Here is a 144179-nt window from a genome sequence, read left to right on the forward strand (position 1 = left end):
AAACATATAATCGAAATTTTGTGCTAAAAGTTTTTGAAGTATTGTTATTATTTATTGATTTTATTCATTTACTTTATTAGAATTACTTTATTGATTTGATTTATTTGCTTTATTAGAATTACTATTAAGAATGAAAAAAATCATTATCCTTGCACGCATGCAAGGCCATTTATTCAAGAGCTTCAATCAAAGCCTAGAAATGACAGATTTTAGAGACACAGTCCTTCAAACATAGGGCCGTATGGCTTCTTCATCAAAAGAGCCCAAGGCTAATATCACATTCACCAAAGAACGAATGTCAAAAAACATGTAATCGAAATTTTGTGCTAAAAGTTTTTGAAGTATTGTTATTATTTATTGATTTTATTTATTTCTTTTATTAGAACTACTTTATTGATTTCATTTATTTACTTTATTAGAATTACTATTAAAAACGAAAAAAATCATTAGGCAAGGCCATTTATTCAAGAGCTTCAATCAAAGCCTAGAAATGACAGATTTTAGAGACACAGTTCTCCAAATATAGGGCCGTGTGGCTTCTTCATCAAAAGAGCCCAAGTCTAATACCACACTAACCAAAGAACGAATGTCAAAAAACATATAATCGAATTTTTGTGCAAATAAATAGCAAGAACTGCACATGGAACTTCATACTCCTTTATTAAGTTGCATGTGTCAACCTAGTTGCTTTAAATAAAAACTAGTGTTCCATGCGCGCTTCGCACGCGAAATAGTACACTACAAGATATAGGCCTTATACCGACATTAAAAGTGATGAAAATGTAAATAAATAAATTTACCCCATCGTCGCAAAAAGCGTCAATATTGGCGACGCCATAGAACTGTCGATATTACCGTCGTTGTTAACGTCGGTATTAGCGTCGCGAATGCGATATTGATACCGATGCAAATAACAATGCTAATAATGACACTTTGCGATGCTAATAACGACGCTAATAACGATGCGTAAAGGTAAATTTGCGATGCTAATAGCGGCAGTAAGATGGAAAAAAAATTTGTGGCATGTGTACTTTATTTGGGCCATACAAAATAGTTTCTGCACTGTGTACAATGCTCGTGTAAATAAAGAAAAAGTGTACCTAAATCATAACACTGATACATTAAATAAATACATGATCGCATAATGAAAACGACTCGTACAATCATGGTAAGATATCACTACTATATAGAAAATGTGTACACAAATCAGGCGACCAAAAAAGAAGGGTGTGTGAGCTCCAAGGATCCAAGGGCGAGCTATACATCCTCGGCATTTGAAAGCTCGTCCTGTTGCAAAGGAGCATCGAATGGACTCTGCAAAAAAAGAAACAACTACACATCAGTCTACCATACAATAATGCATTCGAATTAAATATGGTAACTACGGACAAGAAAGATGAGTGACTTACATGGCCGTCACATCTATACAATCGGTCCATCAATGCAGTGAGACCGTGTCTCTCTGCATATCGAGTCTCAAGGCTGGTCGGATTGCGATTTGTAATGGAGTGCTGCAAAGGAAACAAAACACTAGCTGTTAGAAACATGATTATCAGTATAAAGGATATTGCAAAAAAATATGTAAGCAAATGTAGTTCTTGCTCCCCTCCCGTATGTTTTTCCAATTATCTAAGACCTTGTGTCGAAAACCTTGTTGGCACAACTCTCTCATGCGAGCCAGCACCCTCCTACCCTCATCATTCATGATGATGGCTCTTGACCTATCATCGACAAGATAGGTATACCCCTCTGGGGTATGCCTAAGATGGGTCCTCTCCCACCTGCAACCACTCTCCTGGGCATATCTAGGACACCCCTGTACATCTGGTGTACCGACCGGGGCAGTATCTATCGGTGTAGCACCCATAGGGGTGCCACCTTGCGGACGGTTGAGCAAAAGCCTGAGTAACTAGAGTAGATGTCTCCACAGGTGTAACAAATCCTGGAGGTGACACAACTCCAGTAGAACGACGAGACGGAGACACCGCGTCCATGCCTCCATAGCAACCACCTCAGCCACGCTCTCTAGAACCGCCATGAGAGAGAGGAGTAGTACCTGTATTCTGAGCCGACCGCGGGCTCACTGCCTCCGTATCTCTGCAGCATCCTCCTGACCCCAAAGCACTCCATCCCTTTGGTCCAAGTCTGGATCGTCGACCTCATCTGCTCAAAGCTGAAGCATCTGATCGCGCCGAAGTAGATCTAATAGAGCGGCCTGATGATATCCGAGACAGATCCTGGTCCACCATGTCTCTGAACCTTGCCATCTGATCTAGAGGTATGCGTGTGAAGATATCTCGTAACTCCTCATCGCTCATCCCTCGACTCATCCTAATGATCTAAATATCCACAAATGTCACTTACATAGATAAAAAATGATGTTAGTATAATTAATTTAAATCATACAAAGCACGGTAATATAAATCTTTAAAAAATGATCTCACTTAAAATGCATATCTTATGTACCCTTATAAGCTATTAGTCAACGAATTGAGTAAGTGGATGCTCCAAGTATGAAGTATCCTATGGTCCCATGTCAATCTCCTAACACAACTTGGCATAAACTGGAAGGTCGATAGACATGTCATGACAAAAGAATGAGTTCACCTCGTTCTCAAATAATTCTTGGACTCCTGTATTTCCATCATTGTTACTCGATGATGGCTCCTTTACATGCTCCAAGCTTTCGGTGGCCTCCATCCCTTGCAATATCGATCCCTCTATTTGCATATTGTCCTCATCTATACTCGGAACATCGTTTTGATGATATACTCTCGCACTTCGGGGAGCTGAATGTATAACATACCACCATCAAGGTTGTCGCGGGTTTGAATAGAATATTACCTCTTCACAAACACGTACAAGAGAGATTAAACTATTGTGACATGTACCATGTCGTAATATAATTAACAAATAAATGAGTTTATGCACATGTTCACAATGGGCCGGCAACACAAAGGTGTCGCGCAAATCCGCCCAAATTTTTTCGCAATCTATTTCGAGAAATCCAAATGGACCTCGTCGAACTCTTGCTCCAGCTCCTTCAAGCACCACTTTGAACCACTGCACATCGAATAGTATTATAGAGAAGCTACAATAATTCACTGTAACAATACTTTGCAAGTTTCCAAAATACTCCATCTTATCTATAACCGTGTTTGGATTCGTTGCTCGTCATCGGCTCTCTTGCTCGAACCTTGCCATGATACCACAATCTATTGTGGAGCGCATTTTGTCAATACGCTCCACGCGAAAATGCTGCTCGTGTGACCACGCTGCACTATATATTTTGTAATGTACATTGAAACAGTCAAATTAGTTGTCGCATATAAAATATAGATACGACAAATCCTAAATACGTCATCACCTTTGGACTACATCCCCTCAAGAATTCCCACTCCTCGGTTGAGACCTCCGCTCCTTCGCGAGATGTTGCAGTCAAAGCTCCATGCAACCATCGCGTTGACATGAACCGCAGCATCTCCTCCATGCCCTCGGGACATCGAATCGGTCGATGGCACATACTACGTCGAAATTCAAATCGCGCTTCCTCTTGATCTCGCCTAGCTTGCTGATACTTGGTGAGCCATGTCTCCATAGAGGCATGGTGCAACATACAAAAGCGATTCACATTCTCCTCCATTGCAGCATCCATTATTTTTTCTACCCCATTTTCAACCACAACATCTCTGGTCAGTCTATTATCGTCCTTCAACAACCATAGCATATTGTTGTCTGGATTCACCGTTGGTAGCCATTGTGAAATATGCACTAGCGCCTCAAACACCAACCAACCTTCAGCCATGCTACCTTCTCGCCGAGCTCATTGTCGCACAAAGCCTTTCAGGGTTTTCATGAAGCGCTCCAAGAAGAACATCCATCGCGTATGGACAGGTTTAGCAATCTCCACTTCATCTACAAGATGCACAAGAAGGTGGATTTGTATCGTGAGCATGCTAGTAGGCATGTATTTCTCAAAGAGACAGACCATCTCCACTGCTCCCCGCCTCGCGGATTCAACAAAGGACGTCTTAATCTCCTTCTGTGAGATTCATTGCACTAAAGCCAACAACCTGTAAATGGCCCCGTGTATTTCTGGAGTAAGGCATCCTGCGATCGTGATCGGTAGTACAAACTGCCACAAATAAGAAAGCATTATGAACAATGACTACGACCAAAGCACCTCCATCTTGCCTACCTCCTTCAAATCCATTAATGCCCCTATAGTGTCTCTCTTTCTTGTGATGTGGTCCCATAGCAAGCTGCTCACGTAATTGAAAATATGCATGGGATCCAACAAGTGGTTGATCTGTAAGTGGGTCCAATATGGTAACTCGTAGAAAACTGAGAACGGTCGCATTCTGTTTGGACGTGACTTCGCGTGGACCATTTTTAGCTCATACCAGCTTGCGGCATTCATACGTGTTGGAGGTCGTCCAATAAAACTTTCCTTGAGTTCATGACCCTCTGACAAGAAAGCGGCGTGTCCTTGATATACCATCTTCTTCATGGTTTGTGACCTTCAAGAGTCTAACTGTGGCTCGCACAATGGACATGCATGATAACCTGAGGTAACCAGACATGTTCCAATACCTCTATCCATTGAATACAAACTTAAACGAGTTATGATAGATATTATCAACGAGAATGGAAGCCTATTTACCTGAGCACTCTCCGAATCCCGGAAAGTCATGCATCGTCCACATGAGAATGGCTCAAATATTGGCGGACCGTTGACCATCGCGCTTGCTCATATCTTGCATGATGACCCTCTCCTCCCACAAAATCTTAAGCTCATCGACTAATGGACGAAGATACACATCCATATTTTTTACTTTGTAGCGGCCGGGGACGAGTAAGCTAAGGATGAGATGTCCTTTCTTTGTAGAAAGCCATGGAGGGATATTGTACTTGACAAGGACTATAGGCCACACACTGTAAAAAGTTGAGCGCCGACCGAATGGATTCACGCCATCCATTGCAAAACTGAGCTGAAGATTCCTTGGCTCTCGGGCAAAGCCTGGGAAGGTAGAGTCAATGTGGCTCCATGCGCGTGAATCTGCTGATATTCCTTGAACTCTATCTGTGGACCTATTGTGCCATGCCACGTTGTCAAGCTCGCCATGTCAGACGTATGAAACATGTGGCTTATACGAGGGATAAGCGAAAAGTGTCTAATAACTTTTTGAGGGATGGTTTGCCCTTGCAAGTCCTGTCGATACCTCTGAGCACTACACTTTGGATATGTCTCCATAGTCTCGTATTTTCCTCCAAACAGTATGCAATCGTTGATACATGCATGGATGTTGTTGTAGTCCATGCCAAGCTTTCGTAAAACATGTCGTGCATCATCACGAGATTCGGGCATGGTATTTGCAGGTGGTAATATATGATATTTCAGTAACCTGAAAAAAATCATAAAACACCTTGAAAAAACACAAATGTTTTTAATGATAGTGTCGAGAAGAAATCAACGAAGAGTACGTATAAGATACATGAACAACTCGCTCACACTGGCATCGCTTCACTTGTATTTTGCTTGCACACTTAGGAGTGCAAGTAGTGTCTTCAGGTGAGATACTCGGTATCCATCATATAATGGTATGGATGCTTCCTCTCTAAGCGGATGAGAAGTCTCGACATCCATGGGAATCAATGCATCGATCATTGCCTCCATCTCAAGTTCCTAGATTGTAGGTAAGTCTAGAAGGCTGCATGTCTCATCTCGTATTGACAGTATAGATTGGGTAGTACCTTCCAAGTGGTGGATTGGCTCACGCACTCCATCCATTGCATGCCCACGAGATCTTCTAATTGGCCACAAAGGGTGCACTCCTCCTTGGGACCAGACGTCACCTCCTTGGGGCCAGACGTCACCTCCCTGGATAGAAAATTTGCCAGCCACACCCAATCTTTTTGTATATGGTATTCAATTAGCTTACGAGTACAATGCATGATTGATATTAACTTTTCTTACCGTTTGTTGAAAATCCAAGATCGCCTGATTAATGATTTCATATTGAAACTCGTCGAAGCGTCGTACGTGTTCTATAGACAATCGATGTTTTTGTCTAATTACCAGCTTGCATTGAGAGCAAGGATATGGGACACGCTAATTAAGATACGCCTCGCAATCTTGAACATCAAGACCTTCATTGTTTTCCATTTTGTTTACGTTACGACAAACAATTTGTTTTTATTATCATTCTTTTTTTCTTTCTTAAATTGTTTGAGAAGGGATTTCTTCTCTTGTAACTCAGCAAAAATTAACGTATGTAAAGTCTCCACCCACCCATCCTCAAATTAACGTATATATGTCAGAGTGTTTCACGTCTCGTGGTGTTGCACCGGACCTCGCCACCACTCTCTCTTTGTTTTTTATCCATTCATTATCTCCTCTCCTTCCATCTCTCTCTCTTTTTCTCTTTCTTTATTATGCTATATATTTATTCCCTCTCTCTCGTTTCTTCTTCTTTTTTCTCTTCCTCCTCCTCTGTCATTTTCTTTAACAAAAAAAAAATATATCTCTGCTACTACTGGTGCTGCTGCTGCTACTACTCCTACTACTACAAATAAGAAAAGAAAAAAAAACTACTATTACTACCACTACTACAACAACAACAACAAATAAGAAAACTAGACGACAATAAACAAGAAAACAAAAAAAACCATTACTACTACAACAACAAGAAAAAAAAAGAAAACCACCACTACTACTACAACCACGACTACGACTACGACTATGACCACAACCGCGACCAGGACTAGGACTACGACCATGACCACGACTGCGACTACGACTCCGATCAAGACCACGACCACAACTAGGACCATGACCACGACCACGACCACGACCACGACCACGTGGTTCACGACCACGACCACGACCACGACCACGACCACAACCACGACCATGACGAGGACCATGACCACGACCACGACCACGACTACCACGACCACGACCACGACTACCACTACCACTACCATTACTAATATAATAACCAAGAAACCACGACCACCACTACTACTACCACTACCAATATAATAAACAAGAAAATAAGAAAAAACAACAACAACAACAACTATTACTACCACGACCACGACTACCACTACCACTATAATAAGCAAAAAAAGAATAAGAACAAAAAAAACAACTACTATTACAATAAACAATAAAAGAAGAAAAAACTACTACTACTACTACTACAACAAAAAACAAGAAAACTAAACAACAATAAACAAGAAAAGAAAAAATACTACTACCAGTACTACAACAACAACAAACAAGAAAACAACATCTCCCTCCTTCTCTCTCTCCCTCCCTCTCCCTCTCCCTCTCTTTCCCTATTATGTTTAATGTTTTCTCCCTCTCTCTCTCTCATTCTTTCTTTCCTTTTCTCTCTTCCTCTCATTTCCTCTCCCTCCCTCTCCCTCTCCCTCTCTTTCCCTATTATGTTTAATGTTTTTTCTCTTATCTCCTCTCCCTCTCTCATTTTCTCTCCCTCCCTCACCCTCACCCTCTTTTTCTCTCTTTCCCTATTATGTTTAATGTTTTTTCTCTCTCCTCTCCCTCTCTCATTTCCTTTTCCCTCTTCGTCTCCTCTCCTTCTCTCATTTCCTCTTGAGTTTTAGCTCGTGTTTTTTTCGTCTGAGTACCATAGCGACGCCGCTATTTTACGTCGCAAATCGCTATTGCTATACCTCCATATCCTTGTAGTGCTAGGCCGCTTCGTGGCAGCTGCGAGTTAAGTAGCCGTGCTATCACACGTCAACTTCGCTCAACAATCCATTTCTCATCTTTCTCTTTCCTCTTTTTCCTCTCTCTCTCTCCCCCCTCCCCCCAAATTTCCTATGTCTAATTCTCTCTCTCTCTCTCTGCTTTTTTCTCTCCCCGCTGTACTTCTCTGTCTCTCTCTCTTTATTCTCTCCCCTCTCTCCTCTCTTTTCCTTCTCTCTCCCTCTCTTTTTTTTTCTTTTTTCTTCTTATTTTTTTTTCTCTCTCTCTCTCTTTCTCTTCATTTTCTTTTTTAAATTTTTCTTCTCTCTCTCTCTCTCTCCTTTTCTTCTCTCTCACTCGCTTCTCTCTTTTTCTTCTCTCCCTCTCCTCTTATCTTCTTATTTCTCTCTCTCTCTCTCTCTCTCTCTCCCCTTTTCTTCTCTTTGCACTTTTCTTCTCTCTCTCTCTCTCCTCTCTTTTCCTTCTCTCTTTCTCCTCTATTTTATCTTTTCTTTCTCTATAATTCTCTCTCGCTCTCTCTCCTCCTTCTTCTTCTTATTCTTCTTCTTTTACTTTCTTCCCCCTCTCCCTCAGTCTCCCTTAAAGTATGTAAATTTTACATTTTCCCTATATATAATTCTCTCATTATATTTATATTCTCTCTTTTCTTCTCCTTTCTCTCTCTCTCTCTCTCTCTCTCCTCTCTTTTCCTTCTCTCTCATCTTTTTTCCTTTTTTTTTTCTCTTTAAATTTTTTTATTTTCTCATTCTTTTAAATTTTCTCTCTGTGTTCAAATTTTCTATCTTCTTCTTATTTTATCTCTCTCATTTTTTTCTCTATGTCTCTCTCCCCCCTCTCTCCTCTCTTTTCCTTTTTTCTTTTCCTATCTCTCTCTCTCTCTCTCTTAAATTTTATATTTTCTCTCTCTATAATTCTCTTTCTCTCTGTTCCCCCTCTCTCTCCCTCCCTCCCTCTCCTCTTCTTTTTTTCTTGCTCTTTGTATATTTCTCTCTCTCTTTATTTTAATTAAAAAGAAATTAGCTATTTTTTATTTTTTCTTTAATTTTTTTATTTTATCTTTCTTTTAAATTTTATATTTTCTCTCTCTATAATTCTCTCTCTGTGTTCAATTTCTTTTTCTTCTTATTTTCTCTCTCATTTTATTCTCTCTATCTATCTCCCCCCTCTCTCTCTTTTAAATTTTATATTTTATCTCTCTATAATTCTCTTTCTTTCTTTTAAATTTTATCTTTCCTCTCTAAAATACTCTCACCATGTTCAAATTCTTTCTCTTCTTATTATTTTCTCTCTCTCTCTCTCTCATTTTCTTCTCTATGTCTCTCTTCTCTCTCTTTTCTCTTTTTTTCTTTTCATCTCTCTCTCTCTTAAATTTTATATTTCCTATATAATTCTCTTTCTCTCTGTTCCCCCTCTCTCTCCCTCCATCCCTATTCTTTTCTTTCTTTTTTGCTCTTTGTATATAAAAGTTTACATTTAAAAGTTTAATATGAGAGAGAGAGAGAGAGAGAGAGAGAGAGAGAGAGAGAGAGAGAGAGAGAGAGAGAACCTAGGTCCTACACATGAGAGAGAGGGGGAGGGGGGAGGAATTTAATTAAAAAGGGGAGGGGGAAAAGAAATAGAGAGATTATAAGTGAGAGAGAGGGGATGGGATTTTAATTAAAAAAAGGGAGGTGGGGGGGAGGGGGGAGGGGAGGCTTTAATGAAAAAAGGAAGGGGGAAGAGAAAATGAGATATTACACGTGAGAAATAGGGGAGAGGTAAGGGAGGGAGGTTTGGAAAAAGGGGTAGGTTCGGGGCTTTCCAAACCTATAGATAAAATAATATAGTAGTAAGATATTTTAGTTTATTTTTTCTCCTCTCCTCGTTCTCTCTCTCTCTCTCTCTCTCTCTCTCCTTTCTTTCTCTCCCCGCTTTTCTTCTCTCTCTCTTTTTATTCTCTCCCCTCTCTTTTCCTTCTCTCTCCCTCTCCTCTTTTTTCCTTTTTTTTTCTTCTTATTCTCTCTCTCTCTCTCTTCATTCTCCTTTTAAATTTTTTCTTTTCTCTCTCTCTCTCCGTTTCTTCTCTTTGCACTTTTATTCTCTTTCTCTCTCCTCTCTTTTCCTTCTCTCTTTCTCCTATATTTTATCTTTTCTCTCTCTCTCTCTCTCTCTCTCTCTTCTTCTTCTTCTTCTACCTCTTTTCTTTTTCTTTATGAAGGCTCCCTTGAGACATCTCATACATCCTGTGGGTGTTCGAAAGCTATATATTTGTTCCTTCACTATTTTTTCCTCATTCTTTGACAACATCCAAGGTGCATGGGGTAGCTCAATCTTTCCTCTGGGTCCAATGCGTAGCCAGGCTCCCTCCTTCCCTCAATCTCTCTTAAAGTATGTAAAATTTATATTTTTCCTATATATAATTCTCTCTTTATGTTTATATTCTCTCTCTTTTTCTCCTCTCTCTCTCTCTCTTTTCTTCTTCTCCCCTTTCTCTTAATTTGCTATTTTTCCTTCTCTCCCTCTCTCTCTCTTTTAAATTTTATATTTTTCTTCTCTCATTCTCTCTTTTAAATTATATATTCTCTCTCTCTCTCTCTTCCCCCTCTCTCTTTCTTTCTTCCTTCTTCTCTTTCTAAAAAAGTATTTAAATTTAAAAAAGACTTTTCTCTTTCCTCTTTTTCCCCATCTCTTTTCCTCTTTCTTCTTCTTATTTTTCTTCTCTCTCTTTCTTTATCACTTTTCCTTCTCTCCCCTTTCCTCTCTTTTCCTTCTCTCCCCTCATTTTTTCTTTTTTTTCTCTCTTTGATTTTTTTCTTTTCTCTTTCTTTTAAATTTTCTCTCTCTATAAATCTCTCTTTGTGTTCAAAATTTTGTTGTTCTTCTTTTTCTTATTTTCTCTCTCTCATTTTCTTCTCTCTATCTCTTTCCCTCCTTTCTCCTCTCTTTTCCTTTTTTCTTTTCCTCTCTCTTTCTTTTAAATTTTATATTTCATTTTTCTAGAATTCTCTTTCTTTCTTTTAAATTTTATCTTTCCTCTCTCTATAATTCTTTCACTGTGTTCAAATTCTTTCTCTTCTTCATCTTATTGTCTCTCTCTCTCTCTCATTTTCTTCTCTCTGTCTCTCTTCCCTCTCCTCTCTTTTTCTTTTTTCTTTTCCTCTCTCTCTCTCTCTCTCTCTCTCTTTCTAAAATTTTATATTTCCTCTCTCTATAATTCTCTTTCTCTCTGTTCCCCTTCTCTCTCTCCCTTCCCTTCTCTTATTTCTTTTTTGCTCTTTGTATATTTCTCTCTCTCTCTCTCTTTGTCTCTCTCCTTATTTTAATTAAACAAAAAGTTTGCATTTAAAAGTTTAATATGAGAGAGAGAGAGAGAGAGAGAGAGAGAGAGAGAGAGAGAGAGAGAGAGAGAACCTAAGCCCTACACATAAGAGAGAGAGATGGGAGGGGAGAGGAATTTAATTAAAAAGGGGAGGGGGAAAAGAAAGAGAGAGATTATAAGTGAGAGAGAGGGGAAGGGGTGTTAATTTAAAAAATGGAGGTAAGGGGATGGGGGGCGGGGAGGGGAGGCTTTATTGAAAAAAGGGAGGGGGAAGAGAAAGAGGGGAGGGGAAAATGAGGGAGGTTTGGAAAAGGGGGTAGGTTCGGGAAGCTCTCGGGAGGTTTGGGGCTTTCCAAACCTATAGCTAAAAGAATATAGTAATAATTCTCTCTCTGTGTTCAAATTCTTTCTCTTTTTCTTCTTATTTTCTCTCTCTATCTCTTTCCCCCCTTTTCTCCTCTCTTTTCTTTTCTTTTCTCTCTCTCTCTCTTTTAAATTTTATATTTCATCTCTCTATAATTCTCTTTCTTTCTTTTAAATTTTACATTTCCTCACTCTATAATTCTCTCACTGTGTTCAAATTCTTTCTCTTCTTCATCTTATTCTCTCTCTCTCTCTCATTTTTCTTGTCTCTGTCTCTCTTCCCTCTCTTTTTTCTTTTTCTTTTCCTCTCTCTTTCTTAAATTTTATATTTCCTCTCTCTATAATTCTCTTTGTCTATGTTCCCCTTCTCTCTCCCTCCCTCTTCTCTTATTTCTTTTTTGCTATTTGTATATATATATATTTTTTCTCTCTCTCTCTCTCTCCTTATTTTAATTAAATAAAAAGTTTACATTTAAAAGTTTAATGAGAGAGAGAGAGAGAGAGAGAGAGAGAGAGAGAGAGAGAGAGAGAGAACCTAAGCCCTACACATGAGAGAGAGGGGGGAGGAATTTAATTAAAAATGGGAGAGGGAAAAGAAAAAGAGAGATTATAAGTGAGAGAGAGGGGAATGGGTTTTATTTAAAAAAGGGAGATGAGGGGGTGGGGGGGGGGGGGGGGGAGGGGAGGCTTTAATGAAAAAAGGGAGGGGGAAGAGAAAGAGGAGAGGGGAAAAGGAGGGAGGTTTGGAAAAGGGGGTAAGTTCGGGAAGCTCTCGGGAGGTTAGGGGCTTTCCGAACTTATCACTGTGTTCAAATTCTTTGCCTTCTTCATCCTATTCTCTCTCTCTCTCTCTCTCTTTCTCTCATTTTCTTCTCTTTGTCTCTCTTCTCTCTCTTTTTTCTTTTTCTTTTCCTCTCTCTCTTTTTATTATATTTTATATTTTCCCTCTTTATAATTCTCTTTCTCTATGTTCCCCTTTTCTCTCATTCCCTCTCTCTTCTCTTATTTCTTTTTTGCTCTTTGTATATTTCTCTCTCTCTCTCTCTCTCTCCTTATTTTAATTAAACAAAAAATTTACATTTAAAAGTTTAATCTGAGAGAGAGAGAGAGAGAGAGAGAGAGAGAGAGAGAGAGAGAGAGAGAGAGAGAGAACCTAGGCCTTACACATGAGAGAGAGAGGGGATGAATTTAATTAAAAAGGGAAGGGGGAAAGGAAAGAGAGAGATTATAAGTGAGAGAGAGAGGAAGGGTTTTTAATTTAAAAAAGGGAGGTAAGGGGATTGAGGCGGCGGGGGGGGGGGGGGGGGGGGAGGGGAGGAGGGGAGGCTTTAATGAAAAAAGGGAAGGGGAAGAGAAAGAGGGGAGGGAAAAAGGAGGGAGGTTTGGAAAAGGGGGTAGGTTCGGGAAGCCCTCGGGAGATTGGGGGCTTTTCGAACCTATCATTGTGTTCAAATTCTTTCTCTTCTTCATCCTATTCTCTCTCTCTCTCTCTCTCTCTCATTTTCTTCTCTCTGTCTCTCTTCCCTCTCTTTTTTTTCTTTTTATTTCTCTCTCTTTATTAAATTTTATATTTCCTCTCTTTATAATTCTCTTTTTTTATGTTCTCATTCTCTCTCCCTCCCTCCCTCTTCTCTTATTTCTTTTTTGCTCTTTGTATATTTCTCTCTCTCTCTCCTTATTTTAATTAAACAAAAAATTTACATTTAAAAGTTTAATCTAAGAGAGAGAAAGAGAGAGAGAACTTAAACCCTACACATGAGAGAGAGAAGGGGGAGGGGGAAAGAATTTAATATAAAAAAAGAAGAGAAAAAAGAAAAGAGAGATTATAAGTGAGAGACAGGGGAAGGGGTTTTAATTTAAAAAAGGGAGGTGAGAGGGATAGGGGGAGGTTTTGATGAAAAAAAGGAGGGGGAAAAGAAAGAGGAGAGAGGAAAATGAGGAAGTTTTGGAAAAAGGGGTAGGTTTGGGGCTTTTGGAACTTATAATTAAAATAATATAACAATAAAATATATACTATAGTTGGTAGAATAATATATAGATATAGTAGTAGATATAGATATATCATGCGAACAACGTTTAGAGAGAGAGAGAGATTTTCAATTAAAAACACTTGGCCTAGCCTATTGTACCATGTATCTGAAGGCTGAGACAGGTGGAGAACAGACGGGAGCGCCACCATGAGCATCCTTCCAAAGGAGACCATCCAGGTGATAGCGCAGAGCATCGGCATCAACAACCTCCCGGATGACGTCGCGGCTGCACTCGCTCCCGACGTCGAATACCGAATGCGCGAGGTTATGCAGGTAAGTTTTCCTCGCTTTGAGAAGCCGTGACAGTTAGCCTCCCTTTAAGAAACCCCTGAAAAACAAAGCATTTACCTTGTCTGTGTGGTAAAGAAAGGGATGGTTGTCTCAGGAAGCTGTCAAGTGTATGCTGCACTCCAAACGGACAACTTTGACTACAGATGACGTGAATAGTGCACTTCAGCTGCAGAATATTGAGGTAACATTGGCAGGAGTTTGTCGATATTAGAGAAGGAGACACCTCAAGGCGTCCATTAACGGGAGTATTGTTAACGTCCTAGTCCAGCCACTGTATGGCTTTGCATCTGGAGGTCCGCTGAAGTTCAAGAGAGCCTTAGGTCACACGGATCTGTTCTACATCGATGACGGACTTGTTGAACTTAAAGATGTAAGTCTGTATAGATCTTCGCTGCATGCTTGTTTAATACGTTGCATGTGCCAAATGGTCGATTCAATATTCTTGCATGACTAATTTGGGGCTGTTGGCTTCATCTTTAAGTGAGAGTTTCACTTAATAGAGAACAATACTCTATCATTCTGAAAGGGGGCTATTCATAGAATGAGAACACACGCTGTGTTTAGATGTTAAAGTATTAAAACAGTATGGAGAAGCAATTTTCAATGGTCACGTGGGATTATCATTTTTGATATGGTGAAGTTGCTCAGATTTTCACTTGAATTGAATGGTCCAATGCCATGTTAATTTTCCCTAAAACAGCCCCAAAAAGATTTATCTCAAAACAAAAGCTTTTTTAAAAAATGATAGGACATAAGGCTCAAAAAGTCCTTAAAGCAGTTGTGGGTGTTCTCACTTCTTAATTCCATTTTACCAAACTTTTATTACCCAACTCTCCAACCATCCATTGGCATCATTACTCCACAGCTACATTTGCTGCCTAGCCTTCATCATTGCTATCTTGTTTCCCACTTCATTGCCATCCATGAACTGGTGCTACTCCAAAATGCTGTTGTTTAGGACCGATTCTTGCTATTTGAGGCCTGCTGCCTCACTGTTTAGCTGCTGTGTTTTTTGTTCACGAGGACTGTTGCCTGCCTCCACTGCCTCCCAAAGGCTGCCACATCATCCTCCAACTATCCTCTTACTCTTTTGGTGTCAAACAAGTAGGCTATTGCGGTGCTTGGAATCTGTCTGGTAGAAGTGGGTGCAATGATGGAAGTGTGTGAAACTGCTGAAATAGACTGAACAACACAAGCAAGAGTTGAGAGAAAAGAAAGACAGCAAAGAGAGAACTCAGAAGAATGCTTGGGAAAAAGAAAGAGTGAGTACAGCTGAAAGACAGCAGAGACTGCAATACGAGTTCACATGCAGTGTTGACACAGCTGATCACAAAAACTTGCAGGAACAGGAAAAATTTGATCAAAGGCAGCCAATGAAGCTTGGAAAAGCAGTTGCCCAGTGTGCAGGATGAGGAGGAACTGAAAACACAGATGTTGGAAGGCAAAACACAGTCAGTAACAGCATTAAATGCGGGCAGACAGTAATAAAATAATGGAGACAATGAAAACACAGGCAGCTAATGTCAAAATGCAGGCAGCCAAGGCTGGAAAACCGGCCGTTTTGCAGAAGATAAGGATTGTTTGGGCGGCAGCAGTTAGGAGAAGGTAGATCAGCATTGTGACAGTGTGAGAACAGACCTGCAACAGCAGAAAACAGCACTTTGGGACCTAACACGTATTTTTGATACCCTGCTGGAAGTGGGTGTAGTGACAGAAGGATGTGAAATTGCTGACATAAATTGCACAACACGAGAAAGAGGAGAGAGAAAGTAAACACTGCAAAGAAAGAACTTAGAAGAATGCTTAGGAAATGGAATCTATGTACCAAGAAATGGGATAATCAAATAATCACAAATGCTTTTGGATTACTCCAAACATGTAAAGAGCACACACACACACACTCAACACACATTCTCTATTCATTATTGAGGCAGGGTCATACGCAGTGGTTAGTTTGGAGGCTCTACCCATCCACCAATCATTGGAGCCCATAGCACACCGCTCTGAGGTATGGGAGATCATAGGGAGTCTTATTGGATAGCATATCTCAAAGGCGCAGTGTCAACATTTGAAGAGCCGATGAATGTAGTTGCCTAGCCATAAAATATTAGGCAGCCACAAAACTTAAGTTGGCACCTCTAATCTGCTTTGGAAGAGAAATCCCTAGCTCAATGAAACACAATGACTCTCACATGGACTGACTAATTTGCTAACACTGTTCATTGTATGAAACACTCTTGGAGTTGTTTCCAGTCACTATTGTCTTTGAATCCTATATTCGTTCACCTTGGTCCTCATCTTGGTCCTTTAGATATGGAGGCTTGAGGACCTTTTGTATTGTGAGTTTTTTTCCTAAGAACCTAAATAGGACTAGGGATGCAATGGTGATATATGGATAAGCCATGGAAAGCGAAGGAAGGGCTGGTTTTGTGCCTTTTGGAAAGATGGATCTCGATGGTTTTAGTAGCTAGAGTTCTTGTGTTTTCTTTAGGAGAGAATTCCAGGGTTTTCTCCCATGACTAGCAGGGTTTCTTTTTGGATTTGTGGGTATCTATTAGAGGTGTTCTAGGGTTTTGGTTTGATGTAAAGACCTAGGTTAGTGTAGAGGTTCAAGTCTTGATATCTGTAAGAAGTGGTGCAGCAATGGAAGCATAAATAACATGTTGAAATAAACTGCTAAAACACAAGACGAGAAAGAAAGAATGAAAAAACACAAATACAGATGAGAACTCAAATGTATGCTCGGGAAACAGAATCCATATTGAACACGAGACAACAGCATACAACAGCGAGTCACTGGTTGTGTGGGCACCCTGGCACCGACTCCTCTCTCCCTAGAAGAATCCACAAATGATGGCTGAAGTACAGAAGAGGAGGAGGAGCCCTAATAATATATAGGCATAAAATGGAGGGAGCAATAAATGCAGTCGGCCAGCATTAAACGCTCCCTAGCCTTAAAAAGGGCATCACAAAATGCCAGATAAATACTACATAAAATGTTGTAACCTCTATAGTACAAATTCACACCTGAGCTGACTAATCTGCTAATACCCTCTCTCAGATCAGGGGTGATATGATAGAATACAATAGTACAATGATGGGGTATCATAAATTATACAACATAGAACTACCAAAAGAACCATGGATATCCAAGTAGTGAGTGGCCAGTCCACCACCAAGATACCTCGGAGAGTATTTGACGTCAATGTCGAGCATAACAGCACCATCTGAAAATAGAGAAGAATCATAGCAGTTCTCTGTGTTATGCCACCTATGTCACAGGACATACACGACCAATCTGCCAAACATGTCTCTAAACATATGACCATGGAATCTCGCCTTCAGCTAAAACCGTCAAAGTGTCCCCTCATGTGGGCTCCAGACGAAAACCTCCTGCTCTCTGTCAAGTAACCAGCCCATCATGAACCTGGATGTCAATCCTAGCTTCAAGATTTGTATCTGTCACAGACTTCGGTTGATGCATCAGGGATGTTCCTCTTTGGATCCTGTGCATCTATATAGACATATAGATGAGGCACGGTTGCCCCATCTCACCACCCTCTCACACTCCCTCTCTGGCACTGGAGAGTCGTGAGGGATGACCCCATCACCACCACTAGAAAGTGGCTGAGGATGGGGCCACTAAGCCCTTCCCACGATCCGAAGAAGAGGATCCCTTCCGCGCCTTGGACTTCGCCTTGGCTGGAGGATTGGAATTGGAATCTGAGGCAGATGCGCGCCTTGGACTTCGCCTTGGCTGGCGGATTGGAATTGGAATCTGAGGCAGATGATGACTCGTCGGAGGAGTCCGCATCCCACTTCGTCTTCTGCTTCTTTTTCTTCCGAGAAGCCGCTAACTCTTTGCAGTCGTTCCTTAAATGACCTTTCTTGTCATAGTGATAACACTGGACCTTCGACTACTTCATCTTTGAACCCCTCTTTGAAGCTACAAGAGCCTCACCTGAACCTCCATAATGTGACGGAAGCCTCCCTTGTAGTTGCAAAGTAGCCTCATGCTCAAGTAGTATGGAGGACATGTGAAGAAAACTGACAGGAGTCGTAGATGTTTGCACCCGTAAAGCATTTGCCACTCCAAACTCCCGAGGAAGCTTGTAGACCAACAAGATATGCCTTTGATAGGGCAGACTGCATAGTACGAAGCTGGTCCTGGAGTTGGGTAACACGAAGTAGGAAGGATTGAATCGTATCTATGGATTCAAACTTCAGTTGCTGGAGCTGTCCATAGAGAGTAATGGCCCTTATGGTTGAAGGAGCCTCGTACATCAACTGTAACTTCGATCATACGTCTGAAGCTGTCGTACAGGAGGTGACTGCCGGTAGGACTTCTTTGGAAATACACTGAATAATACCGAATAAGCATGGGCATCATCCGAATCCCATGTAAGCACAACCTCCTCATGGTTGTCTTCATCAAAAGCAGATGGAACAGAAGGTTGTCGAGGACGTGCCACAGCTCCATTAGCCACGTACCATAACCGCTTCTAAATAAACCAAGCCTTCATCCTTGCACTCCACGTGTAATAATCAGGTCCATGGAGCTTGTCATCAGTGGATGTGCATATGGAGGAGCCATCTGGAGAGGATTCAGAAAAGAAGTAGAGAAAAGAAGTAATTGGGAGAGGGAACACGGCCAAACCACGAGCACAGACTGCAAGAACCAAGAGTTCACATGCAGTATAACCCAAAAACTAATCAAAATAAGCCAAAATCTGCTGCACAAAGTCAAAAATTTAGTTGAAATCTGCTAGAAACAGCAAAAACGGCATGTTCTGCCAGTCGCCCAGCCCAAAATAGTGCTGTAAATAGCAAAACGCAGGCTGCACTCTGCCTAAACAGGTGTAGGGAACTGTCGTCAGCAGCCTGATTAGGAAAACACAGGCAGCAGGAGGTATTGGACAGGCAGGCGATGCATATGCTGATCAAAACGAAGAGTATGGAAGCCAAAAGCTGGTCGCAATCAGGTTGACAGCAGTCACCAGGGCAGCAGAGGGGTAAATCAGTCCTGAAATCAGCAACAAAACACAGTAGAAACACAAATCTTGAAAACTGATACCATTTCAGAAGTGGTGCAGCAATGAAAGCATAAACAACATGCTGAAATAAACTGTTGAAACACAAGACAAGAGAAAGAATGAATGAAAAAACACAAATATAGATGAGAACTCAGATGTATGCTCGGGAAACGGAAACCATATCGAACACGAGACAACAGCATATAACACAGTGTCACTGGCTGTGTGGGCACCCGGCACCGGCTCCTCTCTCCCCAGAAGAATCCACAAATGATGGTTGAAGTACAGAAGAGGAGGAGGAGCCTTAACAGTATATAGGCATAAAATGTGGGGAGCAATAAATGCAGCCGGTCAGCATTAAATGTTCCCTAGCCTTAAAAAGGGCATAAAAAAATGCCAGATAAATACTACATAAAATGCTGTAGCCTTTGCAGCACAGACTCACACCTGAGCTGACTAATCTGCTAACAATATCGTGGTAATGAAAGCAAGAATATCATTGCAGTGTTATGTGTGGTAGTATGGAAGGCCAAAGACCGTGTTAGTGGTTAGTTTCATGGTTGATAGAGCCTTGTTCATAAGTTGGAACTTCTCCCACACATGGGAGATGTCACACAAGAGGTAATCATCGGTAGCATTTCTTTTGAGATACATTGAAGAGGCATTGCATTGCATATGCTTTGGCATCGTCATGTCCCAGTCTAGGATTGTTACCTAGAACTTGAAATAATGTACTAGAGACACTTCTGCATAAACCATTCTTTCATTATTGCACTCCAAGTTGCATTGCATATGCTTTGGCATCGTCATGTCCTAGTCTAAGATTGTTACCTAGAACTTGAAATAATGTACTAGAGACACTTCTGCATAAACCATTCTTTCATTACTGCACTCCAAGTTAGATAGTTAGGGCCTTTAAGCTTGTCATCAATGTTGCAACATGGAGGGGCCATGGATAGATGATATGCAAAGAAGATAAGTAAAAGTGTTAGAGAGAATACTTGGGGGACTTATAGTTAATATGTCCAATACCTTGAATTCAATTGGTCAAGCGAGAAATACAACTTTAAATTAAAAACATGAGAGAGGAATAGGTTGTGAAGTGAGTATAGTGAATAGAGGCAAGACAACTGACACGTGAACCTTCCATCGTTTGTAGATCGGGCTGAAAGAAATGCAATAAGTGTTAGCATTTCGTGTATTTGATGCTATTCATTTTCCAATTGTGAGCTTTGTTGGAGTTTGACGGAGATCTTGGAGCTCTGATAGTAAGTGCATTTCATTCTCCAGCCCATCACTTTATTTTAGTTGTATTTACACTATTTACACTGAGGAAGACTGAGTGCATTTCAGTTTTATGTTAATTGGAGGTGTGTTCACATTGGTGACACATGGCGGCAACATTTTTGTCAGGTCAACTAGATTTTGGCCACCCCTCTATTGCTGATCAGCCAATTTATGTTGCTAGTAGCTATGTAGACATTTGCCTCCTATTACTTGCTAGTCAACTGATCTCCACATTCTGTCTCCTCAGCTTGCTGTTGTTTCACCATTTGCATGTTCTAGTGCCCTCACTGACGCATTCTAGTTGTGTGTAGGTGCTGATTAGGCCAATCTTGCATTCAGCTTTCTTTTGCAGATCACTTCACTTCATTACTTCATTTTAATGTGTTCTATTCTATGCCTTCCTTCTCTATTGGCCCAAGTGTGAAGTAATTGTAGGATTAATTGATAGAGAATGAAAGATAAAGAAGGAATTAAATGATGCACAATAACTCAATCACATGATGAGAGGTGATGTATCAATGGGAGAGAATACAATGCTGAAGGTGATCATAATGAATAATGCCACGCTTCTGTGCTAATGAGGCACAAGGTGTCTTTTTATAATAAAATAAAACCCTAACGGCTTAATTGGCATAGGAAAACCTAATCTTAGTGTCACTTAGTGTCTAGGACACTAGGGGCAATAACTGCATTTGATGATAGTTTAAATGGCTAGGGAGCCCGGATCATGGATTAAGGGGCATCAATGCATAGTCCATGAGATGGTGTACAAATTTTCCTCCATGAAATGGGCGGACTGATCTACGAACAAAAACAAAATCTTAGAAAAAACGATGTATGTGGTCATGGTCGCATATATTCATCTTGATGGATATAGCAACCTCTATGACAATACAATGAATGTTAGATCATGTTTTAAAAGGTATCATGAGTAGAATAGTTCAATAGCTCGAAACTTTGATGGAGGAATAGCCTTTATATAAAGATCTTTCATCAAAATGTCTTGTGATTAACCAGCCCAATCACAATCCATGAAACCATGCATGAGTGAAGAAATAACCTTGAAGAAAAGGTTTAAATCCTTGGTGTCCTTGAGGTAAGTGAAGACACTCTTCATTGTTTACCAATGATTCACAAGAGGGTTGTCAATTGTGATGCTTGATTGGGCAGCTGAACACTTTGTTGGCGATGGAAATATCATTGTTGCAATTTGGACAGCATGGATCCTAGTAATAATCAAATTGTCAATGCATGGAACAAAAATCAGCAAATTTGAAATATGTGGCACTGAAGGAATATGTGTCATTAAAACAGAGAAATTTCAGCATGCCGTTGATCATGAGTACCAAGATAATAAAGTCCTGATGTGAGAGTGCTAGTCAATACTATAGAAGGTACCGAATCATCGTAAATGGCACATTAAGGGCCAACAAAGGTAAAGGATGTTTTCAATGTGCGGCAGCCAAAAAAGATGATTTGAAGCAAAAGTCTCAATTTCGGCAGCTCAATGATGAAGTAGTGCAAAGATAATGTCAGAAGGGGTAGTTTGTAGAAGTGAAATTGGCCAAAAGCCCCAAAATTTACCCAATGTTTGAAGTGAAATTAAAGAAATTGAATCAATTTATCAGCCAATTGGTGTCTAATGCCGCACCTCAAGCTGAATTGAGCCTTGCTTTTGATGAATTTCAGAAAATCCCCAAAAATTTCAAAGAAATTTAGGTAAAGTTGAGGTCAGATGATGAAAAGACCCAAATTTTAGTGGAAATTGAAGAGAAATTCAAAGAATATCATGTGAAATTTTTACTAGATGTAGTAGGAAATGCTAGGTTGATCCGGCATATTCCAACATATGGGAAGTAATAGAAAATGGGGATTCAAGTGGAAGGGCCTCCACTGAGGAAGGAATATCTGAGGATGTTCAACAAGGAAATGGAGCATCAGGGGTTGCTAAAATCGGATTCAAGTGGAAGAATTTTACCATTGATAATGGTTATTTACTCTACAAGGGTAGGGTATGTGTCCCGAAAGATGAAGAAATAAGGCGCCAGATGTAAACGCCCCGAACAACGTAGTATGCTTAACAATTATGATTTTCGCTTATTTTCGAGATTTAATATAAAAGAGAATGAACACTTAAGCTGAAAATAAAAATTACTCACAAAATTACAGCCATGAAAATGTAAAAGTAATGGAGACAAGATTGAGGGTTGAAGATGGGGCCTCCCCCCCCCCCCCCGCTCGAAGGAATGTATTTTTGCTCAACCCAAGTCCCTTAGGGAAGAGCTCAGTTACAATCAACCTAAGAGTGAGGAGAAGTAATTCTCACTCTCACAAGATCATGCAAAGATGTACAAACACACATCCATTATCTATTATGCAATGATAAGAACTGATTTCTTTACAGTATGAGAGAAGAAAGAGGGGAAATCAGCCTTTCTCCATCGTTGATTAGCAGTACATGGATAGGGCTTGCTTCTTGTTGCTAAAATGGAAGAAAGAGCTCGAGAAGGAGGTGCTGTAATGAATTTACAGGCTTGCTATCTTGTAAAACAGTAGTGATAGAAAAGGGAATATGGAGGAATTTGATAATGGAGAAGTGGGGGATGATGATAGGGATGGATGGGTCAGTTTCTGGCTATTTGTGGGTGCTGTACATGAGTTTACAGCAAAGAAAAATGATGCTGAATGAAGAAAAACGAGCTCTTATTTATAGGAGAGGGAAGAGCTAGTACGAAAGGGGAAAGTGGAGTAGCACAAGACCAGTGTCCAGCCACATGTCATGAGATGTAACAAGTGGTGGGACACTTGGAAACTTGTGTGACAAGTATCTTGACACTTGTCTCTTCTCTATGGCCTTCCTTTTTGGTTGAATACTGTCAAGAATAGAAACAACCAAATTTAGTAAGCACAGTCAGGGAGAATTTACTATTTTTAGAATGACATCCCTATTTTTTTAGGACTAGCTTTTTTAGGCTAATTTGAGGCTCCTAAAATTTAGGGACCTCCTAAAATTTAGGGACCCCCCAATATAGGTGTCATATGAAAGCTTTTTCCGTGTACATGGTAAAAACGGTATCAGAATCTTCATGTGACTTTCCTATGCAAAGAAACGTGCATTTCAAGCTTTTAGCCCACACATGCACATTGTACAAGCATTTCATGATCATGCCATCTTGTTGATTGTAACTGTTTGTTCTGGCGGATCTAGCCCACACTTCAAGGCATCAATCCTTTTTGTGTGCGAGTCTAACCCTGATATGCGTGAGTTTTGGTCACAGGCACCCGATCGGGCCATATAGGTGAAAGTGTGAACTATCTTTTCTCTAACCCACCGCGTGGGTCCACCATAACCTGTGACCACTCATCAGTGGCCAGCTCCAATGCACTTTTCTTTATATATAATTAGTGCAAAGGAAACAAATTTAATAAATCATTATATAGACAAATTAATAAAAAAGGATACAAATTCTGTTTCTATAGAGTTGTAACAGCCCTCTGGCTTTTATTCAGCTGTCCTCAGCTGAAAAGCTTCTTGATATGGCTGAAGAATGTCTGGGTAATCCTTCATGAATTTTTCATCTACCCACTGTGCATCTGTTGTGGGTAGATTCTTGAATTTTAGTAAGAATTTTCGTGTCACAAGGCCCCAATCGGGCCATATAGGTGGAAGTGTGAACTATCTTTTCTCTAACCCACCGCGTGGGTCCACCATAACCTGTGACCACTCATCAGTGGCCAGCTCCAATGCACTTTTCTTTATATATAATTAGTGCAAAGGAAACAAATTTAATAAATCATTATATAGACAAATTAATGAAAAAGGATACAAATTCTGTTTCTATAGAGTTGTAACACCAGATACTCTTTGAGTGTCATGATACCCCTAGCGCGGGACATCCAGGAGTTAATAAGACTTATAGTCTTATTAAAAGGCAGTTCTATTGGCCTGGAATGAATAATGACGTCCTTGACTATGTGGTCAAATGTAATAAATGCTAGGTTAATAAAGCTGAAAGATTGAAAATGGGAGGACTTCTCCACCCATTAGAGATTCCTTCGGGAAAATGGGAGAGTATCTCCATGGACTTTATTGTTGTTGCATTGCCCAGAACACAGAGGGGGCACGACTCTGTGTGGGTGATTGTGGATAGGTTAACCAAAATGGCTAGGTTTATTCCAACTTCAACTGATGTTAAAACACCAGAATTGGCTAGATTATTCGTAGAGAATATATACCGATTGTATGGCCTTCCGGCAAATATAGTTTCTGATCAGGATAGAAAATTTGATAGTTAATTTTGGCGTGTTGTATGTAGGAAGTTGGATACTAAACTTAGCATGAGTATGGCAGACCACCTGCAAACTGATGGGCAAACTGAAAGGGTTAACCAAATCCTTGAAGATATGCTCAGGGCATATGTAAGTAAAAGGCAAACTAATTGGGAAGAGTATCTACCGATAGCAGAGTTTGCATATAATAGTGCCAAGCACTCTTCCATTGGATATAGTCCATTTATGTTAATGTATGGATTTCAGCCCAGAGCTCCTCATGCAGTAGGACTGCATAAGGAAAAGGTTCAAGCAGCCAAGGATTTTTTGGAGGATATGAATAGCATGTTAAAATTTGCTCAAGAAAATATTAAGAAGGCTCAAAATCGAGCTAGAGCTTATGCAGATCCTCACCGAAGAGATGTCTCCTTTGAAGAAGGAGAATTGGTTTATCTTAGGGAGACCTGAATAAACTAAAACCATGAAAACAGGACGATGTCCAAAGCTTTCACCCAGGTATTGTGGTCCTTTCACAATACTTAAAAAGGTGGGAGAACAGGCTTACAAGCTTCAACTACTTGCTGGTAGTAAAATACATCCAGTTTTTCATGTAAGTAAGCTAAGGAAGAAGCTGGGTGATTTGGATAATTTAATCTTAAATGATAACATTGAGGAGATATTAGATGACCAATCTAATCCACATGAACCAGAAAGAATATTAAATGTTCGTAACAGACGAACAAGGAATACTATTTATCAAGAATGTTTGGTTCAGTGGAAAGATTGTTTAGAAGAAAGCTCAACATGGGAGCGAGTAAGTACCCTAAGGAAAAGGTTTCCCAATTTACACTTGGACCTTCCAAGTATCGTTTTCAAGGACGAAACCGATTCTTAAGGGGAAGGAAATGTTACATTAATAAGGTAAATTTATGGGAGACAGGCGCGAGGGATGACCGTTCGGGGGCCTTGGGCACCCGAATGGGGTCTAGGGGAGCCTAGAGAGTTAGAGAGTCCAAGAATAGTAGGACTCACCTGAAGTTGACGGCTGGTAGTCGGATTACGAGTAGGGGACCCAGCAACCTTCTAGGCGAGGTTGGGAGGAGAATCGAATGTCTCGTGCCACAGATTTGAAGAAAGAATCAGTCCACCATCGCGAGAAAATTAGCTCTTCGTAAGATTGATTGCCACTTATCAATACTCGTCATTGGTGATAATACCACAATGATCCTGTAGGTGCATATGCTTACGGGAGAGTAGGTGTAGCACTCAACAGGGCAAAGGCTGAATATGGAAGCCTCAGGCAGCGATTGTGATGGATGGGCAAAGAGACTTGTGGTGACGATGGCGGTACATAGTACAATCGCTAATGGAGAAAATAGAGTTGGTGCGAGGGCATTGGCTCGTGGGGTAGCAGGTTGAGCACGAGGAGCTCAATGGCAATGGCTGGTAGCAAATGATTGCGAGTGATGGCAAGGGCGATGAAGGAAAGTGGCTGTGATACAAGTGTTGGCCCATGTGTGAAGTAATTGCACAATTAATTGATAGAGAATGAAAGATAAAGAATGAATTAATTGATGCATAATAACTGAATCACAAAATGAGAGGTGATGTATTAGTGAGAGAGAGAATACAACATTGAAGGTGATCAAAACGAGTAATGCTACACTTTTGTGCTAATGAGGCACAAGGTGTCTTTTTATAATAAAATAAAACCCTAATGGCTTAACTGTAATAGGAAACCCTAACCCTAGTGTCACTTAGTGCCTAGGACACTAGGGGCAACGACTACATTTTATGATAGTTTAAATGCCTAGGTAGATCGGATCATGGATCAAGGGGCTTCAATGCGTAGCCCATAATATGGCCTACATTCTCTATCTGTCTCTGTCTCTATCTTTGTCTCTCTCTCTTTGTGTTGGTGTTTCTCTTTTGTTGCGCAATCACATGGTATCATTACTGAAGGAGAGGACTTGGAGTTACCTCGAAGAGGAGATTGCATCTTGCTATGTTTTTTTGTAGGAACATTGCACTTTAGTTCTTGTAGTTGGGTGATTGCCTTAATCAGCTAGGTAATTGCTATCAACAGTCGGGCCACAAAACGTAACTTTTTCCCGTTTAAACTTTGACCATCTCCCATGCTAACTTTGACCATTTGAGCTTACATATAGCATCTACAGGTTGTTGGTTGCAGAATGTAGCATTGTAGTTGATGCATTTGCCCAGGCGTGGAGCAATTGTGTGATTAATTTAATAGAGAATGAAAGAATTAATTGATGCACAATGATACTCGATCATGAGGCACAAAGTGTATTTTTATAATAAAAGTGGAACCCTAACGGCTTAATTGTCATAGGAAACCCTAAAATATGTCAAAAGTAGTACAACAATGGAAGCATAGACAAGTGCTGAAATAAACTGCTGAACACAAGACAGAAGGGAGAAAACAAGAGAATATTGCAAAAGAAGAGAACTCAGAGATGTGCTCAGGAAATGGAATCCATATAGTGAGTCACTACCTGGGTGGGCACTAGCATCGGCTCCTCTCTCCAACAGGAAGATCAATTGAAGAATGATGATGACTGTATGGGGAGGAGGAGGAGCCCTCGAATAAATAGGCCCAAAATATGCCAAAAATGGCAGCTGGTCGGCCAGCATTTAATGTTGGCCTATTGGCATAAAATGCCAAAAGCCACATCAAATAAATTCTAAAACAATGCCTAAAATGCGAACTAAAATGCCAGTCCATTTGCCATGCACAGACTCGTACATGAGCTGACAATCGTGCTAACACCCTCTCTCAGATCATGGGTGATTTGATACGATACAATGATACAATGATAATGACTCATCACAGTCTATACAACATAGAACCTTTAAACTAGAACCATGGATACCCAAGCAATGGGTGATCAAGCCACCACCAAGGTGCCTTGGAGAGTTCTTGATGTTGATGTCGATCGTACTAGCTCCTGAAAATAGAGAAGAGTCATTGCAGATCTCTGTGTTTGTTAACAATGTCTCGTAGTAGCATACAAGACCATCTTGTCAAAAATGCCTCTGAACATGCATGACCATGGATTCCTTGTCCTTGGCCAAGACCATTAGAGTGTCCCCTCATGTGAGCTCGGAGTAGAAGCGAAATCCCACTCTCTATTAAATAATAGCCCAGCATGAACCTGGATGTCAATCCCAGCTCCAAGATTCGAACTTGCTAGACTTCAGTCGGCGATGGGTCAAGAATGTCTCTCTTTGTAACCTGCGCACTTGTATACCTGTATAGATGAGGTTCGGTTGCCCCATCTCACCACCCTCTTACACTCTCTCTCTGGCACTCCAGAGTCATGAGGGATGATTGCATCACCTAGACTAGAAAGCAGCAGAGGAAGAGGCAGTCAAGCCCTTCCCTTGGTCTAAAGGAATGGATCCTTGTTGTGCCTTGGACTTCTCTCGGGTTGGAGGATCGGAGTTGGAGTTTGAGGAGGAGAATGACTCGTGAGTCGTCGGAGGAGTTTGCATTCCACTTCTTTTGCTTTTCCTTTTACCTCTGCGAGGTTGCTAACTCCTTGTAGTCCTTCCGCAAGTGTCCCTTATTACCACAGTGACAACATTGGGCCTTCGACTTCTTCTTCGTGTCACCCCTCTTAGAAGCTGTAAAGGACTCACTAGAGCCTCCATAATTAGACGGAAGCCTCCCTTGTAAACACAAAGATGCCTCATGCTAAAACAACATCGAGAACATGTGTAAAGCTCACAAGTATAGAGGATGTCCACACTCGTAAGGCATTGGCCACTCCATCAAACTCTGGGGGAAGCTTGTAGAGTATTGTTCCCACTAGATGTGCCTTTGGAAGGGAAGATTGCATGTGTCGAAGCTAGTCATGTACTTGTGTAACACGAAGCAAAAATGACCGAATGGTGTCCTTGGACTCAAACTTCATCTGTTGAAGCTGTCCATAAAGGGTCACAACACACATGGGGGAAGGTGCCTTGTCCTGTAGGAGGTAACCGCCAGTAGAACTTCTTTAGAAATACATCGAAGTAGTGCAAAAAATGCACGTGCATCGTCTGAATCCCATGTAAGCACAACTTTCTCATGGGTGTTCTCATAAAAAGTTTCAGAAAGAGGAAAAGGACGTTGAGGGCGAGGAATAGCCCCCCATACAATGTATCAAATCCGCTTCTGCACAAGCTAGGCTTTTATCATAGCACTCCATGTAAGGTAGTTAGTTCTATGTAACTTGTCATCTATAGAAGTGCATGGAGGAGCCATTGGGAGAGGATAAGAAGAGACGATAGAGAATAGAAGGTATACAGAGAGGGAATACAGCCAAACCAACAATAAAGACTTCTCAAAGTGAGAGTTCACATGCAGTGTAACAAAAAATCTGATAAAAAATGAAGGCCAACTGTCTCACAATGAAGAAAACGGCTAGAAACACAAAAATGGCTAGTAGAATCAATTGCCTAGCCATGGTTAGGTGTAGAAAATAAAAAATGTAGGTTGAGGGAACATTTAGTGCAGCAAATTGACGAGTATAGGTTGGAAACTAGGCAGGCTGAAAACGTAGGTTGCTGGTCTGAAAAACGCAAGCCTGATCAGCAACTGCAAAAGAAGAGAACTCAGAGGTGTGCTCGGGAAATGGAGTCCATATACCAAACATGAGAATGATGTGCACAACAATGAGTCATTGGTTGCATGGGCATTGGCACCAGCTCTTCCTTCCAATAGGAAGACCGCTTGAAGAATGTGATGATTCTATAGGGAGGAGGAGGAGGCCCTAAATAAATAGGCCCAAAATATGCCAAATAGGGCAGCTGGTGGTCAATATTTAATGTTGGTCGATTGGAATAAAATGTTAAAGCCATGTCAAATAAACACTAAAATAATGCCTAAAATACGAACTAAAATGCCCCGCTCATCTGGCATGCAGAGACTCACACATGAGCTGAGAATCTTGCTAACAAAAATAAACTCTAACCCTAGTGCCTAGGACACTACGGGTAACAATTGCATTTAATGATAGTTTAGATGCCTAGGGAGGCCAAATCATGGATCAAAGGGCATCAATGCGTAGCTCACGAGATGGCCTACAAAATCCCCTCCATGAAATGGGCAGATTGATAAAGGAAAAATGATAGAATTCTAGAAAATAAAAAGAAATATAAGGTCATGGTTGCACAAGGTCATCCAAGTGGATAAAGCAACCTATGATAGTACAGAGTATGACAGATCATGGAACAAATGGAATTGAGTTCAAGGCTTACTGAAAAGCGTGAACTTTGGTTGGGGAAGAGGCTTTGTGAAAAGATATGCTAAGTTGTCTTCAGTGGGTACATAAGACAACTCTATTTCTCCAGCTCACATCTGTTCACGAACATAATGGTAATGAAATTCTATATGCTTTTTTCCGGGCATGGTACATTGGGTTCTGCGCAATGGCCAAAGCACTTGGGTTGTCTGTGTAGATAAGTGTTGGAGTTGTCTGGTGCATGTGAAGATTTGCAAGTAACTTGCGGAGCCAAACACACTCCATTGTGGTTGTGAATGCTACTTTGTACTCAGCTTCACAATTAGAAGTAGCAACTGAAGTTTGTTTCATGTTGAACCAAGAAACAAGAGATGTGCCGAAGAAGAAGCAGTGGCCACTAGGGAGAGAGATGAGAATTTGAACATCCAACCCAATCATTGTCAGAATATCCATGTAGAGAGATTGAAGAAACAAGAGATGTACCCAAGAAGCAACAGTGGCCACCAGGGAGAGATGAGAATTTGAACATCCAACCCAATCATTGTTAGAATATCCATGCAGAGAGATTGAAGAATCAGCCTTGTAGAAAAGACCAAGATCCTAGGTGCCTTTAAGATATCGAAAGACATGCTTCATTGCTTGCCAATGAATTACTGAAGGGCTGTGCATAAATCCTCTCAACTGGGAGACAACAAGCTGAAGATTAAATTGTGTGTGACATAGATAATTCAAGCATCCAATAGCTTGTTGATATAATGTAGTATCAAAGGATCTGCTACTATAATCAAAAGTGAATTTGAAACCAAGCTCCAAGGGAGTAGAGATGGGCTCGCAATCCTCAAACTGAAAGCGTTGAAGGAGCTGTCCAATATATTTGAGTGGTGTCATGATGATGCCCCTCTCAATGGTGGTAGATTGGATACCCAAATAATAGTGAAGTAGACCAAGGTTTGTCATGGCAAAGGTTTGTTGTAAATCAGCTTTAAATGCTGCAATTTTACCAGCATTGGTCCCAGTGACAAGCATGCCATCAACATAAAGCACAAGAATAATAAGGTAAGATCCTTGATGTCGAATGTAAAGAGTAGCCTCAGTAGGGCTATTCTGAAATCTAAGATGCAATAGATGAGAATGTATGGAAGCATACCAAGCCTATGGAGCTTGCTTTAAACCATACAAGGCCTTCTTGAGGCAACAAACTTTGTGCTTAGAGCCTTTGATTGCGAATCCTAGAGAGTGAGAAACATATACCTCTTCAATGAGATATCCATGGAGAATGTTGTCTTGATGTCCAGCTCTATGCACCTCCCAATGAAATTGAATAACAAGGGCAATAATACTCTTGATTGTAGTAATGCGAGAGGTAGGGGCAAAAGTCTCCTCAAAGTCAATTCCTTGGTTGGACATAGCCCTTGGCAACAAGGCGGGCTTTGTACTTGTCAATCGAACCATTTGACTTTCTTTTAATTTTATAACCCATTTGGGACCTATTGTACGCTTGCCGTGAGGTAAGTCACATAGCTTCCAAAGTGTCATTTTGATTGATGGAATCAATTTCCTTTTAATTTATAAACCTATTTGGTTCCTATGCACACTTGCCGTGAGGGAAGTCACATAGCTCCCAAGTGTCATTTTGATAGATGGAATCAATTTTTGCCTTCATTGCTTCCATCCAACGATCATTTGAAATGCATCTTTATATCATAGAGGTTCTTCATTGCACGCTGTAGCCACCAATGCACATGCAAGAAGATTACCCTTTGTTCCTAACGAGCGGAGGCTCGTGTGTAGGGAACCAAAGGAAGAGGTTGCTTGCTGTCTTGAAGAGTGTCTAGTAGCGAGTGTGGGACCCTTATAGGCTAATGAATTTCAGACCTTGTGTGCTCCAAGTGATCATGAATAGGGGGTTTCTCTTTGGATAAGGTATCATGATGGTGTAAATCAAGTTGAACCTTTTAGGCTACTGAATTTCAGACCTTGTGTGCTCCAAGTGATCATGAATAGGGGGTTTCTCTTTGGATAAGGTATCATGATGGTGTAAATCAAGTTGAATAGGCTGCTCTAATGTATCTGTAGGTGGTGGAAATGAAGGTTGAGAAGGATGAGCCATGGAACCATTATGGAAAAGTGGTAGTAGGCTGTCAAAGGTGTTTGAAGCATCAATAATAGGTTGTTTTTGACAATCTAGCAAGGGGTGAGAATAACATCTCGGTTCATAATAACCTTGCTTGTAGAGGGTTGATAAAAATGGTACCCTTCACTTTCAGCACTATATGCAATAAATATGCAGTAAACAGCCTCGTCATCCAGTTTATGCCTTTTCTGAGAAGACACATGAGCACACGCAAATGATCCAAAAATCATTATATGGAGAGAGAAGGCTTGGAGCCAGTCCATGTCTCATAAGGAGTGGCGGTGTGCAAGGCTCTTGTGGGACACGTGTTCAAAGCATAAGCGACACATAGAATAGCATCGAACCAAAAAGAAATAGGCAAATTCTTACTCTTCAGCATGCATCTTGCCATATCCATGAGTGGCCTATTCTTCCGTTCCGCTACTCCATTTTGTTGTGGGGAGTAACAAAGGCTGCATTGATGATGAATACCTTGAGATGTAAGATACTTTGAAAACTCTTTAGAAAGATATTTATCCCCCTTGTTGGTGCAAAGGGTCAGAATGTGAAAGCCGCTTTGGTTTTCCACTAGGGCAATACAAGTTTTGAAGTAAGAGAATACTTCAAACTTAAATTTCAGCCCATATACTCAAGTGAATTAGGATTTGTCATGAATGAATGTGACAAAATACAGGAATCCACCAATGGATTTGGTTTGCATAGAACCACAAACATCACTATGAAGGAGATGCAAAATGGATTGTGAATGAACATGAGAATTCTAAGGAAAGGAGAATCAGTGCATCTTACCAAGTAAACATCCTTCATAAATGTGATTTGATGGCAAGTGAATTTTTGGAAGATCTTTGACCATATCCTTTGATTGGAGCTTCATCAATGGTTGATAGTTAATTTGACCAAGCCTCTGATGCCATAAATGTGTATAATGAAAATATTTCTTTTTTAATAACGCATTGCCAATAGGATTTTCAGCAAGTTGCTTGATCATAAGTGTCAAGATGATAGAGACCTTTAGTGAGGGTGCGTGTCAAGACAACGGAAGAAGAAACTTGATCATCAAATACTACATATCGGGGGCCATAAAATATGATGTGAAACCCTGAAGTTGCAATGGTTAAAATAGAAACGAGATTCTTCTTGATACTGGGCACATAGAGAACATCATACAATGTCAAAGGAGTGCCCAAAGTGGAGACAACTTGCACATGACCAATGTCATTAACTACATTAGAAGCATTGTTGGCACACATGACTATATCCCCCTTAGGGACTTTAGACAGAGATGAAAATAATGCTCAGCAAGGGGTGATGTGCTTGGATGCACCACTGTCGAAATACCAAGTAGAAGCCACATTCATGATAGAAAAACAAGCATCATAAATAGAAGGATTATACTGACACTGAATGAAAAAAGTATAATCCTTAGTTTAAATTGAGAATCATTCGCAGTCTCATGTGAGAGCAAGACCGGACTCCTCCGATACAATGCACTTACGACATTTAGTGATGTCGTGCCTCGTCTTTTAGCAATAATTACCCCTCTTGGGTTTGTTGATTGTACCCTTCGAAAGGTTGGAAGAGGATGAACCAGCATGGAAGGTTGTCTTCGATGTAAAAGGGGTGGAAGAAGAAGGATGACCAGCATGAAAGTTTACTGATTTTTGACCAGCAGCCTTGTTTTTTTATCTTTGGTTTGGGTTTCCACGATGATGGGTTGGAAAGGCCTGTTTAGTCGCCATGGTAGCATTGCTTGTTGAGTTGGCTTTGTTATTCTTGCAACAAAAGAGACACAAGTTGATCGAAACTATAGGTAACTTGGTTACCCATAGTTATCTCTGGTAGACCATTAAGAATGATAGAAACAAGCTGCTTATTTGGAACTTCTTCATTGATATTTAATAGTTGTTCTTTAAAATCTTTGTTATCGGTGAGATTAGCATCCATATTACCTCCTCCCTCCATGCAAACGTCTTTCAGTTGCTTACGAACGTGCATTTCATTGCATCACTTGATATAATGTTGCAAGCTTTTGCCATGCATCCTTGGTTGTCTTGCATGATCGAATGTGTGGAATGATACCTCTCTTCACGGACAAAGCAATTAGGGTATGTGTTTGGGAGTCACAACCATCCCATCCCATCGAATCTAATCTTGAGTGGGAGGTGTTGTCGAAGAAGAAGAAGAAGATTCGGCATCATGAGAGCCACCTTGCGATGTGGAGGTTGGAGGTGGTGCCAATGTTGGAGAACTTGAAGATGTGGGGATACTCCTTAGTCTCCCAAACCAAGGGCTTACTATACATGTAGTACCAATTGATGTTTTTGGTTCACTAAGACTCCATGATTCTTGCTTTTATTTTCTGCCAAATAGCTATCATGATCATTGCCATCATTTAATACCTCACTAGCAGGTGCATACCAACTGTTCATCTCATAAAAAATAACATCTCTTCTCACTCTGAACTCATCTGCTGTGTGTGTGTGTGTGTGTTGTGTGTGTGATGGGTGGCTCAACCTGGTAAGTCATAGGAGGATGCTCTTGTGTGTGTGTGTGGGCAGGGTGAGACGGAGGGAGGGAGGAGGGAGGATGGGTGGGTGACGTGGAGGCATACACATGGTGCTGAGCAATATGCTGAAATCAGAGATTAATGGCTGAGAGTACTTCAATGATCTGAATAGCAGTAGAATATCATGAAAATTCACCCAATAATGCACAAAAACAACAAATTTGTCTTCAATCCTGATAGAGATAGGCATGAATAGTGCTGTAAAGGATGTCTTCAATGCGTGGCAGCCAAATGAGATGATTTGAAGCAAAAGCCCCAAATTTTGGCAGCCCAATGAGGAAGCAGTGTGAAGATAGTGTTGGGAGGGGTAGTTCGTATGCCAAAGAAGGAAAATTGGGCAGAAGCACCAAAAGTTACCAGAAAATTGCAGAGAAATAAAAGAAATTGGATAAGATTATTACCCCAATGTTATTGAATGCCATTGTTGGAGCCAAATCGAGCCTCAATTTTGATGAATTTGACTGAATATCAGAAAAGCTCCAAATTTTTGGAAGAAATTGGGGTGAAATTGAGCTCGAATATTGAAAAGCCCCCAAATTTTATCAAGAAATTCAAGAGGAATTTAAAGACTTTTATGAAATTTTTACCCAAATGGTGCTGAATGTGATGCTCAATGTCTATATTAAAAGCTGAATTCTTGAAAAGGCCCAAAATCTTCGGTGAAATTTGGGAAAAATCTGGTCAAATTGATGAAAAGCCCCAAATTTGAAGAAGATCACGTGTCAAATTTCTTTGATTGGATGTCAAAATTCACGAATTTGATGGGCCCCAAATATTTGTGAAGATGGGGCACAAATTGAAGGAAATATGAGAAAAGCCCCAAATTTGTGCTTGGGAAGGGGTTGACGTGTGAAGTAAGACTTCTTGGAATATAGAGAAATAAGAAAATGAATAATTTAATGATAATATGTTGGCTGATTGGGAAGAAGGTGGTAGATGTGGTAGGTCCCAAGGCAACAGCTGGTCGAGGACATGGTAGCTTATGTGCAGGCACTTTTAGTAACATGGGATCTTGTCGGATGAGTCAGCAGAAGGAGGTGGCACTCTACAAATTTCACATGCTAGTTAATAGGTGCAAAGTAGGAGGTGTGAAGCTTGGTAGTAGGTCAGTGGGTCATGGTGGTAGCAATATGGCAATCAAGGCACAAAAGACGATGTGGTGATTGGACGATTGTTATGTGTCGCAATTAGTAGGAGGTGTGGCTTGGGGTGGTGACAAGGGTAGGGCTGTTGTAGGACACATCGGTAGAAGCCTGAAGAGTAACAATGTTGATAGGGCTGTGACATAGCTAGGTTAGTGTGACAATTGAGAAGTACAAGATAGGTGAGAAGGTGGTGCAATGATGCCAAGCAGAGAGTGGATTGGTTTATGAAACCAATACAATCTCTCATTTCATATGGGAGTGAGATGACCAACTCTATAAGCTGCATGGTATCTCGTATTAGCACTTTACCGTGAGTAATTTCACAAAGTGAATGTATTAGTTAATGTCTAGTATCTACCTCTCCATGGACAATGCACGACATGATGACATAGCCTTATAGAGCTTGTGTATATAAAGATAAAGTGAGCTCATGGTAAGAGTTGTAAGATAAATTAGAGGGGTATGATGGCTTCTTTGACAACCGCTGCCTCATCTCAAAAGCCATTACTCAATATATAAGTGGTTCTCTTGTGCTTTGACCATCTGAGTCTCACTTCATGCATTCCACTTCTTACTACATGTGGGCCGATGAAGAGAATCTTTTGTTTGCACCATCCTAGACACAGGAGTCAAGACACAAAAGTCAAGACTCGAATAAATATTGGAAAGTTGGAGCATTTTTTGTATATGAATAATATGCAAATAATAAAACTGATCACCTATTGATGAAGCACAAGGAATAAATAGTCGAAGTGGGGTCTTTGCTAGCTTGACAAGGTCATAGTGGCAAACACCTCTAAAGAGAGCAAAAGCCAAGGACTTGCGACGAGTGATGAACTTGATTATATTCAAGGCTTTCTTCAAGGTTGGCTCCACCCTAAGGAAGTGATACCACATTCTCCATTATGAGATTGAGTGAGTGTGAAGCACATGGAGTTCACACAGTGGTGGGATAGTCTCTCTCAATATACTCATCCATCTTGGTACAATTTGGACCATTGTTAGTTATTACTTGCACCACATGTTGTGCCATGATCTCATCCATTGCCTTCTTGATATGGGAGTAAATCCACTCCCCAATAATGTTTAAGTCAATGGTTGCAGCATCCACCACGCGTAACAATGCGGTACAGGCACAACATAATACCAAGATACTAATCATGCATCAGCATCTCTGTAGGTATTGAGAGTAAAAAACTGCACTGAGTAACTATCATTTATTGTTTTGTAGATTTAAGACTCATACCCAAGGAAGTAATGCTACATCCTTCAGTATGAGGTTGAGTGAGTGTGTGAAGCATATGGAGTCCACACAATGGTGGGATAGTCTCTCTCAATATACTCATCCATCTTGGCACAATTTGGACCATTGTCGATTATAACTTGCACCACATGTTGTGCCTTGATCTGATCCATTGTCTTCTTGATATTGGAGTAGATCCACTCCACAGTAATGCTTAAGCCAATGGTTGAAGTATCCATCACATGCAACAATGTGGTATCGGCACAACATAATACCAAGATATTAATCATGCGTTAGCGTCTTTGCAAGTATTAAGAGTAAAAAATTGCCATGAGTAACTACTATTCATTGATTCGTAGAGTTAAGACTCAGAAATCAAGAATATAATAATAGTTTGTAAATTATTAGAAAAAAGCATTAAGTTCAATTTTCTACTTACCCTATTATTCTATCCATTGGACACAATGCTGTAGCCATATCGATGCCAACATGACTTTAATCCAATTCACTTATTTTGAATGTAAGTCACTAGAGCATTCACGTGAATGGTCCTTAGTGACTCTAAGCTAATTGGATGTAAGCCGGTAGCTCCTGTTGTAGTTGATATAAGCTGGCGCTCAAGCAATGTTGACTCAAGGTTGTATTGATAGAAGAACCTATGCTCAACCAAACAAGCCTCTTGCTTTATCCTTGGAGCAAAGCGTACTTGCAAGGTGCTTTGGTTGCTCTCTCTACCCCTCTTTCTTGATTGGCTTGCAAAGCCTTGCAAGGTCAAGTGATCCTTTTTTCCACTCTTTTTCAATTTGTTGTGAGGTCAATGGCCTTCTTGAGAGTGACTGCAGTTTGGCCAACTTTTCTTGTGTACTGCCATGTGCTTAGCAAGTACTCAGGTACTCTCTTGCAACCATGTCCACCCTTACGGTCGATCCATGTGACATGCGCTCTCGTCGGAGTAGAACAACCTTGCAAGGTGTCTCCACAAAACTTACAAACCACAATTTTGGTTCTAGATGTTCCACAGCTGTGGAGGAACAAGGTATCCTGCCAAACATCTTAGGAAAATTCATTGTGAGGAGCAATGAAAATCCAAGTTCAAGTCTTAAGGCGGAGGAGAATAAGATAAAGAAGGAATGCAAGCTATGAGAAGAGTGTGGAGAAGGATGAGAAAGAGAAGATAGAAACTGGAAGTGGAATAGGAATAGAAAGAGATAGAGAAGTTAAAAAGGATGGAGAAGAAAGAGTAGAAAGAGAATTGGGAGATAGGAGGAGTAGAAAATGATGGAGAAGGAGAAGAAGAAAGTGGAGGAGGAGGAGGTGGATACAACCAAAACGGATTTGATGATGTGTCATGGGCTACAGCTGGGATGCAAAACGGGGCATGAGTAGTTGATAGGTTGGTGCAAGGCAGCTAAGAGAAGTGAGGCAAAATGAAGAAAAACCAAGCAAAAATTCTCTAGATAACCCCAGGATGTTTTGTCACAAAACATGCCCTAGGAACTTTGTTTTCTTAAAATTTAAGAATCCTATCTCATAAGTTTGATTTTGTGACCTTGATTTGTGAAATGAAATGAAATGTTTCGTTGGTTTCAGGGTTTCGGGTTTCGCTAGGATGAAACACGTTTTTTTGGTTATTGTGAGGTGATGCCTTCGACATTCAGAGTAGTTAGATATTGAAATTGTGAAGTGTGATTTCGAGTTTGTGTGATGAGGCACCCAAAGCATATTCATTGGAATACGCATGAGATGTAGAGGTATTACATGACTTCTTTCTATAATCACCCTTTGCTTGCATTTACATACTAGCATGTGTTTGGATCTTTACAACTACTTGTACCTAGTACCTGATGTTTAAGGAGGACGAATGAAAGAAGGACTTGCAAAAATTGAACCGTATATACCTTGCATAGTGTTTGGTGAAATGGATGGCATTGGATAGCTCATGTTTCCCAACTTAGTGTGTCCTCTTTCTGTTGGGGTTTATATCTCTAATTGATGTGCAAGTTGCTTCATGTTGTAAACTTGAATCGATGGACTTATATATTGAAGGTGATGTGTGAGGTGGATTAGGAGCATAAGAGGTCGCTCTAACTTGATTTTTCCCAATTTTGTGCATTAGAAAAATCTTGTATTTCTCACTAGTAATTCTAAATATTTTGGGTTGACAATACCAATTGTGGAATATTGATGGGGTCATGGGCTCTCAAGGAGAAGTTGAGAACACCAATCCCTTTCGGTTGTCATAGGCTATGTGGGAGAATGCTTTGGTGATGATGTGGAAGAGATCTCAGAAGTTGTCCTTGTGTTATGGCAAACTTTGTTCTTCATGAGGAGAGAGGACTTTAGCTCTTAGAGCATCTCTGCTTTTATACCATATAAAGAAACGGTACGGCAAATACAGAAAATGCGGTGTGCTACAACACAAAGAACAAAGAATGTTGAATGAATATGAATGTATGAATGAATGTTGATACAATCAGAGGGCCTCAAACCTCCATGTCTCTAGGACCAAGGCAAAGGTGTTTGGAGTGTGTTATGTCCTTGAACATTCAGATGCATGTTAGTAGTAGCATTGGTCACAGTGGTCATGAAGTGACTTAGTGCAAATGCACTAAGGGCACTTTGGGTTGAGGGCAGCCAAGTCCTATTTATAGAACTTAGGACCTAGTGAGCATATTCATTGTGTGATCACCATTCTTGGACTATTGGCATGTTGGCCATCGCATGCGCACACTAAGATGGTGTGGGCTGGTTGTATGGGATGCCAACCCTTGGGATGCTATTGTGACTCAGAGTGCTGCTAGCTCCCAGGCTCGGGGGTGAGCCCATTTGGCTCTATGGCTGGGAGGCGAGTCTGATGTCCAGTCCCTGTTATTGCAAGTTTGGCTTGCATCGAGTCTTGTGTGTAGATTGGATCCTAGGGGGACATTTCAGAGTGGGTGTCGTAGCGTGTCTTATTCGAACTGAAGCCGCAGCAGCAGCAGTGTCGATGATGACTGACTGTAACTGGCCTGATCACTCGGAAGGGCGGTAGTGTACAACCAAAATAAATAAATGCTTTCACCCAATTTAACAGTCGCCCACTTTACCTGAACTTAAAGACAGAGAATCAATAAGAAATACAGGAAGCTAGAATGCTCCTGTTGCCACACAGACACCCTGTTGGCCCCTAAGTCAAGCGCCCCTTGCGGTATTTCTTTATTTTTAAAGAGAGAAAGTACAGTGGGCTGTCTTTCACCTATTCTGGATGAAATTTGATAGCATAATAGTACAATTACTGACCCAAATCAAGTTGACCAGGAGGGGAAACTTTGCCCAAGTCTGAAACTTCTGGTTGGAGTGCAGAATTGACCATTCCAGTCTGCTGTAATTACTGGTTCAGACCTGTTCTGAGACCTGTTCTCAGCTCATTTTGTTCCCTGCACTGTCTGCATCATCTGGGCCAAGTGCCCCTTGATTCTGACATCAATTGGGCTCTGAAATAACCTCTAAACAGTCCAAAAACAGTACTGATTCAGTGCTGTTTCAGACACTTACTTGGTGAAGTTACCACCCTCACCTGTCCCTGTTGGGAACTGCAAACAACTGCTCCTGTTCCTGAAGAAAGGAGGCTCTTGCCTCATGCAAAAACAACATATTCCACACAGCTATACCTGAATTAGAAGAAAGGCCCTTGATTCTGCAGCATAACCATACTGTCAGGGAGAGAAAGAGAGAGAATAGGAAGCAAGCTCAGCCCTCTGTGCATCATAGACAAGGTAGACCAGCTCTCAAGAGCTCTCCATCTGCAGCAATCCATCTCCCTTTCACAAAAATGAGCCCCCCATGCATTGAAACTCGTTTTTGTGCTGCCCTCTCTCTCTCTTTTGGGAATTTATGCCCAAATTGTGACACATGGCATACATGTAACAATTTTCCAGTTTAAACCTTTCGGTCTAAAATTCTCCATCCTCGGTTCAAAATTTGACCTCGGCACAGACCAGAAGATTAATCCTCGTACAAAAACGAAGATAATGACGCGAACAGATTCTGAGGTCCAAAATTAGTAACTCCCTAAATTTTAGGAGTTGCTTCCATTGCATCCCCACTAGTCTTCTAACCATCTTTGCTGACTATGGCTACTTCCAAATTTACAATGTAGCTCAATTGAAAGTGAATTTCCAGTGATGACCCCACATGGACTAATCTCTTGCAGATTTGTCCATCTTCACTTTGAACTAGTCTCTTCCAGACTAGTTTTTCAACACACTTGTCCATATACACTTTCACAAGTCTCTTCCAGGCTTGTCAATCTACAGTGCCATCAGTCTCTTCCAGACTTGTACTGGACCTTAACTGTCCAGTCTTGACTCACTAGACATTCCTGTCCGTTCCACATACTGGCCATGCAACTCAGGCGTTTAGATTTCAAGAGGGATCCTTCCAAAAAGGAAAAACCAAATAAAATATGTAATAAAGAAATCAACAAAAAGGTAATAGTTGTCACAGTCTTGTGACATTTACAGTAGTGTGAGCAGCAGATCAGCTGAGAATGCAGATGCTGATGGCGAAAAAGATGATGCCAGCTGTTGGTTGTGTCCAACATGTAGGCAAGCTGTGACCAGTAGGATGGCCTGTTCTGATTGAAAGGGCAGCAGTGGCAGCTCTGGAAGACCTCGATACAGAAAATGCAGGTGTGCTGATGCATGGGCACCCGTAGGAGTGTTTAGAGGAATCGAGCAGCCTGCTCTAGCAGAACAAAGCAGCAGGGTGGCAGGCTCTGACTGAAAACACAGCAGGGTGGGGCTGCTAATCAGGTCAACCAACTGTGTAGGGCTACAATTAGCAAGGACAGCACTCGAAGTGGCTCCATGAAGTGGCGATGTCCCTAAGAAGGGGTTTGGGCAGTAGTGGGTGATGATAGGGCCGAAGGTGTGGTTGGGTGGAATGAGGGAATAGGGATGCACAAAGACAAGACTCCTATTTATAGAGGATTGTGGGTGCATTTGTCCTATTGTTGAAAATAAAGCCAGTTATTTTTGGTAATTTAGCATTAATTTTCTTTTTGGGGCTGTTTTAAGGAGACTAAATTAGAGGTTAATGCACCAGAATTATGTCTGAGTGCTCACCCTAATATTAGTGGTTCAATTGAAAGCATAAGGATATAGAGGTGGAGGAATTAAAGGGAGGCAGTTTTATTTTTTTTTGGGGTGCTGGGGGGTGTCTGAGTGAGAGAAGGTGGCTGGCAGGCAGACTCAGAGTTGGGACTACACATGCTTCGAATATTGCAAGAGAACATGTTATTGGTGTTGGAAGTTTGGTAGGTCATAAGAACCCTGGTTTGGTTAAGGAGGAAGAGGTGGAGGAATGGAAGGAAGTTAGGCTGTGTGTGTGCATACTTTTTGGGTGGAGGGGATGTGTAGGTGGGTTGCAGGCAAACTCAAAGTTGGGATGGCATATGCTTCAAATATTGCAAGAGATGAGTAGCAAGGGTTACTATTTGTAGATATGTGAACATGTAACTAATTGCAGAGATGGTTCTAGCAATGGCTGGAAATGGATGGCTGAAAAGCTGGGCAAACATGTGCATAAACATACAACCACAAGATGTTTGCACTCTGATGTCGTTTGCAGGACGGTTGGTAAGAAAGCGTCACCTTAGTGCCATTGAATATATGTATAGTTTTCATGCCATATAATGACAAATACATAACTAATGTACATGGTTTTAGCAATGTCTCAAAATTGATGGCTGAAAAGTTGGGCAAACATACATACAAATAAACATGCAAACACAAGATGCTTGCACATTGATGTCCTCTGTAGATATGGTTGGTAAGGAAGCACAACATCAGTGTCTTTGAAAATAGGCATCAGTGTTCATGCCAATGATGCCATATAGTGACTTCCTTTATCTAGTTCTTGATAAATATTTCTGCAATTTGTCTGCAATTTGTTGTGTGGAAATGAAGGTTAAGTTTGATTTGCTGAATGCATCAATTTTGTGTGCTTCGCGATGTTGTTGTAAAATGCAAACATATACTACTGTACTTTGCAGATGATTGAGGCACCTTTGCCAAAGGTACCTATTGATACTGCAGTTGTAGCACATTGGCTAGCAATTGACGGGGTGCAGCCAACAATTCCTGAAAATGCACCTCTTGAAAGTAACTGCAGATGCTCATTGTTCTAGCCTTTTAGGCTAGGGGAAATTTTGTGATGTTTTGATGTTGTGAAATGTTTTAACAGTAATGTTGATTTTTGGGATTCGAGTGCAGGTTTGGTACCATCATTGGATTCTATAAAGCCAGAAACTGTGATTACAAGGAAAAAGGATGAAGATCTTGCAGTTGAGGTCAAGCTTCCTGTGAAACATGTTCTATCGAGAGAGTTACAGGTGTCCTTGATATTGCACATCTTTTTTATGTTCTTTTTTGTTGAATTGGTTTTATAGGTGCTAATTCTCACAATGAATGATGCAATGCAGTAGACAAGTGATGCTTGTAATTTTCTGTGAAAGCTCACATTTGCTTATTCTCTTAGAACGATTGCTTTTCTGGGTCACTTGACCTTGACTATTTTGGAAATGGCCTTGTGCCACTGCGATTTAACTTTTAGCATTTCAAAATTCACCTTTTAATTTTCTTCTCTGGAATGCTCACCCAAAAAATTGCTTAGTCCTCTCAGAAATTGTCAAGAAGAAATGCATAAAGAAGGACTAGGGTAAAGGGACCTATTTAGTGACAATTTAAGGGTTCCCCATTAAGTATTTTTAATTTAGGTGAATGATACTATTTTTCTTTTATAGTTGAAACTGTTAGTGTAGTACATTTCATGGGTTGTGTGGACAGTTTATTGGCTTGGCATTTGGGTGCATTTCTATTTAATATGTGTGGCACATTTCACCCGGGCGGACTTGTATTTTTGGCTGGCCAACTTGATCATCTTTTTCCTACGTTTTTGCCTATTTATAGGCCACCTCTCCTCCATGTCATTATAATTCATTCATGCACACTGCATCTTGCTAGAGAGAGGGAGTCTCGGAGCACACTGCATCTTGCACAAAGGGGAAAGAGATTCTTTGGTTCTTGAGAGGTGGCTTAATCTCATGCAGCAATACATGAACATCCTAAAAGTGCCCACACGTAGACGAGGAGAAGTGGCGTCTCAACATTTGGGAGAACAGGCATATGATTGGTGGTTGGCGAAGGAGAAAGATCGGATAGAGCAAGGAAAAACTCGGGTGATGAGTTGGGATGAGTTACGTACAGAACTCATAAATCATTTTATCCGTAAGAATGAAAAATTCAAAGTGAGAGATGAGTGGTGTGCTTTGAGGCAACAAACGGGCAAAATGAGAGAATGCATAGCGAAGTATAGATCACTCATGCTACAACTACAAGACATGGATGCAGTGACCAAGTTACATGGTTTCCTGTATGGATTACAAGAGTGGGCTCGGTAGGAGATAGAAAAGCAAGAACCTGAAGATGTCAAAGTAGCATTTGAGATGATTGAGAGGTTGGCTGATATGGAGTTACGTAGGCCTATGGGAGTAGGGAGAGGAACATCATTCAGCACGGCGAGTCAAGCTCAAACAAGCTCATGGAGAACACCGTATGGGGGTCGAGGTGGAGAGATGAGTCGGGGCACTGAAAGCGTGGCTTCAACACTGTTAGTATATAGGCCTCCCAACACGCAATTACCAAGACTGGGGGTATGTCATCACAGTGGAGTAATGAAAGGAGTGGCTTTGGTCAAGGTAGAGGCTTCACAAATTGGGATGCGTCGGCAAGGGGATGTTTTACTTGTGGAGGATCACATTTTGCTAGGGAGTGGCCACAGAATCAGGGGATGGGCCTGTCAGGGGTGGCGGCAACTAGTGTGGCGGATCAAGAGTATAGGAGTGAACCACATCATGGGGTAAGAATCGCAGAAGTAGAAGAGGATGAGGCAAAGGGGATGGGAGAAGAGGCAGAATGCCCCAAAGTGGGGGTGCTACAGGTTCAAGCAAACTTCATGGCAGCAAAGTTACCCGCAGTACAACACTTGTATGTAGATGGGATAGTGAATGCTCACAAGCAGAGATTGATGATAGACACGGGTGCAACTCACAACTTCATGACACTTAGCTGGCAAAGAAGATTGGGGTAGGTAGGTTAGGTTAGGCTAGGTTAGTTTAGTTAGTTGTAAGTGGTTAGAGAGAGAGAGAGAGAGAGAGAGAGAGAGAGAGAGAGAGAGAGAGTGTGTGTGTGTGTGTAGGTTAGTTGTTAGTAGCTTAGTTGGTAGGTTAGGTTAGTTTAGTTGTTTTGGGGTTAGCTTAAATTATTAGTAGTTAGGTAGGTTAAGTTAGTGGTTTAAATGTGTGTTTACTTTAGTTGTTAATTGTTTATTTTATATTATTAGTTTGGTTGGTAGGTTAGTTGTTAGTAGCTTAGTTAGTTAGTGGTTAGGTAGATTTAGTTTAAATTGTTAGTTTGGGGTTCCCTTAAATTGTTTTCTTAGTGGTTTAGCATTGGTTTAATTTTTAATTGATTGTTGGTTAGTTAATTTCTAATTGTTGGTTAGTTAAGAGTGGTCTAATCTGGAGACTTGTACTGTAAGTTTTGGGCAAGGCAAAGATTCTAATGTGCGTATAGCCTATGGGTATGGGCACAACTAGGAGATTGGAAAGCCAGAATGGATTTTGTGATTGTGCCGATGGATGAGTTTGAGGTAATTTTGGGGTTGACATGGTATGACAAGTATGTATTGGCCATTTTTGGGAAGGGGACGAATCAGATTGTACTAGACATGAATGGGTCAACAGTGATGATAAACTACTATAGACCAAAAGCTCAGTTAAATCCAAGACGAGTGGAGGCTAAAGTGCAAGAGATGACAAATGGAGAAAAAGGGAAGATGGCACAAGTGGAAGTGAAGGCAACCAAGGTGGAGGGTAGTAGTAGGGAGAATATCACGAGGGTGCCAGGAGAAATAAGTAAGGACAAAGGCAAGAACCCTCAGTGGTGTAGTGCTAAGCAAGTAGAAAAGGAGTTGAAGAAAGGAAGTTTGGTTCATCTATGCATCATGAGAGCAATAGATCAGCCAGAAGAGGAAGAGAGAGAACCCGTAGTAGGAGATGACAGGGTTAGGGAGATTTTGGAAGAGTTCAAAGATGTCATGCCGAAAAGACTACCTCTGGGACTACCCGCAAAATGCTCAGTAGATCACTGAATAGAGTTGGTGCCGGGGGCTACTCCGCCGGCACGCCCACCGTACCGTAGACAAATGAAGAATTGGTGAAGTTAAAAAAGCAACTTATTTAACTGTTGGAAGCAGGGTTTATAAGGAGAAGCCGTTTGCCCTATGGGGCACCAGTGTTGTTCGTTAGGAAGAAGGATGGGACGATGAGGCTGTGCGTGGACTACCGTGCACTCAACAAGATCACCATACACAACAGGTATCCTATGCCTCTAGTGGATGATTTGCTGGATAGGTTGGCAGGAGCAAAATTTTTCACGAAGATTGATCTACGCTCCGGGTATCACCAAATACGCATAACAGAAGGAGACATTGAGAAGAACGCTCCGTACACGCTATGGTAGTTTTGAGTGGCTAGTGTTGGGCTTCGGAATGATGAATGCCCCACCAACATTTTGCACATTGGTGGATAACTCGTTCGGTGATTTTTTGGATGTGTTTCTAGTGGTATACATTGATGACCTCTTGATTTTTAGCAAGATCCTTGAAGAGCATAAGGAGCATGTAAGAAAGGTGCTGGAGAGACTTTGAGAACACAAGCTGTTTGCCAAATCAGAAAAGTGTGTATTCTTGGTGAAAGAGGTGGAGTTTTTAGGCTTCATTGTAAAGGAGGGAAAAGTAGCCGTGGATCCCAAAAAGGTAGAGGCAGTATAGAATTGGTAGCCGCTGACGACACCGCAGCAAGTCAGAGAGTTCTTGGGTTTCACAGTCTTTTGCCACAGGTTTATCAAAGGGTATAGTGGAATTACATGGCCATTGGCAGCACTGACGGGAAGCAACACAAAGTTCTCATGGGGGGATAGAGAGCAAGAAGCTTTCGAGGCACTCAAGAGGGCTATGAGTTCTACGCTAGCGCTTAAGATGCCAGATTTCACGAGATCATTTGAAATTCATACGGATGCTTCAGGTTATGCCCTGGGAGGAGTCTTGGTTCAAGATGGTCACCCTGTATGCTATGAGTCCAAAAAGTTCACTCCTATTGAACGAAGATGGTCTACCCATGAAAAAGAGATGTTGGCAGTGGTACATTGCTTGTGTAAGTGGAGGTACTATGTACAGGATAAGCACACCAAGGTTCATACTGATAATATCTCTTTGAAGTATTTTCAGACTCAGCCAAAGTTGTCACCCAAACAAGCCAGGTGGCAAGATTTTTTGGTTGACTTTGATGTGGAGATCTTGCACAAACCAGGCTCGGCCAATAAGATGGCAGATGCATTGAGCTGCAAGACCGAGTTGCAAGCTATGACCTTCTCAACACAGAGTGAATTCTTGACTGCGGTAAAGCAGTCCACTCAAGTTGATAATGGGGATGTATGAGATCAAGGATGGATTGCTGTACACACATGAAAGACTTTATATTCCAGACGACAATGAGCTCAAAAAGACTTTGCTTAAAGAAGCGCATGACTGTAAGCTGGCAGGTCACACAGGACATACAAGAACATTAGAAAGATTGCAACGACATCTGTTCTGGCCAGGGATGCGTGAAGAAGTGATAGAATATGCAAGAACATGCCCGACTTGTCAGCTAATGAAAGCGCAACGGCTGAAACCAGCCGGTTTACTACAACCCATGCTAGTACCGTCATGCCCATGGGACGTGATCAGCATGGACTTATCTTGGAGTTGCGAAAGTCCCATGGGTACTATGCAATCTTCGTTGTAGTAGATTATTTCTCGAAGCAAGCTCATTTTGTGCCCACGTCCATTCCACTCACAGCAGGTACAGTGGCATAGCTCTTCTTTAGTTGGGTCTTCAAATATCACGGGTTGCCTCTCGCCATAGTCTTTGACCGGGATGTTCGGTTCATGAGCAATATGTGGAAGGAGTTGTTCAAATTGCTAGACACTCAACTTAGGTTCTCATCCGCATATCACCCCCAGACAGATGGACAGACTGAACGGGTGAATCAAGGTCTTGAGGATTACATTCGCGCCTATGTTTGCGCTAATCAAAAGCATTGGGCCTTGTTCTTAGATGTGTTGGAGTATCATTACAACTCCTCACTTCATAGTGCAACTTACTCGAGGCTTGGCTCTCCTTGGTAGCGACACGGCGCGCGGCTGTTGCGCGTCACGCTTGGGCATGGTTAAGTGGCTTGGGGCCTCCCGTCGAAGAATAGAGTGGGGAAGGTGAGTGACTTGAGTGAAAAAGTGAGGGGGGGGGGGGATAGTTTTCTTTTCAAGTTGAGAGGTGAGGGGGTTATAAGAAAGGGCCGGGGTTTCCTCCCTTGGACCTTGCGTGAGCACCAAAAAGCTTCATGTTACCTTCAAAAAGGCTCCTTGCACGTTTGGGGGAGTTGGAAAAGCTTGTCTTTTCACCCGAGGTTGAGTTCCGAGTTGGTTTCATCTTAACAATACATGTTGGTTGTTGTGTCTCTCTTCACTACACCCATGTCATATGTTAAGAAGACTGCTGGGGTTTGCACTGAGGACACACAGAGTGTACGACCACGACAGAAACACAAAGACACAGACACAGACGCAACTCAAACCCTAAACGCAAAACTCAAAAATCAAACACACAAACTCAAACACAAACAAAAGAAGGGAGAGAGAGAACACAACTTTGAAGTGAATGAATGCTGTAAATGAATGTAAGAGTGTACAGTGTGCTCAAGGGCAGAGCAATGTCGGAGTGTGACGTCCACTGAAGACGGATTCCAAGTCTGTGACCACCAGCCGGAGTGTAGGAGTGCTGAATAGTGAATGGCAGCAGGCTGGTCACCAAAACGCAGCACTCTGGAAGCTGGAAACTGGTAAACGGAGCAGTGTATCACCGATCGGGGGCTGGAAATTGTGCAGAGTCTGTTGGAAACTGTGCACAGTCTGCTGTAAACAGCAGGCTGAAACACTGTCTGAGAGTGTCAGGGCCTGCAATGCTGAAAATGCAGGCTGGCTGACCCTGGGAAACTGTGTACAATCTGCTGTAAACAGCAGGCTGAAACACTGTCTGAGAGTGTCAGGGCCTGCAATGCTGAAAACGCAGGCTGGCTGACCTTGGAGATGATGGACAGCAGGGTGAACAACAGTCTGGGACAGTTTGGAGCAGTCGCCAGCAGCTGAGAGCTGTCGCCTACAGCAATGGACAGGCTGAAGATGATGTGGCTGCAGTCGATGATGGCTGGACAGCAGATGGAGGTGGGTTGCAGGCTGGAACTTGGGTGCCAACAACAGCAGAGGGTGTGTGGGCTGGTGTAACCTGCAAAACAAGGATGATTACTGAATGGAGGCAGCCTGTCTATTTATAGATGTGGAAGGGCGCCCCAAAAATTAGGGTTTCCACAACTTTCTTGAACCGCTCTCCGTTTTAGGGTTTTCACTGAACTCTCTCAAACCGCTCCCCGTTTTAGGGTTTTACTCTAAAAGAGCATTTTTAGTGTGTTTTGGGGTTGTTTAAGAGGCTAATCAGCAAGTAATGCATATTTTAGCTCAACATCATATAGTGTTTCTCTCTCTTGTTTTGATTTGAACGTGTATCTCTAGCTTGAGCCTTGCATTATTGAACTAGTGCTATTAGGCTTATTAACCATAGGTGCCCCAACTATTTTCTCTATAGCCTTTACTTATCTTCTTTGCATATTGGCTATGAATGGCTCCTTCATGTTGTTACATTGATTCCAAGCTTAAAGAGCTTGGCTGTCTAACTTGAAGTGCGGTAATGAAAGTATGGTATGTGTAGAAGTGTCTTTGGCATATTGTTCAAGCTCTTGTCTTGGGTCCTCAATGATCCTCTCCTCTTCCATGTGATTGGGGACGAAGTCAACTTTTAGGATGTAATCCTTGACTGGAACTTCAATGATGCCAAAGAATATTCAATGCTTCTTTGATGTATCTTGAAGAAAGTCCTACCAATAATCACCTCCTGTGGGACATCTCCCAAGGTGTGGGAAAAGCTACAACTTATGAACGAAGCTCCATGTTGATGAGGCTTATTACCCTCTATAACTAGTTGCATAATATCCAGTTCAAGGTGACTAATATAATTCAATCATTGATTTTTCGAGTGACACAAGTCTAGGATCACATGTTCTAGGGTACAGAGTAGCATTCACATGTGGATAATTTACATGTGGTATAGAAAAAGAAATCGTGCTAGGAGCTAAAAGAGATGATCCAAATCCTAATGTGTTGGATGCAGATGTGGAGTGCAATCCTAAGTTATTAAAAGCAAAAGAAAGAAAAGCTAGCTTTTGACTAGAAGATGGAGGGATGAGAGGAGATTGAGAAAAGTGAATACCAACACCATGCTTGAATGAAACAAAAGTGTTACATATACTTGCGGAGGTATGTCTGATTTGAGAGTCTCCTTGATTTACATTTATAGATTCAAACCTGTTATTTTCTTGATCCTACATACCAAAAGGTAACAGAGGGGATGGTTTTGATTTGAATGACTCAAAACGATTAGATGAACTTGACACTCGACTTGATTGTGATGAAGAAAATGGATTGCTAGTCGTCCCAAATGCCATATGTTCTCCTTGATTGGAGAGGTGGGTAGCCTCACCAACCGATCCATATTTATTAGAAGCAATGCTTTCAGGAGTTGGAGAGTGGTAGCTATGACAACACCTAATACATAAGTATTCTTGAAACTACTCAGCTGTCATGAAATGTGTATTTTGCCAAGAAGAAGAAGGTGAAGATGAAGCATTGTCTTCCTTGTCAAGGCCATAATGCTTTCTCAGAGCCTCCCAAGGCTTGTGGGAACTTGTTTAGGGGCAAGAATGCCAACCCGACTCTCGACTGGTTCTTCTATACAATAGTTCTCGCTTGGAAGAGCAAAAATGCTATAGCTATGGTCAAGTTGAGGTAGGGATGTGTGCTTGAATTCTACTCTCAACTCCAACACTTAGACCTTGCATTTGAGCGTGGGCACATCTACTTGATTATTATGCAGCTCGTGATCATACTCAATGTATCAAACTTGATCATGAGTTCCATGAGTTCAAAATCACTGGGAGGGATGATTTGACTCTCAAGTTGGATATCGGCGATTGCTCATTGAATCCACCATCATAGCCTTACCCTAGTCAGTTGATGATTAAGTCACTTTGTTTATGGAAAAATTACCTCAAAGATACTTCAATTTTATCCAACTTGCTATCTCACAGCCCCAACTACCATCTTCTATGACTTTGAGTGTTAGCTATTGCGTTACTCTCGATTGCTCGATCAATTTTATAAGGAATTCCAATATTCAATAGGAGCCTTAAGTTCCTAGAAGGTGAAGCAATGTGGTGGAAAGAACAACTCCAAGAGTGAGTTGGATAGTGAGGAGCAAAATAACTCTCCTTCATGATCGAAATCCGGTTGGTAAAGTGTCCTCAAGAAGAATCGGTATTGTTAGTATTGCCAAAAGGCTTGCCATTTTGACGAGGAGTGTGGATCAAAAGCTAAGGGTAGTGTGCCCAAGACCAAAACCTCTTCCCCACCTAAAAACTCGAGCACATTAGGGGAGGATACTTTAGCTCCCCCTCCATAGTCAAGAGGAGTCATCCTCTACCCTAAGAGGGTAGATTCATTCCTCACATGGTGCCATGACAATAGACTTGATGAGTCCCCATCTCTTTTTGAGTTGCCCTCTCCGTTTCTTCTCTTTACTTTTCTACATCTTTAGTATGCATATTTTTTGGTAGTGGGACCATCTCAAATTCCAACACATTGTAGTCGCAAGCACTTTTCAGTGAAGCTGAGATGTGTGTGTTTTATAGGCTTGTGTGGTATTTTTTGCTCTTAATGTGTCCTTTTAGGTTGGCACTAACCTTGGTTGATTATAGCAAAGACTTGGATTGTTCGATGTTCATTATCTTGGTTGCCCTTCCTTGATGGGGCTTCATACATACTCTAGACCAACAAGGAGTCTTTTTCTCTCAAGGTAGAGTTTTTGCCTTCCATGAGGTGACCTTGGAGGCCATTCATTTCATAAGTTTTCAGTTGGACATGCGTCTCATTTTTTTGCTTTGGGTACTTCTCCTTTGTCCATCGACATCGACATCTTGGGAAGAGAGAGGTTTCCATCATTTGGTGGTGAGACATGGTGGTCTTCTTGTCTTGGTGTTTATAGGATTTTGATATTTTTAGAGAGATTATTATTTGTACTTTGTGTCATTATCCATATCATCAGGATTGGGCAACATTCCGATTTCAAATACCTTAAAGAGACTTGGTTTATGCATATACATTATGATTGTAAAAGGATGCTTGGATAAGTGCTTGAGGGCACTGTCCAAGTGGTACCATTGCATTGCATTTTACTTGAGCATGATATATTGCAGTGCCTTTTGCATTATCCATGTATCGACATTTTGTTGCATCGCCTTTTGCATTACCCATGCATTGACATTTTGTTTTTGTAAACATACATCTATGCATATTCATCCCTTTTTGGTCAGAGAGTCGTCGAATTTGGATCCACTATATTTGTGAAAGCTCACACGGTAATCTCCTTGGGCTGTCCCTGTCATGAGGTCATGTATTTTTGAAACCTCACTTAACATGTGGATTAATTTTTAATCACATGGTTAAGTAAATGTTGCACGCAGCACATGTGAGGTGTAATTGGGGTTAGAGTAAATTTATGAACCCAAGACTCGAGAAAATCACGGGATGTCAAAGGCAAAAGTTGCTATAAGTTATGCCACATAGGTACTTGGTGGTATCTCGTGCTAGATGTTGGCCTAGGTCATTCATTTGGCCATAAGTGTCTGTTGGTGACACTAGAGAAGTGACATTTAATGGTACCTAATGCCAATCTGATGGCCAAAGATAGCACAGAGACACTCAAGAATGGAAGTTGCCTAGCCAATTTAATTATTGACCAGTCAGATTATTTTTCAAGCCACCATAATAATTATTAGATTAATTTTTAGTATTTAAAGATTGAAAATTAATATTTAATTATAAATAATGTTGGAAAAACCATTTGGGAAGGTTGTCTGTTGTCAAAAATGCCCATGTAAGACTGAAAAACGTCTTTAGAGGTTGGAGAGAGGCATTTTTAGCGTATTTAGCTTGCAAGAGAGAGGGAGGAGATGTTGCTGGTTTGATTTGCAGCTATTGGAGGACCTTCTGAGGTAGCTAGGGGCAGGAGAAGACCAATCAACAGCAGGTGACAGCATCTACAGGCTGTTGAGATAGGGCAGTAGTAGTAAATGACTGATTGTCTTCAGTTCTTTGCATCTACAAGCTGTTGAGACAGGGCAGCACCAGTAAATGACGTATTTTCTTTAGTTCTTTGTGAAGAAAGTCTGAATTTTCTCTCTCCTCAGCATTCTCTCTCATCTCTCAACCTTTCTATAGCCTCACTCCAAAGATTGCAGCATTGAGATCACCAAAGATTGAGAAATTTCAGATTTCTTTGCTGTAAATCCTAATTTGCAGAGCAAAAACCAGGATTTAGCAGCAGCCTCGGGAAGTGTGCCAAAAATTGGAAGCTCCAAGACTTGGATTCAATTGGGCTGAAGCTGTTTTTAGTCGATTCAAGTGGAGGGACTAGCAAATAATTGAATTTAGGGCATTTTTTATCTCCATCAAAGCGGGTGAAGGCCAATTGATTGCTCGAATCAAGGGGCAAATCAGATTAAAGGCTTGCTGGTCAGTTTGAACAGCAAGGGGAGTTGGAATACTAAAAGGGATTGGGAGAATCGCATTATACATCAACTTTTTCTTCAATTAAGTTAAATAAATACTGAAAGGGGCGCTGGTTTTGGGCTAACAGGGTGTCCAATGCCCAAGATTATATGGTAAAGTGTGCATTTTTGTTAATTGCTGTAAATAGTGCTTAATCAAGTTATTTATCACCCTATTCAAGGAGGAAGGTTGGTTATAGTCCCTCGGGCAGCGCTATACACTATTTCCCATATATTTGTTCTTGTTTGACACCTAGGGGTGGTTGAGATAGCTTGTTGGTTTTGTAATGTGTTGAATTTGATCATCGCTTTTATTTTTCCTTGGGGCACAGATGCTTGATAGCCCGAAACCACTAAGTAAAACTCCATTAAAAAAGCTTCAAAGTTATTCCATCACCTTTTCAAATCCGAGTAGGTCACTTGGTAGTTGACAAGTCCCTTTGTTCAGTGCTTTAGCCTCTTTGGGGTGACCCTTTGGGCTCCCTTGATAAGTGTTGGTAGGCCACTAGGCAGCCAACATGTACCCTTTGTTTGATGCCTTGGTTGCTTTAGGGTGGGACACCTTGGGGTGATTATAGGCTTAAGCTAGGCTTTGCAATCCCTTCTTGGGCCAATTTTGAGCTTGAGAGGGGGTGTTGATTCAAAAAAGCAAATAAATGGATTAACTCTTAAAAATAGCCCCAAAACATGTAGATTATCAAACTCTTATTAAAAAAGAGTGCGTCTTTAGAGATTGTTTGTGTTCCATAAGCCAAACCCGAATTTGGGAGGATCCACTCATCTATAAATTGATAGGTTGCCCACCACTCAGCCTATCCTTGTTTTGTAGATTGTTGACGCCCATCCTCTGCTGTCCACACCCTTTCTAACGGATATATCAGTTCAAGGTTGCTGCTGTCCACCCATTGGCGCTTGCATCCAGCCTCTCTCCATCAGCTGCCTAGTGACAGCTCTCAGCCATCAGAGTGTTGCATTTTGATTGTGGCAGATCAGACTAGCCTTGCATTTTCAACTTGCTGATGGCACTTGATTGCTGATGGCATTAGGCCAGCTGTGTTTATTGATCAGTGTTGCGGTACAGCCTGCCATGTCATCTATACTGCTGTATTTTGCTACAGCAGCTGTCACTTGCATTATCCTGACTGTTTTCAGTTTGCTCCCACCTCTTTTGAGCCGTCTAGCTTTGTCTATAGTGATCTAGACTCTCGAGATTTGTGTTTGCTGTGCTGTCAAATGTTTTCGGAGGCTGTTTGCTGTATTTCAAGATCTGTATACAGGATAGTACACTCTCTACCCTAGTCCTAAAGATACGAGAGTTTGAGGTTTTGTATTCATCGTACATAGTGTGTTTATTGCATGAGCATTGTATTTATTCATTGTTCTTCATTCATCGTTTGCGCTACTCTAACCCTATTGAGTCCTTTTATTAGTTGGTGCTTGGTCATAGGATTTTGTTTGTTATCTCTGGACGAGTATTTCTTTGCATACTGAGCAGCCTCTTGGGTTCTCAGCTTTAGATGATAAGGTATATAGGCTAAAGAAGGCTCTCTATGGCCTTAAATAGGTTCCTCGTGTGTGGAATGAAAAGATTGATATCTTCCTTAGGGAGAGGTTGGCATATTGGAGGGCAAACTCCAACTCGAATTTTTATGTCCACACTTTAGTTGGTTAGTGCGTGGTGTTCGTGCTTTATGTGAATGACCTCATATTGTCAGGTGACCATGCCTAGATGATCAAGTAGACAAAGGATGTCCTTAATGAGAAGCTTGAGATAGCTAATGTGGGTTGTTTACATTTTTTTAAAGGTCATGCGATATGGCAGACCAAGAGGGGTTCTCTCTCTCTCTCTCTCAAGAACAGTGCGCGCATGAGCTTCTAATTGCCTTTGAGATGAGTGTATGCCATCCCATTTGCACTCCTATGGATCCTAATTGGAAGGCTTCAGTCCATGCAGATTTGCTAGTTGTTAATGCTTCCAATTATTGGTAGGTGATTGGATCTTTGATTTGGTAACATAACATCAGGATCAATCTTTGATTGGATTGGATCTTTGATTTGGTTATGTAACACCAAGATCAATCTTTGTTCCCCATTTGGTTTGCTTGTAGGGTTTATGAGTGAGCTCAAGAAAACTCATTGGCAGGCTGCCTTGAGGATTTTTCATTTTCTCAATGGAACTCTTAACCTTGGGATCTTCTATTCTACAAGTCCAAGAGATAGTAGTTTGGCATTGTGGGGATTGTCAGGCTGCCTTGAGGATTTTTCATTTTCTCAATGGAACTCTTAACCTTGGGATCTTCTATTCTACAAGTCCAGGAGATAGTAGTTTGGCGTTGTGGGGATGGACAGATTCTAATTGGACTGGTGATGTTGATCGTTGACAATTGACGACATGTTTATGCTTTCTATTTGGTGCGGATGTTGATTCCTTGGATCAGCAAGACTAAAGTTGCACTTTCTTTTGAAGAGGCTTTGTACCGAGCAACAGCTTCTACCACATGTGAGAATGTGTGGCTTTGGTGGATGTTGGCAAAGCTTGACTCTCTTCAAAAGCAAGTATTGCTCTCGTATGGGACAAAGAGAGTTGCATAGCCCTTGTGTGGAACCTGATGTTTCACACAAAGATGAAGCACATTAAGATTTGGTACTACTACTACTACTACATCCGAGAGAAGATCTTGGATGGTATTATTGAAGTCGAGTATTGTAAAACGGAAGACAACTTGGTGGACATCTTCACCAATGCTCTTCTTCAGGCTGTTCTTAGACAGCACTCTAGATCCTTGAGCCTTATCTTGCATCCAAGATTTGAGAAGGGATGTTAGTGATTGACACCTTCTGGGCAGGTAGGTTGGGTAGGCAGGATTCAATAAATGTTTGACTGTGTGAACTAATTAAAAAGGGTTCATTTTCTCTTGTTTTGTGACAAGATGAGTGATGTGGATGCTGGTAACCAGGTCATGGCAGCTGAAATGGGGTGAAACCAGGTCATGGCAGCTGAAATGGGGTGAAGTTGCCTCTGAACAGCAGTAGTAGAAGATAACTGGTAATGATGATGGGGTAACAGTGGGTGTAAAGTGTGGGGAAAGGGATTGAATGGGAAGATGATTGGTGTGCACAGTGAGTCCTTTTCATGAGAACAGTTGGAGCCAGAAGATGTCCCATCTTATATCACTATCTAGGGTGTTGTACGAAAATGGCACAAATGGCTTTTTGGGGCTGTTTTTATTGAGCCGAAATGTGCAAGAACAATAAGATAACATAAAGGCAAGGTGGCAAATAGGACACATTATGGAGTTAGACTGGAGCTAATTGATCTAGATTTTAGAACTTAAGTATGAGCCAGCTACTAAATACTGGTGAGTGTATGGCTTGCAAGATATATTGTGTTGCACAGAAGCAAGATGCTTTTTATTTTCATATGGTGGTGCTTCTTTAACTCGAAAGATACTAATGATTGTTTGTCCTTTACAAACATATGTCCCTGTTGTCTGATAGTATTTGTAATTTTTGCAGCTATATTTTGAAAAAATTACAGAGCTGGTAGTAAAGAATTCTGATTCAGCTCTCTTTATGGCTGCTTTGAGTAGCTTGGCCACTGATTCTGGTCTTCATCCGCTGGTTCCATACTTCACTCAATTTATTGCAGAGGAGGTCATTGTAATCTTTTGACATCATGGTGCTAGAGAGGTTGCCACAGGTGGATGTATGCTGAAGGCTTGTTTTGTTAAGCTTGCAGGTTACGCGAAGTCTAGATGATCTGCCACTTCTGTATTCCCTGATGCGAGTTGTTCGTAGCCTCTTGCTCAATCCCCACATACAGATTGAGCCATATGTAAGTTTATATAAAACTTTGGATGTCTGAGGTTTTCCTTTACTGATTTCATTTTATTGTGGTAGTGTGTAAATAAACTGTAGCTTTAGAAATTCAATTGGTAGAAAATGTAGTTTTCTGTTGCCCCTTTTTTTTGTTATGAGTTAAAACAAAAGGCTCTCGTTTGTATTGCTAATGTGTCAAAGCATTTTGAAAACTACCTACTATCAACATTGTTTACTAGAATCAGGCAATGAGAAATTCATACAATGAATGCAGTATTCTCATTTCTGATTATTGTAGGAGATAGAACATGTCAATCCTTGTTCTATATAATGATAAAAAAGCATAGGAACTGCTTCTACTTGTTGATATAGACAACATCATTAGTCTTCTGCATATGTACTGGCGACGCTGAACTTTGTATCCTGTTTGTACCACGAGTACTCTTCTATATAAAATTTTCTTCTTTGGACCTCAGTGTATTTAAGAAAGGTGTTTGTTACATTTTATTCTCTTGGATCCTTGAGTTGTTTGTATTTTGCTGGTGATTGACATTAGTTTTTGTATGGTGACAAGTGATAATTGTCACATAATGCACATAAAAATTGCCAGCATGGAGGCTTTTATTTTATCTGTTTTGTTCCTTTTTTTTTCCCGATATTGCAGTTACACCAGTTAATGCCGTCTGTGATGACATGTTTGGTTGCCAAGCGACTGGGGGGCAAAGCCATGGAGGGTCACTGGGAACTTCGAGATTACACTGCAAACTTGATTGCATTCATATGCAAGCGGTAGGACGTTTTTCATAATTACAACCTCTATGAAATACCAGTTAGCAACAGAGATTTATAATGGTGATGCTTTGAGATTCTAAGTTGATGGCCTGTTTTATCACTTAATTTAATTCCTAAAACATTGTTCAAACCCATTGTTCTCTTGTTACAGGATTTTAGAGAGCTGAAGTGGTGCTATCTACATTTATGGTTTTCCATAATGTAGCCCATTTTATTACTTCACTTGGTATGGATTAATTAAATCTGGATGTTATAGGGGTCAAGATCTTTCTTCAAAAGGAGGGTTTATGTTTGAAACTGAGTGCCTAGGGTTTATAGTTAAGACTGTGTCTTATTGTAATCGATCTGAAGTGCTGTCCAACTTCCACTGTCTAGATTGGCCCTAAACTTTGTTAGCAGTGCGTGCAAGTCTTCCAACTTGGCAGCAAGCTACTGACAGCTTTGTCAATCAGCCTGGTTTGTTTGCTACTTTTAAGCTCTGTAGTCTGTCAAATACTTGAGCAACTTTCTTTACATTGCCCTGCATTCAAATCTGGTGGCTTGGGAGGTTGTATCCCATGGTTATGGTATGCTACTCTCAGATTTAAGACATCTTTAGTTACGACTGCAGTCAGAGTTTCTCCACCTCATGAATTGCATAATTGTCATTGACACTTGAGTCTTTGGCTTGACTTTGGAAGGCTGTATCTTATGGTTACAGTATGCCACTCTCAGATTTAAGACATCTTTCGTTTTGACTGCAGTCAAGAGTTTTGCCACCTCATGGAGTGCATTGAATTATCATTGACACTTGAGTCTTTGGCTTGACTTTTTATTAGATACATAGCCTTTTTCATGCCAACAGTTTTTCTGACACTTGGCCTTAGAACACGTTCGATGAAAAAATTGTAATGTATGTTTGTCCTATGGATGATGGTTTCATGCGTGTAGAAACCTTGCTTCCTTTATAGCCACATCGAGCACGCTGCACTACATAGTATGGATGAGGGGAACTTCCAAAAGAGACATAGTAAAGTCTCTGTTTAGCTTTTATAAGGATGAATAAGCGATTTCATTTTCTGGGAATGCTTGAACTTGCTCAAGAAAAGGTTGGTGTAAGAGTGGCATGTCTTATACCATATGTCAGGAGAGTGTACAAAAAGAAGCTCTAGAAAGGAAGAGAAATTAGCTAATGCCTTTAGGTTAGAGGACTGACAGGTTTTTATTGCTGATAGCTAGTGCCATTGTAACTGATGTATATGATTATATGATACACAAAATGTTGATGGCAGGATGAGCTGCCACTGGTATCCTCAATAACACTACGTGCTGCATTAGTCAGTTTATTTTACTGGAGAACCAGCCTCTGGCTATATTAGTTGGTAAACTGCTGCTGGAGAAGCAGCAGATGGTTTGCAAAGGACTTGGTGAGATGCAAGGAGTATGTATCTAAGTAGTTCTACTGCAGGACAGCTTTGGGCACTTTTGACATCAGACTTGGCCATTTAGATCACATTAGATCACCTAACCCCTTTCTATAATTGACAGTCAGCAACTCCTCTAGAAGCAGTCCAGGGTAAGCAAGTAGTACCTAAGTACTTCAACAGCAGGCTTTAGCAGTTTGACAGCAGGTTTGACCATTTCAACCTTCCATTCAATGGCAGATAACATAAGTTTAATGTATATGTGTCAGTTGGAAAATGGTGAGTTGTGTGGGGCAGGCAAGAATACTTAAGCACCTCTACAAGTTTGGAGCAGTATGATAGCAGGTTTGACTAGTTCAAACTGTGAGTTGACTGTTAAAGCAACCGCTTAGTCTGTTTGCTCTGGATTTGGGTATATTTGCTAGTCACTATGTCAATCCAGCAGAAGATTCAGTCACAAATTCCTGTCTGCTTATTTCTATGAAGGAAATTGAGGTGTTGTAAAGCTGCACTGCTTTATTAATCAGATTTCACAAATGGCTAACATGGCACAGGCCATGCACGCATAAAAAGACGCAGAATGGATGGATACTAGAGTCATCTCCAAACCATAGAGCCAATATGGACTCATCTTAGAGCTTGTGACCAGCAAGATATTGGGCTAGGCTCCCATTGCAAGGGTCGAGGATCACACACTATCCAGTGTGTGGACGGTGGTTCCAAAGGGTCTAAAGTCCATGTCAAGAGGATGTGTATTTTAAATGCTTTAGCTTTAGCATTATTAAGCTATGCGCATGTGAGGTACACATGTGGAATGCAAGTCAATTAAGTGACAGTGAGACCTTAGTAATCCCACTGATTAGTGGTGGGTGACATTGGCAAAAGTTGTAATAAGTTATGGCTAACAGAAACTAGGTGGTACCTGGTGTCAAAACTTGGCCTAGAACATTTAGTTAGCCATTATTGTCAATGGTGACACTCAGAAATTGGCATTAACTAATTAATTAATGCCAATCCCGAGCTAATGAGTGTTGAGGATCACTTGGGTGATAAATTGACTTGGCCAATTTAATTCTTGGCTAGTTAGATTATTTTTCTAAGCCATAAATAATTATTAAATTAATTTAAAAAAATACTATTCTGAAAATTAATTTCATAAAACTGGATAATACTGGAAAATTGTTTTGGAAGGCTGCCACTTGGCAAAACTTACCAATGCAAGGGGGAAAAACGTTTTTGAGGCTAGGAGGGAGAGAAAGAGGGTCATTTCAGCCTTGTGCCAGTAGAGAGAGAGAGAGAGAGAGAGAGAGAGAGAGAGAGAGAGAGAGAGAGAGCAGGCTGCCATTGCTACTGCAACAATTTACAAGCCATTTCCAGCTAGTAGGAGACCCTCTAGGAGTTGGTGACATGCCGAGAAGCAATGGGTGATAGCAGTTTGAGGGCTATTTCAGCCAAGCAACACCATACTCGGGGTGCTCCATTAGTGGAGACAGCTTTCATGGCTGTCTAGATAGGGTAGTGGTTGATTACTTCCATTTTCTTGCCATGGAAGTCAGAATTTTCTCTTTTCCTAGCATTCTCTCTCATCCTCCAACCTATTCTCATTGTTCCTCAGCAATTTCTAGCAAAACCAGCCATTGGAGAACCTCATAGTTGTTAGGCATGAAAAGTATGATATGGTACGGTATGATAAAGTAAGGTAGTTAATGGTACCTTATGATTTTATAAGCTACAATGGGATTTAGATGCAAAACGTTTGGTATGATATGCCATTCACATTGGACAATCTTAAAAAAAAAAGCCACAACTACCCCAATTTGATGATTTCATTCTGGCGCCTTGTTTGCAGCTGTTTTTGCCTCCGTTTTCTGCATTTTTCTTGTGTGTGCAGCTTGTGTGGTCATTGGTCAGCTCTTAGCTTGCATGTGTGCAACCAGCAATATTCAGACATTAGTGGTCAGCGTGTGCAGAAATTCAGCTTCATGAGAGTGTGCTCAGCCTGTGTGAAAATAGGGAGCATGTGTAGACTGCAGTGTGCTCACTGCTGAGTACTCAGCCCCATCCTCTCTCTCCCTCTCATCTCAGTTTTCTAGGTCAGCATGGTTTGAAAGCAAGGAAAAGAGTGGCAATTTGTCATTGAATTGCAGAAATGGAAGAATGGATAGCATACTATGGAGTGTAACCACACACATGGAATGGTGGCCCCACTCGCATTCGTGCCTACGTCTGGGGGTGAAGGGATTTGGGGTTGATAAATGTTCTAGTGCACCCCAAGATGTAAAAGATGCAGTTCGTAGATAGCATGTAAGTGCTCCGATGAGTTCACAGGATGCATTGGATCCAAAGGTTTTTGATTTGGGAGATACATGAGGAACTACTAGTGTCAATGTGGTTGCTTGTTCCTCTCAAGCTAGTGATGCTCATGGAATGATGCCTAAAAACTGCAAAGCTAATGCTAGGGAAGGCCCCTTGTTTCAAAGTTGGGACATACAAGCAAGGAAAGAGGCATCAATCGCTTGTCGTTGGTTCTTTTATGCAGAGGACATACCTCATTGAAAGGTGAGGAGTCCTTGCTGTCTTTACATGGTGAAGGCAATTGGAAATGTTGGTCCAAGCTTCAAGGCCCCTTTGTACTATCACTTGCACACTAAAAGGATGGATGATGAGGTCAAATGTGCGCGAAGAGATTTGCTTGATCTTAGAGAGAAATGGAAAAGATATGGCTGTAGCTTTGTTTGTGATGGATAGTTTGATGCATGTCGTTGACCCATTATCAATGTAATGGTTTCATGCATGTTTGGTTCCACATTCTTGCGACCAATTGATACAAGTGGTGAGTACAAGTCAGGAGAGTATATCTTTGAAATTCTTAAGAGTGCCATTCTTGAAGTGGAGTCTCGAAACGTAGTCCAAGTGTGCACGGATAATGCAACCAATTGTGTTTGTGTTGGTCACTTGGTTGAGCAAGAGTTGCCAACCATTTCTTACATCTATTGCACATGTCATTGCCTTGATTTACTGTTTGAGGATATTGGAGAGCTTTCTTGGGTGAAGATTGTTAGCAGATTAGTTAGCTCAGGTGTGAGTTTGTGCTATAGAGGATGTGGACTTTTTGTAATATTTTTTTGGCATTTTTTGGTGCCCTTTTTAGGGCTGAGGAGCATTTAATGCTGGCCGACCAGCATTAAATGCTGGAGGACTGCATTTATTGCTCCCTCCATTTTGTGCCTATATATTGCTAGGGCTCCTCCTTCTCTGGTGTACTTTAGCCATCATTTGTGGATTCTTCTAGGGAGAGAGGAGCCGGTGCCAGGGTGCCCACACAGCCAATGACTCACTGTTGTATGATGTTGTCTCGTGTTTGATATGGATTCTATTTCCCGAGCATACATTTGAGTTCTCATCTATGTTTGTGTTTATTCATTCATTCTTTCTCTTGTCTTGTGTTTCAACAGTTTATTTCAGCATGTTGTCTATGCTTCCATTGCTGCACCACTTCTGACATGGTATCAGATTTTAGGTTGTGCACACCTTGTGTTGTGTTTTATTGCTGCTTTTAGGACTGATTTATCCCTTTGCTGCCCTAGCGACTGCTGTGAACTTGATTGCAACCAGATTTTGGCTTCCATACTCTGCGTTTTGATCAGCATCTGCATGGCTTGCCTGTCCAACATCTCTTACTGCTTGTGTTTTCCTCATCAGGCTGTTGGCGACAGTTCCCTACACCTGTTTAGGCAGTGTGCAGCCTGCGTTTTGCTGTTTACAACACTCTTCGGGGCTGGGCGACTGGCAGAACAAGCCGTTTTTGCTGTTTCTAGCAGATTTGAACTGATTTTTTGACTTTTTGCAGCAGATTTTACCTTATTTTGATTAGCTTTTGGGTTATACTGCATGTCACTTTTGTTTTTTGCAGTCTGTGCTCGTGGCTTGGCTGAGTTCCCTCTCCCAATTCCTTCTGTTCTCTACTTCTTTTCTCAATCCTCTCCAGATGGCTCCTCCTTGCACATTCCTTGATGATACGCTCCATGTAGGTTCAGGTGAGGCTCTTGCAACTTCAAAGAGGGGTTCCAAGATGAAGTCGAAGGCCCAGTGTTACCACTGTGGCAAGAAAGGTCATTTAATGAAGGATTGCAAATAGTTAGTGGCTTCCAGGAAGAAAAAGGAGCAGAAGATGAAGCGGGATGCCGACTCCTTCGACGAATCCTCCTTTGCCTCAGATTCCGATTTGGATTCTCTAGCCAAGGCGAAGTCCAAGGTGTGGAAGGGATCCTCTTCTTCGGATCGTGGGAAGGGGTTAGTGGGCCCTTTCTCAGCTGCTTTCTAGTGGTGGTGATGCAGTCATCCCTCATGACTCTCCAGTGTCAGAGAGGGAGTGTGAAAGGGTGGTGAGATGGGGCAGCCGTGTCTCATCTATATGTCTATACGGATGCACAGGATCCAGAGAGGGATATCCCTAACGCATCGACCGAAGTCTGGCAGGTACAAATCTTGGAGCTAGGATTGACATCCAGGTTCATGACGGGCTGGTTACTTGACAAAGAGCGGGAGGCTTTCGTCTAGGGACGCTTTGGTGGTTCTAGCCGAAGGCGGGGATTCCATGGTCACATGTTCAAAGACATGTTTGGTAGATTGGTCTTGTATGTCCTGAGTGACATAGGTGACATAACACAGAGAGCTGCTATGATTCTTCTCTATTTTCCGGTGGTGCTGTTCTGATTGACATTGACGTCAGATACTCTCGGAGGCATCTTGATGGTGGGCTGGTCACTCACTGCTTGGATATCCATGGTCCTTCTTGTGATTCTATGTTGTATAGTTTATGATTCCCCATCATTGTAGTATTGTATTGTATCAGATCACCCCTGATCGAAGAGAGGGTGTTAGCAGATTAGTCAGCTCAGGTGCGAGTCTATGTTGCAGAGGCTATGGACTTTTTGTAGTATTTTTTCTGGCATTTTTTGGTGCCCTTTTTAGGGCTGGGAAGCATTAAATGCTGGCCGATTGCATTTATTACTCCCCCCATTTTATGCCTATATATTGCTGGGGCGGCTCCTCCTCTGGTGTACTTCAGCCATCATTTGTGGATTCTTCTGGGGAGAGAGGAGCCGGTGCCAGGGTGCCCACACAGCCAATGACTCACTGTTGTATGCTACTGTCTCGTGTTCGATATGGATTCCGTTTCCCTAGCATACATCTGAGTTCTCATCTGTATTTGTATTCATTCATTCATTCATTCTCTTGTCTTGTGTTTTAGCAGTTTATTTCAGCATGTTGTTTATGCTTCCATTGCTGGTGCACTTCTAACAAAGCTTGTTTTGGAAGAAGGTGTGCAGGTAGTGACATTTGTCACATGAGAAGACACAGTTTTTGCTTTGTATAGAAAGTTCCACTCAAAAGAATTGCTTAAACCATTACAATTCGGTAAACATGTTGGATGAGAGTCTTCAATGGATTGCACCGCATGGTTGTTAGTGACGAGTATTGCAGAGAGAAAGTAAGCAAAAGTACCAAGGTTTTGCAGGTTTCATCTATTGTCTTAGGTTCTTCATTTTGGACCAATGCCAAGATGATTGTGAATCTATGTGCTCCAATTTTAAAGATTTTTCATATTGCTGATAGAGAGGGTGCCACATGGGGTTGGTGTATGAGACTATGAGCTTACTGATTGCACGATAGAAAAGATTGAAAGTCTTGAGGTTTTTGATGCTTCCAAGCTACAAGTCAAGGCACTTTGTATAGACCAATGGAACATGATGCACTCTCCATTGCATGCTGTTGCTTTTGCACTCCATTCTATTTGGAGAGCAAAGAATCCTGACAGTGATAGGCAGGTGAGTAAGGGTTAGATGGATGTAGTTGAACATGTTTCAAACTATGATGTAAGTGCTCAAGGGGAGTTTTATGATGAACTTGATAAGTCTAAGCTAGGTGTATTTGTTCATCCTATTGCAAAGGATGAGAAGAGGATGCATCAAGGTGTCAAATGGTGGGGAATTGTTGAGGTAGAGACACCAAATTTGCAGCACTTGGCACTTAGGATATTGTCTCAAGGCACTTGTGCTTTATCATGTGAGAGAATTATGAGCAGTTTTTCTTTGATTCATACAAAGAAAAGGAACAAGCTTAAGCCAAAGAATAGAGAGAAGCTTGTTTTTATACACACCAATTTGCGTCTGATAAGAAAATTGAAAGAAAGAGGATTTGAGAAGATAGAAGTTATCTTGAAAATGCTAAACAAGGAAAAGGATGATGAAAGACTGCTTTCTTTGTAGGAAATGAGAGAGGAAGATGATGAGAATTCAACAGTTGTGACAATGGGTGCATTGAGTGCCATAGGATGAGGATGAGGATGAGGGTGAGGGTGAGGAGGATAATGAAGATGAGGAGGATAATGCTGGAGATGAAAATGACTCGTGAGTCAACTTGAGTAGCACATGCCACAACAAGTCTACAATATCTGGAGTCTTGACCCTTGTCTCATTAGTCTCTTGGGTCGTCTCTATAGAGTCTAGGGTACTATGATGTATCATGAGTGATGACATTTTGGGATCTTAGTGAGCTGATTATAATCTCAAAATTCCTATAGTCCCCTTGTGAAATTTCAATGCCTTTTATGCTTGTTTTTCAAAGTGTAAGCTGTCTTGAAATGTTTACAATTTATATTAAGGTTCAACTTATCATTCTTATATTTTTCTAGTCTTTTAAGAAAATATTAGGGCACATATGATTTAGCTCAGGGGTATGAATCATACTTCAATCACATTTTCATACTTGTACACGTATGAATGTATGAGGCGTATGTTATCAACTATGTTATAAGGTACGGTATGATATCAGTAGAAAAAAAAATTGATTTAAAAAAAACCACAAATCATAAAATGATAGAACACATGTTTAAAGTGAAAATAGCCATTTCATTACAAAATAAGATGAATATATGAGGGTGGCCCTTGGGGTTGCATGCACTGCCCGCAACATGTGATACAACTAAGAGTCTAGTACGTACATGGATGATGGATTATAGTGGCATGTGGATACAATGATAGTCGATACAAAAAAGAGAGAGGCCTATGAATTTATAATGAGGCATCACTATCGTCATCATCATCATCATCAGAACCATTTGAGTGCTCATCAAGAGCCTAAAGATGACTCCTTGGCATTGGATTGTGAGACACTCTCATACTCATCCTCATTGATGAGGTTACCATCATCATCAAATGATGGCCCCCTAGGCCCTAGCTGTGTAGGCAAGGGGGGGTGTTATCATGAGGTGTGGGATGGGAGCTACTAAAGCCTTGCCTTATATATGTCTGCAAGCCACTTGGACCACCCCTCCTCAATGTCAAAGGGCATCGAATAACCATGCTCTTGCTACCACCTACTTGAATTGCTTGCCCACAAGCTCATTGATTGCTAGTGTCACGAGTATCTGTTGCTATAAGCTCTCTATAGAGCTACGCAAAGATCATTTTATCCTTGTCATCCATCTCTTGATATACACTCGAAAGAGTTGCGCTCGTCAACTTGGATGTGTCAACATTCATCTATACAATGCACATAATATTGTAAATACTAAAGTCTAAATTGTAAAGTATAAACTTTAAAGTTCAAAACAACAAATTTTAAATTTTATGGTTAAGTGTTTATCTGCTTTGGACTATTGATGCTCATCATAGCCCTCATTATGCGTAAGTTAGTGCAGCAGTAGACTAGCTGCTCTAATTCTCGTCTACTAAGCTGACCATGAATCTTCATGTGAATGAGAGAATAGACACTCCAGTTTCTCTCACATGCACCCTAAGAGCAATCTTAAGAAAAGACTTTTATGCCCAAGGATTGAATGGCCTCCAATGTGCATCCAAAGTTTTTCCATCAAAATAGAGGCTTCACAAGTGACTCTCTTTCTTAATTAGGCGTGTTTTGGGACTATTTAAGTTAGGCTAATGTATTTTTAGCTCAATATCCCCTCTCAGGCCCAAAATTGAGCCATGAGAAATAAGCCCTTTTGTTTATTTTCTTTTAACCCAAGGCGTTCTATCCTAAGGCAGCCAAGGCATCATGCAAAGGGTGCGCATTGGCTGCCAAGTGACCTACCAAGACTACAGAGACGATGGTTATCTTACTAGGGGAATCCAAGCGATCACCCTAGAGAGGCGAGGGATTGAACCAAGCATGCTCGTTGGCTGCCTCGGGACCTAGCAAGTCCTGCAAAGGTGGATGGAATCAACAATGGACCTTTTTTCTTTTGGGAGGACTTTGTTTTAGTGTGCCAGAAGATTTAGCATTAAGTAAGGGTTTCAAATCAGTGTTTGTCCCATTGAGTCACTTTGCCCCAAGGTACGAGAAATAAGGATGGGTAGCCCCACTACCTTCATAAAATAAGCAAAACTATTCTAAACACTACTAGGATAAGTGCTTAGGGACTACTTAAGGGGGTGTGTGTGTGTGTGCCAATCATATGGAGAATATGTGGAGAGAGAAGCCATGCGATGGGTGAGCAATCAAGATAAGAAAAGTGAGCATATAAGCATAGGAAAAAAAAACGGTCTTTGGAGACTGCCATGTGCAATGCCACGAGTATGTTGGATCCATAGTTGACCACTCTAAGGTTGACCGTAAAGAGACTAGGTGTACATATATATGAACAAAATGCCAATGCATGGGGTAATGCAAAGGAAGATGCAAATTTTCATGCTCATGCAGAATGCAAAGTAACAGTGCTACTTGGACAATGTCTTCGCAGGGGAATTGTTTCCTTGCCAAAGCACCCCTTTACAATCATGTCATCTTGACAATGTGGATGAAGTTATAAGTGTCCGTAGTGTACAATACAAAGTAAATAAATGTTTGAGAGTGAAAAATTGTAAGCATCATGACTATCACTATCAAGAGAAGAAAACCTCCCCCTTTCAATATGAAAGAAGGAAAAGTAAGAGGGAAGCACTCTCTCCTCATGAATTTGAAGAAGAGGAGGAGGGTGTACCCAAGCTTATTCTGAGGTAGAAGGAATTGTAGAACCGTCTTGTTGATTGCCTTTGTCAAAATATCTCCAAAATTGTCAATGGAAGGTACAAACTCTAGGTGAATAGTGCCTAGCTCAACTTGCGCTCTAGTGAATTTGAAGTGAACCACTACGTGCCATGTTTGAGGTGTGATGATTGGATTGCCTAAAAGGGTAATGGTACTTTGATTGTTGTAGTAGACAATTGTAGGTGCCTCACAAGGAAATTGAAGCGCGGCCAGCAAGTTTCTTAGAGAGATGGCCTTAGTGGTACCATCGAAGAGAGCTTGATACTCTACCCGATCATGGAAGCCGCCACTGTCTCTTGCTTACGGCTGGCCCAAGAGGTGTGCGCTGTGCCCAAGGCATAGAGGTAGTGGCCATGGGAATGCAGGGTGTCAAGATCTCCCACTTGGTTAGAATAAGTGTACCTCTTCAATCATAAACCATGACCATAAGTTAGTCCATAATTATAGGTGCACCTCCTACAACGGAGCGATAAGTGTGAGAATGAAAAGATTGACTTGAGCTATTGTTATGCAGATGGACAGTGGGATCAAGAGGCGCGGCCACTGGCTGTGTCTGATCGGTGCAATATTATTCCACCAACTATAGGGTGTACTTTGGTTGTGACAGAAAGATACTTCCTTAGATTGAACAATCTCCATTTCCAAGAAATAAGACCACAAACCTAAATTGGCCATCTCGAATGTAGCACAATGCTTTTCCTTGATTTTTGCTATTGTCGTAGAATCTGAGCGAGTGAGGAGTATATCATCAACTTACAATACGATATAACAGACCTGTGTGGTTGTGGTGCACACGTATAGATTTGGATCATTGGGGGTAGAATGGTATCCATGAGTTCGTAAGAAGTCGTCAATCTTGTGGTACCAAGACCTTAGCACTTACTTCAGCCCATGAAGAGCTTTACACAAGTGAAATATCTTGTCATTTCGATCAGTGGAAAAAAAGCCAGGAGGTTGCTCCATATAAACTTTTTTCTCCAAGTAACGGTTTAGAAAGGCACTTTTGATGTGTTGGGAATAAAGGCTCACTGTGCCTTTTACGGTGTTTGGGTGAGCACGCACCCTTACACTTGTAAAACCTAAAGTGGTACTCTTTGTCATTGTACCCACACATTGAATGTTGTGCTCTCTTCCTCACTCTACTCTCACTCCCTCTCATTGTGCATATCTCACTAGCACTCTCTCTCAATCCTCGTGCACTTGCCATCAAACTGGTATCAGAGCGGGCAAGAGGTAGCTTAGGAGTGCATGCTTCTCAAGACAGTGAATAGGCGTGAGCTGGGTGAGGAGGCAACGGCTTGGCAAGCAGGTAGGTTAGCATGTCCAAGTGGGCTGGCTTGGCGAGCAGCCAATGGGCTGTGACCAAGCACTGTCAGGCGATATGCCACAAGCAGCGCAGGTCCAATACTCCACATGCAGACGGGGTCGTAGTAAGGTGTGCACGCGAGTGCCTAATGCAGGTAGTTGACACGCAAACAAGGGTGTAGTCAAGCGATATGCCAACTTAGGCAATGGCCAACGAGCTCGCGGTGCACACGAGTAGGTGACAGGTCAATGCGTCATGCCAGAGATTCGATGGACGTTTTTTTGTCAATTTTCTTTTTTATTTCCTGCAATTTATTCCTTTCCATTGACTGGGGTTCGCATGCCCATGCCGAATGTGCAATTTCGACCGGAAAAATCAGGGCTTTTCTCGGGTTTGGGGATTTTGATGTAGAACAAGACAATTTGACTTAGAAATTGCTTGGGAAATTTGGGGCTTTTCACATTTTAGTGAAATCTTGTCACTTTCATTGAAATTTGTGCACAACCGACCCGAGCAAATTGGCGCTTCTGCAGAATTTCATCAATTTATGCAAGAATTACTTGGTATATGCACTTGGGTACATGTATTGATGCAATGTGGGCAGATTTGCCTTTTGAAAATTTGGGGCTTTTGACCGAAATCGTCACATTTTGCCTGAGAATGCATTTGGAGCAGAAACTGGAGTAGAATTTTGGGGATTTCACATGTAATTGGTGCATGGCCTATAAGTGTGTCTGTAATTGCTTGTGGAGTGCAGTAGCAGACATTCTTTAATTCTACAAATCAATTTGCAGATCTGAAGTTTTGCAATTTCTTGATTTTCACTACTAGTTGGTACTTGCAATGTACTGTGGTCATTTGTGTGACATTTGGGTTTGCATTTGCTGACTTTTGAGTCAATTTAGTGCTGCAAATCATGGCTGGAAACAGTGACAGCGGCAACCTTTTGCACATCAAGAAGCTTGAGGGTGCATACAATTTTGCAATATTGGAAAAACAATGCTACAATGTCTTTGTGCAAAAGAAACATGTGAAGCCCATCAAAGGGAAGGGAATAAGAGTAGCATGTATGGAACAAGAAGAGTGGGATGATTTGGATGAGCTTGCATGCTCTACCATAGAGCTCTCATTGTCAAACAACTTGCTCTTTAACATTGAGAAGCTGAATTCTGCATATGCAATGTGGCAAAGACTTGAAGAATTGTATGCTAAAAAAAGTGTAGCTAGCAAGGTTTGTTTGCTGCAAAAGTTGATGGATGTGCGCATGGAGGGTACAACCATGTTTGTACATTTAAATGAGTTCAAGTCAATTTTCAGTTAGCTGATTGCTTTCGATTTTCACATTGATGATGAGTTCAAGGCTACTTTTTTGCTATGCACTTTGCTTGAAAGTTGGGATACTTTCAGGATAGTCTTGAGTAACTCAAATGATTAGCTGTCATATTTTGATGTGGAGAGTTCTTTGCTGATGGAAGAACCCAACAGGCAAAATAATTCAGCAAACAAGTCTTATAACACATTGCACATTAGGGGCGAATTTCAGCAAAAGAGCAGTTCTGAAAATAGAGCATGCAGCAAGTCTTGTGGCAAAAATGTGGAGTGTCATCATTGTGGCAAGAAAGGACACTACAAAGGGGATTGTTTTCAATTGAAGAAAGAGAAAGGCAAAAGCAAAAACATTGAGGACAACAAGGCTGAAAAAAAGGACAGCTAACTTGCAAAGAAAAGTAGTGTGAAGATAGAAGAGGTAAATGTAGTTACTCATGAGAATTACAGTGACGGTGATATACTCCTTGTTTTTCTTTGAGTGCATATGCATTGATTGTAGATTTTGATGATGACATACACACTTGGATACTAGATTCAGGTGCATCTTTTGATGTTACATCACATCATGAGTGGTTTTCTGACTACAATGGTGGTGCATGTGGTGTTGTCCACTTGGGAAATAACTATGCATGTAAAATTGTAGATATTGGCAGTGGAAAATTGGAATTTCAATATGGTTCTGTGTTTGTTTTGCATAATGTGAGGCATGTACCTAAGCTTAAGAAGAGCTTGATAAGCACAAGGCAGTTAGATGACGATAGCAAATGGAAAATTTATAAGGGCTCTCATATTGTTGCCAATAGCTCCAAAAGTGATACTTTGTATTCTTTGTATGTATCTAGCGTATGTGACCATGTAGTCGCCATAACTGAGCATTTCTTGGTGTTGACTAAGACCTGTGCATTCGTGTTACCCGTTTGACCAACCGACCAAGACCCATGTTTCACTAGTTTTGCATTCGTGTCACCCGCCTTACCAGTCGACTAGGAGTGTTTGATCTACATGCTGCATGTCGACCTATCGCTCGTGACTCTTGCTTTCTGTCTTTGCCTTCTGTCTGGTCTGTGTGCTGCATGTCGACCTGTCGCTTGTGATTGCTGTATTTAGTTTGACCTGCGCAACCCATCAGTTGCTCGCCTGTTTGCACGTGCAACCTGTCAGGTGCTCGCGTGTGACAGCTGACCAGCTCGTTAGCTCCTCGCTTTGATACCAGTTTGTAAGCACTTGCTAGGATCAAGATAGAGTACAATGCAAATTGAGTGCAAAAAGAAGAGTGGGTTGAAGGAGTGCGTGCACTACATAATCAGTATTTGGTACAATGACATGTGTACCACTTTAGGTTTAGATAATATATAAAGTACAAGAGTGTAAGGGTGCGTTCACATTCGAACACCGTAAAAGGCACGGTGAGCCTTTATTCCCAACAACAAATGGTTTTACAAAATGAAAGTCACTTTTGGTTCTTTGCCAAGATACAAGGCATGAGTAGTTGCTAAAGGGTACAATAAAAAACATGGAATAGATTTTGATGAAATTTTTTCTCATGTAGTCAAAACGACTACTTTGCGAACCATTTTGGGCTTGGTTGCATATGAAGATATGGAACTCATACAAATGGATATAAAAACAGTTTTCTTAGATGGTGATCTACATAAGGAGACTTATATGCAGCATTTGTAAAGGGGAAAGAATACATGGTATGTAAACTCAACAAGAGTTTGTATGGGTTGAAATAGGTACCATGAGAATGGTATCATAAATTTGATACATTTATGTAATTTCAAGGATTCCATAGATCTTAGGTTGATCCTTGCTTATACATTAAGAATGCATGTGATGGCAGGATTCTTCTCTTGGTTTTGTATGTGGATGACATGCTGATTGTAGGCATGGATGTTCATGCATTGGACTCCTTGAAACAAAGCCTACACAGTAGCTTTGATGTGAAGGATCTTGGTGAGGCCAATCATATTCTTGGCTTGGCATACGTATACTAGGGGAACAAATGGCATGGTCTTCTCTATCAGTCACAACAGGAGTATGCTACTAAGGTTTTGCAGCGCTTTAATATGGAGGGGGAGGGGGGGAAGCCATTGGTGTATTGTTACCTCCATATGTGAAACTTAGTGCAAATGACTGGCCTACATCTGATGATGGAATGTTGAGATGGCCAAGATTCGTTATGCTTTAGTTGTTGGTAGCTTGATGTTTGCTATGGTTGCTACATGTCCTGACATTGCATTTGTGGTGGAAGTGGTTAGCAAGTACATGGCATATCTTGGCAAAAAGCATTGGAAAGCGGTGAAGGGTATCATGAGATACCTTAAGGGCACAAAGGACTTGTGTATCTGCTTTGCGAAGTAGAAGTCATCAGTTGTTGGCTTCACGGATGCAGACTATGTTGGCCATCTTGATTGCAGGAAGTCTACTTCAGGATACGCGTTCAGGTTCACAAGGGGAGCAGCCTTTTGGATATCTAGGCTGCAGAAGTGTGTTGCATTGTCTACTATAGAGGCGGAGTATGTGGCTGCCACTGAGGTATGTAAGGAGGCTTTATGGCTTTCACGTTTGGTGAGAGAGCTTGGCATAACAAAGGTTCCTATTCTCCACTGTGATAGTTAGAGTGCTATCATGCTAGCGCGGAATCCTATTTTTCATGCAAAGACAAAGCACATACATGTGAAGTATCATTTTATTGGGGATGTACTTGACAACAAGAGCATTGAGCTTGTCAAGGTACATACAAATGATAATGCTGTAGACTTCATGAAGGGTCTTCCAGCAGAGCATTGGCTTTGCACATACATAGACTTTTAGCTGATTTTTTCTCTACCTCCAGGCACATTGCCTTTAGGTGGGAGGTTTTGGCAATAAAGGCTCACCGTGCCTTTTACAGTGTTTGGGTGTGCACACATCCTTACACTTGTACTTTATATACATTATCAAAAGCCTAAAGTGGTACTCTTTGTCATTGTACCCACACATTGAATGTTGTGCTCTCTTCCTCACTCTCTACGCTCATCCCCTCTCTCATTGTGCATATCTCACCAGCACTTTGTCTTGATTCTTGCGCACTCAACCATCATGGTGTCCATTTGAGTAGCGAGTGTAACCAATAGATGAAATGATGTGAACCGAGTGGTCCATGTGAAGGTTTTTTTTTAGTCAATGTCGTTTGTTTGCCTAAAACCTTGCACTGCAAGGTGAGCTTTGTATTTGTGAAAAGTATCTTTAGCCTTTAGTTGGGTCCTAAAAATCCACTTCATCTCGATGATCAATGAGGACAATCCGCCAAGGTCTAAGTCCCATTTTGGTTGATACTATCTAGTTCCTTTCCCATGGTGTCACGCCACAGAGGGTCTTGGCAGGGTGGTTTTGTGTGTGTAGTACGATACGTTCAGTACGTGAATTGTACAATATGGAACGTCTACAAAAATTTTAAGAGTAAAATACGTCATTTTGTATGTTCATTAAAAAATTACATATAAGATCATATATAAAATAAGCCTGTACATATAAAATGTGCAACTTAAAGATAGATCATGAAGAGGCGTAGACATTGTGGAGAATAATGAGGTGAAAGGAGGAGAGGGAGAGGAAGAGTGATTTGGGAAAGGGAGTGTATAATATGTACGAATGAAACTTGAATGTGAGAGAGAGGGAGAGGGATAGAGAGAAAAAGGGAGAAGGATAGTGGCTTGAAAGTTGAGCTCGAGAGGGAGATTAATGAAGATGAAGGCTCATTTGTGTGGTGAGATGGGGGAAGGGGGCTCTCCTTTTATAAGGGCTAAGGTGAGGGAATAGAGAAGAGGAAGGGGTATGAAAATGGGAGGAGCGTGAGAAGTTTAAATGTGTATTAGGCCAAAAAAATAGGCAAAATTTCAAAACAATGCACCTATGGATATTTTAAATGATATTTTTTTGGGTATAGTTTAAGCGCACGCAAAACGCACGATACTGCACAAAATGAACATACAGTACGGTACCATACGAAACGTACCATATGCGCATGGAATGCAATCGTGGGTCTCGGAGAGCCTCTTGCCAATTGTCTGGCTCGAAATGTGCAATGTAACCAACTGTAAACAACGATGTATATGAAGCTGAGAGGTAAGTTGAGTGGACCTTCTAGGGCTCTCCGAAGTGGAATCCGGTGGAAGGATCTCTGAATTCCACATTGTCTGTTGGTACCAGCAAGGTAATGGGTCTTGCGGAGGGGGCTTAGGAGCTGAAGATTTTGTAGGAAGGTTAAGAGTGGGCAATAGATCTGGCTCAGAAGGCACGATCTCATGTGATGTGAGCGGAGGTCAAGACACAGAGTTGGGTGTAGAAGTAGAAGACTACACGATGTCCCTCTTATCAAAGATATCCTCCCTTCTAACGATCACCTTGTTTGTTCAAGGGTCAAACAAATGGTAGGCTTTTGCTTCAGAAGAATAGCCCACAAAGATCAAGAGATGAGCTTGAGGGGTAAGCTTTTGTATCTTGTCATCTAGAGTGTGCATATAAGTATGACTACTGAAGACTTTGAAAATGAGAAACAATAGGCTGAGAGCCAAAAATGCCTCGTATGGATCTTTTTAGGGATTGGTGTAGTCAAGCATTGGTTAAGGATGTACACTGAAGTAACAACCTCAACCCAAAGGTGCTCAGGGAGCTCTATTGTGAACAACATAGAGTGTACCATATTCATGATTGTTCGGTTCCTATGCTTTATGACTTGATTCTATGTAGGGGAATTGGTAGACGTTAGCTGGCGTGCAATGCCCTACTCTTGTAGAAACTCAGAAAACTCGCGGAAGGTAAACTTGCCACTCGAATCACTCCTCATAGTGCCCACATGACAACTAGTCTGGTTATGAACTAGCAGCACCCAAAAATTGAATTAAGGAAAGGCATCTGACTTGTTTGAGGAAGTACACCCACATATACCTAGAGAAATTATCCACTATCAAAAAGACGTACAGTGCACCATTCAAGGGAGTAGTGAATGTAGGACCGTAAAGATTTACATGAATGAGCCTAAGGGGTTGCTCAACATGGGTGGTAGATTGTTGAGGGAAGGGTGTATGATGTTGCTTTATCTAGTTGATAGGCTTTACAGACCTCTCAAGATAGTTTTAGGTGTGGAAGGCCAGTTGCAAGATTGACAGGCAACAGTCAGCTCGCGAACAGGTTGAGCATAGAACGGCTCGAGGAAGAAGGTCAGTCGGGTCCAGCCTACCAGGCAGCAGCTTGGACCAGTCAAGCAGGAGGTGGGGAGTCCAGCACCAGCCAGCAGGAGTCGGGGAGTCCAGCAGGCAACCAGTCGAAAGGTACTGGGCGTGTGTCGTGAAGGCGACTGGGTTGCGAGGCGACGGCTGCAGGGGGTCGGACGTTCAGCTGGCAGCTCAACGACGGCAGCAGACGTGCCCTGCAACCAGCGTAGAGCAGATGAGACATCAATTAAATTGGGGATTTTTCCAAATTTGTTGGAATTTTACTCTTTCGAGTAAAATTTCATGACATTGAACCCCAAAAAATTGGGGCTTTTCATATTTTGATGAAATTTTGCTTGGCTTGGACAGATTGGCTGACATTTATGCACTGTTGGACCTGGAATTTTGGGATTTTGTGCAGAATTTGGTAAATTTCTGCAGTATTTGCCCGTGTGGTGGCTGGTTTATGTATAGACAGCAGAGATTTATTACTGTTTGAGGAAGAACAGCAGTGTATTTGCTGGTTCAGCTTGTGCTTCTTTAGTTCAGTGCATTTACTCTTGGGTTCGTGATAAAATGGCTGCAACTTCTTCCAGTTCAGACATTAAGAGTTTGATGGAAATCAAACGGTTTGATGGTCATGGCTTTGACCTTTGGAAAGACCGTATACAGGGCATATTTTTCTTAAAGGATTGTGAGGATGCTTTGCAAGAAGATAAACCTGCACAAATGCTTGATGTGGATTGGGCTGTGGCTTACATAAAGATGGGTGTCACTGATGACTTTTGACAAACATTAAAGGTTTAGATATAGGTTATGCAATATGGGTGAAACTGAAAACTACCTATGAGATCACCACACTTGTTAATCAGGTGCATTTAATGCGCAAGCTGGTGAGTATGCGACTGGATGAGTCAAAGCCTCTAGCTGAGCACTTGAGTGCATTTACTGGCATTTTAAATCAGCTCAATGATCCAATCTCTCATATGATGGTGTGAGGGGTTCAATCTTGAATGAAGAAATTAGATGTATGTCTGGTGGAGAAGGCAGCAACTCAGCTTATAATGTAAGAGGCAAGACTGAAAAGAAAAATGTAAATGCAGGGCAGAGAAACAGAAGAAAGAACAAAGGAAAGGAAAATAGTGACATTACTTGCTATTAGTGTGGTCGGAAGGGCCACAAGAAGCCTGATTGCAAGTATTACAGGAAGGAACAAGAGAGAAAGAAGAATACATGAGACAAAAAGAAGAAAGAGGATAAGACAGATGCATCTGAGGCAGCCAAAGGCAAGGAAAAGGACAATGTGGCCTCTAGTGTAGTCATAGAGGAGTTTTCAGATATAAGGGCTGATGTATTATGTGCAGTTGATTATGATGCGCTTGTATATCACATGCAGGATATGCAGATTACCAAGGTTGATGTGATTGATGCACTTTTGTGAGTTGATGATGGTGTCACTCAGACTTGGATTGTAGACTCTAGTGTCTCTTCCATGTAACTCCTTGTTTGGAGTGTTTTGCTCTGTTCAATGTAGGCAATTATGAAAAAGTATATCTTGGAAATAATCATGCTTGCAACATTGATGGGATTGGCACTGTACACTTGTCTTTAGGTAATGGGCAAGAGCTTGCGTTGAAAGATGTCAGATATGTGCCTCGCATCAAGAAGAGTTTACTATCTGTTGGTCAACTTGACTTGCATGGTTACATTACACTGTTTGGTGGTGGTTTGTGGAAATTGAAAAAGGGTTCCATGCTGATTGCAAAAGGAACCAAGAAGGACACTTTGTATTGTTTGCATTGTAAAGCTTTGAATGGCAAGTTCCTTGCAATTGCTCAAATTGGTTGTCATTTGGAGTTGTGGCATAAGAGATTAGGCCATATGAGCCAGAAAGGACTTGGTGTCCTTACCTCTTTGAAGAGGGTTCATGGAAAAGGCTCTAAACTTGACTTTTGTAGTAAGTGTCAGTTTGGAAAGCAAATAAACAATTTCTTTTACTCTGGTGTCTCTTGTAAGTGCAATGTCTTGGACTTAGTGCATTCTGATGTATGTAGTATGCTGATGAAATCGGTGGGTGGTGTTGCATAGTTTGTTTCTTTTATTGATGATTGTTCCTGGAAGATTTGGGTTTATCTGTTAAAAAAGAAAAGTGAGGTGTTTGCTATTTTTAAAACCTTTCATGCATTTGTGACCACTCAGACAGGTAGAAAGCTGAAATGCTTGAGAACTGGTAATGGGGGTGAATTCACATCTATTGAATTCAAGTCTTTTTGTGACTTGCATGGAATTAAGAGGGAGCTTACAGCTCCTTACAACCCTTCTTCAAATGGTGTGGCTGATAGATATAATAGGACTTTATGTGAAAGAGTGCGGTGCATGTTGTCCACTGCTAATCTCCCTCTTGTATTTTGGGGAGCAGCACTTAAAACCGCGGTTCACATTTGCAAGCGCTCTCCAAACAGGTCCTTAAATAATGGCATCCTTGAGACGGTTTGGTTTGTGAAATCGCATATTTGGCTGTGATGCTTTTGTGTATGTTAGAGATGCGCTGAGGAACAAACTTGACCCAAAATCCCCCAAAGGCATTTTCATGGGCTATGGTGATGAGGGTGAATTTGGCTACAAAGTGGGGTTACCTCGGTTCAAGAAAATTATTCGCAGCCGTAATGTTGTGTTTGATGAGGCAAAATTGCTACTTTAGCCTTAATGAAGATATGAAAAAGGTCAAATTTCAGAATTTGCAGCCACCTATTACTTCAAATGATGAGCCTCATGATACTGTACCACAGGCTGAAACTGATGTTCAACCGGTTATTTTTGGGCCAGATGATGATGGATAGCAAATAGGAGGACAAGAAGGTCATGGATAGCAAGATAGACTTGCTGATTATGAAAATGCAAGTGATGGTAATGAAAATGAAGGTGCTGTACAGCATGAACATCATGCTGAAAATGGCTTACAACAGCCAATAAATGCTGAAAATTAACATACATGTAGATGTAGACCCAATTCTTGAAAATATTGATAATTGGGTACGCAGGTCTACACGCGTAAGAAGGCAACCACATAGGTATGACCCCTCCTTGCATTATGTGATGCTTATAGATGAGGGTGAGCCTCTTACATATAAAGAGGCCAAGTCATGCAAATTCAGTAGTAAGTGGGAGCTAGCTATGTAAGAAAAGATTAACTCTCTGTATGCTAATGATACTTGGGATCTTGTGTCGTTGCCCAAAGGAAGAAAGCCTCTTTCAAACAAATGGGTTTAAAAAGTAAAGACAGTTGATGGAAAACCCAAGTACAAGGTAAGAGTGGTTGCCAAAGGGTATGCACAGAAGGAAGGGATTGACTTTCACGAGGTCTTCTCACCTGTTGTGAAGATGACCACTCTACATGTGCTTTTTGCTCTCACTGCTGTATTGGACTTAAGAGCTGTACGAAATGGATGTAAAAACAACTTTTCTACATGGTGACATTGATGAGGAAATCTACATGAAACAACCTGAGGGCTTTGTGGTTTCTGGAAAAGAACAGATGGTGTGTAAATTAAAACGAAGCTTGTATGGGCTGAAGCAAGCACCACGGCAGTGGTACAAAAAGTTTGACACTTTTATGCTCTCTCATGGGTTTACATGTAGCCATGCAGATCATTGTTTGTACATGAAAAAGGATACAGATGGCAGCCCCATCATACTTGTTTTGTATGTGGATGATATGTTGCTGGTTGGGAAAAGAAAGATTAGCTTGGATGCTCTCAAAGATCAGCTGAAATCAGCTTTCTCCATGAAAGATTTGGGGAATGCAAAGCATATATTAGGTATGAGAATTCGCAGGGATAGAACACAGAAATTGTTTTTATCTCAAGGAAAGTACATTGAAAAGGTACTGGACAGATTTAACATGGCTGAAGCTATAAGCCTTCTGGGGTGCCCTTACCTCCATATCTTAAGCTTAGTAAAGCCAACAGCCCAAAAGATGACGTGGAAGCCAATGCTATGAAGGTAGTCCCTTATGCATCAGCTTGTGGCTCTCTTATGTATGCTATGGTTGCTACTCGTCTAGACATTGCTCATGTAGTGGGAGTTGTTAGCAGGTTTATGTCAAATGCTAGGAATACACATTGGAAGGCTGTCAAGTGTATTGTTCGATACCTAAAGGGTATATAAAGAAAGTGTATTTGCTATGGGCAAGGTGCACTTAGTTTGCAGGGTTATTGTGATGCAGATATGATAGGTGACTTGGACACTTGTAGGTCCACTAGCAAGTATGTCTTTACGGTTACTGGTAGGACCGTTTCTTGGTGCTTCAAGTTACAGAACACCGTAGCATTGAGTACTACTAAAGCTTAATACATATCAGCTACTAAAGCTTCTAAGGAAGCTATATGCTTGAGCAGACTTGCAGAGGATCTCGACATGTCTATGAGTACTATAGTGTTGGGATGTGATAGCCAGAGTGCTGGATATCCGGCTAAGAAAGCCATGTATCATTTATGCACAAAGCATATAGATGTGTAATATCACTTTATCAGACAGATTTTGGAAGATGGTCTGATCATATTCTGGAAGATGTTGTGATCACATAGACGAGCTATGGCTGCCCGGAAGGAGACCCAATGCGAGTGGGGAGTCGATGGGAAGTTGAGAATGCCACGAGACAAGCTCAAGAATCGGGAAGCCGAGCTCTGATACTAGTTGAAAGGTGAGAAGGATCAAAGCTTGCACACGAGAGCTATGGCGGGAGAGCAACAACAAGAAAGAGAGAGACAAGAAATGGGAACTCCAACAGTCACAATGTGTGATTGGGCCTTTCTTTATTCAAACTGTGACTAAAAGAATAAAGAATAAAGTGACGGTGACGGGCGTCCGCCACCTGTAGTGTGCAGTGGCGGTGACTGTCAGTGTAGTAATACACGGGCGGCTAGGCGGAGGCACCTTTACCCCCAACAACCTCCCACTTAAAGGCGAATCTGCCCTAGTGAGTAGTGAAAAGGAAAAAGAAAATAAAAGACAGTACAACATGTACACATGTACAATAGGATGAGGAAAGACGCTATCTCATCCCACACCCATCAACCTCCTGAGGAAGGCAAAGCGCTATGTAGAGAGGCTTTTCATGAGCAGATCTGCAAGATTCTGGTCAGTCGAGATCTTGACAAGGTCAACAGACTTGTCCTCAACGACCCCACGTATGAAGTGATACATTATCTCAATGTGTTTCGTCTTGCATGGAAGACCGGATTCTTGGCTAACTGAATAGCACTCATAGAATTCGAATGTAGTGTAGGGATAGCATCAATACCAAGGTCAGCAACCAAACGACCAAACCAAATGGCCTCCTTGCAAGCCTCAGTGGCTGCAACATACTCGGCCTCTGTAGCAGAAAGGGCCATGCATTTCTGCACCTTGGACATCCAAGAAACAACACCTCCAACATAGGTGAATACATAGTCGGAAGTGGACTTCCTACTATCTGCATGTCCTGCATAATCAGAGTCAGTATACCCCAGAACTCCTGTATCCTGGCTGCCATAGCATAGGCACATATTTGCAGTGCCCTTCAGGTACCTCATTATATCCTTCATGGCATCCCAATGCTTCTTGCCAGGTGTAGCCATATAGCATGCCACACCACCAACTGCAAAGGCAATATCTGGACGAGTGGCTATCATGGCATACATAAGACTGCCCACTGCAGATGCATAGGGAATCTTGGCCATCTCGGCCCTCTGCTCATTTGTTTGCGGACAATCAGCCTGTGATACCTTCACATAAGAAAGCAATGGACAGCCAATAGGCTTTACATCCTGCATGCGGAAGCGCTCAAGGACTTTATGAATGTACTCTCTCTGTGACAAGTAGAGGAGTCCCTGATGCCTGTCGCGTCTCATGCGCATACCAAGTATGTCAGAGGCCTGTCCCAGATCTTTCATCTCAAAGCTCTTCTTGAGCTGAGCCTTAAGAGTATCTACCTCATCATGAGCTTTTCTTGCTATCAGCATATCATCCACATAGAGTATCAAAATCAATAAAGAACCATCACGGGCTTTCTTCGTGTAAAGACACAGATCCATAGCACTTGTGCTGTAGCCCTGTGACTGCATAAATCAGCACCAAACAGTCATCAAGACCTTGAGCAAACACCCAAACATGTCACCAAAGCATCCGTCAGTGAGTAGGCATATCCCCTGGACACTAGGGCAAAGTATACATAACATTGGCAAGACTTGACACCAGTAGGTGTATGCTCACAAGAGTGCAAAGCTCAAGCTCAGGTCAAAAGCAACTCCAAGATATCAGTGCATGAACCATGCAACATTTAAGTGTAAGAGATCCCAAAGTCTCAAGTATCTGCAAAATGCTCAAATAGCATAAACCTCCTGCTCAATGTCGGTCAAGCATACAAGATGCTCCCACTAGCACAAAAGTCGGATAAACGAGCTCAACAACTCAATCAAACTAAGTCAAAGTACCAAAGACAGGTAACCAAGACAATGTCTCAATAGCATCCTAAGAGTATGACGGCTATAAAGCAACTGTAGGTAGCATCCATGAGCAAGACATACATCCCAATAAAGATCTTTGACAACCAAAATGACATTCAATACAAAATTCCGGAATAGCAAATGAGAATCCAAGCCAAGTCTTCAGAGAGCACTAAAGCTGAACAAGTACATGGTACACTGTGCCAAGACAAATGCATCAAGCTGTAGGCGTCGGGTAAGCATGTATCCAAAGAGCATATAACTGTCAAAGCACTGACCACTGTCAAACATAGACCGATGTTAATAAGTGCAGGCTGAAATAAGCTCAAGCTTCCAAAAGCATCAGGATTCAATGACAAGCTCGAAGTCGTCCCTCAATGATCAATACATCATAGCATAACCCAAGACATACACCTAGAACCAATAGGCATATGTCAAAGCATGAAAGATAGCTTCAGCCCGAGAGTATTCAGCATGCATTTACTGTTATAAATTGTGTATTTCCAGCCTTACAATCAGGCCAAAATCATAGCATGACATGTAGCTTCAATTTCCCAATCAATCGAGATGCAATAGGCATCAAACCGGTTATGTAGTCATGCCCAAACAAGCATAGGCATAAATTGTGAATGTAGCACTAGCATTAAATGTCTGTAGACTGTTTATAACAGCCCTGAAACATTGTTTTCAGCTACCAAACCAATGCCTAATCTCAAAGGATCAATGCCAAGTATCAATACATGTGCAAAAAGCCTGAAAAGGAGCCCGAACAAGTGCTTAATGCCAAGCTGGAGCTGGAGCTGAAGTAACTAGTGTGTGGTTGAATGAAATCTGTCTAGAATCAGGCGCAGATCAACGTGATGATGATGCTGCTCCTGCTGGTCCATGTGGCAGGTTTGGAGAGATTGGAGGGCTCAAACATGAGCCAAAGAGGCCTTGGAACAAGCCTCTAGCAACCCACAACCAGTGGCAAAGACATATGAAGATTGGAAGCTTCAATGGTGGCTGCCCTGTTTACCTAGACATGTGGACTGAAATAAATCTCTGAAATAATGAAGTAATACCTCAATGCCAATGCCGTGATGGTGCCTCAATAGGCCGGGAAGAAGCTCGGGAAGCCGCGGAGTGATGGGAGCTCAAGAGAATGAGCTATGGCTGCTGGGAAGGAGACCCAATGCGAGTGGGGAGTCGGAGTAGTTATGTGTCAAAGAGTAGTTGAGATCGAAAGTTATGATTGAGAGTTGTACTCCTCGATATGGAGAGGATAGAGGCATTGATACCATGGTGAAGGCAGTGGAAAACTTCTTTCATTGGCTAGCTTTGTGATATGATATTGAGTAGTTTGTTTGCATATGCATTGTATGCGAGAAGGTCTAGTAGTATAGGCAAAAGATTTGGGTTTGTTGCATCCTTTGCTTGTATTGGAGAGCTCTTGGCTGAGCATTGCTATTAGTTTCAATTTTGATCTTTCAAAGACTCCTTCAGAAAATGATGAGATGTGGACTATCATATGTAAGCTTAGTAAGCATATCCATTTCATTCTTGTAAGGAAGAAGTTAAAGGTGATCATATGGCACAAATGTTTATGCAACATATCTTTAAGTACTATGGGAGTCTTTGTTGATCATGAGTGATTGATACCCTTGGATGACTTGTTTGTTTTGGAAGGGATTGTTTGAAAACATGGATACCATTTTCTTCTTTCTTTCATCCATTGATAGATGGTCAATCGGAAAAAAGCTAATTCCATAGTCTAAGATCCATTGAGGTGCTATGTTTCGGATCATAAAGTGCTATTATGGGTCCTTTGAGGTATCTCAAAAGATTAGCGATGTTGCACATGGGACTGACATTGTCTCCACAATGACGGATGCATAATGGTTTTCAGGTGAGCTTGCTATGGCTTTTTTATGATGATGTGTCAGAGGATATATCTACTAAAATATAGCTAGAGATTGAGAAGTTGGATGAGATTTTTATCCCTAACCAGGTTTTGGCATAGAAGAAAGGAAAAGTAGAGGTAAAGTTTCCAAATGGTACTTGGAGTTTTTGAATTATTGACCAGTGGATGCCAAGTGGATGGAAGAGGGTGACTTGGTTGATCATCCTTTGTTGTTGCAGCTTTAGCTCGATGCATTTTAGGTAGAGCCGAACTTGGATTGGTGGCCTCCTTCAGGTTTAGTAGGGAAAGAGGTTCAAAGCATTGCTCGATGCTCAAGAGGGAGGTAGCACTTCCACTCTTAGTGATGGACACTCATATATATAGTGGATTTGAGATGTTTTCAACATGCAACTAAGGTATTGTTTGTTGACAATATGTCTACCATTGTCACTATTTAGCGTATTAGCTACTTTAGTTGGTATGCATATGGATATTGTTTTCACTATGGCTTTGAGACTATACATTTGCATAAGCTCTTAGTGGTTTTCAACTGAGTCTTATTGGACAGATCTATTATGTAATGCTATTGACAGTTTAGCCATGGTTTATGCTTAGTTCTTGCTTCACTATGGTTGCATAGTCATATTACTTTTGATTTAGAGTTAATGGATGCATTCCATGTGGTTCTGTCAGCAATTATGATTCATTGTTGGTGAGTTATGACTTATATATATGGGCTGGAAAATTTAGCATATGTTTGGCAGTAGCATAATTGAAAATTAGCAGTTGATGTTCTTTGACTATGATGCCTATTCTTGTTTTAATTGAGTACTTTTGATCGTGTCACATTCCATTGGGGCATATGTGAATTGCAAGTTAGTCAAGGCAAGGACAGTTGAAAAGTTGAGTAATGCATTGGGAGACATTGGCAAAAGTTGTATTAAGCTATGTCTGATGGGTACTTGTGGGTCTTGGTGTCGGTTTGAGCTTAGGGCATTACATGGGCCTTTAAAATGTCTTTTGGTCACATTAGGGCTATGCATTAATTACTTAATGCTAATCTAAGATCAATGAAATTTGGAAATAACCTTAAGTTCCAAAGGGGTGTCCCAAAGTGGTTAACACAATATACGTGGATGGGCACCAGCCAATTAACGCGCAATGTCAAATAGATTAATAAATTAATTTTTAGAATTTACTCAAAATTGCTTTTGGAAGGTTCCCACTTAGCAAATCTGCCCATCTAAGCTGAGAGAAGGCTGTTTGGGGGTGGCTGTGTGTGGATGCAGCTATTCAAAGACTGAGGGAGGAAGGAGAAGCTGTTTGAGCTGTTGGCAGCTATTGCCAGGGGGTTTCTAGCCAGTGGAAATGTCATCTGCTGGGCAATAACTCCAGGAAAGCCCAAGGCTGCTGGTGAGAGCATTTGCAACCTCTCGATAGTAGGCAACTTGTGGAGGAGCTGATCAAGGAGGAAATCAGCATCCTTAGGGGCTGTCTACAGTAGGTGACAATAGATTGGTTCCATTTTCAGCAATAGAAATCTACCATTTCTTTCCCCTCCGCTTCCTCTCACATTTTGAGACATTCCCTTAGCAATTCTTAGCATATTCTAGCCTTTGATGAAGGGCAACAATGGTCATAGTTGCACTCGTACGTAGTACGAACTGGTTCGTACTATATGGTTCGTACTGTACCGTACCGTACGAATTCGTACCAAAAAACAAGCACTTTTTTTTTGCGTGGTTGTTGCTGTTGGTGGTGGTTTGGGTTGTTGACTGTTGTTGTTGTTGTGGTGGTGGTGATTTTGTAGCCTCGGTTGATCGACCAAGAAAGGGGATGGAAGCTTGATTAGACTCCTCATACATGTTTTGTTATGATTTATCCTAGAGCCAAAGGCCATACATAAGGTACTCAAGCAGTTCCAAACGTTTCTAATTGATGTCCCATCATTTTTCACAATATGTTAGTGTCATTAATAAATAAATTCAGCACCATTTGAGAATCATCAAGTAGCTTAATCCTATTGATTTTACCTTTGTTCATAGCTCATTTTGCACCGCCCAACCCAAAGCATTAGTACACATTGCTAATAAAACTAGGCTAGAGGATAGCTTGGCCTAATGTACCTTCTGAGAGTACACGAATTAGTGAATGTACCATCGGTAGCTACTTTAGCCTTAGGAATGCCAAACAAAACCATAACAAAATTCATAAATCTTTTACCAAAACCTTTGGTGGTTTGTTTGGTAACTCTTGGTCTCACAGGTCATTTTGGCCACTTGTAGACGTTAATAAAGCATCTCATGTCATTTCATCTCTCTCTCTCTCTCTCTCTCTCTCGCCTCTCCCTCTCTCTCAACCTTCTCTCTCTCAAGCATACATGCCTCTTATTTGTATGATCATTCATGTATGATGTATCCACTCCTATGCATGTACTTGTAAGTTGTAGCGAATGTTGTGCATGCGGCATATGCCATAGAGGTTTTGGCGTGTTACCCTCAAGTATTCATCTTATATACTCCAATAGCATTGCTATTTAGACTTTAAACATATGTTCTATCATCTATACTTCAAAATAATGAAGTTAATTTTTTTTCGTACTAATATCGTACTGTACCTTATAAATCTTAAGGTACCATTTAGTACCGTATTTTATCGTACCATACCGTACCGTACTTTTCGTACCTGACAACTATGACAATGGTGTACTACTATCAAATCCTAATTTACAGCAAAAATTAGGGTTTACTCAGCCATGTTAGGATTCGTGGTGGTATCAATCACGACCATGGATCCAAGAGATCAGGGTCATAGATTGGGATGACCCTAAGGTGAAGTTAGCGGAATGTTGGTATCTACTCGTTGGGTTTGCCACCATGGGGCTGTCCCCTAATGACTAGGTAACATTTTTCTTGAACAAGCTCCAAGAGATCAAGGTCATATATTGGGATGTCCCTAAGGTGAAGTTAGCAGAATACTGGTATCTACTCGTTGGGTTTGCCACCGCTTCCTAAGTCCCCTAATGACTAGGTAACATTCTTCTTGAACAAGCTCCCACACAATTAATTTAACTTTGTTCAACAAGTGATCTCACAGCCGATTATCCCAACGTTTTATGAATTTAAGTGTCAAGTACTTGTTGTGCTGCTAGACTGTTCAATTGATTTCATAAAATTCTCCCGCCTCTTATGGAGGGGGGCTTGAGTAACCACTTCCTAGAAGGGGAAGAAAGGAAAGGGCAACAATGGTCAAAATCAAAATAAAACATCTAGTAAGTCACAAGGGTGTGAGGATATGCCGACCTCTATATCTTTAGTTGCTACCCATGGGGCTACCATCTTGGGTAACATACTTTGTGTTTCAGCCAACAGATAGACCAAAAGAAATAAATCAAACCTTGGAGATATGCATCATCCATGTACTGCCACCTTCTTGTCTCGAGCCGGTCAACTGAAGGCGTGTGACATGATGATGAACCATCTCTTGTAGCCACGCTTCAATCTTCAGCCTCGTGCCTGTTCGCCGCTATTGCCAGGTCACCATCAAAACTATGACTTAACCCATATGCTCATGGTCTTCTGCTCGTTGATGAGCCAAATTTCATCCCTCAACCATATATACTTTTTGACAGGGGTTTTAATTAAATCTTAGTGAATTAAAGTGAAAATTTTAATTTAAAGGGGCAGTTCATCTGCAACATTGGTGCATTACAAATTTGAGCAAATTTTTCGATATTCTGTGAACAAAATTTGGGCTTTTTGCAATCTGAGCCCGATTTCTCCAAAAATTTTCACTGAAATTTGGGGATTTTCATGTTGGCATCCTCCAGTTTTTCATGTGGGCATCAGGTTGTGCAAAAACTGAGATCAGGCATTTGGACCTATTCAGCTGCCTTGGGTCACCGTAGATAGAGAAGCAGGGCTGGGTAAATATGATAGCCACAACTCCTAAAACACAAGTGCTGGGAAAATATGATGGCCATGACCTGTAGACTGAGGCCTTGATCGAGATACCATCAGAATGTCCATGTGATTTTAGGGCGGCACCAGGCAGCTCTTCCCTGGCGCTTCAGTTTATCTATGTTGGACCAACCCAAGGATGAGGATTAAATACTTCCTTCATCATTATATTCGTAGACCTGTATCAATTCGATCCTACCTTTGTATTGGGCGATTGTCTTTACATTGGCTGGTGGACGTAGTCTTTTCCCTTTTTCAGTTCATACTTTTTTCATTTTCCACTTAGAAAATTTGATTTTCCTCGAGGTTTGGTTGTTATCAGTATCCTTGTCTCATAGGCTGTTTTGGCCTCCCTCCCTCTGTTTATGTACTGAACTCAAAGTGCCAACCATGGATTGGTTTCAGGTGAAAACAACACCTTGCTATGTAGTATTCTTGCTAGATTTTGAACATTGTAAAGGATATTTTTGGAGAGCAAGCTTTGAGGTGCTCTCATCAAAAGGTACTGACAAATCTGGGCAAGATAGTTTCTCATACTGTGTTCTTTGTGTTGCAGCACTGTAGCTATAATTGAAGAATAAGTTGTAGGCAGTTCCTATTCTGGAGCACATTCTAAAGAATTGGTCTTCTAGTAGTTTACAATGTCTTCACTCATTGTTGGTTTACTGTGGACTTGTTTTGTAATTATTTTGCTGGATAAAGATCGTGGTTTTTGTGTGGTCCCTTGAAATGTAGAATCAGAAAGAGCTTCTACTGACAAGTGCAAAACTTGAGGATGCTAATTAATGCGGTTGTGCAATGTGCAGGTTTGGGCGTGCTTATCACAATCTTCAACCACGTGTGACGAAGACTCTCTTGCATGCTTTTTTGGATCCAAAGCGATCAATGACGCAGCATTATGGTGCTATCAAGGGTTTAGCAGCACTAGGCTCACGCATTGTATGAGTTTCCCATTTCATATGCTTAATGCAGGATATTTTTGCATCTATTAATCGAACTAGGAGGCAATCTCTTTGGCTGTAGGTTTTGAATTAAACATGTAAATACTGTGAAGCATGCAGGTCAGTCTATTGATTCTACCTAATCTGGAAGCATATCTTCGCCTCTTAGTTCCTGAGATGTCCTTTGAAACACAGAAGAATGAGATGAAGAGATATGAAGCAACACGCGTTTATGGCGCTTTGCTGGTATGGGCTTCTTACTTTTGAACCTTTGTAACTGAACGCTTTAATATTAAGCTCCCAGTTTTACCACTCTTCTTATTAAAGAGGGAGGGAGGGGGGACATGGATCTACTCCACCAAAACAGTGTGCACTAGTGTGCATACAAGACAATGTAAAGTATCAAAGTGACATTTAGTAACTCTACCATCAATCTAAAAATACAAGAGTTTTCTAAAAGAGCCACACCAGTGTATCCCTTGAACAAGTGGAAGGCACCTAGAAAAGAGGCTAGCCATAATGAGGATAAAGGGATAAAACTGATACTATGGCTGTGGTGTTACTGATGTGACATTATAGAGTGCTGAGAGGTGCTTATAGAGCAAGTGGAGAGAGAGCATAATAACATGGAACGGGGAACGGAAACGGAGACGGGGACGGGGGACGGCTAAAAGCAAGGAACGGGGACAAGGGGTGGGATGCAGAAGGGAATGGCATATATAAATAGCATTTGAAAATGTATGCATGTGATGTGGTGGATGGATGTGTGGGAATAGTAATAGGGGATGCCCGTTTTGTAGCCTCCTGTCCGAGTCCCATCCCCGTATTAGATCCCCCTCTCATGATAGCAGAGGATGGCAATCTATTATTCTTGTCCCCGTGGGCCCGTCCCTATTCCCATCCCTATCCCCAAAACCGGTCCCATGTTACTTTGTGTGTGGGTGAATGTATACTACCAAAGAACATACAAAAAAACCCACAAAAAAACCACCCCCTAAAAGACACCCACTCCACCCAAAAATGGAAAAAAAAAACCTGTTAAAAACGTCCCCTAAAAGGGGACATGACAAGGGGACAGGGTAGGGGACAGCCGGGACAGGATAGGGGACATCCCTGTCCCATTTTGGCGTCCCCATTCGGCTCATCCATTTGAGACGGCGTTCCCACGTTCCAGGTCCTTGGGACGGCCGTTCCTTGTTACTATAAGAGAGAGTCTAGGCAATTGGATTGGGGCCCCAACCATGAACATGGATTAGCCCTATATCCAATTAGTTTGGCCATATGATGGAAAATACCTTCCATAACATATTTAATAGTCTCTAGAGCTTAAGATAAAAGACTCCTTGAACATATGTCCTGGGCAGCATAAACATTTTTAACAGCCCGTCTTATGCTTAACAGATGGAGAACAACAACAAATTATGTTAGGAAATCAATGTTGTACATTGACTATAAATGCCCTAGTCCTGGCATAAGGTATGTATACCTTGGAAATGAAGGAAGGCACTTCAATGTTGAAGCATGAGAAGAAGGAATCGTTCCCATTGCCACAGGTAGTAGCTTCCCACAATCCAAAATATGCTCCAAGAGATCATCAATCATCTTCAACGATAGAACCAAAGGTAGCCCCAAGCTAGTTAACATAGGTAATACTTCACTCATTAATCATTTGTGAAGCATTATTGGTTATTGGATCTCTCTCTCCTTGTATGTGAGCATACTCTAAATGTGTGTGTGTGTGGGAGGGACATTCACATATGCAAACACAATTATACATAAAATTTTATGATTTATGATAGATTTGTAAGTATAACAAATCATATTGCTTGACATTATATGATATGATTAGAGACCATGGTAATGACTTGGGGGTCACAAATAGAGTCCCAACTTGTGGTTGTGAGGATATTCATGGTGTTGGGCGAAGTGCACAGTTGAGAGAGATGGAAGTTGAGCAGGAGTGAGCGAGAGAGTGTGACGGTTGGAGAGAGAGTGAGCAGAGTGAAAGTACAATTCGATAAGAGTGTACCAACAATGTGTTGATACACAAATAATAAATGTATTTATACTTAGGGCACGCAAGGGTGCATTCACATGTACAATGTGCGTGTACTATACACGGGGTTTAAACCGGGCGTTTGTCCCAACAACCTCCCACTTAAAGGTCCGACGTGAACCTCTAACTAACCAACTCCCACCAGTTGTATGCAATGCTCGTACTGAGCTTTGCTTAGACTTTTATTGAAAACATCTGCATGGTTTTCTTGTGTTTTGATCTTGGTCAATGTGAGTTGACCATCTTCCAGAATCTATTTGATGAAGTGATATCGTACATCTACATGCTGTGTGCGTGAATGATACATGGCATTCTTAGCTAGATACACAACACTCTGGCTATCACATCCCAAAATTGCAATACCCATAGACATGCCGCGATCTTCTGCAAGTTTGCTCAACCATATAGCTTCTTTAGAAGCTTTAGTAGCTGCTATGTATTCAGCTTCAGTGGTACTCAGTGCAACGATGTTTTGCAACTTGGAACACCAAGAAACAGCTTCACCAGCAACTGTGAAGACATACGTTGGTGGACGTAGGAGTGTCCAAGTCACCTGCCATGTTTGTGTCACAATAACCCTGCAAACTAAGTGCACCGTGCCCATAGCAAATATCCTTTCTTTGTGTACCTTTAAGGTATCGAAGAATACACTTGACAGCTTGCCAATGTGTTTTGCCAAGATTTGACATAAACCTGCTAACCACTCCCATTGCATGAGCAATGTGTGGATGAGTAGCAACCATAGCATACATTAGAGAGCCACAAGCTGATGCATAAGGAACTCCCTTCATAGCATTTGCTTCCACGTCATCTTTTGGGTTGTTGGCTTTGCTAAGCTTGAGATAAGGAGCTAAGGGAACCCCAAAAGGCTTAGCTTTAGCCATGTTAAATTTGTCCAGTACCTTTTCAATGTATTTTTCTTGAGATAAAAACAACAATTTCTGCATTTTATCTCTACGAATCCTCATGCCCAAAATTTGCTCTGCATTTTTCAAATCTTTCATGGAGAAGGTTGATTTCAGCTGATTTGTGAGAGCATCCAAGCTAGTCTTTCTTTTCCTAGCTAGCAACATATCATCCACTTAGAAATCAAGTATGATGGGGTTGCCATCTGTATCCTTTTTCATCTACAAGCAATGATCTTCATGGTTGCTTGTAAACTCATGAGATAGCATAAAGGTGTCAAACTTTTTGTACCACTACCGTGGTGCTTGCTTCAGCCCATACAGGTTGCGCTTTAGTTTACAAACCATTTGCTCTTTTTCAGGAACTACAAAGCCCTCCGACTGTTTCATGTAGATTTCCTCATCAATGTCACCATGCAAGAAAGCTATTTTTTCATCCATTTGATACAGCTCTAAATCTAAAACAGCAGTGAGAGCAAAAAGCACACGTAGAGTGGTCATCTTCACAACAGGTGAAAAGACCTCTTGGAAGTCAATCCCTTCCTTTTGTGCATACCCTTTGGCAACTAATCTTGCCTTGTACTTGGGTTTCCCATCAACTGTCTTTACTTTGTACACCCATTTGTTTAAATGTGGCTTCTTTCACTTGGGCAATGACACAAGATCCCACGTAGCATTTGCATATAGAGATTTAATCTCTTCCTGCATAGCAAGCTTCCACTTACTACTGAACTCACATGACTTGGCCTCTTTGTATGTAAGAGACTCACCCTCATGTGTAAGCATCACATAATGCAAGGAGGGGTCAAACCTATGTGGTTGCCTTCTTACACGTGTAGACCTGCGTACCCAATGATCAACATTTTTAGGAATTGGGTCTACATCTAAAGGTATATTATTTTCAGCATTTATTGGTTGATGTAAGCCATTTTCAGCATGCTGTTCATGCTGTACAGCACCTTCATTTTCATTTTCAGCACCTGCATTTTCATAATCAGCAAGCCTATCTTGCTGTCCATGACCTCCTTGTGCTCCTATTTGCTGTCCATCATCATCTGGCCCAAAAATAACCGGTTGATTATCAGTTACAGCTTGTGGTACAGCACCATGAGGCTCATTTTCCTCGGCTGATCCCTAACATGCACAAAAGCATCACAACCAAATATGCCTAAATGGTCAGATGAGGCTGATTTTTCAGACCAAACCTCCTCAGGGATGCCATTTTTTAAGGACCTGTTTGGAGAGTGGTTGCAAATGTGAACTGCGGTTTTGAGTACCTCTCCTCAAAATTCATGAGGGAGATTAGTAGTGGACAGCATGCATCGCACTCCTATTATATCTTTCAGCCACCCCATTTGAAGAAGGGCTGTAAGGAGCTGTAAGCTCTCTCTTAATACCATGCAAGTCACAAAAGGAGTTGAATTCAGTTGATGTGAACTCACCCCCATTATCAATTCTCAAGCATTTCGGTTTTCTACCTGTTTGAGTGGTCACGAATGCACAAAAAGTTTTAGAAATAGCAAACACTTCACTTTTCTTTTTTAGCAAGTACACCCAAATCTTCTTGGAATAGTCATCAATAAAGGAGACAAAATATGCAGCACCACCCAACGATTTCACGGGCATACTACATACATCAGAATGCACTAGGTCCAAAACATTGGACTTACGAGAGACACCAGAGTAAAAGGAAAATTTTATTTGCTTTCCAAACTGATACTTATTACAGAAGTCAAGTTTAGAGCCTTTTCCATCAACCTCTTCAGAGAGGTAATGACATCAAGTCCTTTTTGGCTCATATGGCTTAATCTCTTATGCCATAACTCCAGGTGATTGTAAATTTCAGCAACTGCAAGAAACTTGCCATTCAAGGCTTTACAGTGTAAACAATACAAAGTGCCCTTCTTGGTTTCTTTTGCAATTAGTATGGAACCCTTTTTTACTTTCCACAAACAATCACCAAACAGTGTGGTGTAGCCATGCAAGTCAAGCTGACCAATAGATAGTAAACTCTTTTTAATGCTAGGCACATATTTGACATCTTTCAACACAAGCTCTTGACCAGTGTCTAAAGACAAGTGTACAGTGCCAATCCCATCAATGTTGCAAGCATGATTATTTCCAAGATATACTTTTCCATAATTGCCTACATTGAATATAGCAAAACACTCCAAACAAGGAGTTACATGGAAAGAGACACCAGAGTCTACAATCCAAGTCTGAGTGACACCATCATCAACTGACAAAAGTGCATCAATCAAATCAGCCTTGGTAATCTGTATATACACTAGAGGCCACATTGGCCTTTTCCTTGCCTTTGCCTGCCTTAGATGCATCTGTCTTATCCTCTTTTTTCTTTTTGTCTCATGTATTCTTCTTTCTCTCTTGTTCCTTCTTGTAATACTTGCAATCAGGTTTCTTGTGGCCCTTGCGACCATAGTGATTGCAAGTAATGTCACTCTTTTCCTTTCCTTTGCTCTTGCTCTTGTTTCTCTGCCCTGCATTTGCATTTTTCTTTTCAGACCTGCCTCTTACATTATAAGCTGAGTTGCTGCCTTCTCCACTAGACATACGTCTAATTTCTTCATTCAAGATAGAACGTCTCACCCCATCATATGAGAGATTGGGGTTATTGCTGAGTGAAACCACCAAGGTCTCCCAAGAGTGAGGCAGTGTCATGATAAAAAAGATCGCCCTCAACTTATCATCAAAGTCCAAATTTGCATCTTTGAGCTGATTTAGAATCCCTATAAATGCATTTAAGCGCTCTATTGCAGGCTTTGACTCATCCAGTCTTCACCAACTTGCGCATTAAATGCACCTGATTAATAGGTGTGGTGATCTCATAAGTAGTTTTCAGCTTCTCCCATATTTCATAACCTGTATCTAGACCCTTAATGTGTGTCAGAATGTCATCGGTGATACCCATCTTTATGTAAGCCACATCTGTTTTATTTACTCTGGCCCAATCTGCATCAGATATTAGTGCGGGGTTATCTTCCTGCAAAGCATCCTCACAATCCTTCAGGAACAAAATGCCCTGCATACTGTCTTTTCAAAGGTCAAAGCGATGACCATTAAATTGTTTGATCTCCATCAAACTCTTGATGTCTGAACTGGAAGAAGTTGCAGCCATTTTATCATGAATACAAGAGTCAATGCACTAATCTGCGGAAGCACAAGCTGAACGAGCAAAATACACTGCTGTTCTTGCTCAATCAGAAATAAATCTCTGCTATTTGTGCATGAAACAACCACCACACGGGTAAAAAATGCAGAAATTTACCAAATTCTGCGCAAATCCCCAAAATTTCAAGTCCAAAATTGCATAAATGTTAGCCAATCTGACCTAGCTGAGCAAGACCTTCCCAATACATGAAAAGCCCTAAATTTCTAGGATCCAAAGTCAATTCTGGGAAGAGCCCCAAATTTTTGGCTCGAATTTTGACAAATCTGAGATCTGTGCCTGCAGTGTGTGAACTCTTGCCAAGGCAAGTGGTAATTAAAAAATTAAAGGAACTTTTTTTTTGATTTTTAGAAAATTGATGGGGGGTTCTGTTGATCGTTGCGTGAGTGACTCGATTGACGTCTGTTGCTGGTTCTGTCCGCGGGTTGTCAGGTCGTCGGTTGCTCGCATGTTGCTATGCCCAACTCCCTGTAGCTGTTGCCTGGTTCACACCTGCTAGTCTTGTTCGACTGGTCCACCACGCAAATGCCCAGTCGCTAGTCACCTAGTCGTTGCCTAGTCAACTGCCTGTTACATTGGCCTTCACGAACGTCGACCTGCGCCGCCGCTTGTTGGACTTGCCCATTGCAGCCGTCGCTTGATTTCTCTGGCGCCTAGTCAGCTAGACTCGACTGGCCTTCTGCCTGGAGCTGCCTCCACGACCTATCAGTTGCGCGTTGGTCTTCGGAAGTGTGCAGAACCTTGGGCTCTGATACCAGTTGTTGGGCGAAGTGCACAACTGAGAGAGATGGAAGTCGAGGAGGAGTGAGCGAGAGAGAGTGTGATGACTGGAGAGAGTGAGCAGAGTGAAAGTACAATTCGATAAGAGTGTACCAACAATGTGTTGGTACACAAAGAATAAAATGTATTTATACTTAGGGCACGTAATGGTGCATTCACATGTACAATGTGCGTGTACTATACATGGGGGTTAAACCTCTTTATCCCAACACATGGGAGTTTTTCTTTTCTTGTTTTGGACAACATTTGAGCAAGATCTCCACTCCATTACTTGCAAGTGCAGTGGACCGAGGGATATTGTCATAGATGGGAGTTGATTGTCAGTATCATAGCTTGTTACATGTGGACCATAAGATGCAATCATGTTATTGACCTTCATGATTTATCCACAATGGAGACTCTATTGAGGGTTTGGATAGAGATCCATACTCTATGGGAGATGGGAGAGGATGCACGTCAGCTCTGAGAGGACGAGGAGGAGAAGAGAGGTTTTCTTGTGGACATGGAACTTTTGCCTTTTCTTCCATAGTGCCCCTCCAATGGTTTGACATTATAGCCCATCAGAGTGGTTGCTCACACAACCATTGTATTTGTGATGTACTTAGGAACACTTTACTCAGTTCCTTGTACTTTGCATTTTGTCTCAGGTTTTTCTTTGAGGTGCTATTAATAGAATTTTCCTTTCTTGAGAAAAAAGATATTATATGATACTATCTTCATGGTCTTGGGAAGTCAAATTGGAATGGTTATAAACCATTTGTACTTGGATTGCTTTGTGGCTTGTGGATGCATGAGAGGCACAATATCCCACGTCTCACGCCCCTAGAGATTCAAGATATTATTTTACATTAGACTCATCAAGGTTTATAGTGTTACTATCTATAAAAGACAATGGAATATGGATTTAGACAACTCTCCAGAATAAGTTATGAGATTCTTTGTTGATACATTACATATCTTTGCAACATATGCATTTCCACACAGTAGAGCCTCTCAAGGGATGCCTCTATGTACCATACAAGGGTTTTTGAAACATGAGGTATGAGATGGGCTTCATATGTTCCATAGGAGTTTCCTAAAACATTAGAAACATGTCTCATTCCAGACTAAAGAAAACTATCATGAGATGTTATGTGTATAGAGTATGACTGGTATAATGTAATTTATCATAATTCATAATCCTATACAATGCAAATGGAGATTTGACATAGCATCAACATATATAAGCATCATGGTCCACTATCCATGACAATATTAGCTTTAATTATAGAAGAAGCCATCAATGTATACATGCACCATAGACAACAGCCCAAGAAGAAATTCTTGCAGTCAATGTGAATGTCCATGTGAGTGTGTCAAATGAATCCATGACAAATGCTGATTACAAAAGCTTAAACACATTTTTAGGGGTAAGGCTTTTTTTGGGAATTTAGAACAAGTGTTTTATAGGTTTTTGAAATGCTCGGGTATGAAACGAGTTTCAACTTTCTTAACCTTATGCGATGGGTTTCTTGGCAACTATGCCATGTACTACAATATGTCAAAACAGGTGGTATAATGACGACTATCATGACACTTGAAGCTGATTAGAGTGCATATTTCACTTGGTATATGTCTATGCTAATAGACATTGACACTCTTTCAATGCCAACTGTAGAGGGCTGAGGAAGAAGCATGATTACTTGACGAGTCTTGAGGTAGAGATTTACTAGTAAGAAGGCTTTAAGGATGTTCCAAGAAAGAGGTTTGCCCATCTTGATCATGACACTTGAGGCATTGAGGTAAGTATACTTGAACTTTATACGATAACAACATGTACCACATTGAGTATACTAGAACTTCACATGATAACATGTACCACATTGAGTGACACCAAGGCTAATAGATAGCACTCTTTTTATGTTGAGTATGGTCATTGATGCCATTAATAGATTGTAGATAGGGAGGGCCCAAGATTATGATGGTCTAATAGTTGAGCACTTTTCAGATGCTCATGTCACATTGGCTCCACTTGTAATATATATGCTCAATAGGGCTATATGTGAGGGGTTTTGACATAGCTGGACTAGTCACAATATTGTTTGACTTTTTAAAAGTGGAAACCTCATAATCCCTTATAGCTACCAAATCATGATGATCAGCTATCATCCAACCAAGATCTATTGCTCTCTATAATTGAGTGTTAGTTGAATAATTGGCTAGATACACATCATCACAAAAGCGATAGGGTAGGTGGATTTTAGGAGGGGATACACTACATTGGATTATGTACTTACACTCAAAGCTATCATAGAGGAAGGGTGTGCACTTGGGAGGAGGATTACAATTGGCTCATAGATTTCCACAAAGCCTCCAACATTGTACCACATGCCAACCTTACAAGGACGCTACAAGACATTGACATGCACAATGAGCTACAACAGAGGTGTATATGCTTTGTGAGGATTTAATTTTTCCTCATTGTAATGGCATGAGCTCGTCATTGGCTGAGTGCATGCACCAAGTGGTGGTGCACTTCGCTACTAGACTAGTTAGTTCATGTGTGAGTTTGGGTTATGCTAGGCATTATTGAGTTTATTAGGTATTGTTTAGTGGTCACTAGAGTGATAATTTTGGCATTTTATGTTGGTTGACCTGATGCAATATTTGCATTCTTTTCTACCTATTTATTCAGGCTCAACCTCCAAACTCTGTCATTGTTCATCACTTGCAGATCTAGTGCATGTTGCATGGAGAGAAGGAGCCGTGCTAGTGCCCATGCAGCTAGTGACTCATTGTTGTATGCAACTATCTCATGTTTGGTATATGGATTCCATTTTCCAAGCACATCTCTGAGTTCTTCTTTGTAGTGTTCTTGTGTTTTCTCTTTTCTCTCTCTTTTATCTGTTGAGCTAAAACATGCTTCTCAGCTGATTAGCATTCTTAAACAGCCCCAAAACACACTTAATTAATGAAAAACCCTAAAAAGGAGAGCGGTCCAAGAGAGTTTCAGTGGTCCCCCAAAAACCCTATTTCTTTGGGCACCCTTCAACATCTATAAATAGATAGGCTGCCCACATTCAGTATTATTCCCGCCTGTGCAGGTTTCACACCCTTGAGTGCAGATTTCAGCCATCAGTCTACCTCTACGTGACTTTCTAGCCTTTGAGACTGTTGCCACCTCTCCATCAGCCCTTGCAGTGCCCTGGCGCCTTCCTCCAGGCTGTCACCCACTGTTTGGCACCTTTCTCCAGGCTGCGTTTGGCATCTTCCAGCCATTGCTAGCATGTTCATTAACTTCAACTGCTTGTGTTTGGTGTCTCTTCCTCTAGGTGATAGGTGCTGGTGCTCCTCCTCATCCAGGCGACATCCACAGTTTGCATTTACGCTCATCTGGGGGCCGCCTTCCATCTCCACAGCTTCTCCCACTTGCGTTTGGTGCTTGAGGCCCTTCTGGCATCATCGTTTTGCAGACTACATACTTCGATTGGTGGTTACAAACTTGGGATCCGTCTCCAGTGGATGTCACTCTCTGACACACTACTCTGCCCTTGAGTATATGTACACTCTTACATTCATTTGTAGTATTCATTTACTTCAGAGTTGTGTTCTTCTTTCCCTTCTTCTGTTTGTGTTTGAGTTTTGAGTTTTACGTTTAGGGTTTGAGTTTTGCTTTCTGTGTCTGTCTCTTTGTGTTTCTGTCGTGGTCATACACTTTGTGTTTCCTCAGTGCAAATCCTAGCAGTTTTCTTCACGTTGTCTTGCATTCAGCAATCTATTTCAGCATTCTTCTATGCTTCCATTGCTACATCCACGCCTGACACGGTATCGGATTTCAAGATGTATGCTTCTGTTGCTGTTTTTTGCTGTTTACAAGTCTGCTACTGCTGATCATTGATTTCCCCTACCTACTGCCACCTTCTTCCAGCCCCGGCGACACCTATCTGCTGCAAATTGCTCTGTTTCTAGCCTCTATAGTCTGCATTTACTGCATTAATTGCTTGTACTGCTTGTGTTTTGTCTCCAGCAGTTTCATTTTTAATTCCTGCATTATTTTATTGTGGTATTATTGCATTTAATGCCTGTTTTGTTTGCGTTTTGACTCCTCCAGATGGGCGATTGTATTTTCAGGTTTTGTTGGTTGCAATCTTCACCTTCTCATTGTGTTTGATCAGATTTTGTCCTTTTGCAACAATTATTTTGTGATCAGCCTGTCCTTGTCCTATATGGTGTGAACTCCTGTCAGGGCAATTTGTGTTGTACTTTGGATTGAAGTCTGGCAGGTTTAAAATCTTGGAGCTAGGATTGACTTCTTTTGATTTCTAGTGGAGGTGATGCGGTTATCCCTCACGACTCTCTGGTGTGAGAAAGAGAGAGTGAGAGGGTATTGAGGTGGGGCCGGTGAGTCTCATCAATATAGGTATATAGGTATACAAGTACCAGAGATGGACTTCCTTGATGCATTGATTGAAGTTTGGTAGGTTTCTTGGAGCTGGGATTGACTTTCAGGTTCATGATGGGTTGTTCCTTGACAGAGAGCGGGGTTGGAGCTCACATGAGGGGACTCTTTGGTAGGCTTGGCCAAAGGCGGAGAATCCATATTGCTTAGGTATCCATGGTTCTATTTTGGTGGTCTTTGTTGTATGGACTATGATGAGTCATTATCATTGTATGAGTGTCTTGTATTAGATCACCCATAATTTGAGAGAGGTTATTAGCAATTTAGTCAGCTCATGTGTGAGTTCAAACTATGCTAAGCATTATTGAGTTTATTAGGTATTTTTTAGTGGCCACTATAGTGATTATTTTGGCATTTTATGTTGGCCAAATTGATGCATTATTTGCATTCTTTTCTGCCTATTTATTCAGGCTCCTTTTCCACACTCTGTCATTTTTCATCACTTGCAAATCCACTACATGCCCTGTGGAGAGAGGGAGCACAACCAATGAATCATTGTTGTATGTGACTATCTCCTGTTTGATATATAGATTCCATTTCCCGAGCACATCTTTGAGTTCTCCTTTGGAGTGCTCTTGTTTTTTCTCTTCTCTCTCTCTCTTTTATCTTGTGTTCAAGAGTCTATTTTAGCATTCTTCTATGCTTCCATTGTTGCATCCACTTTTGACACACTTGTGGTGTGGGAGATTTCTTGACAAAAAATTGCAAGTTCAAGTGACATGATAAGCTAGAAGCTTGTCAAAAGCATTCTTACATGATGATATCTAGTTTGCCAAAGTTCCAGATGTTTAAAATGCCCATAGATGGTTGTTTTAATACGATGGCCACCTTTGTGATTATTGGCCTACTGCTATTTATTTTATGATTTTTGGGCTTTCAAAGCCACCCTTGGATCCCAATTAGTCATTAGGTGATTTTGCATCAAGGTCATCCTAAGGCATTGATAACAAGGCAGTGAGGCACATAGTGTGCATGCCGATTGATGAGCATGAGTAGGAGAGTTCTCCACTGATTATGGTTGTTCAAGGACTTGATTGAGAGTCTATCCTGGACACATTGGCCAACCGCCTTCAAGGATTTGAATCGCACGAGTATAGGATTGCGCATGTTGGGAGCAGGGTTGTCATGTTTGATGGCGTTCGATTAGTACAATCCGATACTAGTACAGTACTAATTGGACTAATAAATCTTGGATCTATGTTCAATGAAAAAAAACACACATAATTTTAAGTCTATGCTTAATGTTTGGACTTTAAAAGTAAGTGCAAAGGTGAGCTGAAACAAGACTCAAGAGTCGCCAAAAGCTGAGGGAACAAGTCTTTTGGCTAAGGAGATTGTTGAACTTCAGAAACTAGGTTTGTTTTCATGGGGAGGTGAAATACATTCAAGGAGGTCAGGCTGGCAGATCTAACATGAGGGTTTTAAGTGCAATTCATTTAAAATATAGAGTTGGAAAGCTTGTCAAATGGAGGGCGAAGTTGACAAAAGAATTTCAAGGTTGCATAGAAAAGGGCTGATTGTTGGATGCATAAGTTGTTTAAGAGGTAATAACATGTGGCGAGCCTCATAAATTCCATGTTAGTACTAATTTAGGCTCTCAAATGAAGGGATTGAAGAGTATAGTACGAGTCATTACTTATGATTTATCAATAGTAAAACCAATAACCTTATTATGAGTCAATTTTTTCTCATGCAAAAAGAGATACAAAAATGGATTGAGATAAAAGTCATGGCTCAATCTGAATCAAGATACATGATCAAATGACAAATCCCTATCCTCTAAATGCTCATATCACTCTCAGCATCGAAGCTCAAAGCATCCTTGTCGCCGCTTGAGGAGCTATCATCCTCATCAACAAAATCACCCTTATTAATAACCTTGCCCTTGTCATCATACGTAGACTCTCTATGTTCTATGTGAGAGGTACTGATAGGTATATCCTCATGGGCCGAACTAGGAGTCATTCTCGAGCCACTTCCATGCCTAATATAGCATCTAAGGGCCCACAAGCATCATGGGCAGCCGATATGGATGGCGAAGTGGAAGCTCCATCACTAGTGGCGTGAGGGTGAACAACACAGGCTTAGCGTGCACAAGCATGAGAGACCTGTCGATCTCTCTTCTTAAGCTTTAGATAAAACTTTCTAAATATTTGCTGTTTCTCCAAGTCCCTCTCGCGAATCACACTTTTAAGTATGTCAGCGGAGAGCTTGAGTGCATTCACTTTGACCTATATATTTAAAGTATGAAAGATTTTGATTAAACAAATGAAACATCTCTAAATATAATTCATAATTTATGAATAAAGTTATGAACTAAAAAGTATGAAAATTGGGCATATGATATTTGTCTTGCCATAAACATCTCATGCATATTGCGTAGCATGTGTAAATTGGAGCGACAATAAATTAGTTACTTTAATTGTTGCGTGCTAATCTTATTACGAATTTTGATATGCATGAGAGAATAGACGGACCAATTCCTCTGACATGCACACGACGAACAATCTTGAACCATGTGAAGAGAAAATAAGTTTAAACTTTAAACTTGCAAGTTGTAACTAGAATCAAATAAAAAAAGAGAAGACATTTTCAAACTTGTGCAAGAATGTATAAGGCAACTCTTTGGAGGTGGGACAATTGGTGGCCAAATGACTCCCACAAAAAAATGGCTTCACCAATGATTCTTGCTCTCAACAAATGGTAGATGCGAAAGTGGTACCCCTTTGATTGCTATAATTGATGAGCTCTTAGAGGAAGACACCATGTTGCTCTTCTACTAAAGCCTTTGAAAGAAAGGCATTGTCGTCGGTAAGGATATTGAAATCCATGAAAAGAGAGAGTTTTTTGAAGGTGGAATCCAAGAGTGCCGCGAACCCATGGATGAGTCACTTCATTCACTCCTATCTCTTCTTTATCTAAAAGAGAATATCATGTCTTTTAGGGGGTGGTATCAAAGATGTGACTACAATAGGTATAAGAGGATAGAGATTTAGAGGGAGACTTAGAGGTGAAAAGAGAGAGAATGAAACAATGTGAATTATAAATTCTAAAACTAAAAAGAAGCATGAATCATTATTAAAAAAAAAAAAAGCATGAAGAAGAGGCCTCCCTATTCAAATAGTCGATGATTGTATCTTCTCCATCGCATTCACCATAAAATGATAGAGGAGGCCAATAGTAGCCCCCTCCATGTCTGTCATGTGAAGCTTCTTGTAAATGGGAGTGACGACAATGACAATGCCTCTCATGTCCATCTAAAATTCCTCCTTTTAGCAAAGCCTTTGAATGGTCTTTGCTTTCACTTGGCTTGATGTGGATTCCCCTTCAAGCCACTCTTTGAATTCATTTGAGACGACCGTTTTTTGTAGCTTATTGCGAACATCATAGAGACTCTCTAGAAGAAGGCACATGGCGGTAGACCGAGTCTTAGAAGGCTTCTTTAACTCCCAAGTCCCAGTATGTGCGATAAATCGGAAGAACTCGGACCTTGGAGTCGACAGAGGTGACGATTGCGTAAGCATTGTTGACAATCCTCGCCACCCACTCCAACTTGCCTATATCTTCCGTAAGAAGATCTAGACAATGTGTAGTGCATGATGTTCATATTATAGACAAAAACTTAGCCTTCAGCTTCTGTCCCATAAATGCACAATTCGAGGTATTGTTCGTGACAACTTGCATCATATTTTGTGGCTGAATCTATCTACAAGATTACTCAGGATGAAGTTAGAATAAATTTGGGGGATTAAAAGAAAAGACAGATTGCAAAATAATGGATCTAGAAGCATTACTTCAATTATGGCTTGTTGTATGTGTTGATACATGAAGGAGCCCGTGGTTTTTCTTTCTCTTGTGCCCGCATACACCGCTCATAAGAAGTATGTGCCAAGCGGGCAAGAGACCAGGATGTTGATAATGCCTTTTTTTTTGCAGTCACTCCATCCATCGGATAGGGTCGAGCATCCATACTTCGCCCAATTGGTACGCATAGACTCAAGGACTTATCAATCCTCTCTCTCCTCATTGAGTTTCTTTGTACGCATTTAATTGTATGTGACACCATAGCATCCCTCGCATGGACTGATGGCAGTAATGGCTTTTCGCTACTATCGATCCATTTTGAGAAAATGGAAAGAGAGATTGTACTCAGTTATGGTGCTTGTATTCTCTACTTTCGCTTGCCTTTGCTTCTTCTTCAGGAAGGAGAGAGGACCGGAAACTAGACCCATTGCTTAGGTAAGAGTGCCTTGTCTCTTGGGCATAGGTGTACCACTCGAATGGCCTTTTCCTAGACAGGATAGAAGAAGCCTCTCCAATGGAGGAAACCGAGACGGTTGGAGAGGGATCTTCTTTTGCATCCAAGACCTCATGATTGAGAGAGATCATCTCCTCGCCCTTGAAAGGCATTTGTGCCACTTAAATGGCAAGTATTTCCAAGGACAATCTTCATCGACATTGTCGAGAATACTGGGGTCTCGTTGTTGTTGTTGTTGCTTCTTCTTCTTCTTCTTCTTCTTCTTCTTCTTGCTGTTGCTTTTGCTTTTGCTTTTGCTTTTGCTGCTGCTGCTGCTGCTGCTCCTCCTCCTCCTCCTCCTCCTCCTCCTCCTCCTCCTCCTCCTCCTCCTCCTTCTTCTCCTTCCTCTTCTTCTTCTTGGAGGTACGTCACTCCAATCAAGGGATACGAGGGCTCCGACGGATCAAAGAAGCAGCGGTGCAACTATTGTGGATTGGAGAAATTGGGGATCGTAACGCGTGTGAAAGACCACTTGTCATTGCCAGTTGTTCATTGATCTTGATACTTATTACTCAGTAGTTACCAGAGTCTAGAGACTAGTACACAGTGCTCAGTGCTCATTGGACTTTGGACTTTTGACAGATTATTCACATGATGTAGTTACATGTATCATTGTATCTTGATTTCACTTATTATGCATCTCGATTCTTGTTTTATTGTTCTTGATGTCAGTCTCCACTGTTCTTGATCTCAATCTTCACTGCTCTTTAGATCATAGATGATTCATGAGTCATAAATTATAATTCATTTTGTTGCCTTAAGTTTTGAAAATTGAGTCTTAATTGTGTTAAGCTGTCTAAAGTTTCAACCATTGAGTCTTGACTCTTCAATCTTCACTCGTGAGTCATGACATATGTAATGAATTATGATTTCAATCATATAACATGAAGACTCAAAGTTTTGTATGAAATTTGGGTACATGTTGTAGGCATTGATATATTTACATACCCACATAACACTGTATTTAATTTAGTGTAGAATCTGAAACGCCGTTTCCCCGTTTCCAAAATTTGGCCGAAACTCTGAAACTCCGGTTTTCCCCGTTTTCGTTTCCCTTGTTTTCGAAACTCCCCCGTACTATGATCATAGCTGATAGTGAGTTTGTGCTAGATAGGGCAGTAGGGCATCACGAAAGTGCAACATTGTGTTCAAGGCTGGAGTGCAGTGTGGATTTGTTTTTGGCAGCCATATCCTTGTGCACATCCATATTATTGCTGCAATTTATGGGATAGAATAAATATTTTCACTTTTGGATTCCCTTTTGTTTCTTTAAGTTATGCACTTAGGAGTTTGGTGTCTTGCGTTCGGTATTGGAGGCGACTTGGTGACCAAGCAAGCTCTTTGTTTCTTCGCTACATCAATAGCACAAGAAATGTCTTGCTAGGAGGTTTCTCATGAATAGTTCATTTGATGATATATGACTTGCGTTCGGTATTGGAGGCGACTTGGTGACCAAGCAAGCTCTTTGTTTCTTCGCTACATCAATAGCACAAGAAATGTCTTGCTAGGAGGTTTCTCATGAATAGTTCATTTGATGATATATGAGCCTCATAGCATTTGCCAGTTTTAGTTTTAGCAACAATGGGTATAGTGTTGTGGGCACATATTTGCAAGGGATTTTAAAACGGGATGCATGAAACGGGTTTCATTCGAGATGGGAAAAAACTATGAAAGTTTATATATGCGCGCGCACGCGCACACACACATACACGCATATACACATATATACATATGTATACGTACAAACATATATATGCATATATACATGTATATGTATATATGTGTGTGTGTGTGTGTACGTATATATGTATATACATACATGTGTGTGTGTGTGTGTGTGTGTGTCCGTGCGTGTGCTTGTGCGCGCGCGCGCGCGCACACACACACACACACACACACACACACACACACGAATCAAGTGATGTAGCTAATGAAACTGTTGATGTTTTATGATTCTACACAATGGGAATGAATATTCAACATAAGATCAATATTTATATGAATCATGGTTGATTATCCATGACCTACATTAACGTTAACTATAGAAGCAGCCATCAATATATGCACAGGCCATGGATAATAATTGAAAGAAAATTCTTGCAAATTAATGCTAATATACATGTCAATGTGTCAAATGAATCCATGATAAACGTTGTTACAAAAGTTAACATAGTTTTTAGGGTAGTTTTTTTTTTTTTTTTTGGAAAGTTTAAAATACGTTGTTCAAATGTTTATGAAACAATTGGATATGAAACGAGTTTCCTAACCTTATAAAATGGGTTTGCTCAGAGGTTTCGCAGGACTCCTCAAGTACTCCTTCACAAGTTTCACCCTTTTTCATTTATTCTCCATCCCTTTCTCGAATAGGGGTGGTTGGGGCCTCTTCCAATGCTCCCAATATTCCTTCTCATAGTCACCTTGGGTGCTCGAGGAGCTGGTATCTCCATTAGTGGTGATGTGTATGTGCGTTTTTGGGGGGGGGGGGGGGATTCTTGGAGGCACCTTACACGTTCAGTGGGTCTCCAAATCTCACTCACTTAGAAGGAAGTAGTGATGGCGAAGGAACTTACTGTTGCAAAGTTTTAGGGCAAGTAGGGCTAGATGCTTACTGCCTAGGATGTCTCTTATTTGCATATGCCCCCATATGTGGGGGGAATAAGAAATGTGTAAATGACATGAGATTGGAGAGGTTGCAACCTAGTCCTTGTCTCAAAGAGATTGCTCTCGAGATGGTGCGTGGTAATTGCATTGCTCACATGGGATATGATGTTTGTTGAGACATAGGTGTGGATTTTGCACCCCTCTCTCGCTCTCGCTCTCTCTCAATTTTTTTTTTCGTGAAAGTCGCTCTCTCTCGCTCTCTCGCTCTCTCTCTCTCTCTCTCTCTCTCAAATGCCACCTTCTGGTATATTCTCTTCTAACTCAGGTCTCTTCCTCCTAGAACATCGAGTATTGTCTCCTACGATAGGTCTTGGATGAGCAGACCTTACTTCAGGCATAATAGGCATATGGTCATGAGTCATGCCTACATATTATTTTGGATTTTTTGTATCATTTCAGCTATTCAGCTATTCTTTTTTACAGTTGATTTACATTGAAGTTTTAGTCATAGTTTAATTGCACTATGATGGGACATGATCACACTTATCATATATGCTCAGGTTTTATACCCTATTTTGGCCTTTTTATATCTTTATTTATTCATTTCAGCTGTTCAGCTTTTCTTTTTTGCAATTGGTTAAAGGTTTACATTGAAGTTTTAGTCATGTTTAATTGCACTGTATGATGAGTCATCTCCACAGTTATCATATATGCTCAGGTCTTATACCCTATTTTGGGCTTTTTATATCTTTATTTATCCTTCAACCAAAACACCACCACCCACCCAGCCACCCACCAAGGGAAAAAAAAATAGATGATGCCTCATAGGGTGAAGAAGCCTTGCTAGAAACTATCTTGCCCCTGGTTCTCACTCCTTATCTCACAGTCCAAATGCTAGGTTGATACTCCAAAATAGAACCATAAAGCTTTTAGGATGAACCTGTCCCAACTATAATGGTCCTATAGTTCCCTGGCTCCATGGGGTCCCTAGCCTCCAAGACACACAATTGTGTTGCTCAACTAGCAAGCAAGAAATCCCTCACTCACACACAGAGCATGGTCGAACATGTGCACGGAGAGTGGTGCAAATGTGTTTCGTGCATGAGAGATTTGCTCAGCCACCAAACCATCATGATCTTGTGACTCCCCACCTGGAGCCTATCAACCCCCTCACCATGGAGACTGCTAGTGGTTGAGGGGCCTTGTGTGGGACTGACCACCACGACCACCCAAAAAAAAGAAGGAACCACCTACACAGAAAATTTAGAAGAAGACACATTCTTAGAAACCTTGTCCTCTTTCTCTCTTGTCGTAGTTTGCAGCTACTGAACGTGGTAGCCAAGCAGGTCTAAGGGGCTTGCTTTTTTCTCTCCAATCTGGCCTACTTGGTGATTTCTGCTTGATTTCCTGTCCTTGCAGTGAACATTGAAGTGAAATGCCAAATCCCTTTGCTGTTTGTCAGATGGCCTATTCTTTTTGCCATTTCCACTCCCTGCCGATTAGCAGTTTCGCAGTTATTACTCCTGCAAAGTAATTGACATTTTCCTTAATGCAAATCCTTAAGGATGTGCAGAGTACTCTGCACTTGTTTCAAGTGCAAGTTCTACTTTGGATTTCAAGGTTGGCTGTTTAGAAGGACGAACCTGCCAGGCTTTGTTTACCAGTTGAGTAAAACATAAATGGATTTTAAGCTAGTTGGGTCTTCATATAAATACAGATTGGTTTGTCTTGATAGCTAGTTTCTTGTTCTGATCAGGCCAAGTGATGGTGCTCTTGTAATCACTGTTTACAGAATGCAGTAGGTCTCTGCATGGCTACAAAATTGAAGTCTTCTCCTGTGGTGTTTTCAAGTCGCAATTGGAATCCAAGTCAACAAGGGAAGGTTGCAGCATCGAGTCATAAAACAGGTGAAGGAAGGAGTGAAATCTTTTTGATACTCTCTTTTTGTTTTCTGAGTGCATATGCTAATATAATCTTATGGCTGTAGATGGCTTGCCGGCTATCTCTCAGTCGTCACAAGTCATGAGCCCATCAAGAAAGCGAGTAATTGAAGCTGATGGCTCCTCTATGCAAGAGAAAATGCTGATAGAAAACTCATCTCCCAAAGGGGATGATTCTGTTCCTGATTCAACTTTGACGTGTGAATCGCAGTGGGTTGAGGGCGATGTCAGTCAGGAAATTGGGAAAGTCGATAGTGAATTAGTGAATAATACAAGCAAGATGGAAAAAGCCAAGTCGTTGAATAGTGTGAACACCTCCAAGGTCCTGGCTGAAGCTTGGAAAGAAGATGTGGAGTTAGGCCCCCTTTTAGCATCCTTGTTTGAACTGTTTGGTGATGGAATATTACCATTTGCCCCAAGTAATGAGCTTTCAATGTTTATCTAATTGTCTTTCTTGGCTGCTATCCATAATGGAGTGAGTATTGTGTGGATTCCTTTCATTGCTTCTTGTTGAAGTGTCCTCTAATGAAATAGATACGAGGCATTGCATCGGTTTTGCAGGTTATTGGAAGTGTTTTGCAATGTAGCAGATATGAATTGCTTCTTGTTGAAGTGTGCTCTAATGAAATAGATACAAGGCATCGCATCGGTTTTGCAGGTTGTTGGAAGTGTTTTGCAATGTAGCAGATATGAAGCATCAGTTTAGACAAACTGCCCTCACCATTGTGGTGCTTAGCATAGTAACCACATAATTGAGATAATTCTAAAACCATTATCTCTAGTTTTATGCTTTCTAGTGCAATTGACATGGTCTCTATTGTGGCCAAGCCATATATCTATTGCTAGAAATAGTAAATTTTTTTTGGGTCTAAAGCTATTCTCAAATCTCCTCTAGAAGTAGGCAACCTAATGTTAAGCAACAACTCGTGAGAAATTTGGCATGAAAATCTTGCGCACAAGTTGCCTCTAGAGAAGGTAGGTAGGACATGCATATACATCCTCATATCCACAAGTTGGTTTGACCCAAGCAACCATTCCTACGAACCAATTATATAGTTTGTGTTGCCATGGAAGTACCATCCTAAAGGCTCTCCTCCAAACCTTTAAAGCAGTTATATAGTTCTATACGTAATACCTTTGTCTTCTCTCACATTCCCGACATCTAATGAAAGTGATGCAGTTTGTACTATACCCAAGCCATATATAAATTACCAAAAATAGTACAACTTTTTGGGGTCTAAAGTTATTCTCAAATCTCATTTAGAAGTATGCAAGGAAAGGTTGTGATATACCTTGGGCAATCTAATGTTATGCAACAATTGGCACTACTTAGTGTGTTCAAATGTATCCTCTTTCTTAGCTTGACATTATACTGAAAAGGGCATATCTTGAGGTGTCTTTGCAATTGGATCTCTCAAAGGACTTATTTTAGTCTTCGAGGCAGCTATCTCCTCTATGTGCAATATCTTCGATCATCTGCCACACAAGCTCGAGGTCTTGGTCTAAGTATCAAGTCTTGTTTGTTACAAGGTCGATCATGTGGCTAATATAGTATCTCAAATATTAAATATAAATAGCCTTATCAAACATAAGACTTCAAATAAATTAACAAATCAAAACCAAAGAAAACACACGATAAGAGCCCAAGTTTCCTCATGACAAGACCATAGTTTGCTAATCCATAATGAGATATTAAGTTTACATAGTTATTTACATTTAAAATCTTATGCTTATGTGTAAAGAAAATGCAAATGTCAACCATAGTATAACAATTGTACTTGAAGAGGTTTTGGGTAGAGAATTTTACATGTCGAATCAATATTTGTTATTATCCTTGCGTTTAGGTCTTTGAAAACTTTAAAATTTGTTTGTGTACGAGGGAGAAGTAATAAAACTGTTTCTCTTTTCCTACTCTCTAGTTTATTACGCGGTTTTATTGCTTTGATAAAGAACATTAGAAAAGCTTTTTAAAAATAGACTATGTAAGTAAATAACAAATCATTCTATTTAAAAAGCCTATTATTACATGAAAGAAAAGGTTCTCTCAAATCCAATACTTTGATCTTATTTATATATATGAGTGAATATTAGTTGAACTAATAGTATGAAATATCAATAATTTAAGTAAAATTATTATTAAAGAGGTAACTTGTAATTTACATTTGAATTCATAATTTTTATAATATGCAATATTATCCCTTTACGCTATATAACACAATATATGTATCTATAACATTATACTCAGTTGTACTAAAAAATTTCTCAACTTGGTAATTTGTGAATAAATACTTGAGTAGAAAATAGTAGATAACTCTATAATATAAGGATAGTTATTCAAGCCATACAATCTTATAATAAGTTAACTCATTTTGTCAAGGAGAGGATTGGAGAAAGAATACTACAGAGGAGTGTAGAAGACAGAGAAAAAGTGACCAGAAGAGAGACTAGAAAATGAGAGAGATTGGAAAGAAGAGAGATGTCGGAAGCCATGAAAGGTCAGAATAAGTTAGAGAGAGAATGACAAAGTTATATTATTGTGTAAAAATTGAAAACTTGTACATGTGTCGTTTGCTCTTTTATACGTCTCTAATTCTACTCTTTTACATTTTATTTTCACTCAGATATTTTTGTCCTAAAAAATAAAAACGGGACTTATTACAAATTGCTAAGTAGTGAAAAAGAGCAGAGTACTCTGTATGGACTAAAAATAAATTGGTATAATCTTCAAGGATTTACGAAAGTACAACTAGAGGGCTAAGAATCAAGCACAAAGCATTGATAACCATTTGAAAATATGAAAATGAAATCTTGGATCAAAATGTCACCATTAAGAGCTCCTCCTAGGTGGAGATTGTGTTGTTCACTATAGACCTTGCTGTACCAAATCTGTAATAACTTTAAATTGGCTCATTTGAATTAGATATGCTATAGCTTCAGACGAAGCTCTCTTCAAGTACTTTGAGTTCATATGACTCGTGCATCTTGGATATTACTTTAGCATTGAATTTGACCTAAAATAGAGATTTGTTTTGCAGTGAAACAATGCCCATTAGTTAGCTTGATATTGTCTCAAAATTCTTGAAGCTAAGGACAAAATTTCCAAAGTAATGCAAGTCTACGTAGAGAGTTAAGTCCAGCCCTTAGTCTCGCAGGTCAAAAGGAAAGGTGATATCTCGTCTATGCATTAAAATCATGAACAATCACTCATGAAATAATATGCATGTACATAAGAATCCACAAAATCATAAGCAATTGAATCAAATAGAAACCCATGGTCATGGTCTTCCTCATTAGAAGCTTCATAGGCTGCAAGTTTAAACCCTTTATCTTTCTCTTGATCAATATTAAAATTTTCTCCATTATGATTGTTTTTATTCTCTTCATCTGAATATTTAAGTAGCACAAATATCATTGCATGCATTATTTGCTCTATACATGTCTTTGTGGTTAGAGTATATCGGTTGAGCGCATATAAAACATAACCCTTGAGCATGCAATTCTCTAATTTGATCCATGGTTAGTTGTTAAGCTTTACGTGTTTTAGATACAATGTGGCCCACATCATCACTATATAGATTAGCAATATAATAATCATATTGTTGTCCATGGTACTTATGAGAAACATATGGCTGAGAAATATATGATTACTGCTCATAGTCATATTGTTGTCCATATAGATATTTGGTGTCAATATGAGAGTGATTGGCTATACTTATTGCTGTACATATTTAGCAATGATTGCAATAAGTCTTGTTGAGTTGTTGCATCAAGCATGCACTAAACCCTCTTGCAAAACAATATTACCATGAATATTGATGAGAGCTTCCAAGATACATGGTTGTACCAACTGATCCATATCCGTAAGTGCATGTGTTAATATATCAATCATGTCAACCATGTGAGCAACTGACTTGTTGAGTTTCATTGCTCTTACGATGATCATAATATTGCTACTACATGCAACTTGACTTCTATAAGACAATGGTGAGTCAATATTTTCTTCTTGAAAATCATAATTACAATGCTGTTATGATCATACCTATTTGATGATTGATCCACAATATTCATTCTTGATGGAGATTGACTCAATGATGTGTGGCTTTTTCAATCTCTCTTAGAATGGCCACATTGCTCAAGAAATATTACAATGCTCCTACTGTGTTGCTACTTATAAGCTCCAACATTTCCAAGCAAGAAACTACCTGCTTCATAACTGACTTATTGCTGAAAAACTTGGCCATAATGAGCTTTATCCATCCTATTATCAATATTATTTGAGCTTTACTGTAAGCTATGATTACTTGATCTACCCGCATTCATCAAGAATAGTGCCAAATGTAGATCATGCCACTCTAGCTTTGAAAAGCAATCACAATCAACCTCTCAACCTCTCAATCACTAATGAGTATAGCAACATTGGTTTTGAAATCTGAGTGGTCAACACACCATAGTAACAAGCTCTAAAGGTAGCACAAATTGTTTCGTCACCTCATAGTAATAGCTTGTCAAACTATTGTCCTGCTGAATGGGTTGATGTACGTTTGACTGAATAACTTTGCTTTAAGGGATGCTATAATCCACTTCATTTTTTGGTATTGCAATTCAAATGAAAGGCAATCTGCTCATCCTTCATCTTGAAGAGCATTCCACATGTAGAGTTAGATGGTACTGAGATTATTACCAAAGAGCCTTCTTATCAAGAAGCTAATGCATTGTGTTGCAGAATGTGAAGGAGCTTCACAATGAGCTGGAATATGAAAGTGTGTGAATAGCAATCTCTACATCTTCAGTTTTGGTACAACAGCTATGGTGCCTATCTATTAACTACTCAGCTGTAGGGTTAATGTTCTTTGAATGTTGCAATAGATATGGACTCAGTAAATTCTTAGTTGCAGGGTTGATGACCTTTAGATGTTGCAGCAACAACAGAACCACGATAAAATTTATATCCTTTAATTAACTAAAAAAATTAACTTTACCATCCAAGGAGATACATGGCCCTTCCAAAAGTAGAAGTCTTATAACAATTATTCCCCAATTGTTGAAGGTTTAGCTCCAAAATATGCAAGCTCTAATTGTCATTCTACAAGAACATTGAAAACACTAGATGCAACATTGACCCCTGGTGTTGCTTGACTCAGTTTTGCTACTGAGAACCATAGTATCAAATAATTTGCAATTGTGTATATTCAGTTTTCTTCACATCAGGAGCCGATAGCTTATAGTTTTAGAACTATCATTAATGTGGATTGTAAGAGCAATTACTTTGATAGAGCCTTTGTGCCTTTTGAAGATTCACTTTGCATTGCTTAAGTAGGGCATGCTGCATGCGATCCAACTCCGCTTGACTTTGAGGGTTGATCTTATCATTAAATAAGAATGTAGGGAGAGGGACCTTATACCCGTATAATGCCTCAAAAGGGGAAACCCCAATGCTAGAGTGGGTGGAGTTATTATAGGCAAACTCAACCAAGTGGAGCCATGTATCCCAACTGTGTTGTACATCATGGCAAAAGTGCCCATCAGTTTGAGGGTGGTTTGCAGTGGATGGAGCAAGCTTGGTACCCATAGATGTGAAAACGGTCTGCCAAAAGTTGCTCATAAACTTAGCATTTTGATCTTGCACTATGACTTGTAGTAAGCCATGCAACTTGAAGACATATTCCATAAACTGAGTGGCCACCTGAGAGGCAGTGTATTGTGTCTTAGTGGGGATAAAGTGGGTAGATTTGGTGAGGTGATCAACTACCACATATATACTGTTCCAACATTTGTTGGTCACGGGGAGGCTAGTGATGAAGTCCATTGTGATATGAGTCCATTTTCCCTTAGGAATAGGGAGAGGCTGCAAGAGGCTAGCGGGCCTGAGTGTGCCATCCTTATTCTCTTGGCATGGGACACATTTGGTCGCAATGTCCTTGACATCCCTTCATAAACCTTTCCAATGAAAGCTCTTGGCAATCCTACCATATGTTTTGAAAACACCCAAGTGACCACATCAGGTGGGACAAGAATGCATCTCTTCCGTGATCTTTTGTGTGAAGGGAGAAGTGTGTGGGACGACGATCTTGCCATGGGAGCAAATAAGGCCATGCTTGAGCTGATATTGGGAGTTTTCAGCCATGACCCCATGCTCTAATTTTTGGAAGATGTAGCCGAAGTTATTATCTAACAAGTAAGCTTCTTGAAGTTCTTCAATCCAATCACTATGAAACTTTGAAATAGAGGATACTTTGCATGTCCACATCCGAGAGAGTGAATTAGCCACTATATTATCGTTGCCCTGAGTGTGAGAAATGCTAAAGTCATAGTTTTGTAATGTTGCCACCCATTGCCTTTGCTTAGGAGTCAAAGTGGATTGAGTTAGGAAGTATTGGAGGACTCGATGGTCACTTTTTACTTGGAAGCGACTGCCATACAACTAGTGGTGCCATTTCTTGATAGCATGGAGCATGGCCAACATCTCTTGGTCATACACATTCATCTACATCTCCTTATCATCAAGCTTACGGCTCTCAAATGAAATCACACCATGTTGTTGCAGCAATATTGCACCAATATCCTTGTCACTAGCATCACGATGAATGGTAAACAAGGCAGACAAGGATGGGGGCATAAGTAAGTATTTCCTTCAACTGTTTGAAGCTATGGTCAACAATGGCATCCTAAAATAATGATTTCTTTTTTAATTGACTAGTCAAAGATGTTGCAATGGTGGTATAGTGCCTAATGAAGTGTCTTTAGAATGAAGAGAGACCAAGGAAGCCACGTAATGAAGGGGTAGTGGATGGGATGGCCTAACACATTGCACCTTCTTCGGGTCAACCTGTATGCCATTTTTTTTCACAATGTGTCTCAAGTACTTTATAGATGTCTGCATGAAGATACATTTTCTCTCCTTAGGAAAGATGCGATGCTCTCTCAGTATGTCAAACACCCTCATGACATGTGGTAAGTGCTCATCTTGTAACTTGCTGTAAATGAGGATGTCGTCAAAGAAAATGAGCACAAAGTTGAAGAGAAAGGATTCAAGAATTTTATTCATGAGGCTCTAAAATGTGGTGGGAATTGTTAGTCAACCTAAAAGACATCACTAAGAAATGATAAAGCCCATAATCATTCCTAAAGGCCGTTTTGATCTCATTTCCCTCCCTCATACAGATCTGATGTAGCCAGAGTGCAAATCAATCTTAGTGAAAAATCATGCCCCTTTCAACTCATCCAACAAGTCATCAATCTGTAGGATGGGGTAGTGGTTTTTCATTGTGATTTTGTTCAGGTCTCTGTAATCGATGCACATGTGGAAGGAGCCATCTTTCTTCTTGACTAACAGATAGGGGATGCATAAGGGGAAAAAGTCGGTTCAATGCAACCCATCTCCAGTAGCTCCTTGACTTTCTTTGCAACCTCTTCACGTTCACACTTGGAGAGTCTATAAGGTGGCTTGTTTATTGGCTTGGAATAGGGCTCTAAATCAAGTGGGTGGTCCACTTGTCTCTTGGGTGGGGGGTTGTAGGCATCTGAAATAGATCAATGTACTCCTCAAGTAGGGCCTGCAAGGATAAATCCTTAGACACTTTAGAGGGTTGACCTGAATTGTTCTTATTCAATTGCAAGACAAAGATGTGCGAGCATTTTTTAAACTCTCGTTTGAGTTGCTTTGTTGTAATGAGCTGAAAATCAGCATGATCTTGAATTCCCTCTAAGCGGATGAGCTGCCCATGCATTACAAACTCCATGTAGAGTTGAGAGAAGTCCATAGCAAATTTTCCCAATTGCTCCAGCAAATCACAACCGAAGACATCATCAACGGGGCCAATATATAAGGCAATTAGGTCAATCAATGCCAATAATTTTCAGCCAAGTATAAGGGAACTGCAGGGAATACATGTGTGCTGATTTCTTCCTCTCCATTTGCTACTTGGACCTTCAAGGGGAGGTGAAATTCCATAGGGGTGCATTTCAACTAGTCAATGGTTGATTTATTAATAAATTTGTGAGTGCTACCACAGTCCACAAGGATGAAGACATGCTTCCCATGGATACTACCTTGAATGCATAGGGTGTTGGGGCTTCAAGTACTCGTCCAAGCATCCAAGGAGATGGAGCAAAGGGAGGTGGTAGTTTGGTGGAATGTTAGATCAAGTATCTGGGAATCACTTAGGTCAAAAGGAAACCCATTCTCTGGGTCATAGAATCACTCGTGATCCACATCCTCAACATGCTCCACATGGTTAGTGGGTAGGTCATCCTCATCATTGTGCCAATCTTCCATGACATACATGCTATGAACCTTGACCTTAGCTATCTTATAAGGGCGCTTGGAGGCATGGTCCGCCGTGTACTTATCCCTACATTTAAAGCATAGGCCTTTTTCCTTTCATTCCTTCAACATCCGTTGAAATGAAATGTTGGCCACTAGAGTCATGGGAAGGTGATGTAGTGAAATGTTTATTTTTAGTGTACTTACTCTCAATATTAAAGCCAAATATTGTCCCAAAAGTGCCCTATTTTCTTTCAGCATGGAAGGTAGGGTAACTGGGTATTTTGGGGCTATTATTAGGCATAGAATTCCCTCAAAAACCACCTCCATATATGGGGATGATCTTGAAGGGGTATGGGCCTGTGGCCATAACCTTGCTGAAAATTTTCATTCTTACGGTACTTCCTTGCATATCTTTCAGCCAATTCAATTGCCTCAAATAGTGTGGTAGGCTTTTGGGCCATGACATCTACCGATAGGCTCGTCGGTTCCAACCCATAGATATACTCATGCAATTTGGCATCATCGCTAATGCTCTCCACATACATGGTCAAGTTCATAAATTGATTTGTATACTCACGCACAGTGAGATTACATTGGTCAAAGAGTGTACCATTGTCTTGCCAACCGCTCTTTTTCCATTGGGGATACAAATACTTGAACCATGTGCAATTTGAAGTCTTCCCAATCAATGAACTGATGATTTTCTTGATTGATATAGTGCCACCATATGTGGGAAAATCCTTCCAAGTGGAGAGGGAAAAATATAATTTTTTGATCATCAATGCGGGGGTAGATATTGAATAGGATTCCAACTTGGATGTCCATTTCTCCAAGTCTGATAGTGAGGGAGATTGGCCATTATACTTAGTGAGGAGAATCTTATCACACAGATCATGAGGGCCTTGCTGTCCATACATACCTTGCTGCCCATGCATACCATGTGGTGCATTTATCCCATGCTGCCCCATTATTGCCATGCTGCCCATGATTGCCATTCTGGAAGGAAGTGTTAAGAAACATTTTTGCATAGTATTGCTCTTAGATCCCAAGGGGGAGAGCAAATATACGATAAAAATGTTATATCGTCTATTCTTGCATTATTTGGAAAAAATGCAATTGGTTTTGTTGATTGATCAAACAACATCCTAAATGCTTTTACATTCAACTGGCTGTTAGTTGTTATTTAGATGATTATTTCAAGTGCTTGTGATTTATGGTAAATGCATGGCAAGGGTCTGTGATGACAAGTCGCCATGGGAATAAAGGAACGTTTTCTTGGAAAATGATTTTAGGACTGAATGCCTTGTTTGTGCTTGATTCTTAAAGGATTTAATTAAGGAAGGATATATTGCACGGGTGGATCACCTCCATGATCGCACCACGTATTAACCCGAGAGAGCACTGCTTGATTCATGGGCCGAAGGTCGAGTGGTGAAAAGGCCAACACGGGAATGATGTTTCGCTCCTAGATAGCTTGCAGGTCAGTTGGAGCTCTAGACACCCCTTGCTAGGTCTAGAATGGAGTTGAAGACCTCCGTGGCCCCCAACATCTAGGCATGTTGGGAGATCCTATTCTAGATAAAGGATTGAGTTTGTGGTGCCATGTGAATTGGACCAGTTACTTTTGCAGGGCAGAAGGGATACTTCTGTTGGACATAAGCGATACATAATTTCTCCTATATGGGTGGGAGACAAAGATTAACTTGAAGATAAGTTAATGAACGTGTTTGAACTTGTTTGTCAATAGATTGCTTTGCTCTGTTTTCGTGTCTGTGCTATAAGTTATGCTACGAACCCTGTTCCCTAAAAGGCTTAATTAATGAAGCCGACTTTAAGTGTTACGTATAAATGTGGTAGGACCTAATTAGAAAACTAAAGCTATTAAGGGAAGTGGGTGGGCGGAACCCCCGATGGGTCCGTCCTACAGCAGGGTGGTCCCGGAGAACTGGGAGGCTTCTCACAAGTTTTTAACGTTATTCGACCTTTAGATATTGATAGATTAGAACCCAATTCATGCTGTTTTAGGGGACCGGAATGGGACTATGCCCTATGGGCAGAGAGGTTGAGCAGTGCATCCCTCTCGTTTCCCATTCTCTTTGAACCAAGTGCGGCATGGGTCTGCTTCGGATTGGGTATCTCTGCGTAAAGTAGGATGTCCAAAACCCAATGCTAGAATGCTAACAGGAGACCTTGACAACTAGGAACCCGAATTTCAAGTCGATCCGAGTGGGTTCGGTCATGAACGTTCCGTTGCGAGGCGGATTCGGGAAACCCTAGGCGACAAAACTCGGAACATTCCCTGGGAGTGCCGAGCAGCGATGCTTAGATTCGTTTCTCGATAGACCGCTAAAAGTGCCTGGAAAGCCAATGGGCGGGCACCTCACAGTTGGTATCAGAGCCAAATTTTGTAATTATACGTGATTGATTAATGTATGGTTTGTAGACATATCCTAAACAAAATAATCTAAGTAGTATGGCTTGATTGTTAGGCACCTTCTGCACCCACAAATGTTGACATGCAAGAGAAGAAATTCCTTCTCAAGCAAATTAAGGCACCTGAGTTTGATGGAGAAGGGATAGACATCGCAGTAGAGGCAAAAATTTGGATTGAGTCGATGGATGACTATTTCTTTGCTTCAGGAACTGCCTCTACCAATCAAGCAATGATAGCCAAACTTAAGCTAGTTGGCCAGGCTCGGTTACTAATAGTAGCTAGTCCACTGAACTAGCTGCTACTACTTCCCATTAGGAATCACATCAGTCACAATCTTTGGCCGTGGTGATGATGCCCCTTGCGGAATGTGTCCTTAGCAATTCAATCGTGGAAGAGGTGTCGCAACCAATATCCTTGACAACTCCAACACTACCGAAGCACCTAAAGCCTAGGCTTGAGGAGAAATCTCTTGAAGATTTGGCCAAGGAAATGGCACATCTGACCAATGAACCAGAGAAGAAGTGCCTGACGAGAAAGCTTGATCACAAGCTGATAGCCATCACATGTGCGTACGCCCATGTGGACATGGGAAAGCCAACACTAGAGCACATGAAGCTCATAGCTGAACCCCTGACTTGGGATGAGCAACAACGTGTTTGCTCCTGCAATGTAGCTATCACCGAAGAAGTCATAAAGGATATCCCAAAGGCCATAGCTAGAGAATTGCCCTTGATACCCTCACTCTATACTGCTCAATGTGAGGCAAACAAGGAAAAGATGGAAGTAGTCAAACGAAAAGGGAAAGGACAAGGTGAGTTCGTGCAGAAATAGTACTCCAATCAAAGTTTGGCAGCCAAAATTGGCCACTGACTAATGACACTCACTGAGCAAAGAAAAGGCCTTTGGACATCAAAACATGATCCCACATACATTGCCCCAACCTCATTATGAGTGTTGGCAGTGGTCCATGAGGTCCAGCTTTCACTGTCCAAAAATATCATTTGTACGATAAATTGCTTCTAGAAGAAGATCTACACATGGCTAGCAGGCTAGGAGTAGGGAGCATGGTTCTTGATGTTAGTGCATATGTCTTTTGCCTCAGTCAAGACCCTACAATTCTAGATCTCTATGCTTCCCATCAATACAACCCTAACTTCTTCAGTTGGTTTTGTCCAAGCTTACCTGACACGAATCCTAGACTATCTCTCGTTTCTACATTAGAGTCACCCAAACCTCTTGAACAAGAGAAAAACAACTCTAAACACAACACTTGCACTGATAAGAAGGAATGGAGGCATGTTCCAATGGGTAGGGAAAAGAGTCTAGAGTAGATGCCCAACCAAAAGCACCTGCCAATACAATCAGATAAGGAGCTAAACAGAGGGGAATTAGCTGAAGAGCTAGGCTCTCCAAAAAGAGAGGCAGTTATACCCTCACAACCTGGCGAGGCTGTTCAACAGGCCGTAGCTATGTCCCATGAGGACACACTAGAGAAAGAGAATGCTGAGGCCCAACCAAGCACATCAATGACTGACCTAGTTCAAGGTCCCAGGTCTTCAAGGGATACACCTCGATTGCCTAAGAAAAAGAAGAGAAAAGAAAGAAAAAAATAACGGCAGTTGCAAGTGGTTGTAGACCTCGAGAAGACTGAGACCAAGAGTGCCGAAGAGCTGAGGAATAAAGCATCGAGTCCACCCATGAATGAACCCATTGCCATCTCTCCTAGTAGCAGTGAAACCTCAGACACATCCATGCGCTCTGAAAAATCAAAGCAACCATTACCATCAATGGTTGCTTGCAACACTCAATCCATCGACAATAAAACTCGCATTGACCAATCAAGAGTGGATACAACATTGTCACAACAGGGTGACAAGACTATACCGGTCACATCCAAGGAGAACCATGACACAATAGTAGCAAGGCCTCAGGAGAAACATGGAAACCTCGAGAGCATAAGCAATCCTAGCATTGACCAATCTTGCTCATCTATGCTTGAGCCCCCAGCTATGCTAAAGCCTAGGGAAACTCCTAGAACCTTGCATGAGATAGCAACCGAGCAAGCCCTCATTGAACATAGAAGTGTCGTAAAATGCTTAATTGAGTTGGATGTTAAACTCAAAGTATTCGCACGTGTCTACGTCCTTGCAAACATGGGTGCATTCCCTAGGGGGCAGCTGAATGAATACTTGCCATTTCTCCTATCTTGGGAAGAGCAAGAACATCTTGACAAGCACTATGATAGGCTCTTGCATGAACGCATATGATTCATCTCTGACGAGGAAGCCGACGAGCTATGCTTAGCTGTGAGATTCAATGATGTGCTCTACCAACCAAATCTCTTGGAGATACAGCAACTAAAGTGACAATGAGAGGGTCGAAGTCAATTCGAAAAATATTGGTTTGAAAACTGCGTTACAATGGCCAAACTGAGAGCCCAAATTATTTTGGTCTTAGAGGAACGATTGGCCAAATGGCGGTCTCAAAGGGACCCAACCTATGTGGCACCGACTTCCTTTCGAGTACTGACTGCCATTTAGGGTATGGACTTAGCCGAAACTAGCCAAGAGAACTTTTCTTTGGCTGATAAGGTTCTCACTGAGGAGGAGTTACATGTTGCCAGTAGACTCGGACAAGGTACCATGCTATTTGATGTGCAAAATATCTATTGTTATTGAGTAAGTTGCCACGAGTACTGGATGCATGTACCACACGCTAGTACAATCCTGAGTTCTATAATTGGTTTTTATCCTCACGAAGTGACATGGATTTATAAACATGTATATAAATAAACAACGAGTTTTGTGAATGTGTATAGATAATACAAAAAAAAAACAAAAAAACAAAAAAACAAAAAAACAAAACAAAGCCAACACACACACAAGCAATGATAATCAAGGGAAGGTGATATGCATCCAAGTCAACAACATGGGATTCAAGTAAGTGATGTCTCTTTGAGCTGCACCTGTTCATTATGGTTGAAGCATATGACTTGCATGTACTCTCATGAGTTGCCAAGTGGATGCAGGACAACACAGGTCTTTGTACGAAAGTGTTGAAGGCCAAGTCATCGCAAGACCACCAACCTCACAAAGAGCCATGACGAAGCCTCACCACTGCTGAAAGCGAAATCACCCTTGTTGATCACCCACATCGCATGGCCCAAAGCCTGATCGATCGGCCACTCTCTCTTTCTGGGTCAAACTCTACACCTGGCACTCATGGCATCTGTTACCTCAATTGTACCAACATCGCACGTTACAAAGAGGTTTTGCAAAATCTCAAGTGTATCTCTCCATCTCAACAACTGTTCCTCTAGCATCGAGGCTAGTAGCACAATCATCCTTGTAATATCCATTTTTCACAGCCTTTGGTTCTCAACATTTCTTAGTCCAAATGAAAGGCTGACAGCCTCAATGTATTGCATTGGTTGTTTTCATTTTATAAAAAAAGAGAGAAAGAGAGAAAAAAAAAAGAGCACTCACGATCACAACACAGCACCTAGGGGTCCTTAAATTAGGTACGTCCAGTGACCTTGGTCGGCTGGCTCCGTCCCTAATCCCCTAGCTCTTTTACACATCCCCCACAATTATTCAGGGCACATCAAAGGCCTACAGGACATACTTAGGGAGCTTGTCTCGCTTATGGTTAGACCTATCACCTTAAACCATTTGCACAATTCTTTTTTGCACTCCATCTTAGTGCCATTGCAATCAATAGTGGTAAGCAAGGCATGGAAGACCATGGAAAGTACATTGTACTCTTCAAGTAGCCACCAACTACCAAAGCTAAGGCATCAATGAGCTTAATTATGCTATATCGTGTGGTCAAAATCACAAATGATGTCTCAAGAAGCCTTCAAGTGTACTTCTCCTCAACATCGATAAATTTTTCCATCCCATCGAACCCTTGCATCATCCACTCATTGCTACGAGGAACCAGCACAACAAACTTCTACCTACGTTTTCTACCTACGTAATATCTAAGTATGCACGTGCACTCACATAATATTTGCACCACAATCTATACACAATTTGGGTCCTCAAGTGCAGGACATTACTCTCAGTATGCTTAGAGTTCGACATGTCTCCCAAACTAATCAAACTATGTCTTGTGCACGATAAGAAGACTGGCATTACCCCGGGGAGAGACCACATATGAGAGGTTTTCACTTGTAGGTATTGCAAACTCCAATGAAAGTACTGTCAACTCTTCATCAACACTCAACTCTGAATTCTTATCCTTCATCATCGTGCAATCCCACCAACGAATCGTCACCCGCCCCAGAATCCCCCGAACATCAACACCTGTGCCAACCCATGAGTGCAACTCCCAACAAAAGCCAGCCCTATCCCCAACTTCAACATCACTATCACCAACCAATCAGGCCAACAAAGTGCCACCAACCACCTTCATCCGCACCACCATTAAAACTCATCCAAGGCCAACCATAGCTATCCCTTCCACCCATGTCTTTGGTGCATGCCAAAGCCTGCTACCTACGACGGTGAGTGCCATGAGACTGGCACTTGTCTAGGAAAGGGGTAATGTTAACACTCAGATGAACAAGGTGGAAAATCTGGAAAATCTAAAACAGAAGACAAAGGCCAAGGCAAAAGTGAAACGGAAGACGAAGGCGCACCAAGAAAAATATGGAAACACAAGAAGTGCAGAAAAGTCCCAAATAAAGGAAAAAGGCGCACAAGAAAAAGCGCAAGTCAATACTTTTGTAAAAGAGTAAAAGCGCATCATGATTTAATTTAAACAGCACCGGGCTCTCACCCATGAATTTTGTAAAGGTAGATGGGCAGTAGAAAGGAAGCTAGGAAGATAGGAGGACAATGGGAAAAAGGGCCTAGTCCATGACCGGCCATGTAAAAAAGGGGATAAGGGGATGACCGCCCAAAATGGATTTAGGGTTTTGTATACAAAGTTGAAAAGTGAATGAGAAGCTCATTCTTGTGTGTGGCCACAAGTGGCTCTCCTCTTCTTCTTCTTCTTCTTCTTGTTCTTGCTTGCTTGAGCTTATGCTTGAGAGAGGGAGTGTGAGAGTGTGAGGGAATGAGTGTGTGAGGGTGAAGGACCGGGGAGGAGAAGCTCTCTATCTTCTCCTCTCTTCTTCTCTTCTCTTCTTTTCTCTTGTCTTGCTTGCAGCAATGAAGCCTGGAGCATGGAGCTTGAGGATGGAGCTTGCTTGAAGCTTGCAATTGGATCGTGGAGCTATCGGAGTGCATGGGAGAGGAGGTAACTTGATCGACATGGAGGTAAGCTCACTACACTCACGGATAGGTACTTGCGTCGACTATGTGAGAGGTAGCCATTAGTGGTCGGCTTGGAACGCTTGAAGCAACAGTTCGTGAGTCTTGGCAGTTGAGTGAGAGCTCCCACAACTTAGCATCTCAATACTACTTTAATCAACTAGCATGATGTGCAATGACCTAAAAGAAACTTTTTACTCATTCCATGTAATGCAATAGAATGGAAAATGAACTGATAAAATGGATGGAAAGAGGGATTTACCATGCTACGATTCACTACTTGACTTACTCTTTATGATGGATTTTTCATATATTTTTGCTATGCACAACAAACCATTACCAAGATATTGGATCATGTTAATAAATCGATCAACAAATGACTCTTGAGCAAAAGGGGTTTAATGCAATGCCATAGTAAATTAATCAATTTCTAAAATGAGAAGTGATGTATGATTCATATGAGCAATGAGGGTTCAATCCAATGCATCAATAATTCTTAAATCTCTCTAGCAAGTGGTTGACAGTAAAACAATAGGATGAGATTAAGAGAGACAATAATTAAGTATCTTTTTGTACTCGAAGAATCTTGGTGAATCATTTTTTGTCATTAGCATCTTTGCTCCATATGCTTCATAACTTCAATGCTTTGCCTTTCAGTGATTTAAAATCAATTGATTCACTACATCAGTCCCAAAGATAGACGAATCCTTCAATTTGAAGTGTATCTAGCTCTCTTTAACCTTCAATGATTGGAAATTTCTATGGTTGCTGAAGAATTCCCAAATCTAGCTTCATAGGAGGCTCTTTGTGCACCAAATGATCCCCCAATGTGACCAATCTTTGCAAGATTCTCAAGTAAGATGAGATCTCTGACCTTTAAGAAGTAAAAGGCATCAATCTTGAAGCATTATTCAATAAAATTTAGTGTTCATTGTTGTCATGCTTCATAATAGAGAGATGAAGCTCAAGTAGAGAAGAAATAGGCCAAATCTTGGATTGGATGGGTAGAAAGGAGGTTGTAGATGATTCCCAGGAGCATTTAGAATGATAAAAAGCCTTGAATCTCTTACGTTTGAATCAAATAACTTTTTTTCCACCACAGTACTCCATGGCTTGCACTTCAAGAAAGAAGAATAATGCCTTTAAGATGAATAACATTGTAGGGATCTTGAAGTAGGATGATCCTGGAGCAATAAATGATGAATACTTCAAAGATTTTGAAGCTTTCATCAAGAATTCATGGTTGCCCTATTTGTAAGAGTTGAAAGGGAAAAGCACATAGTTGATAGATTGTGAAATATCAAGAAATAGCATTTAATCTTCAACATAGCCTCCAATGATCATTACCAAGATGCAAGACCACAAATAGAAGTGGCTGAAGAGCAAATCTAACATATAAGCTTGTTGCCCTTGTTCATACAATTCAAAAAAGAAGCATATACTTCAAGGCTTCCACCATAACCTTCAATGGCTGTGAGAGGGCACTTGCCATGGTTAAGAGAAATGTTAGGAGTAACACAAGCTTGAAATCGTGGGATTGAAGAAGCCATTTGTTGTCCACATAGTCTAGAACTCAATGCAAATTTTGTTGATACTATAGTAGCACACACGGTCTTTCATCGTCCATATAGGGTAGACTTCGACAAGTTGTTGAAGTAAGAAAGCTCATGGTTGAGCCCTGAGTGCAATATCCATGAAGGTAAGAGAGTAATAGAGGGATTTCATGACAACACTTCCATGGAAGCCTCGAAAAAGTTTTGAGAAGAAATGGGAAACCTTACTTTGAAAAGTAGCAAAGCTTTTAGTCTCCTCCAAGTCCATTGAAGGCTCATTCCCCAAATTGCATGTCAAAATGGCTCCAAACTTGTCCACGACCTACTATTTTGGGTCTTGCTATTTCCAAATTTGCCACAACTGAAAGGGAGCGACGGATCGAAGGTTGGACTCGAGAGCTATGGCGGGAGAGCAAGAGCAAGAAAGGGAGAGACTAGAAATGGGAACTCCAATAGTCACAATAAGTGACCGGGCCTTCCTTTATTCAAATTGTCACTAAAAGAATAAAGAATAAAGTGACGGTGATGGGCGCCCGCCACCTACAGTGTGCAGTGGCGGTGACTGTCAGTGTAGTAATACACGGGCGGCTAGGCAGAGGCGCCTTTACCTCCAACAACCTCCCACTTAAAGGCGAATCTGCCCCAATGAGGAGTGAAAAGAAAAAGAAAAAAGACAGTATAACATGTACACATGTACAATAGGATTAGGAAAGACACCATCTCATCCCACGCCCATTAACCTCCTGAGAAAGGCAAAGCGCTCTGTAGAGAGGCTTTTCATGAGCAGATCTGCAGGATTCTGGTCAGTCAAGATCTTGACAAGATCAACAGACTTGTCCTCAACGACCCCACGTATGAAGCGATACCTCACCTCAATGTGTTTCATCTTCTCATGGAAGACCGGATTCTTGGCTAACTGAATAGCACTCATAGAATCCGAATGCAGTGTAGAGATAGCATCAATACCAAGGTCAACAAACTAAACGACCAACCAATGGCCTCCTTGCAAGCCTCAGTGGCTGCAACATACTCGGCCTCTGTAGTAGAAAGGGTCGTGCATTTCTGTACCCTGGACATCCAAGAAACAGCACCTCCCGCATAGGTGAATACATAGCCGGAAGTGGACTTCCTACTATCTGCATGTCTTGCATAATCAGAGTCAGTGTACCCCACGACTCCTATATCCTGGTTGCCATAGCATATGCACGTATCTACAGTGCCCTTCAGGTACCTCATGATACCCTTCATGGCATCCCAATGCTTCTTGCCAGGTGTAGCCATATAGCGTGCCACAACACCAACTGCAAAGGCAATATCTGGATGAGTGGCTATCATGGCATACATAAGACTACGCACTGCGGATGCATAGGGAATCTTGGCCATCTTGGCCTTCTGCTCTTCTGTTTGCAGACAATCAGCCTGTGATACCTTCACATAAGAAGACAATGGACAACCAATAGGCTTTACGTCCTGCATGCGGAAGCGCTCAAGGACTTTATGAATGTACTCCCTCTGTGACAAGTAGAGGAGTCCCTGATGCTTGTCGCGTCTAATGCACATACCAAGTATGTGAGCGGCCTGTCCTAGATCTTTCATCTCAAAGCTCTTCTTGAGCTGAGCCTTAAGAGCATCTAGCTCATCATGAGCTTTCTGTGCTATCAGCATATCATCCACATAGAGTACCAAAATCAATAAGGAACCATCACGGGCTTTCTTTGTGTAAAAACACGAATCCATAGCACTCCGGCTGTAGCCCTGTGACTGTATAAAGGCATCAAAATTATGATACCACTCCCTAGGTGCCTGTTTCAAGCCATAAAGACTTTTCCTCAATTTGCACACTAGGTGCTCCCTACCAGGTTCTGCAAAGCCCTTAGGCTGCTCCATATAAATCTCATCATGCAAGTCCCCATGTAAGAAAGCAGTCTTGACATCCATATGGTATAAATCCAAGTCAAGCTGAGCAACCAAAGCCAAGACTAAGTGCAGGGTGGTCATATTAACCACAGGAGAAAAGACCTCATCAAATTCCACACCATGCTCCTGCTTAAAACTCTTTGCTACCAATCTAGCCTTGTATGCCAGCTTGGGGTGTCCAGGGATACTTTTTAGCTTATATACCCACTTGTATGGCAAAGCCTTCTTGCCCGTAGGCAAGGAAACCAAATCCCAAGTGTCATTCTTATGCAGGGAGTGTATCTCAGACTGCATAGCCCTCTCCCAGGAGTGACTGTCACCGCTGCACATAGCCTCATCATAAGTGAAAGGCTCTCATGCATCTGTAACCAAGACATAATGCATCGAGGGCTAAAATTTATCTAGTGGACGTCTATCTCTAGTAGACCATCTCAGGCAGGCTCTGCTGCTTGCCCAGCTACTTGTCCAATGCCCTGACCATGAGCATCTACTGCAACTGTAGGCTGTCCAACTGGCTGTGCGAGAGCTCTCGGCTCCTCCTGAAATATGACCCTGCGGATCTCAACAACTCTCTTAGGCTGCCTATGCATCTTGTCTTCATGGAAGACTACATCATGCCTGCTGATGACTTCCCGCGTCTGCGGATCCCAGAGACGGTAACCCATCTTGCCTGCATCCCCATAACCAAGGAAAATGCATTTGACACTCTTGGGATCCAGCTTACTTCTCTTGTCCCTGGGCACATGGCAAAATGCCTCACATCCAAAGACACGGAGATGCGCATAAGAGGGAGGTTTTCCAGTCCATACCTCCTCTATAGCCTGGAAATCCAAACCACTAAAGGGTGATCTGTTTATGACATGCACAACTATACTAACTGCCTCAGCCCAAAAGCTCTGTGGTAGGCCTGCATGGCTAAGCATACTGCGTGCATGCTCCTAGATGGTTCTATTCATCCACTCAGCCAAAGCATTTTGGGGGGGGGGGGGGGTGAGGGGGCGGTCAACTGACGCTTAATACTCCTCTCATCACATAACTGCTCAAAAGCATGTGAGACATACTCACCCCCATTATTTGTCCTTAGGTATTTTAGCCTATACCCAGACTGGTTCTTAACCAATGCAAGCCATCTTTGAAACACAACCAAGACATCGGATTTCAGCTTAATGGGATAAGCCAAAACTTTCCGTGAAAAATCATCTATGAACGGAACAAAATACTTTGCACCACCCATAGACTAACAAGGCATGGGCCAACAGACATCCGAATGTACCAATGCCAAGGGCTCACTCATGCATGGCCTACCAGAATTCTTATGTGTAGACCTAGTCTGCTAGCCATAAAGACAATGCTCACATGAATCAAAACATGCATAATCAAGGGGTGGTAAGTATTGCAAACCAGAAAGCATTTTCATTCCCTTCAAAGACATATGGCCCAAACGGGCATGCCAAAGAGATACATGTGGGATAGAACCCACAAACAAAACATGATCAAGGGAAGAAGCTGATACAATCAAGGGGTAGAGACTGCCAGCCTTGGCACCTCTCGCAATCACAAGTCTGCCACGAGTGATCTTCCATGCAGAGTCTCCAAAACATACATGATATCATGCGTCATCAAGCTGTCCAGCTGGCTAACATGAGACTACGTGTCAAAGCAGGTACATGACGTACATCCTGCATAACAAAACTACTACCAGAAGGAAACTGCAGTCTAACATCACCAATGCCCACAATATCAAGAGAGCTGTCATTACCCAAGCGCACAGAACCCGAAACAGTACGGTATGAATGAAACCACTCTCGGCAAGGTGTCACATGAAAGGATGCACTTGAGTCCAAGAGCCAACACTGTGCATACGTAGAGTGTATCTTTGTCATCTGCGAAGCACTAGAAGAAGCTGCTAGGATATAATCATCATCATCAACATTCTCAGGCTGCATAACATTGATCTCTTCAATTTTAATACTGGACTTTGCAGGTACTATGCTACGATCAAAAGACTTATCCTGCACTTTGTCTTTCCCCTTATCTTTGCGCCTTTCATTGCGCAATTCATAGCATTGTGGCCTAATATGGCCCTTTTTACCACAATGGTGACAAGTAACATCTACATTCCTGCCACGGGATTTACTATGTGACTTCCCACGAGACTTAGATCGAGATTTCTAAGAATCCCGTCCACAGCCACTACTACTACCATGCTTTCCATATCCATAATTCCTGCATCTAACTGTCATAGCACGCGACACAGGAGAGACATCCAAATTCTTACGGTTAACCTCTTCCTGCAGAAGAGCACTCTCAACATCAGATAATTTCAAGGTAGCAGTAGAGGCACATAATGCAGTGCGGAATACATCCCATGACTCATTAAGAGTACCAAGCAAGAAAAGAGGAGTGACATCCTGTGCAAAAGTGATGTCTTGCGAAGTCAAGTTCTTGAGTATAGCATGGAACTGGCTCAAGTGAGCAAACATAGTCACATTCTCCTTCATGCGCAGATCCATAAGCTACTTCAGCCAATACATTTGACTCGTTGGACTTTTCTTGTCATAGAGTTTTTTTATATTTTCCCACAACTGCCATTCACTCTGTTCTTCCTCAAAGACATTGTAATGAACTTGTTCTATGAGAGACAATACAATAGTGGACTTGCATAACTCATCAAGCTCAAGCCATTTCTCATCTGGCATAGTTGCAGGCAGATGCCCTCAAAGGTTTGATCTGCGATTTTTGCACCAACACCTACCAAATCTGGCTCTTCCAATAAGAGTAATTCGTACCATCAAGCTTAGTGATGTTGAAAATAGCATGATCAGTGGACGAACTCGCCATAATGTAGGCTGGAAGACTGTAGACAATTCAAAACTGCTTGTTGTTTATTGCAGAAAATGACCAAAAAATCACCAAAATCGAGGAAAAATGGCGAGAAAGTGGAACCAAAGCTATTGCCCACGAAGTACTAGTGAAAGTACATCATTTCAAAGTGTTTCAGTATGAAAAATCCATGTCAGTCCATACATATACGCTTGCTGTAATAAATTTCAGATTTCAGTAAAAGAGAGCTAACAATGCCAAAATCGAATCCCAAGGCAATCAGATATTGCCAAGACCAAAGCTGGCATCATGCGAGCATAGCATAAGCATATGACGGTCGATAAGCATGAATCCAACACCCAATTATGTCATACAAACATTTACCAGTGAGTAGGCACACCCCCCAGTCCAACGGGGTAAAGTGTTCCTGCCACTATCAAAACTTGACACAAGTAGGTGTCAGTTCACAAAGATACAGATCCAAAACTGAGACTTAGCTCATAAGTATACAGTGAACCAAGACATATGATGTATCATCCCAAAAGGTAATAAGTCCCAAAGTCTCAAGTGTCTGTAACTGCTCAATAGCATGTAACGGCTTAATGCATAAAAGTACCACCTGCTCAATGTCTGATAAGCATTCAAGAATGCTCCCACTGGCACAAAAGCCGTATGTACAAGCTCAAGAGCTCAAGCCAAGGCAAGACACAGTGCCAATGACATAAGTCCAAGACAATACATCAATAGTACATCCCGAGAACATGTAGGCGGTAGAGCATCCATAAGCATGTAAGACATCAAGTACATCCCAATCCAAACTCTGAGAAGCCAAGTAACATCCAAGACTACTCTAGATAATCCAAAATGCATCCAAGGTGGAGCTTCAATGAGCACTCAAGCTCAACGTATGCATAGGGTAATCAACCGTGACATGAGCATCAAGCCATAGGCATACAAATACATACTGTCTTAGACCTGAAATCTTTTGCAGAAGATTCTGTCATCAGAATTTGGCAAATCCGACATCACCATCGCGTCTGGAGCGTGCCAAAACCCCAACTTAGACTCTTACCTTGCCTAAATCGGGTTCCGAATGCTCGAGATATGACAAAAAGAGTAAATTTTGGGCCAGATTTTGAAACAGGCGCAAAAAAAAAGTGAGCTGGCTGGAGGGGTCTGCTATCCCACGTGTTAACAATGGGGCCCAAAGGGGGCACAAATGAGGGCCAAAGAAGGCCTACACCAAGCCTCAGCAAGCCTTGATAGGCTAGAAGCAAGATCTAGGTGAAGGAAGCTCCAAAAGGTGTGAGCTATGGCTGCCCACAACTTGTTTACAGCCTATGAGACCTGAGAACTGAAGTAACTCTGAAGAAAATGATCAAATACCTCTGATGTAATGCCCTGAAGGTGCCCAACAATGCCGGGAAGGTGCTCGGGAAGCCGAGCGTGATGGGAGCTCGAAGGAGTCGGATATGGCTACCGGGAAGGAGACCTAATGCAAGTAGGAAGTCGATGGGATACTGAGAATGCCACGAACCAAGCTCAAGAGTTAGAAAGCAAAGCTCTGATACCAGTTGAAAGGGAGCGACGGATCGAAGGTTGGACAAGAAGAGCAAGAGAAAGAAAGGGAGAGACTAGAAATGGGAACTCCAACAGTCACAAGGTGTGACCGGGCCTTCCTTTATTCAAACTATCACTAAAAGAATAAAGAATAAAGTGACGGTGATGGGCGCCCGCCACCTGCAGTGTGCAGTGGCGGTGACTGTCAGTGTAGTAATACACGGGCGGCTAGACAGAGGCGCCTTTACCCCCAACAACAACCTCCTATAAATGCTTTCAACTATAGTGTCTTCTAATTGTAGTTGTCTTGCAAGTCATTGCTAGTCAAAGTCCATGTCCTATACCTACAATACCTATTTGAGATAGGGTTTTCTGAATAAAAAATGAAGCTAGAATGATAAAGGGAAAGAAAAATAGATCAAAGACCATTGCTTTGATACCACTTGTCAAGAAGAGGACTAGGAAGGAGAGAGAAGAGTGCAAAAGAGAGAGAAAAGAGGAGAGATAAAGAGTGACGAGGAGATAGAAAGATTAGAAAGATAGGAGAGAGGTGAGAGAAACCATAAAAGCTATGAGAAGAAAGTAAGATGAAGAGATTGTAATCTTGTATTAATGAATGGTGAAAAATATAGTCTCTTACATCCTTTTGTACCTAACAAGTATGGTGAGTAATTCCTTATTTTTCCCTAGTAGTGATTTCTTATCTTTCCCATTCTTTATTTTTCCCTAACAGTTATTTATTATCTTTCCCATTATTTACAACTATATGTGACCCATCAAGCTCTTTTCTCTCCCTAATAAATGAAAAATATAATTGCCATCAAGTTGCACACATCCTATAAAAATTTCACAAGCCTTTTTAGGCCCCTTCAAGGTATGCTATGATATGCTATGATCAAAGGGATTTGCATGCCACTAAGTAGCTCATATTGCAATAACCTTGAACACATTCCAACTTTGCACTGAGCCATTGTTGAGGCTACCTCATACAAAAAGAATAGTTTTATTGAAAATGCTACCATGAAAAGCACAGCTGCCTTCACCCACATCTTGAGGTAATTCCAAAGACCATATGCCTCAAGGCAAATAGCAAAGCAAGTGCTTCATTGTTTCAACACGGCTTGGGCAAGTATGGCTTTTAGGAAAGCTAGCTAATATTAGCTAAGTCCTGTCCTCACCTTATGGTAGGTGATATAAATGTCTTGTGATTATTGATAGAACTTAAGAAGGGTATCCTTAGAAAAAATTTCCCAAATGTTTCAAATTAAGCTACTTCTTGTTATTTTGTAATTAGAAGACACTAATTTTAGGAACATAAAATGTGAGCTTGACATTCATGCTCTTTTGTAGATTTCTGTAGATTTCTTTTCTAACTAAAGTATTCCTCTTGGCCTTTAACAACAAACTACATCTTAATTTAATAGCTACATTCCCTTGATGTGTTATCTAAAATTAGATACACATTATCATGTCCTTTGTGGCATGGTTTCTAGCAATGAAAGTAATTGCAATTACAACCAATTTTAGTTATTTAAGGGATATGACAATCTTCTTTTCATTCATGGTGATTAAGACAATGTTGGTGCCCACAATCACCTTTTTGGCCACGGTCCTCCATTTTGGCAAAGCTACATGTATGAGAATTGAGAGGATTTTCTCTGCAGCCTTGTGGGATAAGGAAGCTAGTCAACATGGTTGGAGAGCTATTGCTTGGCCTTTGATCAGCTAGAGAATCTGAAGGTGGGCTTGGCATTCCAAGCTCAGCTCCTAAAGCGAGATCCCTCCTGTTTAGTCTCGTCATCAAGAGAATGGAAGGGAGTCAACCATGGGTGCTCCTCATCAAGTACTGGCTAGCACTAAATGGAAGCAAGAGCCTTGGGCTCCCCAACCTCTCCTGGACTGACACCTTGCTAGCGGGGAAGAAGCTAACCATCCCACAGTCACAGGTTGCACAAGGTTTAACACATGCATGGCAAGAGGTGCTCTGCCAACTGGTTAGGGGCACAAGATCGAAGGGGTGACTCCTCTTTTAAGCAGGTAATCTGGACATTCAAGGAGGCATTTGACCCTCCACATAGACCTCTCCAAGAAAGTCCCATGCTCTCCCGACGACTAGCCAATAGAGGTATGAACAAATGGGAGGATCTATGGGACTGAGGTAGAATGGAATTCATGAGCATCGCTAATGTGGCAAAGAAGTTTGCCCTATCTAGTACGGAAAGAGACTTTGTGAAAGACATAATGGGCATGCATAGGGCAGAATGGCCTACCTCCAAGTTGGTGCTAGAGGGCAACATTACTAAGTTTATGGCCAGCCCAGCAGGTAAGGTACTGTGGAAATTGAAGAGCAGTAAGGATTTTGTCAAGAAGGATCCCTCCGACATACTCCGAGTCATAGAGTACTAGAAGAAATGGCATCCGTGTTCTAAGAAAAGGACTTGGGTCCCCCACATCCTAAGAACAAGGCAGGCCACACCCTCAAAGAGGCTGAAATTTTTCCTTTGGAAGATTGTAATGAACAAGCTTCCCACTAGAGAGAGGCTGAGCAAGTCCATGGATGTCTCACCTCTTTGTGGGCTGTGCAAGCCTAAGAAAGAAACAATAAGGTATCGCTTTTGGGAATGCAGGGAGGTACGGGGAGCTTGGAGACAACTACAGACTTGGATTAGAAGAGCGGGCTTCGCTGAGCAAATTGACGTCAAGATGGTGTTGTTTGGTGACTAAGGTAACAAAGATGACCAGACAATGAAAATGTGGAATGTAGTTAGAGTTGTGACTCTCCAAGAGATATGGAGAATGAGAAATGAGAAAGTTTTTGGTAGGAATGGAAATACTTTAGGCCCGAATGTTCAATGGGCTAGACTAAAGGGAGAAGTCCTGGTAGCGCTTAAAGGTTGTCGGACCACATATAAGGTTTTTAGAGTATTCTATAGAGCCTTGTTAAGGACGTAGGACTGTTGTCTTAAAATTGGCATAACCATAGGCTTTGTATATACCCTTTTTTTTCGATATTGATAATATCATTCTACCAATGCATTATTAAAAAAAAAACTTCTTTGCATTCATATTTTATGCAACTTTCTTTTTCTAAAAAGGAAACTATTGACATGGCTAGAAGTTAGAACCTTGCTCTTAATGCTTCTTGATGGTTAGATGCATGAGAAGGGTACAAATTTCTACACCCTTGGAGACCAAAGTGACCTATGGATAGAGAGGAGAGAGGGAGTAGTAACTCTCACATGAAGTGAGAGATAAGTCTCTCTTTCTCTCTCTCTCTCTCTCTCTCCCTGTTGGAAGGCCATTGCCCATGCTTTAGATATAATACCGAGATTCAAATAGTCTGTCTGTCTGTCTCTCTCTTTCCCCCTTCGTGGGGAAGGCCCGAATGCCCTCCATGTCCAATGTTGTTGTGTGCAGGCTAGGTAGGGAAGGGGTTTTCTGTCCATGCAAAGCTTCATTGCCGCCTGCATCTTTGCCATGAGCCAAGAGGATGGTAAACCCCTTGCTGCCTATTCGATGGCAGAGCTTGGGGGCGCCGCCCTTTCTTCCTCTTCATGTTATGGCTGCATCATTTTTGCATCCCCTCGGTTCTGCATTGTGTGGTTATGGCTGCTCATGGATTTAATGGGCAGATGAGCCTTCAGATGCAGCTTGTGCTTCCAGAATTCTTCTTCATATTTCCTCGAAGACCAGGATGCCTGGCATTTTTGTCAGAGCAACCAGCCTAAGCGATGTTTTGTCCATGCTTTGCTTCTGTGTTTGCATGCTTACTTCTCCTATTCCTGGCAGGGAATACTACGTAGGGAATGCTATGCATGATAATGAACAGAATAGGGCTATTCCCCACCTCATCTGGCGTGCTGTAAGGAATGGTGAAGGGCTTGGAAAGCCTGTGATAGGTGTGACAATGGCAGTTGTATTGTTGGGCCTTGTGTAGCAGTCACGTTGCTATACTTTTAACACTTTTTATATTTAACATACAATTTTTAATATTTTAAAAGTATGAATTTTATTGCAATCAAGTTGCTATACTTTTACTACTTTCTATATTTAAAATATAGTTTTTAAATTTTTTGTATTATAAATATTGATTAAAAAAGTTTTCATATTTTTAAATCCTATTTTTTGGATGGCTTACTCTTACCATGTAGGATTGGTGCCAGCATATGTAGATCCATGGATTATAAGTTGAATAGATTTTTGGCTCAGGCATCCCAAATCAACAAGATGTTCGAGTTTACATATCATCTACTCTATATATCATTTCAAGCTTTGCCTTGAGGATCCCAAATCAATGAGAAGATGTCCAAGTTTACTTATCATCTACCCTATATATCATTTCAAGTTTTGGCTCGAGGATCCCAAACCAACGAGAAGACCCAAGCCTACATGTCACACAAGCATGAGAGGTTTGGTGAATAGAGGGGAAGCGAGAGGAGTTGGTTGATTAACTCTCTCTCTCTCTCTTCTCATGTATCATACTCACTTTATGTCCACCTATGTTAAGAGCTACCCCAGTGTGGATGCGGTGGTGTAGAGCATGGTGAAGGCAATGGTGAAACTCAACCAACACATGGTTGTTGCTTATCCTCAAGCTCCATTTCCATGCTTCTCATAAATGTGAGTACCCATCACTATTGTAGTGTACTCGATTTGCTCTAGCATAAGCCACTTTGATAGCCCCTTCATGCACAATTAATCTCTTTCCTCACAAGCCATAGGATTACTCTACTTGGCAAAAAATCACATTGCAAGTAAGGATCCTCTCTTTCTCTTTGCCTATGTGCAAGCTAACACATGGGAGGTAGAGCTCATAGGTAAAGGGGATGACTAGCCCTTTGATAATGTGGATAGAAGGTGTGGAAGTAGTGCGACAAATAAAAGTTGCCAAGAACAATGCCAAGAGGGCATCAAAGAAGAGCATTGATAAACACAAGAGGCCCACAACAACTAACAAGGCAATGAGAGAGAGAGAGAGAGAGAGAGAGAGGAGGTTTTTTGACCTAGTAATTGATATAGTTACTCCTTATGAAAAATAACAAAATGGAGAGATGGAGAGAATTTTCTAACCCTGTAATTAATAGTGTAATTAAATGGAGAGATGGAGAGAATTTTCTAACCTTGTAATTAATAGTGTAATTAAATGGAGAGATGGAGAGATTTTTCTAACCCTGTAATTAATAGTGTTACTCCTTACAGAAAACGAGAGAGAGAGAGAGAGAGAGAGAGAGAGAGAGAGAGAGAGAGAGAGAGAGAGAGAGAGAGAGAGAGAGAGAGAGAGAGAGAGAGAGAGAGAGAGAGAGAGAGAGAGAGAGAGAGTTTTGATTTAACATTAGTTAATTTTACATTAATAATTACTTATTAATATAAAATAATTTATAAACTTCTTTAATCATTTTTATTCAAGGGTTTTTTCTTGGGAGGAGCCATGTTCAAAACTCTTTAGGGATTGTCACACATCACACCCTTAGAGCCCCTCAGTTGTCTCAACACTCCCACACCTACCCATCCACTTCACACACAGTTGTGCCAACTCCACTTCGCAATCAATGCAACTTACCAAAACAAGTTGGACACCACTCTCATGACTAGCCATCTCTTGAACACATCACAATCAATGCGACTTACCAACATGTTGAACACCACTTTGCAAAGACAATAGGAAATAGTCATTTTTGAAAAACATAGGATTTATTCGAAAAGGTGTACAATCGTTGTCTTATTGCATCAATTCTAGTCCATAAAGAGGGCTCTGCATGAAGGCAAATCATCAATTTGCCTTCACTAGTATTAGGGGCTTTTTGGGACACATGTTTAGTGGTTTATGAGGGGTTAGACTAGTTCTAGCATGGCCAAGGAATTATGGCTAGTGTCCCCCCTAGCTACTTGGCTATCCTAGCTAAGTCTTAGTCCTTATGGAGAGACCTCTTTCATTCGGTGCCAATCTTGGCATTTGAAGTAGATGGGTTGCTCATTGGTGAAGAGCTCCATGGCTCACCTTGGAGAGGTCTAGCATGCATCTCCAAAAGTTCATCACCTGTGTTGGTATAAGGATAACTTATAATACATAATCATTCAAATAGTCCTTTATAATGCACTATGCATTGGAATTTGTTCGAGGTATCATTTCCTCTAGCATGAGGTTTCGCACAATTCATCTAAGTTATCATGAACTTTTATATGCTTTAGCCTATCTCTTTGAAAGAAAATTCAGCCTTGTGGTAATTGTATAGTTCCCTTCTTTTGGTACTTCAATCATCCTTAAGTTCAAATTGATAACTTATTGAGGTCATAGGTTTCTTCAAACCATAACTTATTTCTTAGACTATAAGGGTTTGTTACAATGACTTATTCAAAAGTCATAGGAAAGATCTTATTAGGAAGGGATTTTAGGAGGAAATTCTCCAAGTGTATGACTCTCGAGCTCCCCTTAAACAAACATCTCTCTCCCAAGCTTCCCTTAAACAAACATATCTTAGATTATCTTTGTTTTAAAACTTCATAGTTTGGATAATGCCTTACGAGTCCAAAGAAAATGATGATCTTAGGAGGGCTAGGGATGTGAATACTCTACTAACCAATCCTTTCCAAGGATAGGGCCTCATTTGAATATGGATTACTATAGCAACATCAAGTTTAATCTAGCATTGTCAAACTTAGGTCTCTATTTATGTTCAAATTAATAGTCTATTACTAGTCATTCTATTAACTCACATCTTAAGTAAGGGTCATGTATTTGCCCTAGCATGTCATTGAGTATAACTTTCGTAGGTTTGGATGGTATCACTTGTGGAGAGCTGTCCGTGCAACTACTAAATATTGTCTTCTCTATCCTCTACTCTAGCCTAGTTAGGAGTGGGCACATTGCATGTAAGACGGCTTGCACCTAGCTATGCCCTTAGTTAGGCTAGAGAAGGCAATGCTTAGTAGCCACTTCATGAGTAGCACTATCTAGACCTACCTTGGATGCATGGACTTAGGTATTTTGGTAGTCTTTGAGTCTACATCATAGCAAAAGCTATTTTGGTAGTCTTTGAGTCTACATCATAGCAAAAGGTTAAGGCCTCAATTTGAAAGATTGACCTAACGGTTTCTAAACTATGAAAGTCTTTTATATAATAGTCTAACACCCACCTAAGAAGGGCTACGTTGTAACCAATCAAAGGTGAGAATAAGTTAATAGAGCACTTGGTTAAAAAAGAATGGAGCTACCTTTTAGACTTGCATGGTTGTTAGGACCTATACTCAATCTCGCTTCGGTTTCCTAAAACAATATTAAGTGGATTAACTATTATATAAAACAAGCGAATACATTTTAATAGCTCTATCTAGTATTTAGGAAAATTTCCCAACTAATTGAGTCTACCCAACCATAAACTCTTAGTCATTGGGAGACTGAGGCCTCCATTTTCTTGGACATGTTTATTTTAGTTATCTAGTTAGCAAAGCATGCTACCACACTATGGGAACACACAAAAGAAATTTCCTTTTGTTATCTCATTACACAAGGTGGTTCCTTTTAAATAGGGTTCAATTCCTTTATCACGATCCCCACAAAGATCTAGACTTCCGCAAAGCCATCTCGGTCCCCACAAGAATTCTCGACCTTGAGTCAAGGATATCATCCTTGCTATTCATAGATAACATCCTAAAGCTCTTATAAACATTTTCAAGTCCATCTAAAGATTGTCACACAATATCATTATCATCAACTGCTAACTAAATAGATCCAAGAGCTTCCACAATACTCCTGATCTTTAATGCATAGTCATTGATGGCAAGGTTCCCTCTTTTAACTTGATTTAGCTTTGATGTGAGCTATAGCTTATTGGCCTTTATGTTTACCTCAAACAACCTTGGTAGTTTCTTCCAAGAAATAGCAAGGGATTTAGATTCTTGCAAATAGCCCATCATTCTATTTATAACACTCACATATAGCCAATACATCACTTTACTCTATTTCTACTCCCAATCCTTCTTAGCCTTTATTTATTTTGCAATAGCATTTCACAAAGGGACTTTAGGTGCCACTACCATGTCTTCTTCAATGTAGTTCCAAATGCCTTTGTCCTTGAATAAATTTGTCATCTTGAACTTTCAAGTAAGATAATTATTCTTATCAAGCTTCTCATTGAGAATCTAGATAAAATCGTCAGACATTTTGATAAGACAAGTAACCTTTCAAAATTTGCAATCTGCGAGACCAAGCCAATACTAACTGTACTACAAACAATGTATGTAACCTTTTTCATTGACCATACAACAATAAATGTAATATATAATTTCTATGTTGATACTCTCTATGTTTGCAACTTGCTAAATGCTTGAAACCTTATAGATTGAAAGTCTATAACCTAACAATAGACATAGTCGAATTTGCAATATAACCAAAAATTGCTTTCAACCAACTTGCAGGACCGAAATGAAGGTCGAGATGACCTTAGATGGGAAAAGTCACAGTCTTGTACTATACACATTGTTATTCGAGCTCACTAGGTTTCATTGCAATTGGAGCCTATAGCCTTGCTAAGGCAAACCAAACAAGATGGAAGAGCTTCTTACCGGTTGCTTGCGTACTTGCTCTTATGCTTTGTTGCCTTCACCTAAGCCTTTGCTTAAATTCTACATAGCGGTTGGATTGCTTTGATGCCATATATAAATAGGCAAGAAGAAAGAGAAGTGAAGCAACCAAGAGCTCACACATACAATGGAGACTTGAGTACATAGAGCAATAAGGTTGTTGGGTAAGCTAATGAGCTTGATCTTCAACATTCCCCCTCAAGCTCAAGAAGTACTTTGTATCCCAAAGCAACTCTATAAAGTGATTGAACTTATCTTTACCTAGTGACTTTGTAAAGATATTAGCTACTTGGTCTTTGGTTTTGACATGTAGGTGATCTATCTGTCTTGCAAGTACCATCTCTTGTATAAGGTGATTGTGTACCTCTATGTCTTTTGTTTTGGCATGATACACAAGATTCATAGCCATAAATAAATTGCTTATATTGTCACAATACAATATGGCTGGAGCATCTATTTGCATATCCGAATTTGTCACCAACTTCAATAACTAAGCAATCTCACATGCTGTTAATGTGACACCTCCATTCTCTGCCTCAATATTAGAGAGTGCAATTGTCGATCACTTCTTGTTGCTCCACACAGCTAATCATTCCATTACCAAGGCTAAATGCATATCCATTAGTAGACCATCTAATATGGATAGCCTGTCCAATCTGCATCAGTATATCCCATGAGTTTTAAGTGCTTACTACTCTCATAGAAGAGTCCATAGTCTATTGTGGCCTTGACATAGCACATAATTCTCCTTACTGTAATCAAGTGTGGTTTTTTGGGCTTTTGCATAAACTGACTGATAAGTTTAATTGAGTAATTGAGATCAGGCCAAGTGATAGTAAGGTAGATGAGACTTCCTACCATCTGCATGTACATAGTAATATCTAAAGTTTAAACTCTAGTATTCATATCCAGCTTAGTTTTCTGATCCAATGGAGTATCCAAGGGTTTGCAATCTATCATAGCATATTTCTTCAACATCTCTAGTGCATACTATCTTTACATCAGCCATAGTATATTTGTTGAATTTACAACGTCAATACCAAGAAAAAACTTCAGTTCTCTCAAATCCTTTTGCATCTCGATATCATTATCTCCTCTAATAATCAGATCATCTACATAGATGACTAGTACCACAAGTCTTGCATATGTTTTCTTCATAAATAAACTATGATTAGTTGTGCCAATTGTAAATCCAAGAATCTGCAAGTAGTACTAATCTGTGCATGCCAGTATCTTGGAGTCTATTTCAGCCCATAGAGTGTTTTTTCCAGCTTGCAGACATAATTCATATATTAAGGGTGCACATACCCTTTCGGTTGATCCATGGATACTTCTTCTACTAAGTCTCCATTTAGAAATGCATTCTTAACATCCATTTGTTGTAATTTCTAGCCCTTTGCTACTACAACCAATGCAAATCACTGACTTGATAGTTGCCACTTTGGAAATAGGGTTGAATGTCTCCAGACCATACTATTGTGCATTGTCTTTGGCCATTAACGCAACTTTATACTTTTCAATGCTACCATCGGACTTGTACTTCACTTTATAAATCCATTTGCAAGTAACTGACTTCTTTTCGTTAGGTAATGTAACCAATTTCTAAGTCTAATTTTCAGCCAATGCATTCATCTCCTCATCCATTGCCTTACACCAATTCTTGTCCATGACAACTTCACTGAATGTAGCAGGCTCTTTGTATTCCATGACCTTAGTCATATATGCATAATGCTTTGCCAAAAATCCACTGTATGTAAGCTTGTGAATAGGGTATCTCACCCTCTGTGAGTGTCTCAACTGTGGTGGACCTCTTTCATGAGGGTGTACATATCTAGTCTAGCTAACTCCAAGGGTATACACAGATAGAATTCCAAGCTCACTATCCAAACTATCCATTGAGTCATATCAAGAATTCAAAATCATAGGAGTACCATA

The 144179-nt window shown here is 41.1% G+C and overlaps 1 protein-coding gene and 1 pseudogene across 2 annotated transcripts; both read left to right on the forward strand.

Annotated features, from left to right (window-relative positions):
• Positions 1-13481: 13481 nt before the first annotated feature.
• TAFII59 (TATA BOX ASSOCIATED FACTOR II 59) lies at positions 13482-110374 on the forward strand. 2 transcript variants are annotated; one of them, XM_087701420.1, is made up of 12 exons: positions 13482-13702; positions 13815-13901; positions 13989-14090; positions 42681-42789; positions 42901-43019; positions 57019-57156; positions 57242-57337; positions 57986-58110; positions 89515-89647; positions 89770-89895; positions 109706-109820; positions 109901-110371. In XM_087701420.1, exons 1-12 carry the CDS (start codon positions 13577-13579, stop codon positions 110296-110298), a joined length of 1674 nt encoding a protein of 557 aa, XP_087557546.1. In that variant the 5' UTR covers positions 13482-13576; the 3' UTR covers positions 110299-110371. The 2 variants fall into 2 exon arrangements, with proteins under 2 accessions (XP_087557546.1, XP_087557547.1); XM_087701421.1 differs by having other exon boundaries at positions 13496-13702; positions 13796-13901; positions 109901-110374.
• On the forward strand, positions 62100-65788 carry LOC148018941 (uncharacterized; annotated as a pseudogene).
• Positions 110375-144179: the final 33805 nt, after the last annotated feature.

The sequence above is a fragment of the Lygodium microphyllum genome, chromosome 20 (assembly GCF_053477565.2).
Source record: "Lygodium microphyllum isolate KBCC chromosome 20, Lygodium_microphyllum_v1.1.10, whole genome shotgun sequence".
NCBI lineage: Eukaryota > Viridiplantae > Streptophyta > Polypodiopsida > Schizaeales > Lygodiaceae > Lygodium > Lygodium microphyllum.

Coding starts and splice junctions, on each gene's coding strand:
- TAFII59 (XM_087701420.1), top strand. CDS start 13,577: ATGAGCATCCTTCCAAAGGAGACCATCCAGGTGATAGCGCAGAGCATC. Junction 57,338..57,985: donor ACATACAGATTGAGCCATAT/GTAAGTTTATAT, acceptor CCGATATTGCAG/TTACACCAGTTAATGCCGTC. Junction 89,896..109,705: donor GCGTTTATGGCGCTTTGCTG/GTATGGGCTTCT, acceptor CACTGTTTACAG/AATGCAGTAGGTCTCTGCAT.